The 118,442-nt window shown below is 36.9% G+C and overlaps 1 protein-coding gene, 2 long non-coding RNA genes and 2 pseudogenes across 19 annotated transcripts; 2 read left to right on the forward strand and 3 right to left on the reverse strand.

Annotated features, from left to right (window-relative positions):
- Positions 1 to 6,344: 6,344 nt before the first annotated feature.
- On the reverse strand, positions 6,345 to 28,827 carry LOC125417451 (uncharacterized). The gene is made up of 4 exons (XR_007237132.3): positions 28,732 to 28,827; positions 16,769 to 16,941; positions 11,606 to 11,730; positions 6,345 to 6,523 (listed from the first exon to the last, which is right to left on the reverse strand). It is a non-coding gene; the product is annotated as an uncharacterized LOC125417451 (long non-coding RNA).
- Positions 28,828 to 29,888: 1,061 nt separating this feature from the next.
- LOC125417518 (estradiol 17 beta-dehydrogenase 5-like) lies at positions 29,889 to 46,865 on the forward strand (annotated as a pseudogene). The gene is made up of 9 exons (XR_015734836.1): positions 29,889 to 29,979; positions 31,968 to 32,135; positions 35,228 to 35,344; positions 36,611 to 36,688; positions 37,069 to 37,191; positions 38,791 to 38,900; positions 39,176 to 39,342; positions 43,045 to 43,127; positions 46,648 to 46,865. The product of XR_015734836.1 is annotated as an estradiol 17 beta-dehydrogenase 5-like (transcript).
- Positions 46,866 to 47,585: 720 nt separating this feature from the next.
- On the reverse strand, positions 47,586 to 94,862 carry LOC125417337 (aldo-keto reductase family 1 member C1-like). Of its 16 annotated transcripts, none has more exons than XM_087896419.1 (14): positions 94,707 to 94,754; positions 91,477 to 91,588; positions 85,246 to 86,624; positions 83,363 to 83,582; positions 78,284 to 78,381; positions 75,604 to 75,721; positions 73,187 to 73,354; positions 72,050 to 72,166; positions 71,794 to 71,871; positions 65,436 to 65,558; positions 64,276 to 64,385; positions 61,977 to 62,142; positions 60,039 to 60,121; positions 58,275 to 58,538 (listed from the first exon to the last, which is right to left on the reverse strand). In XM_087896419.1, the coding sequence occupies exons 6-14, from the start codon at positions 75,604 to 75,606 to the stop codon at positions 58,496 to 58,498; spliced, it is 891 nt and encodes a 296-aa protein (XP_087752545.1). In that variant the 5' UTR covers positions 75,607 to 75,721; positions 78,284 to 78,381; positions 83,363 to 83,582; positions 85,246 to 86,624; positions 91,477 to 91,588; positions 94,707 to 94,754; the 3' UTR covers positions 58,275 to 58,495. The 16 variants fall into 16 exon arrangements, 15 of the variants coding, with proteins under 15 accessions (XP_087752542.1, XP_087752545.1, XP_087752546.1 ...); XM_087896420.1 differs by having other exon boundaries at positions 78,284 to 78,405; XM_087896422.1 differs by lacking the exon at positions 83,363 to 83,582.
- LOC146891955 (uncharacterized) lies at positions 73,606 to 75,597 on the reverse strand. Its single transcript, XR_015005065.2, has 2 exons — positions 74,669 to 75,597; positions 73,606 to 73,764 (listed from the first exon to the last, which is right to left on the reverse strand). It is a non-coding gene; the product is annotated as an uncharacterized LOC146891955 (long non-coding RNA).
- Positions 94,863 to 95,646: 784 nt separating the features above from the next.
- LOC125417574 (exosome complex component CSL4 pseudogene) lies at positions 95,647 to 105,956 on the forward strand (annotated as a pseudogene).
- The last annotated feature ends 12,486 nt before the right edge of the window (positions 105,957 to 118,442 follow it).

Consider the following 118,442-nt stretch of genomic DNA (forward strand, 5'->3'; position numbering starts at 1 on the left):
TGTTAACAAAATTAATTGATAAATCTACCAGTCTTTGATCCCTGACAATCAAGAATTATCCAGTGCTATTTAAGCACTATCACACTTATTTCTTTTATGAATAGTATTTCATATAAGCAAAAGGAGAATGGAGTTTCCCCTTCAACAAACAATACCTTTAGACAAGAATTACAGTCAGCTATTGACTTATGAGAAAATGAGAATTATTATCTTCTGAGGATGAGTCCCTTGATTGGTTATTTGATACAAAGGGGTCAGTCCTGAAATCATATACACATAAGCAACACTAAACAGATTTATCAGACTGTATTTATGTATGTGCACACATGTGTATCAGTACTTAAGAAAAAGAAGCCATCAAATTGAGAGGAAGTAAGAGAGGACATGGGAGTGGTTGGAGAGCAGGGACATGAGAGAAGCTGGAGGAAGGAAAGAGAATGGAGGGAATGGAAAAATGTATGTTTGAATTTCATATGTAAAATTTTATTTTTTAGTTAAAGTTATTTTAAAACAATGCTTATGGATGCTTTACTTGCTGCCATATGTAACATACAATCAGGATCATGCTCTAAATTGTAGAATGAAAGAAGAAAAACTTTTTAAAGATTCTAAACATTTTTTAGTGACTGCATTTCTGCATACTCTTTGTTTTTTAATTTCTCAGCACAACTTCTTTTAGCTTGCTCATGGAAACCTTTATATCTCTGAAACTCACCAAAGATCCATTGTGGCTTTCTGAACAAATTTGCATCAAAGTGAGGGAGGGACTTAAAATTAGCCAAAGTGTTTCAATGTGTTTATTAAATAACCTTATAGCATCTATTGAAGTTATTTACATATTCACAGGAAAATATCTGAAATTTCTGTGCAGGCCATCTAAGACTTCCATATCCTCTGAAGGCAATTGGAATTCAAGTACCTATCACACAAGGAAAAAAGGTTTCACAATTTTACTCTGCAAACTTGCCAATATTGAAACTCAAGTTAGTTAAATTAGTTCCTTGTCAAATCCTGATCCACACCTCTGGCAGAAGCCTTCTACCACATTAGAGGCCAGGCTAGCATTCTGAAAACCAGAAAAAGACCAGTTTCTTGAACCCAAGATATCAGGCTAATGCCCTAAAGTCCATGCAGAAGCCTTCTACCTCACCAGATGGCAGACCAGCATCCTAAACTCCAGATCTCAGGTCAGATTAGAGGCCACACATGTAACCAGCAAACACACTTCAGACCCAAACTTAGGTAACAATTGCCTGCTGGACCAGAGACCATTCAGGCCATCTGAATTTCCAATGTTGGCAGAGATCCTAAACCCAACCACAGGCCATAGCAATCAGAAGACCAGAGAAGAAAGAAAAACAAAGGAAGAAAACACCCATCCCCATTGTACAAAGTCAAATTCAGGAATTGTCACCTAGACTTAAAATTACTCCAAATCTAGGGTAATATTTCACCATCCCACTATGGCAAGTCTTGAATATTCCAACACAGCCAAAGCATATAAAAATAATCTTTGAACAAACTTTATGATAATGATAGAGATTCTTAAAGAGGAAATGAATGAATCCTTAAAGAAATCAAGGAAAAGATAATAAAAAATTGGAGGACATCAATAATTCTCCTAAAGAATATTAAGAAAACGGGATGAGAAAAGGTGACAAAAATGAATAAAACTGTTCAAGACCTGTAAATGGAAAAAGAAGGAATGAAGAAAACACTGAGGAAGTTCTAAATATGAGAACTCTAGGTAAGCAAACACGAACTACGGATAAAGCATCACCAGCACAAGACAAGAGTTGGAAGAGAGAAACTCAGACATTGAAGATAAGATAAAGAAAATAGATTCATTGGTCAAAAAATGTAAAATCCTTTAAGTTCTTAACACAAAATATCCAGGAAATCTGAGACACCATGGAAAGTCCAAACCTAGGAATAATAGGGATTGAAGAAAGGAAAGAATTCCAGGTCAAAGGTGCAGAAAATATGTTCAACAAAATTATAGAAGAAAACCTTTTCAAACTAAAGAAGGACATGCCTATGAAAGTACAAAAAGCTTATACAACACCAAATACTGACCCAAAAATTAATCGTCTTACCACATAATAATCAAAACATGAAACACATAGAACAAAGAAAGAATATTAAAAGCTGAAAGAGGAAAAGGCCAAAAATAATATATAAAGACAGAACTATTAGAATTACAAATCACAAGAGCACCCACGAATCAAATAACTGGGGATCGTATGAGGCCACAGAGAATGGCCAACCAGGGAACCTACATGTGACTGACCTACTCCCTATGCATATATGTGACAGTTAAGTAGCTTAATCTTCTTGTGGGATTCCTAACAGTGAGATCAGAGTCTGTTTCTGACATTTTTGCTTGCCTTTGGGACCCATTCTTTATATTGGCTTGCTTTGTTCAGCCTTAATATAAGGGTGTTACTGCAACTTGATATGCTATATTTTGTTGATATCCACGGGATATCTACCCTTTTCTGAATAGAAATAGAAAAGGAGTGGATTGGGGGAAAGGCCGAGAGGAGGTGTGGGGAGGGACTTGGCAGAGAGAAGAGAAGAGAGAAAAGAGAAGAGAAGAAACTAGGGTCAGAATGTAAAATTAAAAATAAAAGAAAATGTGTTACGGAACTGAAAAGGGAGTTAACAAATGAGGAAATATAAATGATTAAAACATATTTTAAAATGTTCAACATCCACCATCTTTCAGGAAAATGAAAATTAAAACAATTTTGAGACGTATTTCAGTCTAAATGCCAAAATTATGAAAAGAAAGAAAAACATGCTAGACTAGATACGGGGGAAATAGAACATATATTCATTGTTAGTATAAGTGAAAATTGGTTCAGAGACTAATGAAATTAATTTTGAAGTTTCTATGAATCTTCTCCTACCCCCACAGTTCAATGACCATCAGGTCACAGGGTAAAGCAGGCAGAAGCAGCAAATAGGGCCTTGTTCAGCTAGTGAGTATGACAGAGATGGTTGTCTGGTAGATAACTTCAATGAATTAGTCCAAAGTATGGGGAATATAGAGGATTGAGGACAGTAGCTGGGGTATCACCTAATTTGCATTAAGCACTATGCTCTTATCTTACAGCTCCTAATACAAGTCTTTGTTATCATCTGTGGAAACATGGTCCTATTGTGCTATTGTAATGCTTCTAGAACAATATCTAGTTACCATATGGGCAGCAGGGAAAAAGATTCTGCAGAGAACTGCATTCAGGGTCATGTTAGAGATACGTCTGGCATTTTGGCCTAGAGACAGTCTACAAATAAGTTCAAGTAGACAACAGAGCTTCTTCTGCCAAGAGGAGGAAGTCATCCATGTTGCTGAGTTTGGAGAGAGCTTCCAGGCCATGATAGACTGTGACCTGTGACGAATAGGGGCTCTCAGAAGATCCTCATAAAGCTAAACTATATCTAACACTTAATGTATCTATACCACTAGGAATATATACTCCTATCAAGACACTTGCTTTTCCATATTTGTTACTGTTCTATTTACAATATCCAGGAAGTGAAAATACCTGGACTCCATCAGGGAATAAAAGTATAATGCAAATGTGGTCTGTATACACAACACAATCTTATTAAGTTGTAAACACAAATGACATTTTAAAATTACCAATTAGCATTGAAATTCTTTTGCAGTGGTAAATGAATACAGCTGAAAATAATTTTTCTGAGTGAGGCAATCAAAACAAGAAAGACAAATATCACATGTCCTCTTTTCTATGTGATCCCTGCTTTGAATATTAGATATGTGTTTAAATTAGAGTATCTGTAAAAGTCAGGAAATGAGAAAATGGCCAAGGTGAGGTAGATTTCAAGGGAGAGTAGTAGAACATAGGTGGGATGAAAGTAAGATTGGGAGTAATGGAGAAAGAAGTGTTAAGTGGTATAGCGACAGGAGGGCAGAGTATAAGAGACAGCATGGGAGGAATAACTAACTTTAAAGTTTTATGAAAAAGCCGAATGAAAACCTACTACTTTAAAAGCTTCCATATATATATATATGCATATACATATATACATATATTACATATACATATACATATATATATAGTATGTATATATGAGGGGAGCTTAATGAAGTTATCTTCTAAGAAGAGAGTATGTCCTTCCTAGACTAGATATCATAGACTATCAAATAAAAAGCCAGGTGTTGTGATGGTTAGTCACTTCTAATCAAATTGTTGGTTTTTGGAGATCCCCAAAGCAAGCAAGCTATTGTCTTTGCTTTTGGTAACTTAACTTGATGGTAAGATACAGATACCATATACTTGACTCACACGGCATGAAGAAATAAATCTGCTAGTGACGTGTAAGCTTTGTAAATACTGGTTAGCTTTTATAGTGTTTGAATGTGTTTGTATATTAATAAGGGCTGAAAACAGTCAGCAGTCTTACAATAATGAGCATCCTGATTAGATATGTCCAGTGGTCCACTATTATAACATCTGCTTTTGGAGTTATCAACTACTGTCTGATTCGATTTACAGGTGACTCCACAAGATACATTTAGTATCTGGTACTATTAACTGATCCAAGAATCTGCAACTGCTTGGATCACAGATCCTAAGGGAAAGCCTACTATTATTCTGCTAAATGGATAATGTTAAACTTCCCTCTAAATATTTATCTTTATTTCTATAGACGAATGTAGATCCCAAATCTTATCAAAAAGCTTCTTTTTGCAGTAGATGGCAATTTATATAGGCCTATAACTGATCAAAGTGTAGAGCATAAGAGCCCTAAATAAGGAATCTGAAGGAATCTGTATTAAAGATTAAAGATCCCTACCTATGACTTAGGGATCATGACAGTAAAGAAGTAGAAAGATTTAAAAAAAGAAAAACAGGTAGTGGAGGACTCCTGTGAAACAGGTTTTTTTCATATATGTCAGGGTTTTGTACACATGAACATACAACCCACACAAGTTTAAAAGAACCGAAATCCCAGCATGGATCAGATGGGGCTCATAGACTCCTGCCCCTAACTGACATTGGATAGTAGAAAAGACTTCTGAATTAAATCAGCTGGAATATTTCAGGATGTGTTTACCTACAATAGAAACCGGGAGATGTGCTACATTGGGGAAGGGGTTTCACTGTTTTTTTCCACAGGAGAAGAAAAACTATGGTTACCATCAAAATTAATAAAAATTCAGTTTGAAAAAGAGAAACCTTTTAAGAAAGAGAAATGACAGCTCATCCACAGAAGTGACAACCATACAGGTGTTAAGAAAACCTCATAAAGGTTGGGACAGGATTCTGCTCTTATCTTTGCAGGAAAATATTCATCTTCAAAAACTTGAGAGACCTTGGATATCTAGGTGCCTAAAGATGAAAAGAGAGCTATCCAGAAGGAGTCAATAAGCAAAGAGAAATCTGACTTATGAAGCTGTACCTTCTACATGGTAAAATTTGATTTTCTGGACATGTATACATCTCTACTTAAAAATAAAAACTGACTTTAGAGTTGGACAATGGTTTTCCTTCTCCAAATACAAAAAATGTTAAGCCAGATGAGTGACAAGTAGTGAAGTTTGCATGTTATTATATGGAACAAAATGCTAGCCATTACATTCTTTTCTGGCTTCAGCACCTAAGAACCTGGAGAGGTAAAGACAGAGGTGATGGGGATAAGGATATAAAAAAGTAAATTGAAGATGAGTGTAGTCGATATATTGTCAATCATCTACCTATGTGATTCTGGAGGCCTTGCTTGATGCTTAGATTTTGCTGGCTTGAGCTATTCCATATTAAGAGAAGATGGTACATCCTTTGATTGGCATCAGTATCTGATTATACCATCACTTGTTGAATATTCTTGGCAGTGCACTTTTTCTATTTGCAACTGCTAACTAAGATGGTAGAAGTAATGAAAGTGTGCGACACAGTCAAGAACATTGTCAATCTTGTGGGAATAATAGTTGTACTAGGAAGGTCTTCTCTGCCTTTATTTATTTTTAATTCTTAAAATAAAACAAATAATCTTTTTCATTTTACATCCAAATCCCAGTTCCCACTCCCTCCCTTCCTTTCCTTCCCACCATCTAAGCTCTCACACTGCCCCCTATTCACTTTTCAGAGGGGGTAAGACACATTGCTTTGGGGAAGGTACAAGGCCCTCCCTTCTATATCTAGGCTGAGCAAGGTATCCATCCAAAGAGAATAGGTTATAAAAAAGCCAGTACAAGCAATAGGGATAAATCCTGGTGCCACTGCCAGTAGCCCTGCAGTCTACCCCAGCCAAACAACTGCCACCCACATTCAGAGGGACTAGCTTGGACTTACGCTGTTTACTTTCTTGTCTGACTGGAGTTGGTGAGCTCCCATTAGCTCAGGTAATCTGTTTGAGCGGGTATCCCCATCATGGTCTTGACCTCCTTGCTCATATTCTCACTCCTCCCACTCTTCAACTGGACTTTGGGAGGTCACTCCACTGCTCTAATGCAGGCACCATCTCTGTTTCCATTAGTTTCTGGATGATAGTTCTATGGTGATATTTAAGACATTCATCAGTCTGACTACAGTGCAAGGCCAGTTGAGAAATCCTCTCCTCTATTGCGTAGGGTCTTAGCTGGGGTTACCCTTCTGAATTCCTGGGAATTTCTCTAGTTCCAGTTTCCTTGCTAGCCCCATAATGGCTCCCTCAAACAAAATATCTCTTTCTTTGCTCTCATCGCTGTCCTATCCCCATCTCCCGAATCTCATTCCCTCAAGTTCACCTCCCCCTCCCCTTTTCCCCTCATCTTCTCCTTCTGTCCTCCCTCCCTGCAATCTCATAGTCCCAATTTGGTCAGGCAATCCTGTCTGCTTTTCCTTTCTAGGTGTGTATGTTTTTCTTAGGGTTCATCTTGTTACTTAGCTTCTCCTGGATCTTGAACTATAGGCTTAATATCCTTTACTTTACAACTAATAACTACTTATGTGTGAGTACATAGGTCTGTGTTACTTTACTCAGATTTTTTTTCAAGTTCCACCCATTTGCATGCAAATTTCAAGGTGTCATTTTTTTTACCACTCAGTAGTACTTTAATGTATAAATGTTTCATTTTTTTTTACCACTGAGTAGTACTTTAATGTATAAATGTTTCATTTTTTTGTCCATTCTTTGGTTGAGGGGCATCTAGGTTGTTTCCAGGTTCTGGTCATTACAAATAATGCTGCTATAAACATAGTTGAACAAATGCCTTTGTAGTATGATTGGGCATCTTTTGTTTATATGCCCAAGAGTGATATTGCTGGATCTTGAGGTAGGTTGACTCTCAATTTTCTGAGAAATCACCACATTGATTTCCAAAGTGGTTGTACAAGTATGCATTCCTACCAGCAATGGATGAGTGCTCCCTTTGTTCCACATCCTCTCCAGCATAAGCTATCATTAGTGTTTTTGATCTTAGTCATTCTGACTGGTGTAAGATAGTATCTCAGACTTGTTTTGATTTGCATTTCTCTGATTGCTAAGGATGTTGAACATATCCTTAAATATCTTTTAGTCATTTGAGGTTTTCCTGTTGAGAATTCTCTGTTTAGTTCTGTACCACATTTTTAATTGGGTTATTTGGAATTTTGATGTATAATTTCTTGAGTTCTTTATATTTTGGAGATCAGTCCTCTGTCTGATGTTGGGTTGGTAAAGGTTTCTTCCCATCCAGTAGGCTGTCTTTTTGTCTTATTGACAGTGTCTTTTGCTTTACAGAAGTTTCTCAGTTTATGGAGATCCCATTTATTTATTGTTGCTCTCAGTGTCTGTGCTACTGGTGTTATATTTAGGAAGTAGTCTTCTGTGCCCATGCATTGAAGACTACTTCCCACTTTTTCTTCTATTGTTTTCAGTGTGGTCAAATTTGTATTGAGGTCTTCAATCAGTTTGAACTTGAGTTTTATGCTTGATGATAGATATGGACCTATTTTCATTCTTCTTCATGTTGATATCCAGCTATGCCATCACCCTTTGTTGAAGATGCTTTCTTTTTTTCCATTCTATATTTTAGCTTTTTTTAATCAAAAATCAGGTGTTTATAGGTGTGTGGATTAATATCCAGGTCTTCAATTTGATCCAATTGGTCAACTTCTCTGTTTGTATGCCAGTACCAATCTGTTTTCATTACTGTAGCTCTATAATAGATAGCTTGATGCCTCTCAAAGTTCCTTTATTGTACAGGACTGTTTTTATCTTTCCTGGGTTTTTTTGTTTGTCCATATGAAGTTGATCATTATTCTTTCAAGGTCTAGGAAGAATTGTGTTGGGTTTTTGATGGGGATTGCATTGAATCTATAGATTGCCTTTGGTAGGATTGACATTTTTACTATGTCAGTCTTATCTATTCAAGAGCATGGAAGATCTTTTTATTTTATGGTATCTTCTTTAATTTTTTTCTTCACAGACTTAAATTTTTTGTTGAGCAGGTCTTTTACTTCTTCAGTTAGTGTTACCCCAAGATATTTTATGCTATTTGTGGCTATTCTAAAAGATGATGTTTCTCGGATTTCTTTCTCAGCGTCTTTTTTCATTTGTATATAGAAGGACTACTACTTTTTTAGTTGATCTTATATTCTGCCACATAACTGAAGTTATTTATCAGCTGTAGAAGTTCCCTAGTAGAGTTTTTAGAGTCACTTATAAATGCTATCATATAATCTACAAATAATGAAAGTTTGACGTCTTTTCACATTTGAATCCCCTTGATATCCTTATGTTGTCTTATTGCTCCAACCAGAACTTCAAGTACTATGTTGAGTAAATATTGTGAGAGTGTACAGCCTTGTCTTGTTTCTGATTTTAGTGGCATCATTTCTACTTTCTCTCCATTTAATTTGATATTGGCTGTTGAGCTTGCTGTATATTGCTTTTGTCATGTTTAGATATATTTCTTGTATCCATGATTTAAGACATTTATCATAAAGGGGTGTTGGGTTTTGTCTAATGCTGTTTCAAAATATAATGAGATGATCATATGGTTTCTTTCTTTCAGTTTTTTTATATGGTGGATTAAAATGATAGATTTTTGTATGTTGAACCATCTCCATACCTCTAAGATGAAATGACTTGATCATGGTGGTTAATTTTTTTTGATGTGTTCTTGGATTCGGTTTTCCAGTATTTTATGTTCATGAGTGAGATTGGCCAGTAATTGTCTTTCTTGGTTCTGTCATTATCAGGTTTTGGTATCAGGGTGACTATAGCCTCATAAAAAGAGTTTGACAATGTTTTTTCTGTTTCTTTTATGTGGAACACTTTGAGGAGTATAGATATTAACTCTTTGAAGTTCTGATAAAATTCTGCACTGAAACCATCAGTCCCTGGGCTCACTCTTTTTCTTTCTCTCTTTCTCTCTTTCTCTCTCTCTCTCTCTCTCTCTCTCTCTCTCTCTCTCTCTTTCTTTCTTTCCTTCTTTCTTGTTTGGAGGCTTTTGATAACAGTTCATATTTTCTTGCAGGTTATAGTTCAATTTCAATTGTTAACCTGGTCTTGATTTAATTTTGGTAAGTGGTACCTATTCAGGAAATTGTCCACTTCTTTTAAATTTTAAAATTTTGTGGAGTATAGGTTTTTGACATATGACCTAGTAATTCTCTAGATTTCCTCAGTGTCTGTTGTTATGTCCCCTCATTTAATTTCTTATTTTGTTAATTTGTATATGGTTAATTTTAGAGTAGGTTCCATATTTTGTTGAGAAGAAGGTATATTACTTTTTGTTTGGGTGGAATATTCTGTAGATGTTTGCTAAGTCCATTTGAGTAATGACATCTGTTAGTTCTCTTATTTCTCTGTTAAGTTTCTGTCTGGTTGACCTGACCATTGGGGAGAGTGGGTTGTTGAAGTCTCCTACTATTAGTTTGTCATGTTTGATATACAATATGAGCTTTAGCAACGTCTCTTTTACACTTCACCTGCTTGTTTCTTAGGTCCATTTGATTGGAAAATCTTTTCCCAACCTTTTTCTCTGAAGTACTGTCTGTCTCTGAGGTTGAGGTGTGTTTTTTGCATACAGCAGAAGGCTGGATTCTATTTTCTTATCCATTCTTTTAGCTTGTGTATTTTTTTAGGTGAATTGAGTCCATTGATATTAAGAGATATTTATGACTAGTGATTGTTAATTCCTATTATTTTTTGATGGCAGCATGTGTGGTTCCCTTATTAGGGTTTTGTTGGTATGAGGTTATCTGTTGCCTGCATTCTTGTGGGTGTATTTAGCTTCCTTGGGTTGGGGTTTCTAGTAGTTTCTATAGGACTGTATTTGTGGATATGTATTGTTTAAATCTGGTTTTGTAATGGAGTATCTTGTTTTCTCCATCGATGGTGATTGAAAACTTTGCTTAGTATAGTAGTCTGGGTTTGCATTCATGGTCTATTAAGTGTCTGTAGCAATCTGTCCCAGACGTCGAAAGAAAGACAATGCTTCATACTAGAATATTAAACAATCTTTACACAACTGTGCAGTAAAAAAGTACAATGACCTCAAAAAGTAAACAATGTATAAGTATCTTGATCAGAGGTAGAAATATATAATACAATATGATAAATATATCCTAAAACTGTATCAATATACAAAATGTCTTAAACAGAGGTAGAAACATGCATGAATAAATATGACAAAATAATTTTGCATAGGTGTACAAATATTTTATACAGAAATAAGAGTATATCCAATATAACAAATATAATTTGAATTTATATCAATGTGCAAGAATCTATACCAATGTAAATGATCTAATAAATAATAGCTCACAAGTATTCACTATATTACTCACTATTATCATTACTAGTGTGAATAAGCTCACACAATATACCTATTATCTCATTCAATTCCCCTTTTTTCCAGAGAGATCTCTCAGCCTACATAATTTCCACCACAACCCCATCCCTATACTAGTAATCATCAGCCCTTAAATGTTGTCTACTAACTTTTTTGGGAGAAGAGTCACTGCTGCTAAAATTACTCCCAGCTATCATGGTGGTGATATTCTTTTTATGGGATCCTGTAAATCTAAATAATGTTTAAGTTCCAAGATTACTGTCTGGTATAATTACAAATCTTCTCTAAGTAGTCAATAGGGTTTTTCCAATGCTCTTATTTGGGGTTCTGGTCAGAAGGTTGTAAGAAGGTCCGCCATTTCAGCTAAATAAGTTGCACCATCTTGAGCAACTGGTACTTAAATCTGGTCTTATAGTAGCACTATCAGCATCATGATGCCATACCAACCATGTGGGGTCATTGTTATGGGGCCCCATCTTCTTCCTGGAAACTTCAAAGAGTACTGCAGGAAAATCTATTGTTCATTGTGAAAAACTTAAACATTATTCATATAGACTAATATTCAATAAAAGAGATGATATACACAAAATTAATATAGAGAAATGTAAAATATTTCCTAAAATTTTTCTTTTCTCTGTCCCATACTAGATGGCTTGTGACATGAGACAGAAACTCTGAATTTTTCTTTTAATAACATGCTTGAATTTAGAGAAGGATAGCCATTTTCTAACTCCAAAGTTAGCTTTCATTTTTAAGTGAGTTTATTACTCACTTAAGTGAGTTTATTAATCATTATATAAAATGAATTTTTACCCTCAGATGTTCTGTCCTCATAAGTCATATTCTTTTTGCTTGGTGATCCTTTCTGGATAGTTACTTTTCCTTTTTAGGAATCCATAAGTCCAGGGTCTCTTGACTTTTTGAAGATGAGTATTTTCCTGCAAAGACAAGAACAGAACCCTGCATCAACCTTTATGAGGTTTTCTAACCAAACAGTCACCCTTGTACATGGGCTGTCATTTCTCTTTCTCAAGAGGTTTATCATTTTCAAAAGGAATCTTTATTAATTATGATGGTATCCATAGCTTTTGTTCTCCTTCCACGGAAGCAAGAGCAAAACCCCTTCCCCAATGGAGCATTGTTTTTATTCTGAGGTCAACACATTCTTGAAATACTCCAACTAATTTAATTCAGAAGTTTTTTTTCCTATTATTCAGTGTCTTCCTGCTGCTGTTGTTCCTTTTTCATTAGCATTAAGAAAATTCAGTGTTAATAAAGTCTCGGGCAATCTCTTCCTTAGGGTATTTCTACCCCTTTCTCTTTGTTTAACATATCCTTGATAGTTTGGTTTGATCTTTCTATTGCTGTCTGTCCTGGTAGATTTGTTTTGTATACCTGTAATATATTATAATATTATATAATTATAATATTATATAATTATAATAAGCAAAAAACTGTTTCATTTTCTTAGAGACATATGCTGGACCATTATCTTTCTTCATTTGTGCAGGTATACCCATGATGGCCATAACTTCTAATAAATGTGTGATTAATGTATAAGTCTTTTACGAGCTCAAGGCAGTTGTCCATTGAAAACTTGAAAAATTGTCAATGGTGTGGTGTACATATTTTATTTCAACAAATTCTGTACAGTGGAACACATTCATCTGTCAGATTTCATTCCTTTGAGTACCCTTTGTGTTACTCCTTGAAGGTAGGAGTGTTTGGTTATAGAATAAGCAAGTAGGGCATCTTTTTATAATTGCCTTAGCTCACTACCATGTAATAGAAAACTCTTTCTTTAAACCTTTCCTATTGGCATGATTTTTTTTATGAAATTCTGAGGCCTTCAGCACACTTCCAATCAATAACCATTCTATTTCTCCATTACCTTGTGCTAGAGGATCTGGCAGACCTATGTGAGATTAGATGTGTTTTATGTATATGGGACAAAGCCTATTTCTGATTATATCTTGAATCTGAACAAATGATGAAGTCAATTCTGTATCATCTGGTATAAATTCAGTAGTTTCAATATGCAAGGCAACACTTGCTACATATTGCATATAAGTAACTTTTTTGAGAGATTCTTTAAAATCCATTATTACCATGAAAATAGCATATAACTCCGCCTTTTGAACAGAATTATGAGGGATTTTTTTCTACCTTACTTACATCTTCTGAATTGTAACCTGCCTTTTCTATTTGCATCACTACAAAATGTATGGGCTCCAGTTATTGGTGCATCAAATAGAATTCAGGGAAGAATCCAAGCAGTTCTATTTATAAGGCTAATTCTATAGCTCTTGGAATAATTGCTATTAATCTCTCTGAAAAATAGCACAAACACTTTGCCAGGGTTCACTGTCTTCTCATTTTTTTTTAATTTCACCAGTTGTGAAATTAAAGGCACTATAATCTCTTGTGGGTTTATCTCTGTTAGTTCTCAAAGTCTTAATTTTCCTTTTATAATTAATTCAGAGACTTTTTTCACATAAGCTTTAAATTTTTTACTTGGTTTACATGGTAAAAAGACCCATTCTAAAATATTACCTTCTCTCTGCATTTAAGGTCCTGTAGGGGAAATGCTGGAAGGCAATATGACTAGAATGCAATTAAGATTTGGATCTACCCTATAAATATGAACCTCCTGTATTTTCTCTTTAAAGACAGTCAATTATTTCTCAGCTTCAGCTGTTAATTCCCTGAGACTATTTAAGTCTTTTTCACCATCTACAGTTTTGTTTAAACGAAATATTAGATTAGGTGTTATCCCAATATCTGGTCATAGACTGGAAATATCTCCTAACATTTTTTGAAAGTCATTAAGAGTCTGTGTTTAGTCTTTCCTAATTTGTGCATTTTGTGTTCTAACTTTCTGTATATCTATTTATAACAAGCAATTGACAGAATTTCCTCTCTGTATCTTTTCAGGAGAAAATTGTAATTTCCATTTAGACAAAACTTTCTTCTTCAAACATTTATTCTAAAATAATTGCATTTGAATGAGACAGCAAAATGTCATCCATATAATAATAACTTATATATTATGAAATTGCTTATGTATTATTTCAATGCCTGACTTACAAAGTATTGGCCCAAGGTGGGGTTATTGATCACTGCTTATGGGAGAATGGTCCAGTGATATCTCTTAGTAGGCTGATAATTATTATAAATAGGCACTCTGAAGGCAAATGTTTCTCGGTTCTTTTAAGAAACAATCTTCTAAATCTATAACTTTAAGAGGCCATAACTTAGGTAATAGAGAAGGTAAAAAATTTCTAGATTGGGGAGGTCCCATAAGTTCAATTACCGTGTTGAAAGCTCTTAGATCTGCCACCATTCTCTATTTTACATCTTTCTTTTCAACAACAAATACAGGAGAATTCCAAGGGCTGCATGATTCTTCTATATAGTGAACATCTAGTTGCTCATGTGCCAGCTGTTCTAAAGCCTATAGTTTTTCTTCTGTTAAAGGCCATTGTTTAATCCACCTTGATTTCTCAGTTAACTATTTTAAAGGTAGGGCTGTTAGTAACTCTGAAAATATGCTAATTGCTTTGTCTTTTTGTATAGCCTAAATGGCTAGTGACCTTTGTTTATAGCACTTTATAATATCCTTCCCAGAAACATGAGTTTTTGGAACTGCAGGAATGTAAAAATGGGCAGTCCATTATTACAGTATGTCATGATCCCATAAATTCACTGCTATGTTAGCTACATATGTCCTCAGTCTTTCTTTTTGGCCTTTGGCCCTATTCATTCAACCCATCTTGTGCTTTGTTTTATTTGAGATAGGTTTTTATTTCATAGGAATTGAACATCTGCCTCTTAAAGAGGCCAATTTGGATGTCAAGATTCTGGAGTAATGATAGTCACATCCACACCTATGTCCAGTAATCCCTCAGTTACAATGTTATTTATATGCACTGTTAGCATTGATCCTTGATCATTTAGATCAAGACTTATAGAAGTCTGCCGAAATAAACGTTTTCTATTTCCTATTGGAGTTTTTGTTTTATCATCAATGTCTATTCCATCATCCAGAACAGTATGTTTTTTTAATAATAGGCCCTTGATTTTTTAATTTTCCTCATGAGTCATGTTCTCCACAGTGACTGGGAATGAATTGACCATGTTTTACATGGGAGCCTGACAGAGGTCCCTCAAGGAGTTACTCAATGGTATCAGGTTACCTTGTCTGTCTTTTGTTAATCTACATTCATTGGTCCAATGTCGGCCTTTGCCACATCTCTTACATATTCCAGAAATTTTTGCCATTTCCAGAGGAGATATTATTTATAGAAATTCTTTGCCTACATCCTTCTTATGTGTCTTTTTCTATCACAGTTAAAACATTTGACACTTTGATGTCTCCTCATATCATTGAAAATTGTTTCTCCTACCAAGACGTAGTACTATAGTCAAATTTCTTAATGTTCACTGTATGCAGGATACATTAATCTATTGGTGTTGATCTGATCTTTAAAGGCCCAAGCATCTTTTTTCATTCTGAGTTGGCATTTTCAAAAGCCAGAGATACAATAAGTACACATCTAGCTTCTGGGTCTGTTTCTTCTGGTTGTACAACCTTAGTTAATTTTTTTGTAAAAAAGTAACTAAAGTCTTCTCTCTGACCCTGATTAACCCTGGTATAAGATTCAATTCTCTTTGCTGATTCTTGAATCCTGTCTCAAGCATTTAAAGCTGCTGTGTTGCATAGGGACAAGCTGTGTTCATTGTAGAAAGCCTGAGCCTGAGGAACCCTCTCCAAATATTTGATCTTGGGAAGTCTCAAATCCTTTTGTTTTTCCCTGTTGTTCTAAAAGTTTTACATTTTTCATAAATAACATTTCCATAGCAGCTCTGGTCTGTCTTCTAGGACTGCTAAGACTAATTGAAGCTAATCATGTGGGGTTGTTTTCTTTTTTGAAGCACACATTTTCACCATTTTCCTATCAAATGGTAGTGCAAGCCATAAGACATTATTGCTTGTTTAATTTTCTTTAGATTGCTCATACTTATAGGTCACCATATATTTCATTATTATTTTCTTTGACTATCTTAGGGCACTTTGTACCAGATGACTTCTCAGAGAAGGTTACTGGATAAGTAGCTACAACTCTGGCTAAGTCATCCTTGACTTTGACCTGTACTATCAAGGCTAAATCCTGTTCTTGTACCTTTGCTCCCTGCTCATCAGTTCCAATAATTTCTTAAATTGTTTCAAATCTTTTCTCCACTGTCTTTTGTAAAGTCTGAATCTCCAGTCCTGTGTGCCGCTCTAGTGCTCTCATTTGTTCATTTAGCTTCTGATCCTTATTCTGGACATATGATTCCAATTTATGAAATTTTTTTCAGTAAATCCAATGTCTCATCCTTGGACATTGGATGGCATGCATGTTGCCTTCCTGGAAAGATACCTTATCTGTTAACCTATCATTACTTTTCAACAATTTCTGATTGTTAAATTCAACAGTATGAATTCTTTCAGATAGTTTTTCAGTACCCTTTGACAGGGACTGGATGTTTTTTACACTGCTTCTGTACAGTATAGCAAACTGATTCTGCATGCATTGTCACCTATGTAGATACTGATAAAATATGATTTGGTTAAAAAAATAAGAGCAGTTATTTAAGACAATTAAAGTGATTCCATACACACAGAGAGTCTTTGTTGGCTTTCTGTCAGTCATATACTATCTCTGTGTGCTGCCAACAGAGTAATGCCATGTAGATTGCAATGTTAAAAAAACAGAATGTGGGCTGCTGTGGGAAAAAAAATTGGGGTCCTAGGTAGTGGCACGTAGGCCACAGGTGGGCAATAAATGTGCCTAGGCTGATGTGAACTCAGTCCCATGTTGGCCAGCCAGATGAAGTGAAACATGTCAGATGGGAAGAATGGAGATCAAATAATCCCACACTTGCTCTGAGTAGGGTATAATAAGGTTTTTCTTTATTAAAAGGGAAACTCACAGATAAGAAGGAGGAAACAGGAACAGGGTCTAACTTCTAGGTGTGGCACATGGGAAGAAGAATCCGAGTGAACACTCCTGTGGGCTTGTTTGTACTCAAAGGCCACACCCCATCTGGTCCAGTCCCCCAAAGGCCATTGGCTGAAGGAGGTACCCCATAAAAAGGACTTTCACCTAGGAAGGTCAGGAGAGGAAGGCAGGATTCAGGATTATAGTCATAATTTTATGCTAAAAGACTCACACATTCCTAAAATAATTGAAAAGTATAAGTTCATCAGCATTTTTGTTTCTTAGCAAATCAACTGACATTCAAAACATAATCCAAATTTAGTAAATCTTAGAACTTTAAGTTTTAGTGTAATTTGTTCATAATTGCAATAGTCATTACTTAAATAGAGACTTTTTTCTGTATGTTGAAGTATTTGAGTCCATTTAGAAAAAAAATCACAAAACTGTCTGTCTCTGGACTCCTCCCACATAATATCTACAAAAGACCAGGTAGACAACATTCTGACCTCCAATCCCTCTTTTTACTAAGGACCTATTTTTAGTTGAGGGTTGCTTAGGGGAGGGTAAAACACTTTGTAAAATATGGATGTGGCCACTTACTTGTTGATTCCTAGGTTCAAGTGGATGGCTTATATAGACAATACTGACTGGACTTAGTGTGTTATATATAAAATAAATGACATAAGTTAGAAGAGTGACTTGTTGAGGAGATATAGAGGGGAGTTGTAGGGGGAAATGGTAGATAGATTTGCTCATATTTCAATGTACATATGAATAAGATTTTCAAGAACAACAAAATATAAATAAATTACCATAGTAGTATTATTATATTTGTATTAAAAGGAGACATTAATTTTATGTAATGACCCATGAAAAATCTATGTAAAATGGGTTATGTTTTACTTATAAATTAATTATACTGTATAAACATCTTTACTGCCAATATTTAGTCCTTTCATGCAGAGTTAATGACTGTTTGGAAGAAAGTTAATTAATCTTACTGTCATCTGTCTGCTCAATGCTCTGTTACTAATCTAACTGCTTTAAAGTCTAGAAACTTTGACCTTTGTCCATTTCTTCCAGATAAGGTCAGTGGCTGCCCCAGAACTGATTGCATAAACAGTGTAATTTGTATGCTTGCTGCTTGCTTTCTATTGCAAAAGCAGAATTTAAGTGTGTCCTTTCAAGCTCAAATAAAAATCTTAAAAATTATTTCAATAGCTTTTCTTGTTAAAAACAATTCCCATATGTTTTAAAAATCAAATTCAGGGAGATGTTAGTGTGTCCTGTGTGTCTTCCCTGGAGGGTATTTACACAATGATTTTCTTTCACTTTTTCTTTTCTTTTCTATTTTTTAAAAAATGTTTGAGATTACAAATACATTACTCAGTTTGTTTTACTCCCTTTATATCAGTGTGTCTCAACCTAATGTAGTGACTGCAAACTATAAAATTATTTTTTCTGCTTCATAACTGCAATTTTGCTACTATTATGAATTGCAATGTAACTACATGCATTTTCTGATGGTCTTAGGTGACCCCTGTGAAACGGTTATTCAAACCCCAAAGGTGTCATGACCAACAAGTGAAGAATCACTGTTCTAAACTTTCTGATATATATCTCCCAATTCTTTTGTAAATCCATGGCCCCTTTTTATTAATTTCTATTTTCACTGAGTAAGCAATTAGTGTATCTTTCCATGGGGAACACCAAGGTTCACTTTCCTAACTTTTGTAAGATACCCATAGATCTTTGTGTTGGTTAAGGCCTCATGAGTTTTTCCTCTGTTCAGTTTAGAATGACTTTTGGTGCTATCCTTGTTCAGTCATATTTAGGCAGTCATGTTGGTAAAACCTTATTAGTGTAGCTTCTGACATTACTAGGAGATAAAATCTCACAGTAAACTTCATAATCCTCTGACTTTTGAAGTCTTTCTCCCTCATCTTCTTCAATATTCCCTGAGCCTTGGGTGCAAGTGTACTTTGCAGATGTATCCATTGGACTGGCTTAGTTTTGGGTGTAGTTTCCTGTAGTGATATCTCTGTTGCAAAGAAAAGGGGATTTCTGTTTCTTTGAGAAGGGAATCAAAGACAGCAATGCAAAGAGATAATAATTTTTTTATTAATGGAATATCCCTTTTGCTGAAGACATAAATTATTCTTGTCATTACACATGGACAAATCAACCTACTGATACTGGAAAGTACTTTGTATGTTACCAGAAGGGAAAAGTAATTATCACTCTGAACCAGCGACAAACCAGTTATCTGCCTGCAATATATATTGTTGCAACCATGGCTCAAATGTTATGGAAATAACCAGTTACTTTTTCAAAATTGGATTTAAGGTCCACACTATGACATAGGGCTCACACTTGACATTGTGAAAGTTGACAAGAACCTGCAAGCACATAGGTCATAGGCTGTCATAGAGGAAAAAAATTTGCTATTATTCTGGTAAATGAACACGGCAATAAAATGACTCCTAAAGTTATATTGCTGTACTCATAGAACAGCTTATCACTGAACCTTCATCAGAGAAGCTTATTCTTTTAGTAGATGATAATTAACACAGAGACCCAGAACTGAACAATGTGCAGAGTAGAAGACATTGGAACACTCAGCACTAAATGGGATGTCTTTATAAACCCCTCCCATCAAGGATTAGGTATCCATATTAAAGATGAGGAAGAAAGATTATAACATCCACTGGTGACAAATGACTCCAAGAAAACAGTGTTTTCCTAAAACAACAGAGATTAAGTACATGTAAACTGGCAGTGACCATGAGAGCATGTACAAGGTCTACACAGGCTCAAACCTGAAAAACTTCCAGCACTGAAAAGAGGAAGTAGAAAAATTTTCATCCCTAACCAAGAAGTTATCTGTAGTTGTTATCTGCTGGAAAAGAGAAAATTATTTTTCCCAATGGTGTGTCATTGTGTGCATAAATCACTCCAGGCCAACAGACTCCATGCCCAGATGTAGTAAACTAAACCAAAACAGATTCTAATTGTGTGTGTGTGTGTGCGTGTGTGTGTGTGTGTGTGTGTGTGTTCTTTTTGGGGGGGTTGCTTTGGTTTTTTTTTCTTTTAATTTAGTTTTGTTAGCTTACTTGTTTTAATTTTCATTTTTTTGACTTCTCTTTTCAGAAAGACACATACACACACACACACACAGACAGAGAGAGAGAGAGACAGAGACATAAGAGAGAATGAAGTTGAGTGGGTAGATAGGTGGGAAGGTTCTGGGAGGAGTTACGGAGAAGAAATAATATAATTAAAATAGATTGTAGGAAAAACTTTTAACTAAAATTCTCTTGTCGCTCCAGAAAGAAACTGGTAACTGCCCTTATGTCTTTGGGTAGCATGGAGCCTCCTTAAATCTCTCCTGACCTCTGCACTTGGATACATAAGGGCCCAATATTGGTCTGGTATTTTGCAATTGGTCATGATTGCTGTGTTCAGGGGCATTAATCTTGTCATTCCCAGAGAACAAGGTCTAAAGTGTTTATTCACTTCAACCAGCAATATAGTAGCATTCTCTCTTCCCCATATCCAAGTGAACAATTACTGTCATTTTTGTTATTCATGATGGCCTTTCTGACTGGGATAAGAAGGAACCTTAAAGCAGTTTTATCAGCATTTCCCTGGCACATAACAAAGTTGAGCATTTTTAAAATGTTTGTTAACCAATTGTAGTTCTTCATTTGAGAACTTGCCATTCAATTCCACAAATCATTGGGCAGTTTATTTTCTTGGATTTTTTTCAATACACCAATCCTTAGCCATATGTTTAAATATTACAGATTTTTCTCCAATTCTAGAGGTTGTTGCTTCATTTGACAGTTTTTTTTTTTTTTGCTGTATGGAAGCCCTTTAGTTTTATGAGACTCCTTTTGTCAAATTTTGGTATTTTCCCTCAAACTAATTGGAGACCTCTTTGGAAAATTGTTACCTCCATCTCTAAGTTAAAATTTATTCCTTAATTTTTTTTCTAGTAGTTTCAAGTTATCATGTCTTACATTGAGTCTCTGTTCTATTTGAAATTGAGTTTTGCACAAGGTGAGAAGTAAGGACGTAGTTCATTTTTATGAAGCTGAAATTCTGCTTTCGAAGTAGCACTTATTGAAGATGCTGTCTTTACTCCAATATATATTTTAGCATGTTTTTCAAAGATAAGGTAATTGCATTTGCATAGAATTATATCTGGGGCCTCTATTTTATGTGTGTATTTATCTGTCAATATCATGGAATTTTTGTTAGTATGACTCTATAGCACAATTTTAGACCATATCAGATATGTTAATATGCCTAAAAATATTCATTCTGTTTAAAATCGCTTTGTATATTATTGGTCTCTTGTACTACTACAAAGATTTGAAAATTACTTTTCTCTATGTCAATGAAGAAACATTCTGATATCTTAATTGGGATTGCATTGCATCCATTGACTACTTTTGGTAAATAGCTATTTCATAATATTAATTTCTTCAATTCACAGACATGGATAGTCTTCTCATATTTCAGTGCCTTCATCAATTTTTTTAGTGTCTTAATGTTTGTATTGTAGAAACATTTTACTTGATTAGTTTTACTCTTAGTTGTCTGCATGAGCATACATGCGTGTGTGTGTGAGTGAGTGTGTGTGTGTGTGTGTGTGTGTGTGTGTGTTGTGAATGGGATTGCTTCCCTGAATTGTTTTCCAATATGTTTGCCATTAGACAATTATTGACTTTGAAAGTTATTTTATATTCTATCACTTTGCTGAAAGTATATCAATTCTAACGGTTTTCTTGGCACAATAAAATGAAATAATAAAAATTTCAGGTAAATGGATAGAACTGGAGAAAATTATATTAAATGGAAGTTACCCAGGGCACAAAAGAAACTGTTTCATGCTCAGTCTCTTAGGTGTGTCTAGCTTTGTGTGTTAAAACATAGAATTCATGTGAAAACTAAAAAGTTAGAAATGTTACTGTCTGCAATATGTATTTAGGGAGGGAGAAGGATAGAGTATAGGTGAAATTAGAAAGATTAAATACTTGGGACAGAAAGGTATGAGAATTTAGTACATTAATGAGTAAGGGGAAATGAGAGACCAAGAGAAGAGTTGGCTAAAATGAACTACTACTTGGGACTTACAAATCTTAAACACAAATAAGTATATAGTAATATGATAGTGGAACAGATGTCACATGAAAGAATGTAAGGACGATACTGGAAGTTAAATGTTTAATTGAGAAAGTGAGGTGGCAGCTGAATTACCTCACTCAGGATGTTATTTTCTTGTTCCATTAATTTGCATGCAAATTTCAAGATGTCATTGCTTTTTACGAGTAGTATCCTAGTGTACAAATGCACAACATTTTCTTTATTCTTTTTTCAGTTGAAGGGAATCTAAATTGTTTCCATGTTCTGGCAATTATGCATAATGATGCCCAGGAATCCACAAGGATAACTCCAGCTAAGACTTTAAGCAAAAGTAGAGAGGACACCAAAACTGACCTTCTCTTATAATCAAATTGATGACTACCTTAATTGTCATCATAGAACATTCATCCACCAACTGAAGGAAGCAAACAGAGATCTACAGTGAAGCACTGGTCTGAGGTACCAGAGAGCAGTCCAAGGGAGGAAAGAGCAATAATATGAGCACAGAGGTAAAGACTATGATGAAGATATCCATAAAAACAGCTGACCTGAGCTAGGGAGAACTCATTGACTGTGGTCTGATAGTGGGGGGGGGGTACCAGCATAAGACCAAACCTGGGCCCCTAAATGTGTAGTACAGTTGTGGGACTTGGGCAGTCTATGGGTTACTTCTAGTGGTACTATGATTTATCCCTAGTGCTTGAACTGATGTCTTGGAGCACATTCTCTTTGGAGGGATACAAGTCTTAGCCTGGATATGGGGGAGGGCTTTGGTCTTTCCTCAAAGTGAAGTGTCAAACTTTGTTTACTCCCATGCAAAGCTTTGCCCTTTCTGAGGGGTAGATGGGAAAGTAGGGTGGGTGATGCACGATTAATAAAAACTCAGAAACAGAAATTGGTGCCCAACCTGAAGGGCAGAAAAACAAAGCAATCAGCCACTGACTCTTACCTCTACCTCAGTCCAAAATGGTAATCCTGCCTCCAGGAATCTCAGAATGAGACTGAGAGTTGTCTTTTGTCATTTTACAATCTTCTCTGGTTCTTAGGTGTTAAGGATGTGCACTGCTACCAGCTGGTTTCTGTGGCAAGCTAATGTGGATACAGGTTTAAAGGTGTGTGTCATTGCTGCCTGGTCTCTAAGGCTGGACAGTATGTCTGTTTTACCTTTTTAATCCTTAGGCAAGCTTTTTTATTAAAACAAATGAAATGCCAGTACAGCGTGTGGGGGGGAGGGTGGGTTAAGAAGAGAGGAGGAAGTGGGAATGGGGATAGCTATGTAAAATAAGAAAAGATCATATTAAAAAATCTTAATAAAAATCAAAAACATAACAAATCTTTAAAAAATAAAAATTGGGAACTGGAGAACAAAGCAGATTTCTGGAAATGCTGTCCTCTGGATAAGAAATGGTTGTTGCATACATGAACCAAGAGTAGGTATGGTTATCTGTACAAGATCAACCCAGTCAAACATTCTTGAATGAAGTGAGGAAGGCCTCTGAGGGCCCACAGTAGCTAAAGAGCAATTGGGAGCTGATGTCTGTATTGATAAGGAGGAAAATTTTACTTTGCGAATGTAGCTAGTAGCAGAATGTAACCTGTATAGTGGTGGATAGACACTTATACATACTTAAAAATAGTCTAGTTATGTGTATGAGAGTGTAGTAGGAGGCTGACTGTTGGTTCCCGGCTGCTCAGCCCCAAAATAATCACACAGAAGCTTTATTATATAAATCACTGTTTGGCCCATTAGCTCTAGCTTCTTATTGGATAACTCTTATATCTTAATTTAAACCATTTCCATTAATCTGTGTATCACCATGTGGTTGTGGCCTGCTAGCAAAGTTTCAGTGTTCTGTCTCCAGCTTCAACTTCATGACTTCTCCCTGATTCCACCTCTTTTCTTCCAGCATTCAGTTTAGTTTTCCCCACCCAGCTAATTTCTGCATTGCTATAGGTCCAAGCAGTTTCTTTATTGATCAATTGGCAATTTGATAAAGATTGCTATTTTAGTTGTCCTCTTCTGAAGAGGTAAAATTGGATGTTGAGATTTTGGAGCCATTTGATTTTCATCTACCCCTGTGTCTACCAGTCTGTCAATTTAATGCTATTTTTCTGTGTTGTTAACTTTAGTCTTTCATTGTTTATAAAAGTTTGCCAATGGCACTGAGTTTTGATTCTACTGTATGGACTGGCCTTGTGGGAGACTAGTCTGTTTGGATGCTCACCTTCCTAGACCTGGATAGAGGTGGGAGGACCTTGGACTTCCCACAGGGCAGGAAACCCTGACTGTTCTTAAGACTGGAGAGGGAGGGGGAGAGGGAATGGGGGGATGGAGAGAAATGCGAGGTGAAAATTTTTAATAAATAATAAATAAAAATAAATAAGTTTGCCAAAATATTTGCTTATAGTTTCTCCTGACAATTTTGTTTGTCTTCTAAAGTCATCATCTAGAGCAGTATGGATTTTTATAATAGGCATTAGATCCTTTAATTGCTCTGTGATGGGATTTCTGCATTTTTACAGGTAATGACTGAACCAAATTTTTCTTGGTGGCTTGAAAGGGTCTACACAATTTTTTTTTGATGGCAAAGGGTTATCTTGCCTGTCCCCTGCTGATTTGCATTCATTGGTCCAATGTCAGTCTTTGCCACACCTTCTGCATATTTGAGAAGGCTGGAGCCTTCTGTTTGGATTATCTCTATAAAAACACTGTTTCTAAAAATGCCCTGCCCAAAATTACTTTTTAGGTGACATTATTTACCACAATTAAAATATTTGACATTTTTACTTTTCTTTAGACTATTGGAAATAAATATTCCTATCCAAGTATCAACATATTATTAGATTCAATATTTACTGTATGTCAGATCCATTCCATTATGGGTGCTGAGGTTACCATTAAAGACCATATTACTTTTTGCATTATGAATTAGCATTTTCTGAAATCAAATATTCAATTAATATTTGTCTAACTTTTGAATCTGATATTATTCTAATTACTATTGAAATCAATCTTTGCAAAAGTTCAGTGAAGACTTCTTTAGGCTCTATATAATTTTGTTAAATGGCTCAATTCTCTTTTCTAATTCTTGAATCTTGCCCCAAGTATTCAAAGCTGAAGAACAGCAGCAGAATGGCCCACACCAAGGATTTGATCTTGGGAAATCTCATAACCTGTAACCCTACCTTGTTGTTTGATGGTATAGCCTCATCTCTTCACAACATATTCCATTGTAACTGAGGAGCAGATCCCAATACTGCTGTAACTAAATCTGTCCAGTCTTTTGGAATAATTCTGCTCTGAGTGGCCCATGAATTTAACATCTTTCTCACAAAAGGTGAATGCAAAACATATGAGACTATTGCTTCCTTAAATGTCTTCAAATCTAACATTTCTGTAGGTTCCCTGCATAGCCTTGTAGATATCTATCATCTATTGATGGTTCTTGAATGGTAACTGGATAAATTAAGGTTGATTTTTTAAAAAAAATAATCTTGGGCTGCTCCTCTGGAATTTCATAGTGTAAATATTAGGTTGGTTCTCCTCTAAATTCTTCCATCTGTGTTTGAATATATTTATTATCTGATTTAATAAATTTATCTAAGGCTTGTAATTTATCAGTCAAAATGGTATAATTTTTTCTGTATTCATTTGCAGGGCTTTCATATTGTCAATAGTGGCCTTTTCTAAGACTTGTATCTTTTGAGTCATAAGTTTTCCTAAGGTTTGCATATTATCAATCTCCTTTTGCTCTCTTTATCAGTAAATATTCCTAGAGCTTTTATCTTAGTGGTAAAGATTGTATTGTTCTGTTTAGTAATTATTTGAAAGGCCTCCATATTATCAGTCAATTTCTCATATAGTTATCAAACCAATTTTAATGATATGAATTACCAGACTGATTTTCATTATGATTAACATTATATCAGTCCCAGCCAAGTTGTTTATCTCCTTATTTATTTTATTCACATCCAATCCATAGTAGCAGTAAAGTGAGTCATAATTCCCTGCTTACCAGTTCCCAAGTATCTTACCAGTTCTCATCCTTGGAAGATGGGGCTATGTAGATGCAGTGAAGGCATTTGACCACCAGGAGGAGATGATGCCTGGAGGATTGGGTTATCTAAAGGTATTCAGATGTGAAGAACTTTGACCACCGTGTGAAGCCAGCATGGCCCCAAGGTAGCTAAGATTCAGCATGTTGGGCTAATGATCAAGGTGACTGGACAAGATTATGCCCCGGTGCCTGTGTAGAGTAGAACCCAAATTCTATTCCACATGGCAGTTGGGAGCAGCGGCACCCTGAACAAATGTGAAAGGTAGCAGGAACAGGTCCTGCTCCTGTGCATGTGCACACCAAGCAGAACCTGTATGGTGGCACAACTGAGGGCCAGGAGTCTACACCTGGGAAGGCAGAAACACGGAAGTCAGGGTGGGTTACATGCATTTGATCCAGAGAGTGGCCGTGTGGGAAAGCAATGTGTGAGAGAATGTTCATCCTCCACCAGACTGCAGAGCAGCCATGCTGGAAGGACGCACTCTAACTATTACCACGTTTGACATCAGACATTAAACAATTTATTTTCCTGCTTATTAAAGTGTAAAATCTGTGCAAAAATACTAAAGAGTAAATGGGGAGCCTGAACAGAGTCTCAAGCAACTGTTTACACCTGCCGCCGCTTGTTTCTCCTCCAAAATGACCACCTTTTACTAGGTCATGTACATCCCCAATGAAAATTCTGTCTCTTGGACCAAAATGCTCTTCTCAAATGGATAATGGGTGGGTGACAGAATTCCCATAACATAAGATAAAATGATAGAAACAAGGAAAATATTTAATTAGGATCCAAGAATATAATACAGAGGAAAATAGAAGATAAAAACAGGAATAAAAAATAATACTATAAGAAGTAAAATAGAAACAACTATCTGAAGTATTATTTCAATTATAGCCAAAATAACGTCAAATATAAAATATATAAGCATAGCACTTAAGATGGAATACAGGATAGATTATAAAAGACATTACTATCAATTGTCCTAAAGAGAAATTTAAATATATATAGGTAAATATAAATAATGAAGGAGGAATAAAGAGACAATGTGTAGATTTAAAATAAGATAAAGTAATGAATAAAAATGTGATAGTTAATCTTTTAAATCCAATAAAATATTTTAAATTATTTCTTTGTTAATTTCACACATGGATGCAATGTACTTTGATCATATTCATTCCTCATTTCCTCCCCAGACCCCTCCCAGATCAACCCCACTCCTCTACTCCTCTCTAAACTCCAAGTCCTTTCTTTATTTTTTTCTAAGTTAACAATTACCTTTTTTAGATACTTACATTTTTATTTTTGAACGTTCTTTGATGTTCTTACTATTTTTCCCTTTCATTGGAAATAGATTCTCTTCTCATACAATATATCTGATTAGAGTTTTCTCTTCCTCTATTCCTGCCAGTTCCTCCTCTCCTCCCTTCCCATCTGTATCCACTCCCTTTCTGTTTCTCACTAGAAATGAGCAGGCTTTTAAAAGATTAAAAAAAAAACAAGATAAAATAGAAAACCAAACAAAACCCATCACATTGAAGTTGAACAAGGCAAACCAATAGAAGGAAAGGAGCCCAAGAGGAGGCACAAGAACCAGAGACCTACTTGTTCACATACTCAGGAGTCCCCCAAAAAACAACCTGAAAGCTAGGATATATATGTAGAGGACCTGATGAAGTTGTCTACTCCTTCAGTTTCTATGAGATGATATGAGCTTTGCTCAGTAGATTTAGAGGGACTCTTTCTTCTCCATCCCTTCTGGCTCTTAAATTCTGTCTCCTCTTCCACATGAATCCCTGAGTTCAGAGAGGATGGATTTGATGGAGATATCCCATTTAGGGCTCTGTGTTCCAAGGTCTCTTTCTCTCTGAGTAATGTCTAGGTACAGATCTCTGTATTTGTTCCCATCTGCTGTAGAAGAAAGTTTCTTTGATATTGGCTGAATTATACAATGATTTATGATTACAGCAGAATATCACTAGGAGTAATTTTATCACTACTTTTTTACTTTTAAACCCAGAGGTATTTGGTTTTATACTAAGTATCTGGGTTATCTGGTCTTTGGTTCGTGGTCACCCAAGCAGTGTTGGGTAGGAGTTCCATCTCATGGAAGTGGCCTTAAATCAAATTAGATATTGGTTTGTTTCCCCTACTGTGCTAAGTCAAAGATGGGTCAATTATTTTTTTATAAATTTAGTTTTGAGTCTATAATGAAATGTAATCAGTTCTCCCATCCATTTCCTTTGTCAAAATTTGTGTATTTTTTTTTCATTTTTCTCTCATACGGTATATCCCAACCAAAACTTCTCTTCTCTCCCTTCCTCCCAGAGCCTGACTTCACCTATTTCCAATTCATTGCTCCTCTGTTTCCTTTCTGAAAAGAGCAGGCTTCCCAGTGATATCAACTGAACATGGCATAGCATGGTGCAATAAGACTAGTCATAAATCCTCATTTCAAAGCTAGATAGGACAACTCAGTAAGAGGAATACCCCCACTCCTACCATTAGGTGTCCAACAAAAACCCTAAGCTAAACTGTAACATGATGGGGGGGGCTGTTTGTTTGTTGGAGTTGTTCTGTCCTCCCACCAGGTCCCCACAATTTTTTAGTACCAGAGAAAATCACCCATACAGAGGACTCCGTAAGTTATAAAGGTGATTGGCCAATTAGGTCAGGCTTCTTACTGTCTAACTCTCACATCTTGATTAACCCATTTTTCCGATCTATGTTAGCTATGTGGCTCAGTACCTTTTTCAGTGGGACAGCTCACATCCTGCTGCTTCGGTAATCTGGACAGGCGTGGGAGGAATCAGCTTCCTCCTCCCCAGAATTCTTCTGCTCTCCTTGCATCATCTCCACTTCCTGTCTGGTTTTCCCGCCTACACCACCTACCTGGCCAATCAGCATTTATTTAAAACATGATTGACAGAATACAGACAATTCTCCCACACCACTAAACAACCATAGCCATTATGAAGAGAACCTAGTTCAGACTTATGCAGACATTGTGATTACTGTTTCAGTCTCTGTGAGCCCCTGTGAGCCCTGCTTTGTTGATTCTGTGGGCTGTATTTTCCTGTTATTCTCTGTTATTCTCTGGTTCCTACAATCCTTTCCTCCCTGTTTTCTTCTGAGTTCTCTACCTCTGCTTAATGTTTGCTTGTGGGTCTCTGTATCTGCTCCCATAAGTTGCTGACGAAGCCTCTCTGATGACATTTGGACTAGGCATAGCTCTATGAGTATAGTAAAATTTTAGAAATGGATTGATTGATCTTTTTGTTGTTTTTAACTGTGTTTGGTTCAGTCCTATGTCTCTGAGCCATCCAGCTTCTGGACTCTGGCCATTTAGGCAATGTTGGGCTTGGCATCCCTCTTGTTATCTCAGCCTAAAGGTTGAACAATCATTGATTGGCCATTCTCAAGAGCTCTGAGCCTCCATTGTTCCAACATATCTTGCAGGCAAAATAACTTGTGAGTCATATGTTTTGTGGCTGGGTTGATGACCCAGTTCCTCTACTGGAAAACTTGTCTGGTTACACAAGATGGCCAGTTCAGATTTAATATATTGCATTGCTTGGAGTCATAGCTAGGTTCGTTCATCCTTGAAGATTCCATTTCCATCCTTGAAGATTCCATTTCCATCCTTGAAGTTTCCATTCCACTATGCTTCTACCTCACCCCTGAAATGACCCACTTTTCCAGTCCCCTCTTTCAGTCCTCTCTCTCCCTCCCTCCCAATGACTTGACCACTTCTGTTCCCATCCCCACTCATCCCCAGTACAACAGAAAAAAATATTTTATTTTCTCTTCACATTACTTATTCATTACAAGACAGATGGAGCTGGGCCAAGCATTTATTTGCAATCCTACGAAGACAGAAGTAGTATCTTCTTTGTTCGAGGACAGAGGAGCATGACTTCTAAACAGCAGACAGTGAGACTAAATGATGGTCACTTCATCCCTGTACTGGGCTTTGGTACCTATGCACCTCAAGAGGTAATGGTAGCAGAAGGGGCTGAGGGTTCAACAACAACAACAAAAAAGAGTGCTTGGCTTGGCTAAGTGGGATTGATATGGTATGTGCAGTCATTGTGTTCTGATGTGATTCTGTGGGGCTAGCCATCTTCTTTGTTTTGCCATGGTAGAACTAGTCCTTGTGCGAGGACAAGGCAGAATACACTCAGCATCAGGACTGATACATGAGTTTTGCTGCAGAATTTGAGGACTCTAGTTTTTCCTTCCATTTTCCTCTATCCTAATTAGGGAGATAGAATTAAATCAAGCCTTCAACTGCACTGCATGAGGATCAATGGTACTGAGTTCTGAGCATGTTTTTTATTTTAAATTTCTTTATTTCACACCCTGACTTTCGTGTCCCCTCCCTTCCCTCCTTGCATTCCCTTACAAAAACAACCCCCTGACCCACCCAGTTCACTCCTCCTCCATCTCTGTTCAGAAAGTGACAGACTTCCCATGTATATCAACAAATCAAGGCATATCAAGTTGCAGTAAGAATAAGCACCTCTCCATGTCTTAAGACTGGTTCCTTTGTTGAGATGTGTGTTTATATATTTACCCATTTTAAAGCTGTGCTGTTCTTGTTTATGTGCTGGATAGATTCATGTCAACTTGACACTAGCTAAATTCCTTTGAGAGATGAGAATGTCAATTAAGAAAATGCCTCCATAAGATGTGACTTTAGAGAATTTTCTAAAGTAGTGATTGAGTGAGAGGGCCTAGCCTATTGTGGGTGGTGCCATCCTGGATTAGTGGTCCTAGGTTGATAAGAAAGCAGGCTGAGCAAGTAAAAAGAAGCAAGCCAGCAAGCAACAATCCTCCATGGCCTCTGCATTAGCTCCTGCCTCCAGACACGATCCTAGAGTTTCTTCCCTGACTTCCATGAGTGATGCGGTGTGATCTGAGAGTTATAAGATGAAATAAACCTTTTTATCTACAAGTTGCTTTTGTCATGGTGTTTTATCACAGGAATAGAAATTCTAACTAAGACAATAAATTGGGGAAAATATTTACTTTTTCCTGTATTTCCCTCAATTTTACATAGCAATATACACTTTCTCATATGTTTATTACATCACCATTTCATTTTCTTCCTTCAATGCAGTTATAGATTTTAATAAAATTTAGCTGATAAAACAAAAACTTGTTTTTTATTGAACCACAATTCCCACAAGCAAAGAAATTGTAACTTAAATGAGGACATGTACCTGACTATTTTAATGTATTATGTCCTTTATTTCCTAGGCATGGATTTGTGCTTTTGAAAATAGTCTTTAGTATTGTTATGCAAAGAAAATGCCTGTGTAAAAATAATTAATATCATACTTCTAACTCCTCAAATTTTTGTTGACAAATTGAACCTTAGATGATCCCTGGGAATGCTGAAATCTTTCCATTTCACAACAAGGATGAAAACTTTTCATGAACCCTCTCTGCAAACAGTAGGACTCATGTGTGCATTCTTTCATCTGGGATGAACTAGGGGTTGTTTACCAAGCTACAAATTAACTACTTAGTAGTGAAGACTAAATAGTTTATATCTGAATGACTTTATTTTGTAAATTCAGTGTTAGAAAATTTGATGTATTCTTTTTCACTTCCCTAGAAGAAAGCTCATAGAAGAATCTACAGTGTTTTTTATTTATGTGGTCACTTGCTCTTTTTCTTGTATAAATTTCATGCTGTCATATACATAGGCATCCTTCTAGCACATATCAGTTCTATGTCAGTGGAAACCCTAATGTCAATTATATGTAATTGACTGGACAAATTGACTGGTTCCTGGGCTACCCTACTCTTGTGACTCAGTGTAAGAGGTCCAGACAGACTTGGTTGGATTCTTTACTGCAAATGGACACCTCATTGAAGACTTGTGGAAGCTTGATGCTGAAGATGTTTCGTTCTTGTGCCTTAAATAATACTAGGTCATATCTATCTCTAAATACTGCTTTCTGTTGATCTTATAGGTACCCAAAACTAAAGCTACAGAAGCCATCAAAATAGCGATAGATGTTGGTTTCTGGCATATTGATTCTGCTTCTAGGTATCAAAATGAAGAGGAGGTGGGACTGGCTATCCGAAGCAAGATTGCAGAAGGCATTGTGAAGAGGGAAGATATATTTTACACAACAAAGGTATTGATAAATGAATGAACTTTGATGTGCTGATGTAATCTTCACATGATTAAATGATAGTTGAATTTTAGTGAAATACCAAATTGGCCACTATTACATACAATGCTAAACATAAAGTTGTTAGCTTTAGATATGTCATCAATGTCTTCAAATTTGTCAGTGGGTGTTAACTCTCTTTTGTTCTGAATCTCAGTTCACTAGAGCATGATTTAGAATAGATGGGAAAGCTAGCTCTATTTTTTGGATTGCATGAGTGACTGTAAAATGTCTCCATGCTCTGAAAACTATATTTTAACAATAAAACTGTATTTTATTAATAAAATACAATATTATAAGAATACACTTTTGGTGTTAAAGAAGGTGTGACTAATTACACAATATATGATATCATATTCTATAATCACATAGTAATCAAATATAGTATACATTATAAATTTTTATTATGTAAGTATAATATTATATATATATAATTCTATAATAAGTTGCTTATCCTATAACTGGAAAATAATTGGATGTTTGAGATATTTCTTATTCAGATATATAAACAAAATAGACATTAATTCTTTCATATTGAGCTAATTGGGTAATCATATTACACTCTTACTTTCTTCAGTAAAGATTTTGTTGTTATAAATAGAACAGAAATCCTAAAAGCAGCAAAAGTGTATGAAAGAACATCTATAAGTCATTAGTAGTTTTCATTATTTATTATTATAGGCTGTATAGAGTTGTATCAATTATACATTTCTGAAATTAGTAATATCACCACAGAATTTTGAGTAATATGTTGTGCTATGTAGTTATGATGGCTAGGACATCATTAGGCAATGGAAGTAGTTCAGCTCAATAATAGTCTTATGGAGCACCATGACAAGTGTGGATCAGTCCTCACAAATATTGGATTATGTAGCACATGACTATGTGCTCTATATTTGTATTTTGGTGTTTCTTTCATACATAGTTTCTTATAAAAACAAAAGTGCATGTGTTCTACATTTTTAATAGCCTCATATTTGCAAATGAACCTGTTATTAAGATTTTTGTTGTTACAAAGGTCATGATTTTAATGTGAGTGTTCAGGCCATATAAATATCTTGATTTTTTTCTTACTCTGACTTAATAAAAATGCTTAGGGATGGTATTGTTCATGATGTCAATCTTCACTAGGAGGAAATTGAAGTAAAGATACTGGAAATTAACCTAAAATAATAGTTTACAATCCTCCAAAATACTTGTTCTCCATCTAGTAAAATTGTCTAAGTTTACTCAGTTTAGGCTATGTGTTCTTCACCTATGTGTGACTTAAAAAATATTTACTTATTGTATGTGTATTAGTGTCTATATTGCATGTATGTTGTATATACCTTGAGTGAGCTTTGCACCTACAGAGGCCAGATGTGGGCATCAGATCCCCTAGAACTAGAGGTAAAGAATGTTGTGATCTGCCACATGTGTACTGGGAACAAAATCAGGGCTATCTACAAGCACTGTCTCGCTAATACGTTTCTCTAACCCTCCATGCTTTATTTTGAGGTTGTATACTTTTATTATATCAGTTTCTCGTTACATAGACACAGCAGCATTGCTTCCTCTTCCTGCGATGGATAGCGAAGATTGAAAACGCACGTGGCAAAAATTATGCCTTCAACAGTCATTTAAAACCTGAGACCCCAACTGACAATTCAGAGTGAACAAATCCAGACCGCCAAATTTTCCTGCAGATAACACAAGTCATTCTGGAAGAATTTTATTTAATTAATTATTTTTTATTTTTGTAAAATAAAACAAAGTATCTTTTTTCATTATACATACCAATCCAAGCCCCTCCTCCCTCCCCTCCTCCCATTCCCTCCACATATCCTCTGATCCCACCCCTATCCAGTCTTCAGAGAGGGTAAGACACTTTGCTTTGGGGAACGTCCAAGGCCCTCCCTACTATATCTAGGCTGAGCAAGGTATCCATCCAAAGAGAATAGGTTTATAAATATCCAGTACAAGCATTAAGGATAAAACCTGGTGCCACTTCCAGTGGCCCTAAGTCTGCCCCAGCCATGTCAACCAAATTCAGAGATACTAGTTTGGTCCTATGCTTGTGCCTTCCCAGTCTAGCTGGTGTTGGTGAGCTCACTGGAGACCACTTCCTAAATAAACTGCAGTAGCATAGCACAGACACTGAGAGCAAAAATAAGTAAATGAGATTCCCTGAAATTGAGAAGCTTCTGTAAAGCAAAGGACACAGTCAATAAGACAAAAAGGAAGCCTACTAAATAAAGAAAATCTTCACCAACCCCACATCAGACAAAGGACTGATATTCAAAATATATAAAGAACTCAGGAAATTAGACATTAAAATTCTAAATAGCCCAATTAAAAATGAGGTACAGAACTAAACAGAATTCTCAACAGAAGAGTCCCAAATGGCTGAAAGACACTTAAGTAAATGTTCAACATGCTTAACCATCATGAATGAAAATCAAAACACCTCTGTGATACCATCTTACACCTGTCAGAATGGCAAAAACTGGAAGAATTTTAAATGGCTATTTAGACATAGAGAAGCAGGAACCCTGATGTTCTAGAGAACAATTTCTACATTGCTATTGATTTTTATAAAGTGACTGTTCCCTGGTGTTTTTGGGAATCCTGGAACATTCCCAAGATATTACATGAGGTGAATGAGAAATGAGGTTATTTACATTACAACCAATAGTTATGGGTGAGGTTAGAGTTACTTCATATATATTATCCTAACACAACTGAGCATAATGAATTGTATGCAAGAACAACTTTATTGTATTAGAATCTTAGTGTTTTATTAATTCAGTGAAATAAAAGTTTTATGATAAAAACTATAATTGCTTGAAGAAAGTTTAGGGACTTGAGTAATATCCAAGATTAACTTGCAATAAATGAACATTTAAGAGAGGTCTATGGATAGATAAAATGAATAAAATTCAAGGGGAAGAGGAATAGTTTCTCCTATAGTCATCAATGTCACACCACTTGAAAAAATGCCTCTCTTAGATAAAATAACACATTAAAATCTTAAAGTTTCATAATACAGTGTCAGTTCCATTCTTCAACTTTCATAGCTTTGGTGTACTTCTCATCGTCCAGAACTGGTGAGATCTTCCTTGGAACATTCACTGAAGAAACTCCAGTTGGACTATGTGGACCTGTACCTCATTCATTTCCCAGTGTCCCTGGAGGTATGCTAATTGGATAACCAAAAATTTAATCTCTAATGTTAATGTTTTCCTGATTGGTTGAATTAAACTTCTATAAATTTTAGAACATAGTTTAATTAATTTTAGAAAATTATTCAAATGTTTTATGCAAAGAATTTAGTAGGATTATGTGAATGAGTAGCCTAAATCTTGAATTTGGAAGTTTAAGTAGTCTTAAAAATGTCTCTGCTTTAAAATGCCTTACCTTTGTATCATTGTAGGTCTGCTTAATTTTTTTTTTAGTTTTTCAAATTTCATTTTATATGTGTGATTATTTTTCCTGAATGTATGTTTTTCACCAAATTTGTGTGTGGTACCCAATGAGTCCAGAAGATGGCATTGAGTCCCTTGGTATAGGAGTTATAAACAGTTTTGAGTTGCCAAGTGGGTGATGGAAGTTGAACCTGTGTCCTCTGGAAGAGCATCAAGGGATTTTAACTGTTGAATAATCTCTTCAGCTCCAATTTGCTTAGTTTTTATTTGAACAATTTCTTTGGTGACAAATTTAGCCATGAGGTAGTTTGAAGTTCTAGTTCATTGACAGGTTTTGGCTTTTCTGTATTTTACATCACAAAACCAATCTTTACAATACATCAGTCTGGGACTGGAGATTTAGTGGTTAAGAGCACTTTCTGGTTTTGCAGAGGCCCTGAGTCCAGTTTCCAATTCAGGTAGCTTATAATTGTCTGTAACTTTGTCTCCAGGAAACCTGACACCCTCTTCAAGCATTTATCTGCACCTTCAGTTGTGGTACACACACACACACACACACACACACACACACACGAAATAAACACAAAAAAAACAGCACAAAAAAACGCAGCAACCTTGTCTCATTTTCTGTATACTTGGTAGGCACGAAGAACCCACAAGCGAGGAACGTGGGGAAGATTTCTTGTATGGCATGTGTCAAAAATGAACTTTATTGTTGGTGGATATCACTGTAATATTCTTATCAGTTCCTAAGTGGAAGTGGCATTGTATAGAAACACAAGTCAAACTTGGTAGTCTAAGTAACCAGAAACTAGTTCTTTATTAAAATAAAATCATTTGTTTTTTAAAATAACCATGACACTCAAGGACGTTTTTTACAAGTCTACATTCAAAACATGAGACCAGTATTAAAAGAAATATGATTCACCCATCTGATGGAAGTTTGATTCATAGAACCCTCTTTATCAGTGAGTTTTGTTATTGTGAGCAAATGCATTTGTTGAGAGATTACTTTAACATTTGTCTCTCTTCCAGCCAGGAGGCAATCATTTTCCAACAGATGAGAATGGACAATACCTATTTGACACAGTGGATCTCTGTGCCACCTAGAAGGTGAGTGTGTGGATGAGAGAGCACAGTGGAAGTAGAGAGTGAGAGTAATGTCAGAACTCTACTTGTAAGGGTGAGGTGTGCATTCTGTGTTGTAAAAGCTAATGAGCTTCATAAGGGGTTATTTACTTAAGAGGTGGGGGCCATGCATGACAGTGATATAATAGAAATGAAGGGAGCGTTTGACTGAAATGATAAAAGTCTAATTGACTAAGGATAGTTCAGGGTCCTCTTAATGATTGATACTGTCATTTTCCTTACTGTTTTAATTTTTCCAAGAATTAATGCAATAAAATTTCATTTTCATTTTCTTATAGTGTTGTTTCTGATGTTATAGTTTTCTACTTATGTTAGTTTATATGTTGGTATTTTTTTCTCTTTAGGCCTTGGAGAAGTGTAAGGATGCAGGACTGGCCAAGTCCATCGGCGTGTCCAACTTTAACCGCAGGCAGCTGGAGATGATTCTTAACATGTTAGGGCTCAAGCACAAGCCTGTGTGCAACCAGGTGGGGATTCTCAGCCCCCAATCTTTCCTTTCCATTTCTTTCTTCCTCTACTACTGTGAGGTGCCAGTTAGAAAGAAGAAATAACTTTGGAAACTTAGAATGAAGCTTTGAGATGACCTTATTTTCTTGTGTCTTTCAATTTCTCTGGTTTCTGCCATTAAATAAAGCATTAAAGTACATTCCATGTGCTGGCTTTTTCCCTGGAGTTATTCTCAGCAGAATTCAGGTAAACAGTAAAGTTTCTTTGTAATAAATTATGACCTAAATCACACACATATTTGGTGTATGTTTCTTGACCAATATTCATGTCAGGTTTGAGAATTCATCAATAATTTTTTATCACAGTCAGTCAATATTTGTGGTCTAGAAATGGTATTTGATCATTAATTTCTGGGTTGATATTTCTTATCTGAGACATCCTTTCAAAAATTCAGTCTAGTAAAATTATTTCTATAAGATGGGGTAATCTTTCATAACTTTCATTGTAAGTGTTTTGAGAAAGAAAGCTGCTATAGTGATTGCTGCAGAGTGTTTATCTCCCTTATTTCTCCTTTTCTTTCTTCACTTAGTTTAGTTCTTTTTGCTCTTTAATAAGAAAACATTTATTTTGATTTTCTGTACATATTTGTATTAGATTTTTTATTTTTCCTTGTAATACCAAAACATACATAAATGACACTATTGATACATCCACAAACTGTTTATTGGCCTTTCCTTATGGCTTCCTGTGAAATTTTGTTTTAGTTTTGTATTTAATAATCAAAATTCAGTGAATCCACTTCATGCTCCACTAAGGGAGTCAGTTATGACTCATCATAGCAAAAATTAGTATTTCCATCTATGAAGCAGGATATAGAGCTCACTTCCCTTCACAAATGTTGCTCCTACAACTGTTTCCTACAACATAAGTTCTAAATTTAACCATGTGACTGTGGAGCAACTAATGGGAGTATAGATGAGGAGAGGAGGAAGTGGAATAATGGTAAATATGCTCAAAATATATAACATACTTTATGAAAATGTATCTGAAATTCCTCACTATGCACAATAACAATGAATCAAATAACTTATCTAATCATGGTCATAGCAAGATGACACAGTGAGTAAAGGATCTTATCTTCAAATCCTTTAAATCCTGGGACCCACATGGTAGAAGAAGAGAAATCACCATGCAAAAATCTCTGTCTACCTGATGCTTCTTGTGACATAGACACACAAACTTTTACCATCTTCCAAGATACATAAGTAACTGTAAAAAAAAACTTACTTTTTTACCTCTTCCTTTTAATCCAATTTTATTTATTTATTTATTTAGTTTTGCTCTTTTTATAAGACATAGTCTTTATCTGTACCCCAGACTGGTCTGAAACTTTGTGTAGACTAGAATGGCCTCATTGTTCAATCTTTCTGTCTCAGCTTCATGAAATGTTATGTAATGGACATGAGTTGACATACCAGGCCTGATACCATTATGTTCAATTCAAATTTTATTACATGAATGCAACTTTCTTATCTTTTAAATATTTTTAAACATTTTTTCTTTACATTAAATATGGCATTTCATATAAATTGGCATATTTCTATTTCATCTCTCTCTAGGTAGAATGTCATCCTTATCTCAACCAGGGAAAACGTCTGGATTTCTGCAAGTCAAAAGACATTGTTCTGGTTGCTTACAGTGCTCTGGGAAGTCACCGAGAAAAACAATGGTAATATTGACAATGATAATTAAAACAAAGGAAAACATTGTTGATTGAATAATTATTCACCTTATGACACTGTTTCTTGTAGTTTATTATGAAAGGATCTCAAGCAGGGATAATTTTCACTTAAGGGAGGACAAAGTCTGTAATGGCTTTATAGCTCCTCCAGGCATTAGATTTGGAAACACCATTGCCTATATGTCAACCTTCCTATGTATTACAAGTCTTCTAACAAATTCAACAGTTAGAAGAAGAGATTAACATTTCTGCCTTCCCTCCAGGGTGAACCAAAATATCCCAGTTCTTTTGGATGATCCAGTTCTTGGTTCCATCGCAAAAAAAATACAAGCGAACTCCAGCCCTGATCGCCCTTCGCTATCAGCTGCAGCGTGGGGTTGTGGTCCTGGCCAAGAGTTTCACTGAGAAGCGGGTAAGAGAGAATATGCAAGTGATGAGATGCTGCAGGTGTTAGGCGCCTACACAGACTTATCCTATGGACTTGGTGGTTAGTCCTGTAACACTAGTCAGTATCCCTTACATTCTGAGTGTATCTGTGCTTTAAGGGCATCTCCAGGGGTTTAAATACTATTTCTCAGAAGGAATGACTGTTTACAGAGTGACTGCTGTTACAGCTAGATGTTTATTTCAGAGTAACATTGGTAATTTAAATTTAATTAGGTGCATGCCATTTTCTTCATTTTCTGAAATGAAGCAAGTAAGCCTAGGCAACTTTCATCTTTCAATTTCTTTGTGGTTTATTTGTATTTTCCTATAAATACATGTATTTTAATGTTCAGGTCTTTAATCACTTTGAATTCATTTCATGTCATAAAACTATGTTTTTCATGTCTTGGCTCCCATAAGAGTACTTCTCTGCTCATTTCAAGTAGGAGATCATTTATACCACTAATACTAGCAGTGGTAAAATGAATCCACACCTACATCCAAGCCCTTTTTGAATAGTCAATTATGCAGCTGATAAGTTCATGGTTACAGATGTGTGTGGTCTGATCCAATCTCAGTCAGATTATTCTAATCTTGGTCAGTCTCTCTCCTGTTCTTCATTGAAGTTGTTCCTACCTTTGAGGAGCAGTGAGGTGTCTGCTCTAGGGTAAGGACCGCACTGTCCTAAGTGGAGCTGGATTCTTGTCTCTGTAGTGTTTATCCACCAGCCTGTGCTCCTCATATTATACAATCCCCAAGTAGTTTACGGATTCTATGTCTTTTCATGTCTATTCTTATATAAGGTACATCATTTCATTTAACGCAGAGTAGACTCTGGAAAATACAAAAAAGGTCTTCTAGTCTATCTATTTCATTTTATATTCAGTAAATTCATTGGACTTTCTGCTTTTGTTAAACAACTCATTTCCAGATCTAGATTATCAATATGTTTTAAATTAAATACTAATATTAAAAGGAATTTCTTTTGTCCATTTTTTAGGTTATTCATAGATTTCTTTTGTAGTTGGCTGGTGTTAAGGTTTCCTGTGTGAAAATAAATCAAACTCTTCTCTGTCATCTTCAAAAATATCATTCTCTGTCCTTGCCAGCTTACCCTTAAGTTTCAATAGAATTACCCTTTGGTCATTTCAATTGTTGGCTAAAACATATAATTTAAAAATGGGTAACAATACTGATGTATATTTTGCTTATCACCATAGATCCTTCATCTGGTGAAGGACGGCAATACAGTCGGAGACCCACATTGGAGCACCGGACTGAGCCCCCCGAGGTCCAAATGAGGAGCAGAAGGGGGAAGAACATGAAAAACGAAATCAGTACTGCGAGGGATGCTATCACCCACTGATACAAGGGAACGGATCTGATTAGAGTTTACCAAGGCCAGTTGGACTGGGACTGAACGAGGACGTGATCTAACCAGATTCTCGGAATTTGGCCGGATTCTCTGACTGTGGCTGGCCCGAAGTCTTTCTGAAAAGCCATTGACTATGACACTGGGACCTGTTTCCTCTACATATACTGGATTTTGGGGATCCAGTCTGTTTGGACACTCACCTTCCTGGACCTGGAGGGAGGGGGAAGGAACTGGAACTTCCCATAGGGCAGGAACCCTGACTGCCCTGGGGGACGAAGAGGGAGGAGGAGGGGGAGTGGGGGGAGTGGGAGGGTGTTGGGAGGGGAGGCGGAAATGGAAACTTTTATAATTTAATAAAATTTACTAAAAAAATAAAAAATAAAAAAAATAAAAAATAAAAATGGGTAACAAAATTTATTTTCAGTAATCCCATGTCTATACTCATTCCTATCATCAATGAATGTATTTACTTTTGTTAATGAGTCTATCTTCTCGACATTCTAAGGTTCATTTTTACATGATGGAACACATATTCTGGTTATTCTTTATTGGTTATTCTTTTATCCAATCAGTTTGACCACTTCCATGCAGGGTGTTTTTGACAAAGTTGATATTGCACTAAGTTTATTATTTTGGAGATTGTGACTATTTGCTATTTGACTTGGATGTGAAGTGCTCAAACCACAGTAACATCAGAAACTTGCAATGATTCAAATAGTTTACTATATTCATTTCCAACTTTTATTAATTTCAAACTAAGGAATTTTCTTCATTCTGCTCTAGCTTATTGACTCATAGAAATATAATTGTTTTATTAGCAGCTTTTGTTGCTGTTGCTGTTTTATTAGCTGTCAGATGTGTCAAAAAGAGAGGAAGTTTGCAAGAAGTGCCTGTTACTTAACATGATTAATTTTTCAGACACTGGTAGCTATTTTTTCTTGGTGTTATTTTTAGGAGAACTTTTGGTTTTCTCATCTTATTTCTTTCCATTTGTTAACAACAGGAGACCTTCTTGTTGAGAATTTGACCACATTTTATACAAGAAAATTTTCTTAATGTCACTTTTTAAATTGGAATTTAATTATTAAGATTATTAAAAATTTTTACTTTGAATTGCATTATAAATGATATTTCAAAAATTACTATTGCTAAAGTTTGAGGCATGGAAGATCACTGTGTTAATGACACTATTACATGGAGTCAGTCACTGTTTCTTGCTCTTACAGTCTTCCTGCCTTGTCTTCCACATAGATCTCTGAGCTTTGAGGGAAGAGTTCAATGGAAAGTCCAAAGGAAGAAAGCTCCAAAGTCTTTCGCTCTCTGTGCATTGTCTATTTCTGGGTCTCCATGTCAGTTTCCATTCAGTGCAAGAAGAAGATTTTCTGATGAGGGTTGCATGATGCTCTGATACACAGGTATAGAGATAAATCATTAGGAGTCTTTTTATTGCCATAGAACAGATTCAGTCGACTTGGTGCATATATGAACTCACAGGGATTGTGGCAGCATGCACAGGTTTCGGCTAGAAAAATCCTCAGAACTAAAGGGGAAAAGAGAATTTCAGGTCTGACCCCTGGACACTTAGGAGTTTTTCTCAGTTGATATCTTCTGGGAAAGATGGAATCAGCTTTCTCACAGCAGTGTCACTGAATACATGAACTACATTTCCTGGCAGGCGGCATACCCAGGAATAGTTGACTAACACAAAATTGATGCCATATTTTTTGGGGGGCTTTTGTTTCATTTTATTTTTATTACATATTTTTAGTTTACTTTGATTCTTTTATCTTTCTGTGTGTCTCTGTCTGTGTGTCTGTCTGTCTGACTGTCTCTCTCTATGAATGAGTGAGTGAGTGTTGAAATTGTGTAGGTAGGAAGATGGGAAGAATTTGGAAAGAGTTTAAGGAAGGGAAAAGAATGATTGATAGTTATATATGAAAATAGTTTAAATTAAAATAAAGAAAAAAACTGTATCAATGACTACTATGCAAATTTGTTAAGCATTTAAACTACTGCGTTTATTTTGTTTTGAACCATCTAACAACCTGATTATGATCATGTTTGTCATCATAATGTCTTTATTTCTTCCTCAGATTATTTAATGACTTTGTGTGTGAGGCTATACCTTTCAATTCAGGAATTAATTTCCAGAATTTCTCCATCTGGTATTCATCACTTCTTTAAATGTTTTTGATGAGCATGTGTTTATTTTCTTGATTTCTTGAATATATTAAGTATTTATCTGCATCATTTAGTCTGGTGCATTTCGAATAGGCAGATTGACAAATATACAGTGTAAATATAGTAATGTAGTTCCTATTTCTTTCATAGGTTTTTGATTTTCAGTTGTCTTTGGAGGACATGAAAGTCATTGATGGCCTTAATAAAAATGTGCGATACATAAGTTTCACAAAGTAAGTAGTTTCAGTAAACGTTTTTTTCTCAACTTTTTTTCTGAGGTGGATGTAGCATAATTGTTATCATTTGCTGCAGTTTAAGCAAGGAATACAGAGACCGTGTTAAACCAAAAGGGAAAAAAGAGCTTCATCCTCTGTTTCTAGCCTCCTGTGAATTCTGTCCATTGTGACAGAAGCAGGACTGTGGACCCAGGCTTATACTGACCTCACGCATTTTACTGCTCTTCTCCTGTTTCAGGGACAGTTTTCTGTCTCATCAGTGCTGGGTCTCAGTTCTTGATGTGGGCTTTCGAATTTATCTGTCCTGTGATTTGCACTTGAGGCATTTAAACAAGCCTCTTGAAGCATTTTTAATTCAATGTCATGTAATTTTACCTATACCTGCTTAGTTTCTAATTATTTTAAATGCATGACAGCCAATCCTGTGGTCTATGATATTTCCTCCAGGTGAATTGTTTATTGAATTCAGTAAGTTTAATTTTTTCAATGGTTTGAAAAGTTCCACATCTTTTATATAGCACCTTTCCTTCAGGTCTTTATGTATTGTGTTTGTGTTTATAATGACTGGCTTAATGAATTCTGTAGCTCACTTGGTCTTGGTTTTCTAGAATATAGAGACCTCAATGTTGAAGATTAAGAAGTACTAGAAAATAAAATTATGAACAGCATTATAAAATGTAGAAAACAATGCCACCTGTAGGAGAACTTTTAACCGACAAAAAATGTTATTCTTCCTTAATTCTATATGCCCATAGTTATCTCTATAAATAGGAAAGATATTCTTATTACATCCATGATGGAAGAATTGTATATGTATTTCTTCAACTACTGGGAAATTACTTCTAAAAATACATAAATATGAGAATTGTTGAGCTAGCATATTGAAAAATTGCTTGTTCAGAGTGCAGCAGGCAGGCCAGTCTGCTTCGAGCAGCCTCAGCAGTGTGATGGGTAGGCCAGGTCACCAGGAGCAGACTTTGCAGCACCTTTTCTGGGTCAGTCTGCCAAGAGATGTCTCAGCAGTGCAGCAGAAGGGACAGGCCACTGGGAGAAACCTCAGCAGTACTGCCGATCATGACAACACCAGTGAATTATGAGCCAGGAAATCTGGGACAGCATGAAAAGACTGAATCTAAGAATAATAAAAAATTGAAGGAGAAGAAGCCCAATTCAAAGACAAAGAAAACATATTCAGCAAAATCATAGAAGGAAACTTTCACCAACCTAAAGACAGACAATTTTCAAGTAGCCTATGAAAATACTAGAAGTTTACAAACCACAAAATAGACCAAAAGAATGTTCATTTGCAGCATAATAATCAAAACACTAAACATACAAAATAAAGAAAGATTATTGAGAACTACAATTGAAAAAGGCCAAGTAACATATAAAGGCACACCCTATCAGAATTATACTCCACTTTTTATTGGAAACAATGAAAGACAGAAAGTCCTGGCTAGGCATTATGAACAAAATAAGAAAATGTTGATGCCAACCCGACTAAAATATCCAGCAAAACTTTCAATCAGTATAGACAGAGACACAAGATATTCCATGACAAACCAGATTTAATCACTATCTACTCTCAAATACTGTCCTACTGAAAGTATTAGAAAGAAAACTCCAATACAAGGAAGTTACAATAACCACAAAAACATAGTCAATAGATAATCACACACCAGAAAATCACAAAGAATAGAAACACACACACACACACATACACACACACACACCACCACCACCACCACCACCAACAACAACAACAACAAAAACAAAAATAACAGGAACTAGCAATCACTGGTCATTAATACCCTGTATATCAATAGACTCAATTTGCCTATAAAACGATATAGACTAACAGATTGGTTATAAACAGAGAGCCCATCATTCTGTGACATACAAGAAACATGCCTCAACATTAAAGACAGATATTACCTCAGAGTAAAAGGTTCGGGAAAGACTTTCCAATCAAATGTACCTATGAAACAAGCTGGTGTAGCTATCCTAATATATAACAAAGTAGACTTCAAACTAAATTAATCAAAAGATATGAAGAAGATCATTTCATATTCATCACAGGAAAAAATCCATCAAGATGAAATCTCAGTTCTGAACATCTATGCCGCAAATATAAGGGTACAGTCCTTTGCAAATGAAACACTATACTGAGCTTAAATCACGCATCAGACCCAACACACTGATAATGGGAGACTTCACCACAGCACTTTTATCACTTGAGAAGTCTGCCAGACAGAAACTTACCAGAGAAATAAAGGAACTCACAGATGTTATGACTCAAAGGGGCTGAAGAGATATCAATAGAACATTTCACCCAAACCCAAAAGAATATAACTTCTCCTACACCTAACAAGTGACCTGTATGATACGAACTATTAATCCTTGAAAGAAATCAAAGAAGACAATAGAAAATGGAAGGATCTATCATGCAACCGTGATTGTGTTCCTTGCCTTCTACCTTGTTTGAGACAGAATATCTTGTTTCCACTGTGTATTTCACGTTGTCTGTAGGTTTGCAGGAAGTTTTCTGTTTCCACTTTCCATGTCACCGTGGCGAGTTATTACAGTTGCACGCTACCATGGCCAGTTTTATGTGGACACTGGGGATCAAAACTCACACCACACATTTGCACCAAAAACATTTCTCCACTTAGAAATATTTCTAATCCATTATTTCTACTTCGACATCAAGATTAGTATAGTGCTTGCAGGTTTTTAGCAAGTAAATTATCAAGTAAAATTTGAGGTGAAATTGATGCCTCCCATTTATATCTCCCTGAAGTATTTCTTGTTGCAGAGTGTGTAGTTTGCCTTGTTATTTTCAAAACAAGGTGACTAGTTTCTGCTTTCATTAAGAATTTAAAATTAAACCAGCTGGACTGGGAAAGAACATGCATAGGAACAAACTAGTCCCTCTGAATATGGTTGACAATTACAGGGCTGGGGAAAACTGAGGGCCCACTGGCAGTGGCAGCAGAATTTATCCTACTGCCTGTACTGGCTTTTTGGGAACCTATTCTCTTTGGAAACCTATTCTCTTTGGAAACCTATTCTCGTTGGAAACCTATTCCCTTGATCAGCCTAGATATAGTAGGCAGGCCCTGGAACATTCCCCAAAGTAATGGGCCTTACCCTCTCTGAGGAGTGAATAGAGGTAGTGGGGAGGTAGTTGGAGGGAATGGTAAGAGGGTAAGGAGTGGAAACTTGGATTCCATGTATACTGAAAAAAGACAGTTTGTTCTCTTTTTTTAAAAAAATAAAAAAAGAATTTATCTTCTTTGGATAGATTTATATTTGACAATTTAAATATTATTTTCTGTGTATGTGTTAGGGGAAGGAGCATAATATGCAATATTTATTTAGTTTTGTTCAAGCATTTATAAAATAATGTTTAAGGTAGACTATGAATTACCAGAAAATAAAATTTTGTATTTTGTATTTTTGCATAACAGCTTCATAGAAGTCACTCAAAACTCATATGATTTCTTTGTCTTTCTAGATTTAAGGGCCAACCTGAATTTCCATTTTCAGATGAATATTAACATGGAGACCTCCCTGTGCCAGGCCTTGTGCTAGAAGTCCCTGCATGTGGATATACAGAGGAAGACTGCCCCAGTGGTGGTTATTACATACACCACCCCAGTCCTTTCTGGGAAACCCTGGTTTGTTGAATCTACAGCTATATGCAATGAAACAAGCACAGTATATATTTGCCCCTTCCTGAATGGAAATAAAAGAAAATTTTCTTCAGCATTTATCTATGCCAGTTTGTAATATTTACTTATTTTAACTTCTCCTGACTCATTTAGATCTCTAAAGCATTTTCATAGAAATGTGTGCACAGGGCATGTAATGATAAAAGACATTTTATAAACATACCTAACATGTTAGTGAACAAAATTATCATCATCTGCAAAGTAGCAGTTATCAAGTATCTATTGATATGTTTTTCTCTAGCATTTGAAGGAATAAGAAGTGTATTATGTGTAGTATAGCAAGTAAACCATACATAGGCAGGGCAGCCTTTAGTCATATGTTTCTCCAGTAATCTAGATACTGAACTATCCTTGTGGGAGGGTTTACGAGGCGATGAGGGTAAACCAGTTTTCATGGATCATGAAGACTCTAATGAAGGGAGATCTAGAAGGGACAATTTGAGTGCGTCTTTGCTTGGAAAACATGAATCAATATCCTTTGAGAAATATATCTAACCAATAATAATATGCTTTGTATGTTATGTGCCCCCAATTTGGTGATGTGCATTAAATGTGGAGCCCAGTATGTCCCCAGGAAAAGAAATAGACTTACTCATGTGTTGGGGGTTCTACCCAAATCTGCACTTCCCTCCTCCCGATACAGGACATGCACTTTCCCGTATCTCGCCACGAGCTTGGGGTAAGGTTCTAGGGGTTAAACAGAGATGCACACACACAGAGAAAGAGTTCTGGGTCATTTGCCCAAAGGTAAATGCCAACTTTATTCAGTTTTCACCAGGTTAAATACTTCTTTCTCAGAAGAGCAAACCCCCTCCCAGCCAGGTGTGAGAAAATAGCGCTATCAGCTTGGCGCCCCTGAGAAATTCCTCCGCAGGCAGGGGGGTGATAGCAAGAGTCTAGCGACAGACAGTTAGGAGAATAGTCAGGCGCTGTGAGAATCCTTCTCTGTAGGTGGAAAATTACCATATCAAAGATAAAACAGATCTCAAGCCTAACCCACCCGGCTGGGAGAGCACAGCACAGGATCTAGCAGGAAGCTTGGCTGGCGGGCGAGAAAAGTCCTTGCATCTTGTGTTTGTGCCTCATGGAGTAGGGAAGACAGTGCCCTATATGTCCCCCATTTATATAAATTTAAGCAACTATGCCTGTGTTAGGCGGCATGGAAGTCAGGCAGAAACTCGTTACCCTTCATGGGAACGTGTCCAGGTTCAACACATTGAACCCATCTTAGGTTGGGATGGCCCCCCATAGAACCTAACCTGTCTCTGGCCATTAGTTACTCATCACCAAGTTTAGCCAGATTTACGTTGAAAGACATTCTGAGGCGAATGCCAAAAGGACTTGCCATGTGGCAATATTGACCTGAGTTTGCCTTTGGCCCTGGCATCATGAAATCATGAGGATGATGTGCCAGTGTATGCAAGCAATCCTAAAGGAGATTGTGCCTGCACAATCCCTAAGAAGTCTGCTCAGAATGGAGCTCTTTAAGTAAGGGCTTCAGCACCGGTGAATGGAGCCCCTGGTACAGCTAGTTAGATCATAATTAATTGTAAATCTTGTATTCCAGGGTCTATGAAAAACAGCAGAAAGCCTTTCCTGTGACCAACAGAGGCAAAAACCCACAACCAATCCGTAAAGATTAATTGCAGTATTTAATCGTGAATTTAGCTCAATTTGAATGACCATGGTATTTTACCACCTGCCTTGGAAATTCTCACGGCGCTCAGCAGAAGCAGCTGACAGGATAAGGAAAAAAAGGGGAAAACTGGCAGCAAGTCGCTTTTGGCGCTGAAGCAATGACTGACAGAGCATGGGGGAGGGCAGAAGGGCAAAGGGAGAGTCCTTGGCACTCGGACCGCCTCTCAGGAATCCATCAGCTACACGGTTGACAGGTCAGTGTTGGCTGAACCTCCTGGCTTTGTTCCGTCCTCAAGCCTCTCGACAGAAAAATCCACAGTACGAACAAGCTGCTCCAGTACCCAAATGGGATGGTCTGCGTCCTGCAGAAACACATATATACCCCTTCTCTCCCCCAAACCAACACGTGGTCTGTTTGCCTCCTTTGGCAAATCCTACCAGCATGTACCATCACAACCGGCTCCCCTTGCCGGTCTTTGGTGGTGGAGTGACGTCCTCTATTTGTTTAGGAACTTAATTGTAACCAGGCTGGCCTTGGACTTATAGACATCTGTAGGTCTCTGTCTCCAAAGAGCTGGGATGGGAGGCATGCACCACCATCGTCCCCTGCAGGGCCGCTGTCAATCACAGCGGTTGCCCGGGTCCCTCCCCACACCACCTGGTTCTGGGCCACCCGCGGGCTCCACTCCACACGGCCCTGCCGCCTGGCGTGGCCTGCCACAATGAAAACAATTTCTAGATCTAATTCTGCCTGTAACTTCCCCAGGGGCAGAAGCAGTTGTCTGTTTCTCAGTACTTGCTGATCGATAGTTTCCTCAGCAGGATAAACTGGCCTCTCTCTACTTAGATTATTGGGTCTGTCTGACATCTCTCGTGTTTCCGCCTCTAGATCCATAGGGGCAAAAGCAGTGGCACAATGGTTAGGGGTAGCAAAGAATGTCTTTTGTGGTGGAGATCTCATAGGGAGATCTCTGTTTGCTATCCCGCCTTTTTCTTTTTTTAGCTGTTTGTTTAGAAGTGCGATTTCACCTTTCAAAACCTCTTTTTCCTCTTTTAAATCCTCGATGCTCCTGGCCTCTTGCTCCTCAAAACTCCTGATAGAGTTCATAGATTCTACTTTCTGAATTTATTCAAGGGTTTTGTTTCAAACCTCTAACTGCTCTTTTACTATCACATCGTTACTGAGGAGAGCATCTCTGATTAAACACCATAGCAAAAAAACTGCTAGAGGGAAAGCTCTAGGTCCCCGTTCTTTCTGTGCAGTATGAAGGTCAGCCTTCACCTGTTCCCAATCCGTGATATTAAAGCCTCCAGCAATTAAAAACCAAGGACTAAACTCTGGAATCGTCTTAACGACCTCCTGTGTCATCTCAATCCTAACATTGGTGCCCAGCTTTTCCAGAAGGCTCAGCACTTGGTCTGTTAACCGATCTTTTAATGCCGTGACAGACATTTCTGCACCCATTGTCAATCCAAACCAATCCACCCTTTTCATTCACTTAGCTGGCTAGTCTAAGAGGGCGACCCCACGGATTCCTACCTTCCCAGAAACTCGTAAATGGGTGTTGCAGACGATTAGAATGTGGGTGCTTCTTCTCCGATCCCAAGCAAGTTTTCTTTTTCAGAACAAACACAAAATATCACATAACACCCATCATTTTACTCTAAGTAGTGTCTTAGGGTTTCTATTGCTGTGAAGAGACTCCATGGTCACAGTATCTCCTATAAAGGAAAACATTTAATTAAGGTGATGGCTTACATTTCTGAGGTTCAGTCCATTATCATCATAGTGAGGAGCATGGTGGCAAGCAGGCAGACATGGTGTTGTCTCCATCTTGATCAGTAAGCAAGAGGAAGTGGACTGTAACACTGGGTGGTATATTGAGCATAGAAGAACTGAAAGCACATGCCCACAATGAATCATTAGCTTTAATGAGGCACTACCTACTCCAAAAAGGTCATATTCCTTAGTGGTGACACTTCCTTTAGGAGCCATTTTCTTTCAAGCCACTATATTCCATTCCCTGGTCCCCAAAATTCTAGCCATATCATAATGCAAAAAATGCTATCAGTCCAACTTCAAAACTCTCCATAGTCTATAGCAGTCTCAAACTTGTTTCAAAATCCAAATTCTCTTCTGAGACTCATCTCAATCTCTTACCTATAATCACATGTAAAATTATCTTGGATTTTTATGCTACTTTGCTTTGTCCTGAAACTTATACAATTAGGAATTCAACTACTGTGCTTTGCTTTTGTGGGATTTTTTTTTCTTAGTATTTCTAAAAGTCTTTTTTTGGCAACAGGACGCTATTGCTAACAATAACATTCATACAGCTCATTCAAAGTAGAGAGATCGAGTTTGAACCCTCATCATGGAGCCTTCACTTCTAAATTCTAATCTCTATACCATGAAACAATACTCTGCATACTATGAATAAAAACATGGACACCAGCTTTGCTATAAAACTCTCAACCTACAATCTCTCCTGTCTGTAAGTGGTTTTAGGGTAATCACTGTTGGCACAGAACTTGTAGGAGTAGCCAACCAATATCTGTTTTCACAAGAGGCCCACATTCAAGAGGGAGGCCATGCCCTACACTGCCTGGATCGGCAGGAACAAGAGACTGGATTTCCTAGAGACCTAGGGGAAAACCAAACACTACTGTACTCTAACCTCTCACTGGCCTGTTCAATTTGATTCACTTCATAACTAAGCTGTGGTTTCAGGTCTCTGGCTTATGGCAGAAGTCCAAGTATGTAGTGAGAGAAAACAATGGTTTCTGTGAGATACAGAGGATGGACTGTGATTGGGATTGCAGGTCTCTGACCTCAAACAGAACTGGTTTGACTTCATACAGGCTTAGATTTCAGTGAATTGCTGTGCGTGCTGCAAGATTCTGTTTATTTCCCTTGCTGATTCTTTCACTGCTTTGGACACAGCTTCTTAAAAGAGCCTGAATAATGCTAATTAGCAAATATCAAATGGATTCTTGATGTGTCTGAGTTTGAATTTAGAACCTCATAGGCTAAGATTTTATTAATCTCATTCTGTAACTTTATTTATTTATTAACAATTTCAACCTCCTCCCCTTCTACCAATATCCTCCCACTTTCCCCACTCCCTCTCTCTCTCCCTCTCTAGTCCTAAGAACAGTCAGGGTTCCCTGCCCCATGGGAAGTCCAAGGTCCTCCACCCTTGATACAGGTCTAGGAAGGTGATCATCCAAACAGACTAGGCTCCCACAAGGCCAGTCCCTACAGTAGAATCAAAACTCAGTGCCATTGTCCTTGGCTTCTCAGTCAGCCCTCAATGTCAGCCACATTCAGAGAGTCCAGTTTGATCACATGTTCCATCAGTCCCAGTCCAGCTAATCCCATTAGATCAGTCCATTGTCTCAGTGGGTGAACACACCCCTTGCAGTCCTGACTTCCTTGATCATGTTCTCCCTCCTCATTTGGACCTTGGGAGCTCAGTCCAGTGCTCCAATGCGGATCTCTGTTTCTATCTTCATCCATCGCTGGATGAAGGTTCTATGGTGATATGCAAGATATTTATCAGTGTGACTATAGGATAAGGCCAGTTCAGGCACCCTCTTCTCTGTTGCCCATGGAACTAGTTGGAGAAATCCCCTTGGACACCTGGGAACCCCTTTAGAGCCAAGACTCTAGACAAACCTAAAATGGCTCCCTTGGTTAGAATAACTTCTTCCCTGCTCCCATATCCACCCTTCCTTCATCTCAATTATCCCATTCCCCTGAGCTCTCCCAATCCTCCCCTTCACCCTTCTCTCTCTCCATCTCCCCTTCCCTCCAATCCATGCTTACTCCCTGCTCCCAACTTTTGCCCAAAGATCTTGTCAACTTCCAATATCCTGGAGGATAAATATATGTTTTCTTTGGGTTCACCTTCTTATTTAGCTTTTCTAGGATCACAAACTATAGGCTCAATGTCCTTTGTTTATGGCTAGAATCCGCTTATGAGTGAGTACATACCATATTCCTCTTTTTGAGTCTGGGTTATCTCACTCAGTAAAGTGTTTTCTATTTCCATCCATTTGCATGCAAAGTTCAAGATATCACTGTTTTTTTTTTACCTGAGTAGAACTCTAAAGTATATATGTGCACACCTTCTTTATCCATTTTTCCATTGAGGGGCACCTAGGTTGTTTCTAGGTTCTGGCTATTACAAATAGTGCTGCTATGAACATAGTTGAACAATGCTTTTGTAGTATGATTGGGCATCTCTTGGATATATTCCCAAGAGTGGAATTGTTGGGTCCTGAGGGAGGTTGTCTCCCAGTTTGCTGAGAAGCAGCCACACTGATTTCCAAAGTGGTTGCACAAGCTTGCATTCCCACCAACAATGGATGAGTGTTTCCCTTACTCCACATCCTCTCCAGCATAGGCTATCATTGGTGTTTTTGATTTTAGCCTTTCTGACAGGTGTAAGATGGTATCTCAGAGTTATTTTGATTTGCATTTCCCTGATCGTTAAGGAGGTTGAGCATGACCTTAAGTGTCTTTTGGCCATTTGACCTTCTATTAAGAATTCTCTGTTCAGTTCTGTACCCCATTGTTTAATTGGGTTAATTAGAGTTTTAATGTGCAGTTTCTTGAGTTCTTTATATATTTTAGAGATCAGACCTTTGTCTGATGCAGGGTTGGTGAAGATCTTCTCCCATTCAGTAGGTTGCCTTTTTATCTTAATGACAGTATCCTTTGCATTACAGAAGCTTCTCAGTTTCAGGAGATCCCATTTATTTATTGTTGCTCCTATTGCCTGTGCTACTTGGGTTCTACGTAGGAAGTGGTCTCTTGTACCCGTGTATTGCAGACTACTTCCCACTTTTTCTTCTATCAGGTTCAGCATGGTCAGATTAATATTGAGGTCTTTAATCCATTTGGACTTGAGCTTTGTGAACGGTGATAGATATAGATAGATTTTCATTCATCTACATGTTGAAATCCAGTTATGCCAACACCATTTATTAAAGAAGCTTTCTTTCTTCCATTGTATAATTTTAGCTCCTTTGTCGAAAATCAGGTGTTCATAGGTTTGTGGATTAATATCTGGGTCTTTGATTCGGTTCCATTGGTCAACATCTCTGTTTTTATGCCAATACCAAGATGTTTTCATTTCTGTAGCTCTGTAATAGAATTTGAACTTAGGGATGGTAATGCCTCTGGAAGTACTTTTATTGTATAGGATTGTTTTGGCTATCCTGGTTTTTTTGTTTTTCCATATAAACTTGATTAGTGTTCTCTCAAGGTTTGTGAAGAATTTTGTTGGGATTTTGATGGGGATTTCATTGAATCTATAGATTGCTTTTGGTAGAATTGCCATTTTTACTATGTTGATCCTCCCAATCCAAGAGCAAGGGAGATCCTTTCATTTTCTGATATCCTTTTCAATTTCTTTCTTCAAAGACTTAAAGTTCTTGTCAAATAAATCTTTCACTTCCTTGATTAGAGTTACCCCAAGATATTTTATGTTATTTGTGGCTTTCTGCTTCTTTATCTTTTGTGTATAGGAGGGCAACTGAAGCCGCAGGGTGATTGGTAATGAAAAATCCCCAGACTATCTTGATACAAAATACACAGCTTTAATAAACAGAAGTAAGACTTACAACAGCTTACACCAGAATCCAAACGATCCGTCCGGATGCAGGAGCCAGGCGAAAAAACAGGCTAGCGAGCGCACTTGCTAGGTTTATATGCAGGCTTTAGCCTGATGGCGGCATGCCCCCAACACAGAATGTGATTGACTGAACTCCCCTATCAGGCAACTGATTTTTTGGAGTTGATTTTGTATCCTGTCACATTACTGAAAGTGTTTATCAGCTGGAGGAGTTATTTGGTAGAGTTTTGGGGGTCGCTTATGTACACTATCATATCGTCTGCAAATAACGAAAGTTTAACTTCTTCCTTTCCAATTTTAATCCCCTTGATCTCCTTATGTTGTCTTATTGCTATTGCCAGAACTTCAAGCACTATATTGAAGAGGTATGGAGAGAGTAGACAGCCTTGTCTTGTTCCTGATTTTAGTGTAATAGCTTTGAGTTTCTCTCCATTTAATTTGATGTTAGCTGTCGGCTTCCTGTATATAGCTTTTATTATATTAAGTATGACCCTTTATCCCTAATCTCTACAAAACTTTATGAAAAATTTGTGTCAAATTCTTTTTCAGCATCTAATGAAATGATTGTATGGGTTTTTTCTTTCAGTTTAATTATGTGATAGATTACATTGATAGATTTGCATATGTTGAACCAGCCCTGCATCTCTGGGATGAAACCTACTTGATCATGATGGATATTTTTCTAATGTGTTTTTGGATTTGGTTTGCCAGTATTTTATTGAAATTTTTTGCGTCAATGTTCATGAGTGAGATTGGTCTGTAATTCTCTTTCTTGGTTTAGTCTTTGTGTGGTTTTGGTTTCAGGGTAACTGTAACTTCATAAAAGGAGTTTGACAATGACTCTTCTGTTTCTATTTTGTGAAGTACATTAAGGAGTCTAGGTATTAGCTCTTCTTGGATGTTCTGGTAGAATTCTGCATTGAAACCATCTGGTCCTGTGCTTTTTTGTAGGGAGGTTTTTGATAACAGCTTCTAATTGTTTGCGACTTACAGGTCTATTTAAATTGTTCACCTGGTCTTGATTTAACTTTGGCATGTGGCACTTATCTAAAATATGTCCATTTCTTTTACATTTTCCAATTTTGTGGTATACAGGCTTTTGTAGTAAGATCTATTGATTCTCTGAATTTCCTCTGTGTCTGTGGTTATGTCCCCCTTTATATTTCTGATCTTATTAATTTGTGTGTTCTCTTTCTTCCATTTGATTAATATGGCTGGGGGTCAATCTTGTTGATTTTCTCCAAAAACCAGCTTTTTGTTTCATTGATTCCTTGGATTGTTTTCTGTGTTTCAATTTTGTTGATGTCAGCCCTCAGTTTGATTATTTCCAGTCTTCTACTTCTCCTCGGTGAGTTTGCTTCTTTTTTTCTAGAACTTTCGGGTGTGTCTCTAATGTGTGCTTTCTCCATTTTCTTTATGTGGGCCCTTAGTGCTATGAACTTTCCTCTTAACACTACTTTCATAGTGTCCCATAGGTTTGAGTATGTTTTGACTTTATTTTCGTTAAATTCAAGGAAGACTTTAATTTCTTTATTTCTTTCTTATCCAAGGGGAGGTTCAGTGGCTGACTGTTTAGTTTCCATGAGTTTGTAGACTTTCTGGGGGTAGAATTGTTGCTGAATTCTAACTTTATTCCATGGTGATTTGATAGTACACAGGTGTTTACTACAATTTCTTTGTATCTACGGATGTTTGCTTTGTTACCAATTATGTGATCAATTTTTGAGAAAGTCCCATGAGATGCTGAGAAGGAATATTCTTTTCTGTTTTGGGGGAATGTTCTATAGATGTCTGCTAAGTCCATTTGGTTCATTACATCTGCTAGATCTCCTATTTCTCTGTTAAGTTTCTGTCTGATTGACCTGTCCATTTGTGAGACAGGAGTCTTGAAATCTCCTTCTTTTAGAGTGTGGGGTTTGATGTATGCTTTGAGTTGTAGTAATGTTTCGTTTACATAAGTGGGTGCTTTTACATTAGGGTCGTAGATATTCAGGATTAAGACTTCCTCCTGACAAATTGTTCCTCTTATGAGAATAAACTGTTTTTCTCCATCTCTTCTGATTGATTTTAGTTTGAAGTCAGTTTTGGTAGATATTAGTATAGCCACACCCGCTTGTTTCTTCAGACCATTTGATTGGAAAGCCTTTTCCAGCCCTTTACTCTGAGGTAGTGTCTCTCTTTGAGGTTGAGGTGTGTTTCTTGTAAAGAGCAGAATGTTGGGTCCCGTATTCATATTCATTCTTTTAACCTGTGCCTTTTTATAGGTTAATTGAGTCCATTGATATTAAGTGATATTTATGACCAGTGGTTGCTAACTCCGGTTATTTTTTCTGGTTGTAGTGTGTGTGTGTTTCCATTCTTTGAGTATTGCTGTTAGAGGGTTATTAGAATCTTGTGTTATTATGGGTGTTGTTGGTTTCCTTGGTTTGTGGTTTTCCTTCTAGTATTTTCTGTAAGGCTGGGTTTGTCGCTATGTATTGTTTAAATTTGTTTTTGTCCTGGGATATCTTGTTTTCTCCATCGATGGTGAATGCAGGCTTTGCTGGATATAGTAGTCTGGGCTTGCATCCATGGTCTCTTAGTGTCTGCAGTACATCTAGCCAAGACCATCTGGCTTTCATGGTTTCCATTGAGAAGTCAGGTGTAATTCTGATAGGTGTCCCTTTATAAGTTACTTGACCTTTTTCCCTTGCAGTTTTTAATATTCGTTCTTTATTTTGTATGTTTTGTGTTTTGATTATTATATGGTGAGGGAATTTTTTTTGATCCAGTTTATTTGGTGTTCTATATGCTTCTTGTACCTTCATAGGAATATCCTTCTTTAAGTTGGGAAAGTTTTCTTCTATAATTTTGTTGAATACATTATCTGGGCCTTTGAGCTGTAATTCTTCTCCTTCTTCTACCCCTGTTATTCTTTTCACAGTGTCCCAGATTTTGTCTTTTCACAGTGTCCCAGATTTCTTGGATGTTTTGTGTTATGATTTTGTAGGACTTGTTATTTTCTTTAATCAATGAGTTTATTTCCTCTGTAGTATCTTCGGTGTCTGAGATTCTTTCTTCTATCTCTTGTATTCTGTTGGTTATACTTGTCTCTGTAGTCCCTGTTTGTTTACCCAGATTTTCCATATCCAGCCTTCCCTTGGTTTGTGTTTTCCTCATTACCTCCACTTCATTTTTCATGTCTTGAACAGTTTCCATTACCTGTTTGATTGCTTTATCTTGGTTTTCTTGGGTATCTTTGTGAGATTTATTCATTTCTTCTACCTTTTTATTTGTCTTCTCCATTTCTTTACAACCCTTTTTCACACCCTGTTTAAGGTCCTCTATTATTTTCATAATGTTATGTTTAAAGTCGATTTCTTCTACTTCTTCAGGAATAGGGTGTTCAAGTCTTCTTGTTGCATGATCCCTAGAATCTGGTGTTGTCATGTTGCCTTTCAGGTTGTTGGACGAATTCTTTCATTGACGCCTGTCCATCTCTTCCTTCAAAGGCAGCCAGAAGAGTCTTGGTGTCTTGGTCCAATCTATGCTGTGTCTGACTCTGGGTGGTTCTCCTCAGTGCAGGAGCAGGAACTGTTCCCCTTTGGGTGGATAGCCTCAGTGCAGGGGTAGGCACTGTTCCTGGTCCAAGGACCTTGCAGCCAATAAGGCAGGCTTGGGGGTGAGTGGGCAAGGATATGTGGAACAATGAAGCCCCTGCAGCAGGAGTTGAAGGGGCCCAGTGCTCCTTTCTCATTCTGTAACTTTAATTTAAAATGGGCACATTAGATTCTACTCCATTATGATATCATAAGTGTTACAAGTATTTTCAAACAGAAATATTCCACTTTTCATTTTTAGGACTCAGTGAATTGATAGGATTCCTGGCCTTGTTGGTTACTCTTCTTAGGAATGCCATTTGTATCCAAAAAAGGGTTTATTGTGTGTAGTCTTCTTTCTTGTTAAACTATGGGCTAGAAACACTGACTTCTTTGCACCATTTAAAGTCACTGTCCTTGAGTTAGAAGACTCTACTCTCTCCCATTCATCAGTTTTCTAATAGGCTATTATTGTCTTTTCCGCTTGCTCACCGACTTCATCCAATCAATTTTTAAACAACATACAAGTAAGAAAGATGGTACCAGGCAAAATTCTTTAGGGAAAAGAACATTGCATTTATTACAACAAGTGATTAAAGCATTAGTGTCTTTTTTTCAGGTTGGTGAATATGGCTTCAATAGCCTGTGAGTTGCTCCGTGGTATAGATTATCCAGAAGTGGTGTGTCTCGTTAGCATCATTTCAGTAATCATCAGCAGCATGATTATCCACATTTAGTAGTTTGATGTAGAAATCATGACAAAGGCTATCATGCTAATATTCATCCAAAAATGGAAAATTAGGGTGTCCAGCAGCACTAAAATATGAAAGAAAAAACCACTGTGGTCTCAATGAATCTTGTTCAAACTAAATGTGTAATTACTGTTATTAAAATTTTTTATTATTTCTTGCTGGTTCTGGAACTAGAATGAATTTGAATTGATTTATTTTCTGTTTAGAGAATCTGCCTTTCATACTTTCATAAATGCAGTTTCATAAACATATTTTTAAAAAACATTAAAAAATTATTTAGATTACAGTCCCTGGTCTAGAATAGAAACACAGAAAAAAAGTTTTCACATAAATACTTCTTAGCTACATCTGTCAACAACACAGCACAGAAAACTCCAGAATCTTCTGCAGTTTAAGTTGCCTAATGAAAATAGGTACTGATTGTTCATGTTTGGTACAAAGACAAGTCTCAATATTTACCATTCCAAAAACTAAGAGTTCCTGACTTACAACTTCTAATTTCAATTCTGCTTAATATGCACTAGTTATTTTTATAATTCTGAATCACACAAAATTTATTGCATTTAAATAAGAGATATAATGTCTTTAAAATGTCTTCCATATCCATGGAACTTCCCATATATGTTTATTAATTTGTTTTTATAAATACAAACACAATTATAAAGTTATAATACTTAATAATCATTTAATTGTTTCTCTCTTTGTAGGAATTCCATACTTTATCAATCATTTGCTCTATACTACAAAATTAGTAATAAGTCTACTAGTTTTTGAACCCAGACAATTGTGGATTATCCAATGCCATTTCAAGCACTATCATACTTATTTTTTATGAATAATATTTCATATAACAAAAGGATAATAGATTTCCTTTTCAACAATACCATTAGATGAAGAAGTACAGGCAACTATTGACTGCAAAGAGAACTATTATCTTCTGAGGATGAGTTCCTTGATTGGCTATTAATTACAAAGGGGTAAGTCTTGGAATCATATAAACATAAGCAACACTAAAGAGACTTATCAGACTATATTTATATATGTGCACACACATGTGTAGCACTACTAAAGAAAAAGAGGCTATAAAATTGACAGAATGTAAGAGGGAGCATGGGGTGGTAAGAAAGCAGAGGCATGAGAGAGGCTAGAGAGAGTGAAAGAAAGGGAGCAAATAATATGTTTTAATTTTATACATAAAATTTTATATTTTAATTCAAGGTAATTTTAAAACAATGTTTCTGGTTTCCTTATTTGCTCACATTTGTAACATACAGTTAGGATCTTCTTCTAAAGCAGAGAATAAAAGAGGAGAATCTTTTTAAATGTTATAAACTCTCTTTATTGACTATACTTCTGCATAAATATTCTTTCTTTACTTCTGAATTCCTCAGCAAAGCTTCTCTTAGCTTGTTCATGGAAAGCATTTTATCTCTGAAACTCACCAAAGGGTTCATTGTGGATTTCTGAACAAATTTTCACCAAATGAAGTGAGAAGTTTAAATAAATTTAGACAAATTGATGAAACATGTTTGTTATATAACCTTATAACATTTTTGTTACTTACACAGTCGCAGGAAAATATCTGAAATTTCTGTGCAGGCCATCTATGACTTCCACATCCTCTGGAGGCAACTGGAATTCAAGTACCTATTACACAAGGAGAAAAGGTTTTCACAAATTTACTCTGTAAAATTGCCAATCTTAAAAACCCAAGTTAATTAGATTGGTTCAGATACAATATTTAGAATATCTGATAAATTTGCAATAATAATTAAAGAAATCAAAAGCTGCACAAGTTATCGGGACTGTAAGTTAAATGAAAAGAAAACTCCTTCCTTGTGAGCATTATTTTAATTAATACTTACAGAATATTACATAATTTTACATAATTTACATAATATTGCATATCCATTCCACAGATCCTCCCCTTATCATTTTCTCTACTCTTTCATTCCTTATCTTCCAGCTGTGAAATTGCTTTTTATTTTTTTTTCATCTTTCCCATTGAGTCCATTTTATGCTGCCCACTTACTCTTGGTTTTGTGATAACAATAGTCTGTGAATAGTTTTCAGTGGTGACATCATTAAAGAAAAGTGATTCCTCTCAATAGCTTTCAAATATACCAATAACTTCTCAGCTAAAGGTGTTATTACATGTACATCTTATCCCTTCTTGCTAGAATTTTGCATAGCTGAAGCTTGCAAATATCTTGGGCATACTGTCACAATCACTTTGAGTTCAAATGCACATATCTGGAAAATATTATTTCCTTCACGTCATCAATAACCCCCAGATACTATTAACTTTCTTCCTCCTCTTCTACAAAGTTAGCTTAGCTTTGGGGTGATTTATATTGAAACTGTATTACATGAGGAAAATCAAATGTGACTAGAGAAAAAACAAAGATGGCATCACTGAATGACTATATTGCCATGTACATTAAAGGTTCGAGAAAATTTAAAAAAATAGCTTTAAACATACAAATTAATCTACCAATTTTCATGGTGATCATTATATTTGAAAAATATACCTACAAATAAAACTTAAGTCAGGAGTTGTCCAAATATTAATGATATGTTAGGACAAAAGAACTGGCTTGAAAAATGCCTCATTCTCTAAATATGTGACAGTTTTAAACCTCAAAGTTACTTTCAAGAAAAGAACAAAAAAGTCTCATGTAAATGTACAAAGAAGAACCAGGCAGTGGTGGGACAAACCTTCAATCACAATACTCAAGGAACCAGAGGCAGGTGTATCTTTATGAATTCAAGAACAGACTGGCCTACAGAGTGAGTTCCAGGACAGCCAAAGATACACAAAGAAACCTTGTCTCTAAAAACCAAAGAAAGAAAAAAAGAAAATGAAAAATAAAAAAATAATATTTGAAGATCATCAATCAATTAAAATGACAAAGAATTAACTGGCATTATTTCAAAATAAATAAGCACATGTGAACTAAAGAATATGAAAATTTGGGGGACCATAAAGGATAACCATAATAATTTATAGAATAAAATTTGCTCAACGGGAATGCCATTTATACAAGTCTAACTTAGTGATGAAAACTAAGTCTCTGTATTTTTTATCAGATGATGCTTTTTCTATTATTTGGGAGGGTTGAGGAAGAAGAAGTATGCCAAAATGTATTCCATAAAAATTAATAAAACTAATTTTAAAAAATAAGGACTATTCTATTTAAAGTATAGAAAGTTTCAAATTTACTATAAAGTATAAAGATCAATGCAATTATTGCCTTTCACCTAGATTCATGCCTTCTGAAAGTATTTTAGTATTTATCAGTATTCCTAGAAATGACCCAGGATGTAAGCATTCACTTTTGCATTATGCTAGTAATTCTTAAAAATCATAATACTTGAAAGCTCATATGCACAGGAAATTCTACAGACAATGATTTGGCATGAGATTTACTTAGAGGTTTCCAAAGAAATTAACGGGTGAAGAATACCCAGAGTTCCAGATACCCAGAGCTCCCTACATCACCTGTATGTTCTCTTTCATCTCGTTCTCTTCATAACTATGTGCCAGGGCAATGACCCCACGCTGCATCTGGTAGCCAAGGGCAATCTGAGCTGGGCTTCTATTGTGTTTTTTGGCCATGGCACAAAGAACTGGATCATTCAAAAGAAATGGGGCATTCTGGTCTACCCTAAAAGGAAAAGTACAAATACTGAAATTCAGAAGGTATGTATTTGATTTCTTACGGTATTAACAAACACATTAAGGTTTGCTTTAGACTAGAAATCATTATAATTATTTCCTAGACAAGAATATCAGTACTCTGAGGAGCCTTTCTAAGATGAAAATTCTCTGTCTTACTGAATCAGTTCAGAGTGAAGTCCTGTAAGTGGAAGATTTTAGAAATAAAATTTTTTGTGCTTATATAACACCTAAAAACTGCGCCAATGACCAGGGTGACACAATAACCCTAATGGTGCTGCAGTGACACACATTCCTTGGTAGTAATGCAGAACTCTCTAATTGGACTTAAGATCCTCCATTCAAGGGTGAAAACATGCCTGGTACTTGAGACCTAGCCTATTATTCAGTGATAATGAAGTCATGGTGTTGAGGAAATGGTTGCTTATTCGTCCTGACTTCCCAGAAGCAAAATAACCATGCAGAAACTGTATTAATTAAAATAGTGCTTGGCCCATTAGTCCTAAGTTCTTATTGGCTAACTCTGAGATATTAATTTAACTCATTTCTATTAATCTGTTTATCACCACAAGGTCGTGGCCAACCAGCAATGTTTCAGCACGTCTATATCCGATGGCAGCTCCATGGCGTCTCTCTCTCTCTTTCTTCACCTTCCTTCTCCCAGCATTCAGTCCAGTTTTCCCCACCTACGTAAGTTCTGCCCTATCAACATGACAAGGCAGTTTTTTTATTTATTAACCGGTAAAAGCAACACATAGACAGAAGGACCTCCCATAACATCATGGAAGTTGGGGAATAACTTATAACTACTACTTAACTAAAACTGCATAGTCTTTAACAACACTCTAAATATTTGTTCTAATACCCACAGAATAGTGTGGTCTTCAGTTGGAGACCATTACAAAAGACCACAGCCATAATCAAGATTTGCAGAGGGCAGTCTCTATGGATACATCTGTAAAACACTTATTAATCTAAAGCATAGGGAACATTGCAAAAGAGAAGGCAGAATATTGTAAGAGCCAGATCAAGATGTTTGTTGTGAAACTGTCTCCTAATAATATCAGAATTTACATCCATGAAGTCTCATGAATATGACTGCCCCCAATATAAACTAAATAAAGATAATACCAATGAATATGTCAAAGCAGTTGAAGAAAAGTCCATGAGGCCTCAACCTTACATACAAAACTGCTAGAAAAGGTGTATGGTAAAGGGAACACTCCTTTGTTGATAGTGGGAGTGCAAATGGTACAGACACTTTGGAAATCAGTATGGTGTGTTCTCAGAAACCTACCTCAAGACCCAGTAATACCACTTTTGGGTATATACCCAAAGAATGCTCAATCATACCACGAGGACATGTGCTCAACTATGTTCATGGCAGCATTGTTTGTCATAGCCAGAACCTAGAAACAACCTAAATGCCTCTTGACCAAAGAAAGTATAATGAAAATGTGGTACATTTATACAATGAAGTACTACACAGCAGAAAAACAAATAATGACATCTTGTAATTTGTAGGCAAATGGATGGGTCTAGAAAACATCATATTGCATGAGGTAACCCACACCCAGAAAGACAAATATAATATGGACTCACTCATAAGTAGCTTTAGGACATAAATCAAAGAAACCAGCCTACAATTCACAGTCCCAGAGTTCCTAGACAACAAAAAGGACCCTAAGAGAGACATACTTGTATCTAATCTTCATGGCAAATAGAAAAAGACAATATCACCTGAGTAAATTGGGAGTGTGGGGATCATGGGAGAGGGTATAAGGGGAGGGGAGAGAAAGGGAAGGAAGTGGAGAAAAATATATAGCTCAATAAAAACAATTTTTAAAAAAATTGAGGAAAACTGGGAATTGGAGAGGTGACATTCCCCAGGAAAGAGCACAGTAATTAGTTTTCCAGGGTCAAACACTCAGTTCTGAAAACATAGAGTCGACATTATAGACTAGGCAGGTTATAGTTACATATATGTATAAAAATGCACACAATAGTGATTAGTGAAAAAATTGAAGAAAAGAAGGGTAGGGGATATATAGAAGGATTTGAAGAAAGAAAAGAAAAATATTGAAATGTACTTATAATTACAAGGATTAGTTGGGCTTATTACCAGATTTTTGGACGTTGAGAACCTAGGGCCGCATAAGCAACCAGAACAATATCTCTTGACTTGCAGAAATCCAACAGCTTGCTCTGGTTCAGATAAGGATGACATTCTACCTATAGATGGACAATATAAGAATACATTGTAGTATAAGAAATTCCACGTCATAAAATAACATTCAATGTGTCAGTATGTTTGTATATGTATATGTATTGTATACATGTATGTTTGTGTGTATTGGTATCCTTTCTGAGGAGAAGATATTAGATACATCAAGGCTTTAGAAGAACAACAAGCACTTACAACAATGAGGACCCTAAGAGAGACATACATGAAAGTAATCTACATGGGAAGTGGAAAAAGACAAGATCTCCTGAGTAAATTGGGAGCATGGGGACTGTGGGAGAGGGTTGAAAGAGAGAAGAGAGAAAGAGAGGAGAGCAGAGAAAAGTGTATAGCTCAATAAAATCAATAGAAGAGAAGAAAAACAATCACTCTTGTTCCATCTTTACAATCTCAAAAGTGTCAATATTGATATTAAAAATATGAAAATTAAACAAAACTTAAAAAGGAATGTATGTATATAAAAATAATGTACATACATATATTATACTGCAATTAAAGAAAGTAACATGACCTATTTCTTTTATAAAGTGTTTCATATCAGGGACCCTTTTTCCATGATTTAAAGATATTGAGAAATAATTAAAACAGAAGACAACAGTGTTTAAAATGTTGATTTGATTGCAGAAAACACAAAAGAGATGATGACCAAGATGTGCTCAGGATCAAGATCAGCTAGTGTTCTGTGAGTGAATTTTTTTTTCTGTGAGTGAATTTTATCTACCATTAAAACTACTATCATCAGGTAACGTGTCTGTCTAGCCTGGATCCCTTTATAACACTCCTCCAGTCAGGTACTATGCTTATGGCTCTGAGGTCACATTCATATCCACAGGTTTTTGTACTCATTGGGCATTAATATCACTTTGCCATCAGGAGGAGATACAATTGAAAATTTGTGATGTATTCTAAGACAAGACGTGTCTGTGAGATACTTGAATTCTATAAATTTAAGATGACTGTGAAGTACAAAGGAAAGGTTACACACTATATGACAGAAAGACAACAATGATGAACAGAAAAAGAGGCTTGAGAGCTGTCACCTGATTGCACACAGGCTTGTACTTGAGCCCTGGCTTATTAAGAATCATCTCCAGCTGCCTGCGGTTAAAGTTGGACACTCCAATGGACTTGACCAGTCCTGCATCCTTACATTTCTCCATGGCCTAGAGAAAGAGAAATTGTACAGAGTCATGTATACATTCATAAAATGTGTTGGCAAGTTTTGTATTACACTGACACAAACTAAAATAGTTTGGGAAGAAGGGCTCTCAATTGAGAAAATTATTTGACGTAGGTAAATGTGTAGGACATTTTCTTTCTTAGTGATTGATGTGGGAGTACTCAGCCAATGATAGGTGGCGTCATCCCTTGACAGGTAGTTCTGGAAGGTGTAAGAAGGCAAGCCAGCTAGTAAGCAGCACTCATCCATGACTCTGCTTCAGTTCCTGCCACTAGGTTCCTACCCTGTTTGAATTTTCCTGATTTCACTCAGTGATTGACTGCAATGTGGAAGTGTAAGCTGAAATAAACCTTTCCATCTTTAAGTTACCTTTGGCTACTGTGTTTTATCACAGCAATAAAAACTCTAACAAAGATATTCATGTTAATATGAATGAGAAATAGAACTGTTAAGAGAACTGTCTAGAAATTTCTAGAAATGCAAACAAAACAGCAGCAATAACAAACCAACAAAAAACTCTAAATATGAATTACTACAAAGTACTTGATAAAACTAAACTCAAAGATAACAAACAATACAATTTAAAAATGTGTTATGGGATAAACCTAAGTTCCCTTCTCACCTTGTCACCTAACCCTGGCCCACATCTTTGATGGAAGCCTTCCACTCTACCAGAAGCCTGGACAGTACTTTAACTTTGGGTAAGCCACCCCCACCCTGCCATGCCTGTCTAACATAACCCCAACCACCCCTCCTAGTCCTTGCCAAAACATTCTTATCTGTTAAATTATGTAGCTTGATCTTCTTGTGGGACTTTTAACAGTGGGATTAGGGGCTGTCTCTGACTCTTGCTGATGTTTGGAACTTTATTTCTTCTACTGGGTTTCTTTGCTCAACCTTAATATAATGGTAGGTGCTTAGTCTTACTGTAACTTGATATGCCATGCTTTGTTGATGTCTATGGGAGGCATGCCCTTTCCTGAATAAAAATAGAGGAGGAGTGGATTGGAGGAAGTTCAGAGGGGAGTTGGTGGGAGAAACTGGGTAGAGAAGAATGATGGGAAAATAGGGTCAGGATGTAAATAAATAAATATGGAGGAAGGGCGGATATAGGAGTAGGGAAGAAGATATCTACATTAAGGGAGCCATTTCAGGGCTGGCAAATGACTTGGTTCTAGAGGGGAATACCAGGTGTCCACGGGGATGTTCCCAGCTAGGTCCTTGGGCAGCAGAGCAGAGGGTGCCTGAACTGGCCTTGCCCCACTATTATACTGATGATTATCTCGAATATCACCATAGAATCTCCGTCTGGCAATGGTTGGAGATAGAGACAGAGACCCTCATCAGAGCAACGGGCTGAGCTCCTAAGGTCCAGTTGAAGAGCAGAAGGAGAGAGAAGATGAGCAAGGAAGTCTGAACCATGAGGGGTTGGTCCACCCACTAAGACAGTGTGTCTGTTCTAATGGGAGCTCAGCAAATTCAGCTGGACTGGTACTGAATGAGCATGTGACCAAACCGGACGCTCTGAATGCGGCTGACAATGGTGGCTGACTGGAGAAGCCATTGATAAAGGCACTGGGACTTGTTTCTACTGCATGTACTGGCTTTTGGGGACCCTAGTCTATTTGGATGCATACCTTCCTAGGCCTGGATGTAGAGGGGAGGGCCTTGGACTTCCCAAAGGGCAGGGTTTCCTGTCCTCTCTTAAGGAGGGAAGGGAAAAGAATAGGGTGAATGGGGGGGGAGGGAGGGGAATGGGAGGAGGGGAGGAAGTGTAAATTTTTGAATGGAAAATAAATAAAAGAGTAGATTATTTAATCTAATTTTTAAAAGCAACTGCTTTAAATGCTTTACATTGGATTGCTCTTTTGTATATTTTGTATATTGCTATAAATTTTGTATATTAATATGAGTTTGAGAATAATTTGTTAGAATATATTATATATTTCTATTATTGATCAAGGCATTATACCTATATAATTTATTTAGCAATATAATTCAAATTCCTAGCCCTTGAAAATTATTATTTCCGAGTCATTAGGATAAGGAAATACAGGATTAATAATAATTATATATTATAATTGAACTTGTGTCACATTAGGCATGTTTTAAAGGTCAACAAAGATATATTTTAGATAGACAGGTCATCTTCAAATACTTCAGAGGCCTACATAGTATGGCATTTATGATGTTTTAATAACATAGGTTCTTTTCTATGATGATGTCTGCTCCTAGTAGCACCAATCTATTTCAGATAAAATAATGGGCACTGAAGAAACTTCATATGAAGTTTACATTCTTTGTGGCAAAAGTAAGTCACTTGGCAAGAAAATGTCTTTGCCTTGACTGCTGAGAGTATTTTGTCCTAATTGAACAAGCAGGACACAAAAGAAAGTGACTGCCAAACATTTTCAAGACAAGGAGGAACACCCCTTCGGAATATAATATCCTGCTTCACAGAAGAGTTTATCAGATACTGTAGGCCTATAGGCCAAAGATAGATACCTCAATGTTGCAGAGGAATTTTGGGTGACTCTCCAGGCACCCAGATATTTCTGTCATTTCTCATAATTTTTAGAAGTCACTTGCTAATACTTCTTGCTTACTCAGTTAATAGTATTTCCTTTTTGGGTCTCTGAGGGAATTGAAGATTAGATAATTATAGCTTACCAGACAGAGAGAGCAAGTTGTGATAGAAAGTAAATTGTATGTAAGACTTTGGACTCACCAAAATAGAATAGATGTAGAGTATTTTCTCTAAATTTGCCAATGCAAATGGACTACATGTTGTTAATATACTTATTGCCTGTATATATTTTATATAGCCTTGTACTTATCACATATAATTTTTCTAATATTAGTTACAGCCTTCCCCCTTTTTATTTTAGACAAAAGGGGAGATGTAGTGTTATTTCATTTGTATTTGAATAAATAAAGCTTGCCTGAAGTTCAGAGAGAAAAACAGCTGTAATGAACAGCCTTACAGACCGGGTAATGGTACATGCCTTTAATCCCAGCAGTAGAGAGGAATATAAGATGGGTAGAGACAGCTCTCAGACACAGTCTCCTAAGTTTCCTGGATGCAGGATCATGATGTTGGACTGAATTAGTTGTAAGAGCTAGTGGTTGGCTGTTTTTGCTTTTCTGACCATCAGGTTGAACCCCAATTTCTGTCTCTGGGTTTTTGTGAGTCATGCTACAGTAGTACAGAGAAGTAGTTAGCTGACTGTACTGCTCGTTGTTCTGCCTTTTGTCTTTCATCTGTATAAAACAAGTTTTGAAATAGGCTCTTGGATGTTTGGCTGTTTTGACTTGACCAAACAGACCTCCCAAATCTATCTGTGCTTTCTGTCTCAGTTTCTTTCATCTGATATTTCCTTAGCCTTAACATCCCTCAATCCAGGTATCCTGGCTGACTTTGTTGGAGCAGACTCACACATGGAGTTTGCAAACAAAGAAATAAAAATGGTTAAGAAATATGTTTTAGAATGTTCAACATCTACATCTATCAGGAAAATGCAAATTAAACCAATTTTGAGACTTAATCTTAATTAAGCCAAATTGCAAAAACCATGAAAGGAAAGGAAAACATACGAGACTAGACGTGGGAAAATGGAACATTTATTTACTGTTAGTACAAGTCAAAATTGGCACAGAGATGAATGAAATTGATTCTTTCATTCTTTTTGTGAGTCCTCTTGCCCCACAATCCTTTGACTACTAGGCCACATGACAAAGGGAGCAGAAGTAACAACTGGATCTTGTCCAGCTTGGAAGTATGACAAAGATAAACCTCTAATAGATAACATCAGTGAATTAGCTCAGTTTTATTCATAGGGAATATATAAAATCAAGGACAGTAGATAGGGAGTTGCCTAATTTGCATGAAGCACTTTTGTCCTATCATTCAGCTCCTAGTACTATTCTTAGTTATCATGTGTGGATGAATGGTCCTAATGCGTTTTTTTAATGCTCCTAGCACAATGTCTAATTACCATAAGAGCAGCATGGGGAACGCTTCTGCATGGAACTGCAACCAGGGTCATACTAGAGATAAGCCAGGAATTTGGGCCTAGAAACATTACCCACACAAGTTCAAGAAGACAGCAGTGCTCATTCTTCCAGGGGGAGGGAGTCATTCATGTCGCTGAGCTCAGAGAGAGCTGCTAGGCTGTGACAGACAGCAACCTCTGACTAGTAGGTACTCCCAGAAATTCCTCATAAAGCTCATATTTAGCTACTATTTGATACTGCTATATGACTAGGAATATATTTCAAGACATTTGCTTATCTATATTCATCACTTATCTGTTCACAATAGAAAGTGGAAACACCTAGCCTCCATTAGGGAATGAAAGAACATGTAAACATGGTCTAGATACACAATGTAGTTTTATTAAGCTGCAAATACAAATAAAAATTTGAAGTTAACAATTAGAATTAAAATTCTATTGCGTTGGTAAATGGATTGAGATGGAAATAATCATTCTTAGTGAGGCAACCCAAAGCAAGAAAGATAAATATCACATGTTCTCTTTTATATGTTAATCTTAGTTTTGAATTCTTAGGTATGTATTTAAATTAGAGTGCCTATAGAAGTCAGTAAATGAGAAAATGGCCATGATGGGGTAGGTTTCAAGGGAGAGTAGTAGAATACAGGTGGTATGAAAGCAGAGTGGGGAGTCGTGGAGGAAGAAGTGTTAAGTGGTGTATGGACAGGAAAGCAAAGAAGAGGAGAAAGTAAGGGAGAAATAACTAACTCTGAAGTCTTATGAAAAAAAAACCAAATGGAAACCTACTACTATAAAAACTTCTGTATACATATATATGGAGATGAGAAAAGCTTAATGGAGTTACCCTCTAAGAAGGGAAAATATCTTTTCTAGATATCATAGACGATCAAATAAAAAGCTGATATTTTTATTGTTATCACTTCAAATCAAATTTTTGGTCCTTGGAGGATGATAGACCCTTAAAACAATACAAGCTATTGTCTTTGCTCTTTGGTACTGTCCATAAATTGATGGTAAGATATTATTGATACAGATACCAGATTCTTGACTCACAGGACATGAAGAAAGACATCTGCTAGTGACGTGGAAGCTTTATCACTACTGAGTAGGTTTTATAGTGCTTGCAGTTGCTGTGCACACTAATAAGGGATGAAAATAGTCTATGTTACTTAGCTATAAACTCTATGAGCTACAACAATGAGCAGCCTGGTAAGAAATGTCCATTGGTCCATGAATACTACAACTGCTTATGGAGTTATCATCTACTTTATTATCAGATGTACAGGTGACCCCACAAGATACAATTCCTATTTGGTACTATTAACTGAGCCGAGAATCTGCAACTGTCTGGGACATAGGTCCTCATGGAGAGCCTATTATTATTCTCATAAATGGATACTGCCAAACTGCCCTCTAAATATTTATCTTTATTTTACAGACTCCCGAACCTTACCAGAAACCTCCTTTTTTGCAGTATGTGACAATTTATGAAGGCTTAGAACTGATGAAAGTGTAGAGCATAAGAGACTGTGGATTGCTCAGCCCTAAATCAGGAATCCTTACCAAAGGTTTTTCCCTAAAGTGCAGGGATCATCGCAGTAAGGGGGTAGAAAGATAAAAAGACCCACAGGTAGTAGAGGATTACCCTGAGCCATTTTTCACATATGTCAGGGTTTTGTACCCATGAACACACAGCCACTACACCTGAGTGAACAGCCCACACAAGTTTAAAGACAACCAAAGTCCCAGCATGGATCAGATGGGGCTCATAGACTCCTGCCCCTAGCTGAGGAACTCTTGTCAACTGGCGGGTGCTAGAGGAAGGAAAAGTTAGTTTTCATCGTTTTCATCTTCTGATGGAGTACCTATCTTGCAGTACATTACCCCTGTGCTCATTGGGTTTAAAGAGGAATATATGAGTTGGGAGGAAAGTGGTGGTGAGGAGGACTTGGATGGTAGAGCATGGGGACAGACTTTATTAAAATACTCCCATATGTGATATTTCAGAGTCCTCTCACAATTGTACTCCAGTCTTCATTTCTGTTTCTCTCTATTTAGTCTATATATTCTTTTCAATACTTCAGGAAAATACCAGTGAGCCCATGATGCTTTCTAGACTTAAGGGTACATACTCCATTCTCATAACTGAAAGCAAGGACTGACTCTCTTTTGGATTTCTCTGATCTCTCACCTTCATGTACTCACCTCCCATGTAGCACAGAGATCTACTGTCTCAAATAATATTTTTCCATTTTCATCTTTTGTATACATCTCTTCTGATGGCTGTAATGAAAGCACTGGTTATAGAAATCTCAGCAAATACATGCATCTTACCCATTGCAATGGTCTTAGAAGTCAACTGGAAATAGGAAAGTAAACATCCATGAAATAAGTGGAACACAGCACCGTCTATCAATTATATAGACACATTTAATTAGGCTAAATAATGTAAACGACATACCTTAATTGAAATTGGGTAATGAATTAGATAGAGATCAACATAATCTAGCTGAAATTTTTTCAGTGACTTTTCTAAGCAAACTTGGACCAGTTCTGGTCGATGGAACGTAGACCATAGCTGTAGGGATAAAGAGTGGATGTTGTCTTAGGTTAAAAATAATCAGAATTGAGAAATTTTGTAATAATTAGGAAATTATGACCACAGGGAATACACTTTCTTTCAGTTGGGCTATTCAATCTGATCTGTCTGTGTAAATTTTAGAATATTATTGGTTACAGTTTGTTAATCCAATTAATATGGGAAAGGCACTAAAGTGGTAAAATTTACCAAGTTGTAACTGCTCGCATCTCTGAATAATGTATGTGAAGCTGCAGGGCGATTGGTAATGAAAAGTCCCCAGACTATCTTGATACAAAATATACAGCTTTAATAAACAGAAGTAAGACTTACAACGGCTTACACCAGAATCCAAACGATCAGTCCGGATGCAGAAGCCAGGCAAAAAGAGAGCTAGTGGAACACGCTTGCTAGGTTTATAGGCAGGCTTTAGCCTGAAGGCGGCATGCCTCCAAAACAGAATGTGATTGGTTGAACTCCCCTATCATATATGGATCTTAAAATCCTAACTTTCTATAAGTATTCCATCCTCTCAGATCCCTGGAATTATGTTAGCATTTTTTATTAATATAAATCATGGTAAATGTGCTATGGACATTTGGTAATCACTGAGCACAAATTTCAGGAATTGGGTAGATTGTGTTTACCATTCCATCAACTCTTATATTTTGTTATTTTCAGTAAGAAATAAAAAAAATATTATAAATGTCCAGAATTTTCTATGCCACCTAAGTTATGAGGAAAACCCAAAACTGATCAAGGTTATTTCTGAGTTCACAGATCAGACTGAATTATGCTGTGTTAAGCCCATGGGCAGGAAAGAAAAGAATTTGAAAGCCATACATTTGTGGGAAAAATTTGTCTATGGCTCTCTCTGATTAAAACTAAGTCTTACATAGAATATATATGTGAATAACTGTTATACTAACAAACATATTTCATCTGATGGTAAGGTATTATTTTAGATTCTTTATATCACATTTCAATAAATCATAAACTAACTTACTGTACACATAATACCTTTGTAGTGAGGAATATGTCTTCTCTCTTCACAACACCATCTGCAATCTTACTTCGAATAGCCTGTCCTATCTCCTCTTCATTTTCATACACATAAGCAGCATCAATATGGCGGAACCCAACATCTATTGCTATTTTAGTCGACTCCAATATCTTACTCTTAGAAACCTAGATTGGGAAACAACATTATGATTTGGATCTAAATGTCCTGAGAGATATGAAGTTGAACATCATCTTCCATCCTATTAATTAAATGACAAAGTATTAGTTCCTGAAATACTATTTCATGCTTCACTTTGCATAAGGCTTTACAGATCATCCAGTGAGCAGCAGTGAAATACATAAGCAGAAGCAATCACTGTCCATGAGTGGACTTTAAACAGTTATAGGGTATTCACCAGACAAACTACTCAGACATGTTTTTAAGCCAAGAAAAGACCTTTATTAGCTTGCCAGTGACTACACAGGGCATTCAAGATCCTAGTCTAGTGCTGAGCTTTCTTCAGGGTGAGCTTTCAAACACAAAAATCATATCCCGAGTTGACTTCCGTTAGCAAGAACAGTTATCCAGAGCAGAACTACAGAAACCAAAAAAATAAGGTTAGTATATTTACTTTCCTAATGTTTATTTGATGGATTAGGTCTTTGTTTTAAATTTGGCAGGTGGTGCTGTCTATGCATTGAATTACACTTCCATCATGGGTCACTTGTGCTAAGGTTTGGGGTCCTGTTACATTACTGATGACATTCATTCCTTTCGCATGTGGAGCAATAAACACATACAAATGTTTGTGTTGGTCTCTTTTTGTTAATAAGAATTTGTTGCCTTAAGAATCTCTTCACACATGGGCAATGTTGGTTCATAATTGACAATACTTAGAACAATAAGATCATTGATTTCCTAGACCTGCCAGGAAACTGCATGTGGTTATGATCACATCTGACTCTCTCTCTCTCTCTCTCTCTCTCTCTCTCTCTCTCTCTCTCTCTCTCTCTCTCTATCCATATATATATATATATATATATATATATATATATATACATATATATCTTCCCATCTGTGTGTGTATGTGACTGTAAGTATGTGGGGAGAGTGAACTAAGAGCACTTGTTGGAATCAGAGGACAACTTGCAGGTATTGTTTCATTTTACCACATAGATTCTAGGGAGAGTACTCTGGTCATCAGACTTCATTGCAAAACTTTTGTTCACTGAGCCATCTTGAACACTCTGAACACCCTTGCATTGTTGACACAGCAATTACAAAATAAAATAAGCAGAGTGGAAATGTTCCTGGGATGGAGCATGGGCTAATATGGTATAGGTTTCTAAGAGAATTCTTCCAAGGAGTTTCTATGAGAATTCATGGAAGAAAGACATAAAATTTTTATTCCACTAATCCTGAAATATGACAATGCATGAGCAATTTATCTACAAAAGTATTTTAAATCATGCCCTAAAATTTCTCCAAGCACTGATTACCTTCACATCTATTGTAGCACACAGAATGTTCTACTTGTTCAAAGGAAATCAGACACACATATTCACTGCTAGTAGGAGTCAGTCAAGACACAGTTAATATTCATAGTAGCTCTAACATAGAAAACAAAAACAATGTTACTAAGAGTGAGACTGATAAGAGGATTTGAACTTATATGGCTGTGATATTTTAAATTATGGAGCTCAAAATTTTACTCTGTGTCACCAAACAAATAATAGGTGGGAAATTTATAATCTATGAATTCATGTTTTAAAATGTGAAATTACCCTCACCATGTCAGGGTTGTTACTGCTTCTATAATCACTTAGAGCACAAATTCATTTTTACAGAGACCTTTCTAAGGTAGAATTTTAAATTTTTGCCTTTTGTTTATATTTGGGTAATATCTTGCAAGCTTACTTCTTAGGGGCAAAGCAAAAACTGCCCATACAGTTTAATGATTTCAGAAGTTTTTTTCTCATTAAAATTGCAATGCAGAGCTGGTAATTTACACATTCATCTCCGGAGAGAAAGCTGACTTTCTGAACTTGATGAAGGATTCATTGAGGTGCAAAATAGGAGAACACTTCATACTGTTCTGCCACTTGCACTATGACTTCTTCAAATAACTAAGTTCTACCATAATATTCATAATAATTCAAAGGATATGACAATGGACACAAAATTCAGTTAATTTGTCCAACATCTCACTGTTGAGCAGTCTAAGGAATATTTTAGACTATTGATTTGCTTCTGGGCTACTAAATTCTCTACTTTGTATACTTCAAGTCATAGTATCATTTTTATCACCCCAAGAGAAAATAGTTCATAGAAGCTTCCATAAGTTTAATGCTCCCCAGTTTTTACATTTTACACTTATGTAAATGTCCCAATGTTTTCAGTATTACATGGAAAATTCTACTTATGTCAATTTCACCATTTCCTGAGAGTTGTTGAGGGCTTCCCTGAAGATCTGAAGCACTCCTGTACCAATTATTCTCTGCCTCACATTTCCAGTAACTTTTGACACATCTGTTTTCTAGTGTTTTTCTTTACTGCAAGTAAGGAAGAACGATGTCATGAGTTGTAGAAGTAAACAGAAAAATGACTCCCAATTTTATTATTAACAAGTCAAGGAAGCTGTAAGGCAATATGTGGACTAATGACTTTCATATTTAGAACTAAGCTGGCAAATGAACTAAAATAGGGAAAACACAGAACAGTATATCATCAATAGCATAATCAGACTCTGTTAAGCTACATTCTAGCTATTATCAGTCTTAACATGAAATATCCTCATCTAGCAGAAACTGAAAACCAGGGATGAAGAATGAGAGTTTGGCTCCAACACATCATAGGTCGATTTTCTTTCGAGATCTTCCCTCCCTAACCCTATTTATTTTGTTACCTGTGAATTTTGAGCAGTGCCATAGCCCAGTAGAGGCATGATGTGGCCATCATTTAGTCCCACACACCACTGTTTGAAACTCATTTTTCTTCACTTTTCTGATAGTGCAGATGGTCTATTTTTTTTCGGTCATACGCTGTTTATAGGAAGGGGAGTGCCTAATTCGTAGCATTTGTCCAATGTTTAACCAATGACCAGTAGGAAGAATGAGGTTGACACAATGCAACTCATGGATAGCATTCAGAATCAGTTTATCTATTTATTTGATTGTGGTTTCACCACTGAGGGACCCAGTCCTCAGCAGGCTTTCCCAGGTCAGAAAAGCTGGAGAGGACATATGGATAGTTAAACAATTGGACATATGTGCAGTTACACACAGGAACCTTAATTGAGGGCCAAAGCTTCATTCTTCATTTTCTATTTCCTTTTGCTGGTTGTTATCCTTCTGTTTTCTCTCTGCTCTGTTCTTTTACCCTGTTGCTTTTGTTTGACTTTTTCTACACAGTTGTTCGCCTATGCCTTCTAATGTTTTCTTTCTATTTTCCCCTAATGATTTCTTTCTTTTTGTTTCCTGATACTTTTCCTTCTACATCTTTTGTTCTTATTTTATCTGCTATATTTGTTTACCCACATATGCCTCCTAATATAAAACTTTCTACATAAGAAAAGATTACCTCACAACCACAAGTTACTTATTTTCCAAAAACAAAATCTTTATGTAAGAATAAATCATATTAAGATCATAAATTACGTGTTCTTCTTAGAAGCCCACAAGTAGTTAAACAATTTTCTTCATATTAATTTTCCCACCATTACATCATCATCCCAAGGCAATGATTCTTTTTTAATTAACTAACAAAGTTTTAAGTAAGCCAAGTATATTCAACCAGTTCGTTTTGTACTGGCAGGCAGCTGTTTGTGGCTTCAGTGTAGCAGATACCTAAAAAACTTCATTTAATTGGTCTAACTAACCATTTATTTTTCTTTACACACAATAGGGTCATTTGATGTTTTTTCACTATTTTGCTTCTTCAAGGTATATGCTGGGATCTATGATTAATTCTCTAAACTACATGACAAAAGAACTCAGGCCTAAATATGGTGTAGGACATAATTGTTTTCTGCAATCATCTGCCTGTTGCTCCACAGGCAGAATTCATGGGTCTATAAAGCATGGAACCTCCTTATTTTTATCCTTCATTTTTTGTAAATTTCACATCTAACAAAGGAGAAGGTAACTTTTAGCCTGTTTTTGCATTTTTTGTGTCTTTTATTAGAGTAATTGGCAAAATAACCAAAATCATTATCCAAAATCATCTTCACTAACTGTCTTAACTAACTGAATCTTTTAGGCTAATCCAGAAAGTACAATTAATTCATAGATCATTATTTCTCTTATAAAATCGTCTTAACTATGATCTGTAAGTAAATTGGGCAGTAAGGCATGAATTTTTTTTCTAAGAACTAATAGCATTGTGCTAGGTATAGTTTGAACCTTTAACATAGTAATCACACCACACAGAATATGGTAGGAACACAGCAGTAACAAACAAAAGGAAGCACAGCAGAAGCAAGGGGTATTTGGAGATGATCAGGGTCTAGCTCTTGTTTGTTAAAATGAAGTGCATAAGCTTCATTGCTGACTACAACTCCTCTGTCATGGCTACCAACATAGATTCTTTCATAAACTAGAACCACTGACACTGAGACTATTAGTTTTAAGTTTATGGTCTCCATTTTGCTATAGTCTTCATAAAACTGAATAATTACCAGTCATTAGAAACCAGATAGCTCGTAGCATCTCTCTCTCTCTCTCTCTCTCTCTCTCTCCTCTCTCTCTCTCTCTCTCTCTCTCTCTCTCTCTCTCTCTCTCTCTCTCTCTCTCTCTCTCTCTCTCTCTCTCTCTCTCTGTGTGTGTGTGTGTGTGTGCCAGTGCATATGGCAGGGAGAAGGAGGCATCATATCCCTTGGAACTGTAATATTAGGTGTTTGTGAACTACCTTATATTGAAAACTGACCTGAACTCTAGTCCTCTGATAAAAAGAAAGCTCTCTTAACCAGAAACCATCCTGCCAGTACCAGAATTCTTTGTTTTTTGGCATATTTTTTTTGCATTTAGTGAAGCTGGTTATTATTTGTATATTCCATTAAAAAGTAAAATACTTTTTATAACATATGCAGAAACTAATAAAGAATAAGAATTACTTACATGGTGACTCTTTGGGGTCAAAAAATAAAACAGACAAATAATCTTTTAAACTGTGTCCCAGAGGAAACATTTTCAGTATTCTCTTCTTTTTTTTCTTGCTAACAAACAAACAAACAAAAACTCTGAAATGTTCAAATACATGACAGAAAAACAATCAGTACAGAATGTATTCAGTGAATGATAAATAATTAACTATGGTTGGAAATTATTACCAATGCAAGCAGATTCCAGTTTTTCTAGAACTGGATTCCAAGAAAGGAGTATCCATTTAATCTGTAACAGAACTGACTGAGAAACCAAGTACAATGGCACTGGGTTTTGATTCTACAGCATGGTCTGACTTTATGGGAGCCTGGTTTGTTTGGATGCTCACCTTTATAGACCTGGATGGAGGCAGGAGGAACTTGGACTTCCCATGGGGCAGGGAACCCTGACTGCTCTTAGGACTAGAGAGGCAGGGGGAGATGGGGAGGAGGAGGGAAAAAGGAGGCTGGGAAAAGGTGGAAATTTTTAATAAATAAATAAATAAATAAATAATTTAAATAACCCCCAAAAAGAAGTCAATAACATGCCATAATTTCATATGACACTAATAAAATAAGGCAAATGACAATTCAAAAAAAAAGAAAGTACCAGGAATAATGGTATGAAAAAGCAGATGTGTTATTAGTTAATATGCTTGATTTTGTTCAAAATTATTCAGAAAAGTATAAATGAAAGTATCATATGAATAATTGAAATTTGATGCATTGATAAAATGTAAAGCATCTCAAAAATTAACTTATGGGAGTCAATTTTTGGAAAACTGGGGACTTCTTTCCCTGTATGTTTGCGATAGTCTTGAATTACATTTTCCCCTTTTTCTGTTTCCCTCTAAGCTTTTCCATAATCCATTCCTTGCTCTGATTCAAATTCATGACCTTTTTAAAATTATTTGTTGTTATATGCATGTGCATATATAAATATATATTCCTAAATAGAATATGCTCAGTTTAGATACTGTTAATCATATTGTGTTTTCCGAAATGACCATTTGATATTGGTTAAACAACTAGCATGTTCTTCTGTTAATACTATTTCTGCTGCTCTCAGTATTCCTTAGTAACATGTAGTTCTTTGTGTGGGGTTATGGCCTCCTGGGCTCTCCTCATTCACTTTGTCAAGGCTAATGGTGAGGTCCTTTTTCATCTTATTGTTGGGCAGTCACATTGGTCTGACCTTATAGGCATAGCTTCTGATGTCACTAGGAAAACACAGTTTTGTGTCAACTTCTCTGTGACTCTGAATCTTATCATCTTGCTGCTCCCATTTCCACAATGTTTCCAGAGCCTTAGATGTGCAAGGTGTTTTGTGGCTGTATGCATAACTCTATTTTTGTTATTATTTTTTAGTATTTTTAAAACAATCTTATTTTGCATATCAATCCCAGTTTCTTCTCCCAACCCATCCTCTTGTCTTCTCCACCTTCTCCCCTCTCCATCCCCATCCACTCCTTAGGTAAGACCTCCCAAACAGAGTAAAAAAGTTTGTTCCATCACTTGAGGCAGGACCAAGGTCCTCTACCATGTATCTAGGATGAGCAAAATATCCACCAATAGGGAATGGGCTCCAAAAAGCACTAGGGATAAATATTGATTACACTGCTATGGGCCCCACAAACTGTCCATGCCACACAACTGTCACCCACATTCAGAGGGCCTAGTTCAGGTTGATGCAGGTTCCCCAGCTGTCAAAACAGTGTCAGTGAGCTCCCACTTGCTCCAGTCTGCTGTTTCTGTGGTGTCCCCATCACAGTTTTGGCCCCTTTGCTCATAATATCACTCCTCCCTCCCTATGATTGGAATCTAGGAATTCAGTCCAGTGCTTAGTTGTGGATCTCTGCATCTGTTTCCACCGGTTACTGGACGAAGGCTCCCAACTATATTTTGATTGGTTGTGGTTTTCTGCAATGATCTGTCTGTTGCAGTGAGAAGTTCCTTGATAAGGTGAAGTCTGGGCTTATCTTTGGATATAAAGGCACATGTTAGAACTGTTGGTAGAGATTATGCTGTTTCCCTAAATTAGTGGTTTTAAGTTCTCTTCCAAAGACCATGACTTCACTATCACTGAGTAGTGGCCATCTATGGTTTCCCATTTGTTGAGTATGCTATAAGTTCAACTAAAAAGCCATAGGTTACCAGCAGGGTATGCATGCCACTTCTGTACCATTAGGTTTATTGTAATATTCTGATCACTGTGTTTCACAGTCTTCAGAGCTGGGCAGGACTATGGGTTGGCTTCCCTCTTCTTTTGGAAATTTGTATGTTGCTTTCTGGTACCATGAAAGCTAGCCCTTGAGAAGAGGTATTCAGGTCAGTTTAGTTCAGGGACTCTGGGCCCTGTTTTTGAAGTACATCATGTCTTTAGCAACTTACTTACCTTGTAACTCTGCTGGGCCAACCAAGGACAACAACAATAGGCAGTATATTTTGAAGTCTCTTGGACTGCTCTGACCCAACATGGTTCCAACTCACACCATTGTAACACTATGATAAGTTTAATAGAGGCCTGAGTCTCAGTAGTTCACCCTGAGGTAATACCTGATTCCAATAAAGACCACACACTGAGACTGCCCAGGTACCACCCAGGAATAGACCATCCCAAGGAAATTCCTAACGTTCCAACCCTTGTAGAAAGGATCACCTGCCAGCACACATTCATCAGGAGACCCCTGAATAAACGTCAGCCAATCAGGAGTCCTGAAACTTAGAAATCCCTCATTCCCACATTTACTACTATAAAAACCCAACTCTAACTGAACTTGGGGCTTTCTGATCACTCCAATAAGTTGAACACATGGAGAGCCTGAATTTTCAATCTCGTGTAGAATAAAGGCTTTTTACTTTTACATATGGGACTCGGTCTCTTTATTGGTTTTACAAGGATTCTGCGGATCTGAGAATAACATTTGGGGGCTCATTCAGGATTCCCCAAGCCTACTAGGACTACCACCCTTATAGCCTTCAGGAACATTTCTGTGTTTTGTTTCATGTCTCATGTCTTTTTGTGTCTTGTATCTTTCTGTAAGTGGTCCCAGAAACTATAAGAGTGTGTAGACGGTGTATGCGAATGTATGAAAAGGTCACAGCGGAGTATCTGAGGAGATGTCAACAGGGCCTTGCTGTATGAATGGATCTCTCTGGTTTTCGTAGATAGATGTGTGAAATGCTCACAGCATCTCAGTTCAGTAGATAGATGTACAGGTTGTGCTTTAGGCGTTTCAGTTTTAATTCTGCCTCCAGGGAGCCAGAAGGACTATTTATCTGTTCATTGTCCTGTGTATCTGTGTGTTGCTGTGCTTTTGTCCTGACTTAGACTGATGCTGAAGGTTTTGGACAGACTGGGAGTACCCCTGCTACCATAACTTTGATTCTGGACCATTTTCAGGACTTTAGAAATAGAGCAAAGAAAGAAAACTTGGAAACTAAAAAGGGTAAACTTACCATCTTTTGTAAGACCTAATGGCCAGCTTTTGGAACCGCTTGACTGATAGAGGGAACATTTGACAAGAGACCTGATTTTTGGTGAACTTGGACACCCAGACCAAATTTCTTACCTAATCACTTGGGAGGACCTTGTAGCACAACCTCCCGCTTCGTTAATTTCCAGAGGGCTGAGAAACAAGACTATCTTTGCCTTATAGGAGGAAAAAGGTGAGAGGATCTTAAGCCCTCATCTGCCCCTGTGCTTCAAGAGGGGACAGAGGATGAACTCCTTTTCTCACCTCCCTCCTTACCGACCACCTCCCCGAACTGATAAGGTGACCAGGGAGAGGGCCCAGGGAGCCTCAGAAAATTTGTAAAACTCATCCTTCACCAGAGGATGGGCACAATAATTGTTCCAGGAGGCCACCTCTGCTGCTCTTCCCATGGGTGGGGGGGTCAGTCCACAGGACAAGGAAGGCAATGAACATATGAAGCATTGGCCTTTCACCTCTAGTGATCTCTATAACTGGAAAAACCAAAACCCCAGTTTCTCAGACAATCCAAGGGCCCTTATTAACCTTTAAGATTTTGTTATATTCACCCATCAACCAACCTTGGAAGATTACAATCAATTGTTTACCATGCTGTTTACCAAGGAAGAAAGAGAGAATTCTGACAGAGATCCGAAAGTTGGTCCCAGGACTTGTTGGAAACCCAACTGTCAACCTTGCCCTAACAGACAAAGCCTTCCCCCGACCTTTCCTAACTGGAATTTCACCTTCGCAGAAGGAAAGAAGAGGGACTAGAGAGATGGCTCAGAGGTTAAGAGCACTGACTGCTCTTCCAGAGGTCCTGAGTTCAATTCCCAGCAACCACATGGTGGCTCACAGTCATCTGTAATGAGATCTGGTGCCCTCTTCTGGCCAGCAAGCAAACAGACAGATAGAACACTGTATACATAATAAATAAATAAATAAATAAATAAATAAATAAATAAATAAATCTTTAAAAAAAAAAGAAGAAGAAGGTAAGAAGAAGCTCTGGGTCTACTGCCAGATTCTGAGAGGTCTTTGCGTGGACAGCAGATGGTCCGCCAATTTGGCCAAAGTCAGTAATATACTACAAGAAAAGACAAAATCTCCATCAGTCTTCTTAGAATGGATTATGAAGGCTTTTAGGGCATACTCTCCTCTAGATCCTAAGACTGAGGAGAATATGTCAGCCATGGTTACTGTCTTTATTAATCAGGCTGTGCCTGACATTAGGCGCAAGTTACAGAAGATAGAGGGGCATCTATAAGACAGATAAGAGCATCTGAGAGCTGTTAGCAGTAGTTCAGAATGTACAACAACCCAGAATCCAAAGAGGACAAACAGAGGAGGGTTATTGCTGAAGAGAATGAGAAGCAGACTCAAAACATGGAAAGAATCCTCCTAGCAGCCAATGCAGGAGATACACATGAATAGAAGTGTCAACTGAGATGCCTAGCCAAAGGTCAAGTATAGTGATGACCTTCTGATAGCAGCTGACACTGAAGCTTGCAAGGAATCCCGAGTCACGTTCATAGACTGAGAAAAGACCTACGAGACCAGCCCTTGCCAGATGCCGAGCTCACCTGGTACACAGATGGGAGCAGTTTTTCATGTGATGGCAACATATTTATAGATTCATTCTTTGAATGGTTTGAGAGTTTTCCAACCGAACATGAATCTGCACAGATGTTCACCAAAACATGACTTGAAGACACAATTTTGAGGTATGGTATTCCTATCCTCTTAAGTTCAGACAATAGACCAACTTTTATCTCTCAGGTAATGCAGCTCCTGTTAAGGGCACTGAGAGTGAATTGGAAATTACATTGTGTTCATAGGCCCCAGAATTCAGGTCAGGTCAAGTACATGAACAGGGTCCTAAAAGGGACCCTTACCAAATTAACATTGGAAACTTGTAGTGACTGGGTGACTCTTCTCCTTTTCTCCCTTATAGAGTTTAAAATTCACCCTATACCTTGGGATTAACCCAATATGAAATCATGTTTACGAACCCCCTCCTATTTTGTCCAACTTAAAATTGGAGCTTTTTGTTGAATTTTAAAGTGTTAGCGTGGCTTTTTCCCTCAAGGTTGTGGCTCCTGTGCATAAGGACATATGGCCTTGCCTGAGAACTGTTTATGAGATAGCACCACCACCCATGCAACATAAGATTCAGCCAGGTGATTGGGTCTTCATAAAGAGATGCCAGAGGGAGACCCTTCAGCCGCACTGAAAAGGACCATATACTGTGATCCTGACAACTCCAACAGCCCTGGAGGTAGATGAAATCACCACCTGGATTCATCATATCCATGCCAGGCCAGCAGATCATATAGTCGACATCCTTTATGGGACTTGGTTTCTAAAACCTTCTAGGTGATAAATGTGTTGAGACCTACTTTGACTAAAGAATGCTGACTTTGTCTGAATGCACAACCACCTTTTGACGTTGGCATTGCAATAGCTAGTGATTACACCTCAGTCTCTCCAAAATCCTACCCATGGGGAAAACAAGGAAAAATTTCACTACAGCAGGTGACAGGTATGAAGAGCTGTGTAGTGCCCCCTGTAAGACAAACTTCAGTGGGTCTATGTAGTCAGCCCATCAACATACAAAATAACACCCTTTATTTGGCATTTGCTGGATGGTGGGCTTGCAATTCAAGGCTAACTCTCTGCATCCATGGGGCAGTCCTTAACACAGGACAAGGATTTAGTGTGATGGTCCAATTGTTCCCCAACATAAAATACTATACAGAGGCCCAAATGGAACTGACCTTATCCCATGTTCCTACCAAGGCAAATGTGCAATAGGGACAATAGTTAGCTTGCTCTCTTCTCTGATTGAACTGGGTATAGCTGGAGCAAAGATGGTGGGCATGTTAGACTTAATCATACAAAAAATACCAGGCCCAACAGTCAGCCACCAATTCAGATCTCAAAAACAGAACAGTCTTTACTCAAGTTAGAGACCTCTTTAGATTCCCTGGCTGAGGTTACCTTACAGAATCAAAGAGGTTTGGACCTCCTCTTTATGCAACAAGGAGTCTTATATGCTTCCCTGGGTGAAGAATGTTGTCTCTATGTCAATAACTCTGGGGTAATAAGAAATTCAATGGCCTTGTTACAAAAACAGATTAATAATAGGAAACAGAATACTCATGGGAAGTTGGATGGTATGAAAACTTGTTCAACTGGTCTCTTAGGTTAACTACTTTACCTTTAGCCAATAGGCCCCCTAATGATCTTGCTCTTACCACTTACTCTTGATCCCTGCCTGTTTGTAGGAGGGCCTGCTTGTTTTCCCTGGCTACCCAGCTAGCTTAGCCCCAGAATAACCACACAAAAATTGTATTAATTAAATCACTGCTTGTCTCATTAGCTCTAGCCTCTTTTTTGCTAACTCTCACATCTTGATTTAACCCATTTTTATTAATCTGTATATTGCCACATGGCAGTGGCTTACCAGGTAAAATTCTAAGCGTCTGTCTCCAGTGGATCCATGGCCTCTCTCTCTCTCTGCTTTCTTCCTCCAAGAATTCAGTTCCATCTTCCCCACCTACCTAAGTTCTGCCCTTGCAACAGGCAAGGACAGTTTCTTTATTCATTAACCAATGAAAGCAACACATACCCAGAAGGACCTCCTACACCATTTCCTTTTTTTTCTGTATAAACAAAAAGAAGGATTTAACTTTAACATAACAAAACTACATATAACAAAAGAGGTATCAAGCAAGAACTACAGTTACAATATTTGTGTCTACTTTATCTTTTATCATAACTAAGAAAAACTATAACTATAACTATAAATTCTTCAACTCCATCAAAGACTCCTGAAGGAGTTTTACTTAAGTAAACAGGAAGTGCATTATAAACAACTTCCAAAACTTTAGAATTGACATAAACATCTCACTGCCTGGAAGTCACCCAAAGTTCCTCTGTACTGTTGGGACATCTGTCTTCAGCCTACTGGCGCATATTATCCAGCAGACTTTTCCATGAAGCAGGAAATTTCAAAGACAGTTCAATCTATATTGGAAGTTTTCAGTCACTTTCTTCTGTGTCCTGCAGAATATCTGGCAGACTTTTTCATGAAGCAGGATCCCCGAAGGATCATCTCACCTTTAGGCAAGTTCAGCAGTCATTGTTCTGTGGGTCCTAGGCAAGAGCAGCTTCTTGCCCAAATGGCTAACCAATTCCATATGGAGCCTCTTTGATGCCCATCTTCCTATTGAAGTAGATTGGTGCTGCCAGGAACAGATGTGTCTCATTGTCATGAAAAGTCCTAAGTTATTAAAACATTTTAAATTCCATATTCCCAAGGTCTCTAAAAATTTGAAGAATACCTATCTAACTGAAATATGTCTCTATACAATTAGAAAATCTAACTACCATGACTACAAGCTTGACTATTAAAGATGACTCTCTATTAACCTGTATTTCTTAATTATACGTTACATTTTTAAATGAGCTACACAATCACAATACCTTAATCAAGAGGAAACATATAAAGACATATACATATAACAGAATTGACCTTAAATTTGTATCAATAAACCGAGACATATACCAATGGAAATTATTCATATCTATATTATATCCCCCTTTAAATGTAAACGAACATTTATAAGCAATATTTGAGAATATGGGTATAGTTTATCCATACTGCTTCCTGCTGTTTGGAGGCACTGTTAATCAGATATTTTATGGCATATCATGTGTGCTAAGTTCATCTCGGTCATCAGTTAGGTGAAGTAATTTTTTGAGAGTGTTTACGAGGACCTTTCAAGAGGCTTTGGTCTTGAAATCATATTTGCCTAGAAGCAATCCACAGGTTCTCATCTTCTGTGAAAACAAAAGAAGAACTTTTATTCCCAAGCAACATGCCCCAAATTTTGAAGTCAAGATACCTTTATAATATGCATGCTGGTTTAGCTTATTAACCCATACAATGAAATGTTTTACATGTTTTTAGTTGACTGCCTGAGCGCCAATTGTTGGAAAAAGGGCCTGCTTGTTCATTCCACCTGCCTTGGCTAGCTTAGCCCTAAAATAACCATACAGAAATTGTATTATTTAAATCACTGTTTGGCCCATTAGCTCTAGCCTCTTATTATTTAACCCATTTCTATTAATCTGTATATTGCCACATGGCAGTGACTTACCAGGTAAAATTCTAAGTGTCTATCTCTGGCAGATCCATGACATCTCCTTCTCTCTTTGCTTTCTTCTTCCCAGAATTCAGTTCCATCTTCCCCGCCTACCTATGTTTTGCCCCAGCAACAGGCCAGGGCAGTTTTTTTTATTCATTAACCAATGAAAGCAACACATAGCCAGAAGGGCCTCCTATACCAACTGCCTCATAAACAAACTGATGGCTTTTGTTCAAGAATGGGTCAATACTATTTAACTGATGGTATTGAGGTCCCAGTTTCACCCCTTGAGTCCCTGATTGAATCCTGTCATCAGTACTTTTGAAGGGGGAAAATGTAAGGCCCAAGGCAGTTTGCCCAGGGCAACTTGGTATACACCTACCAAGATGGCTTCTTTAGATTAGCAGGAAGGGAGGTCCAAGTTTCAGTTTGTTCTAGGGCAATGTTAACCATTAAACTCCCTCCTGTTCTGTTCTCATTTCATTCTGGGAATTTTTCCTGCCTTCCCAGGAGACCGCATTAACAGCTGGATATAAACTTGTTCTGTTTTTACTCTCAGAATGACTAACTTATTTTCTTTATTAGTTTCAATTGAAAATCATTACAGAATGTAAAGTTCTAGTCTTATGAAAGCTGACAACTTATTATAGACTGTTAGGAAATATAAGTTTGTCAGTCATCCTTTAAGTATTGATATAATTGATATAATTGATATAATTAATTACAGGAATAAGCCTTAAGTTCCCTGTATATGTTTTCAAAGTTAAACTTAAAACAAGTAACTAGAATCAAAGTTTGTCTAATCAGATATACCTAGGCAGCCCTCATATTTCCAGGATCTTCAGAATATGGCATTTAAAATAAAGATTAAAAAGCTTATAGTAGACAGACACTCTGAGATCCTAGCAGTGATCAAAGGTCTCCAAAGAAGATTATGGGAAACCATAATGTCACTACCTAGATTATGATGATGTTTACCACTGGGAAAGATGTCCCAGTACAACACCTGCTGCCAGGACCTGGTCCAAACTGTGTACAAACAGCAGTAGATTTGAGAATCTATGGTACCCCTTTTGCCTAGATAAAGTAAGGTCTGTCTTTTCTGAGCAGCAAGCATGTGTTGGGGAGGAGGCTGCTCACTCAAGGACAGGAATAGTTTTGTTGTTAAATACCGACTGACCATTTATGCTGTGCTTTGTTCCGTCTTTGTATATAAGCAAATTATGAAATAAACTCTGGGCTGTTTGGCTGCCTTGGCATGACCAGGTAGACCTCCTGATTCTATTCTCTCTTCTGTTTCTTCTGACTTTTCTTTAGCCTCATGGATCCCCTATCTAGGAACCCTCACTGACCATGTAGAATTTGGCTTTTATAGGTATAGTTCTGATAGACTGATAGAGCAATGACTACTTACTGTTTGGATCACACTTGAGATTTTAGATTTATTCTGGTTGCCATAAAAATAAAACCTTAAAAGTGTTTCTCATCAGGCCAAAGGCATCTCTGTCCAATCCATACATGGCTCTCTGGACAGCAGAAAAATATATGTATATATGTATATGCTTCTAATGAAAATCTGTAGTTTTTGGTAGGACTCAAAGATATGAGTCTATGCATGCTGTATAAAGGTACCCATTATCTGTATTTTTTCTGCAATATGGATCAATATGGTCCTAAAAGTTTCAAATGTATTATTTTTCTTTAAGTACATAAATTTTAACTTCTGTTCTTAGTTTAAACTTATCTCAATAGGTTTTCACTTGGCTGGCAGACATATCCAAGCTTCGGTTGCTGACTACAGTCTGCTCTGAATGACTGTGAGCTCTGGACTTTCTGAAAGCTGATGTGGACCAGTCCAGCTGATGTGAATAATCCCTGGCTCTTCAACAGAGTCTGTGAACCTGATGATTCTGATGAGTGCCCCATTGCCTGAGTTCCATCCTTACCTTTGGTTATCCTTTCAATCTACTTGGGACCTGATGACAATACCCTGATATTAGCTTGAAGAAGTTGCAGAAAGGAACACAACAACCTATGCTCTCTGCCCAGAATAGGCTGAAAGGCTGAGATAAGGAGTAATTCCCTGTCACGGGGACAAAATGACTACCTATAGTGCCTGTTGATATACCAGAAAAAAATAGGCACAGAGTGGTCAATTAAAGGATTTGTTAACTAAAATGATCCTACAATAAAAAGACATTTGGTTCTTTATGCACAACCAAGAACCAAAGAAGACATTCAGGAATATAATTACAATTTTGTTGTACTCAAAAGAACAAAACTACAGGGCCTGTTAGGCTGGCCACTGTTCTGGAAAACTTTGTTAGCTAAAGGTTCTTAGGTTCCAATATTATCTCCTTAAACCCACGGGCAAGCAGGACTCATGACTGTGTCCTGTCATTGGTACTTCTGAAGGGAGAGGTGTAGGACCCAGCCATTATATGCTTAATAGAGGCCTGAGTCTCAGTAGTTTACCCTAAAGCAAGACCTGGTTCCAATAAGGACCACACACTGAGACTGTCTGGGCACCATCCAGGAATAGACCATTCAAAGGAAATTCTCAACATTCCAACCTTTGTAGATAGGATCACCTGCCAGCACACATTCATCAGGAGACCCCTAGATAAATGTCAGCCAATCAGGGGTCTTGAACCTTAGAAATTCCTTACCCCCCCACCTTTACTACTATAAAAACCCAGCTCCAACTGAGCTCAGAGCTCTCCTATCATTCCAAGTTTTCAAACGTGTGTGTAGTAAAGGCTCTTGTCTTTTACATATGTGACTAGATCTTGTTGGATTTTGGGGATTTCATGGACCTAGGAATAACAGCCATATTTTAACAGCTGCTTTTAGGTCATCCTGTTCTGATGTCATCTTTTGCAATAAGTGAAGTGCTTTAAGCAAATAAATTTAGTAATCAGAGCTAAGCGATAAATTTCTGAAGTCAGGCCCGTAACAGCAAAAATAGGCCATTGTTGTCTCAGCTCCATGTTTGTAAGAAAGTTATATAGACAAACTTTTTTTAACAAAGCAAGTGTATTTAGTATTTGAATGTTTGAGAAACCATAGCAACCATAGTTTACATCCCCTTTTGATCTTTTATAATTTCTTATATAGCTTTTTTTTTTACATTTACCTTAACCAGAATTAGCCCAAATTTTCAACAACACACCAAAGTCCCTCACTTTTTAGACAACATAAAACTCTTCCTGATGTCTTTTTTGTGTTTTTTCTCAGTGGTGTATGGCTATAATATTTGAAGCAAGAACAGAAACATGCATATATTATAACAAAAAAACTTTAATTTAACATCACAAAAAGTCTTGTACCAGTGTGAAACATTTGAGTCTTACAGTAGTTTTTTTTTATATTAACCAATAATAATTTGTAACCAGACCCTATAAATGATGACAGATATTAATAACACATTGATTCCGAATGATCGAAGGAGCTCTGATAGAGGAAAGTCAAATGGTGCAGGAGAATTTTCTATATTCTGTCAATTATGTTTTAAATATACGCTAACTGGCCAGTAGCCAGGCAGGAAGTATAGTCAGGACAATCAGACAGGAAGTAGAGGCAGGGCAATGAGAACAGGAGTATTCTGGAAAGAAGGAAGCTCTCATCCCAGTCCTGCTCAGACACCAAAGAAGCAGGATGTGATCTGCCCTGCTGAAAAAGGTACCCAGTCATGTGGCTAACATATACTAGAATAATGGGCAAATATAAGTTATAAGAGTTAATAAGAAGCCTGAGCTAATGGACCAATCAGTTTATAACTTATGGAGACTTCTCTGTGATTTTCTCTGGGGTTTACCAGCTGTGGGAACTGGGCAGGAGAGAAAACCCGACAAGCAGGCCCTCATGTTACAGTCAAACCTTGGTCAGGTTTGACCAGAAGTTGAGGCACACCACACACAGGATAGGTGGAGGGAACTCATCCACCAGTAAGGGAGGGACAGGGTGATATGCAGTTTGGGGGAAAAGATGATTGTCCTCTCCAAGCCATAGCAATTAACCCCAGATTCTCTGTTCAGTGTTTGAAATCCTATTGGCATACATCTGCCCTCTACGAGTGTGGCTGGCAGCCTTGCTACATTGCAACAACAAGGCTACATAGGCCAGCCACCCATCCATACAAGCATGCTACCCTGCAGCTAGCAGCCTTGTGCTTGGTGCCAATGTTGACACCTTGTTGTGAAATGTTTAAGGCGTCGAGGAAAATTTATCTCTATGCTTTTGGCCCTATCTCTAAAGTCCTGTAAGTGATCACAATATCAAAGTCAAAGGAGTATGATTTGAGTCTGTTCCATATCATCAGCTGCAGCCTATGTCAGGACACAAACATATCACACAGACATACAGGAAAATGAACAGGACAATGGCACCAAACCAAAGCAAAGACACAGCTTCAAGCTGTTTCATGGGTGTGACCTGCCCCTCTCTTGAAATGAGACTGCTACCCATGTGTCTCTTCACAGAACTGACAATGCTACTTATGTGTCTTAAAACATAGAACTGACAATGCTACCCGTGTGTCTCACCAGAGGGAACCATGCTCTGCCGAAGGGCCCTGGGATTGTCTTCTCCAGGAGCCCAGGCTGTGATCTTTTTGTGAGTCTGCAGATCATCTTCAGGCACTTCTGGTTCCTGGACCTGCTCACAGAAAGACATGAGACAAAGACACAGACATGAGACATAACACAAAACACAGAAAACTTACTGTCATGAAATAAAACAAAGAAAACTTACTGACATGAAAAAAAAAACAGAAAAGTTACTGGCCAGTTGATGGCTCTATGGGTGGTAGTCGTAGTGGCTTAGGGGTTCCAGGGTGAGCCCGCAAATGATATGCCTAAATATGCAAAGTCCCTGCAAAAGCCAACAGGGAGACTGAGTCCTGTATGTAAAAGCAAAGAGCCTTTATTTTAATCAAGCTTGCAAACTCGGTCTCTCCACATGTCCAGCATATTAGAATAAATGGAGAGCCCTGAGCTCAATTAGAATAGGATTTTATAGTAGTAAAGTTGGGGGTGGGGGGTTTCTGAGGTTTTAGGTCCCCTGATTAGCTGACATTTATCTAGAGGTGTCCTGGTGAATGTGTTCTGGCAAGTATTCCTATTTACAGCAGTTGGAATGTTACGTATTTCCTTTGAATGGTCTGTTCTTGGGTGGAGCTTGGGTAATCTCAGCATGTGTTTCTTCCTGCAATCCTGCCTCATCGTGAACTACTGAGATGCAGGCCTCTTATTAAATTTACTGATGGTTGAGTTCTACTCTGGCAGGTGATAATGGTTGAAAGTAAAGAACTTCCTTTGGGAGACCTGCCCGTACTTAGCTTATCATGGCTGACTCCCACAATCATGCTTTCTGTATTCTCTGTCAACATTTGCATACTGATCAGAGGAAGACTGAAATTTTGAGCCTACACTGCAAAAGTCTTTTCTACTTTTCATAGCTCTGAGACAGTGATCCTTGTCAATAATAGATATTTATATGTTAGGGAACATAAGGAGTCTCCAAAAAACTACCTGTGTCAATGCAATCAGCAAGAGCATTGATTATGCCACATACATGTGGGATCACACACCTGTACAAAAAGGCAACAACCCCAAGAGGAATGTGTAAGCTCCTTTTAAGCACAGCTATGGGAATTTTAAAAGCAGTATGACCATCCTGCTTAGGATTGGCTTATTCAGGTGGCAGTCATATATAGTGGTATATTGTTAGTTTTTTTGATAAGTAAATCTTGACCAAAGACCAGAGGCAAATCTTAAGCAACTAGAGGTCAGGCAATAGTGAAACACACTTTTAATCCCAGGATTTAAGAGATGGAGTCAGATGGATCTTTGTGATTTCAATGCCACTTTGGATGACACAAGATCAATACAGAAATAAATCTAGGTGGTGGTGGTCTACACTTTAATCCCAGTGCTTGGGAGTCATATGCTCTTAATCTCAGCACTAGAGAAAATACCAAATGAGTGGAAAGAGAGGCTTTCTGCTTAGTTTGCAGTTGCCCAACCTTGGTAGAAGCAATACTTCTCCAGTAAAGACTTTCTGGTCTTCAAATTTAACCCCAATTTCTGCATCTGGGCTTTTATTATTGATACTACAATTATATTAGTACATTTCTAATTAGTTAGGGCTATGAGTGGTGGGCTAATGTTATAGCGTTTTGATTCTTTGACAAGTCTTGGACAAGTCCCAGGCTTTGTTCTTATATAGTGATCACCTGTGTGGAGTGGGAGTTGGCCCAGGACTTATTCTTAATTAAGTTATTAGGGGCCTATCATAATTTTTGCTTGGCCCTCTCATATGCATGACGTTATTGACTCTTTACACACTCACTCAGAGCTTCTTCAGCTATACACATAGAAAATGTGTAAAACTGTTCCAGTGAAGGATAGCAAATGAAAGTAATTTCTAAATCATCCTTCAAAATCAGGATTAACTTGGTATTGCATCCAGACACAGACTTTGTAAGAAATAGAATTGTAGTGTTATGGGTCTGAGGTCACCTAGAGATTCAACATGACAGTGAAGAAATTTAACAAATAAGAGACTTTATTAAATACTGACAATAGATATCTAAGCACATTCATATGATTGCATTAATCATGAATTTATAAAGGCAAAACTCACAAGGCTATGTATTTCCTGCCATTTTGTAATCAGGGTCAAGCATATAGACTGTAATCAGGCACATATCCTACCTGTAATGGTCTGTTCTGTCCCTTTAAGAGACAAGCCACACACTCCTTCCCATTTGCCAAGGCAAGCAGATCTTACTTCCTGCTTGCAACCTGAGTCTACCCCTTTTCCATCTCCCTCTCAAAGAGACAGTTTCCATCTCTCCCTTCTCTTTCTGTCTCTATCTTCTCCCTCTCTCTCTACCCATCTCTCTGCTCTTATACTTCCCCCCTTTCCTTCCATAACCCACTTAATAAATATCCAACCTCACACTGCGTGGTGTTCCTATTCATCTGTCCTTTGCCTGATGCCACCATGTGGCTAGCCACCTGGGACCAGCTGCCTTTGGAGACCTGCAACGTGGTCTTTTGTGCTATCCCTGACTGGGACCAGCTGCTCTGGGGCCCGTTGCCTGCCCCTGCTCAGGGACCTGCAGCGTTTCTGCCACTGCAGTCACCAGGGATCCTGCAGCATTTTATTTTTATCTTTACAACACTTACAAACAATTAAGAACACATCCAGCTAATGTGCAGTCAGGGGCACACAAGCTTGTTTACTGAAGTGAAAACACAGGCAATTACAAAAACAATCCCCTACATTTCAGGAATTACAAATTAGGCATTTTTGTTTTTATAGTTCTCTTAAACAGTAATTTTAAGTTTTTAAACATAATGTTCACTATTGCAATAGAATGATGTTTCTCATGAATATTCTTTAGAAATCCTTAGTGGAAAACCAATACTACTAAATACTAAAATACTTTTGTATTCAATGAAGTAAAATTTTTTCTTCCAATTCAAATATCTTTCAATGTGTGATTTCTACCAATGAAAATATACCACATTGAAAAGAAAAAAAAAAGAGAAAAAGTAAGATCTCAACCATTAGATAAAGTTAATTATCTTCTGTAGTTTGCTGTTTCTATCCTGGCCGGTTCCTACAGTTGTTAAGTCCAAAAGAAATCACACAGAGTTCTACATTAGTTATAAACTGATTGACCCATTAGCTCAGACTTCTTATTAATGCTTGTAAAATATATTAGCCCATTTTTCTTGTCTATGTTAACCATGTGGCTTGGTACCTTATTTGGCAAGGCAGTCACATCTTGCTTCTTCTGTGGCTGGATCACGACTGCAGAGGAATGGGCTTTCATCTTCGCAGAATGTTCCTGTTCTCATTACACCACCTCTACTTCCTGCCTAGCTGTCCCACCTGTACTTCCTGCCTGGCTACAGGCCAATCAGTGTTTTATTAAAATACAATTTCCAGGGTAAAAACCATTGTCTCATAGCATTTTTTTTATAATAAAAGAAAATATTCAGAAAATAGGAGTAACAAGATCTTATCTCTCAGAAGCCAGCCTCAACAAAAATACATTTCTTCCAGAGTGGAGGTGTGGGAATTTTAGAAATATAGTAAAGAATACAAATACATGAACAAAAATAATAAAACACAGAAACCATAGGATAGTATTTCGAGGGAATTTCAGTGAATACTGAAAATTTGCCCATGTTTAATTTCCAACAGCTTAATATACCCCTGATTTCAAAAGGTAGCAATAGAACAAAAGGGCTGCATTATCATACAAATTGAAAGTCCTGGGGTACATTCAGTCACTCATGCCCCTGACTCATGCCCTAGACCAAACACTCTGTAGGCACACCACTCCCTGTGTGGAATCCCAAGTTAGTTCCATAAAGGGAACTAGAATTTAGTTGGATCTTTAGACTTTTGTTTTAGGTAGGAATCAACTACTTCCCTATTTTAGTAGCACAGAGATCTGGCAACTAGTCACAACTGTTTACAATACCCTTAAGAGAGTAAAAGTCTGATTTACAACAAGGTGGTACCTTTGTTTGAGTTAAAAACAATAATTTCAAGCTAAAAACAAGTCCCAAACTCTCTGACCTTTGGCCTCTTTGGGCCTCCACACTTGTCTCATTTGATCTGTACTAATGAAAAAACCCCAGGTGACATTATGCACAGTGACTTTTTTCCTGACATTTTTGCAATGAGTCAACATGATATGGTGAGTTCTATGCAGAGTTTTTTGATAATAAAAAAATAAATTAAAAGTGTTCACTAGAGAAGATCGCTCAGAAACACAATCGACCCACCTGGCTCTATATTCAGGTATTTTGGACATAAATATAGCAGAGGGCATTTAGGATTAAGGTTTTTTTTTTTTTTCTGGGCAAAATCCACTTCAGGGAATCTTACTTTCTTGATTGGCTGTTGAAGGGGAGGTTTTATAAAACAGGAAAGCAGTTAAACTAAAGCTAAGATAATCATTTAGCTGGACCATGAGGTTTGCATAAGCAAGCAATTTAACAGAAAATTAGCTGAGTCATCTTGACCTCAAGTTCTTAGAATAGGATTGCATAATTTTTCACGGGATTTTCCATCAAGGAGATCAAATTCTAGTTAAACTGAGATGGCCTTAGCAAGAATATGAAATGGAGGAATCCTTTGCACTTTCTTGTCTTGTTTTGTCTTGTCTTGTCCAAAAAGCAGTAAATAATGGAGAAAGAAAATTATGTTTCATCACGAACAGCATGACTGTATATGCAGAAAATCTTCCAAATTCCACAAACAAAATTGAACATCAAGAATTATCTTTGAAAATTTAAAGAACAAAACCAAACACTAAAATCTGTACAGAAAAAAAAAAAACACAACCAGTTATTTATTCCTTAGAGCCATAGAAACAAGAAAAGGGCAGTGCAGTACAATGCAGGTCATACAGATCTTGGTGCCACTCTGCTTGTCAGCATAGAAAGAGGCCAGCAGGGATCCAGTATAGAGTACCCAGACATAAACAGCAGTCCACACAGCTGTGGAATCAGGAAATGACCCAATAATGACCCAAATTGCATTTGATCCAAATCATAAACTTCATTTCCTATAGTAATGTTTTATTGGTTACTTTCCCAATCATTCTTAAACACTGAGATTAGGTGTATAAGATGACTTCTTTCTTTCTTTCTTTTTTTCTTTCCTTTTCTTTTAAGATTTCAATGTATAACTCTGGCCGTACTGAAACTCTACATAGACCAGGCTGGCCGGAAGGTCGCAGAGATTTCCCTGCCTCTTCCTCTTGAATATAGGCTGTAGTCAATGTATTGCCAGTCACATACCTGTGTGATTCTGGAGGACTTGCTTGGTTCTCCTATTCTGCAGGCTACAGCCATTCTATATTAAGAAAGAAGATGGTTATACCATTCCTTGCTGAATACTCTGGGCAGTGTACTTCCTTTATTTGAGACTGCTAAGAAGGCAAACAAACTGAAGTGGGCAGGATATTCAAGAACATTGTCAATTTTGTGTGAGTAATACTTGAACTTGGGATGTCGTTTCTGCTTTTAAAATTCAAGAATTATTTCTTTTTCTTTGTTTATTTTATTATATTTTATTTTCTGTTTCTTTGAGACAGGGTTTCTTTGTGTAGCCCTGGATGCCCCAGAACTCACTCTGTAGGCCATGTTGGCCTCAAACTCAAAGAGATCCACCTGCCTCAGCCTCCTAAATCCTGGGATTAACATTTGTCACAATTGCCTGACCCCTTTCTTACCTGTAAAGAGACAAAGTGCACAGACATCATTGTGGACAAAGTTACAGGAAATTAGTCTTCATCAATGACAAGTGGGTTGTTGCTATTCTGCTCTGTGGTAACCCTATATATCTCAAAGCAAATGCTCAATGTGAGTCGTTTAGAAGTTTTTAAGGGTATCACCACTTTCATCTGTTGGGAATTTTCATGAATATATACAATATACAATATCTTCATGATACAGAAATGGAACTTGAAATATTTATATATATATGACATATATTTAAAATTAACAAGAAATCTCTATCTATCTATCTATCTATCTATCTATCTATCTATCTATCTATATATATATATATATATTAAAGCTATTACTAGTTCTCCAAGAGAATTCACTAGATTGGAAGTAAATTTTTTTCCAGTATCATCTGCAGCCACCGAGCTAGTCAAGGGTCTAGTTTCTATTCATCAATTCCTTAAGACTTAAGGAAATATCCAAAGAATATTTCCTAAAGATACAGGTCAGTGTAACATGAGGGGCTGGTTTGCTTATGTTTCCTGGTATTAGAAGTGGGATCTGAGCTAGCCAAGCTCATCAGGGTTATCTGTCCTGCCGGGTTCCCACAGCTGTTTAACCCCAAAGAAAATCACACAGAGATCTCTATAAGTTATAAAGCTGATTGATCCATTAGGTCAGGCTACGTATTAGCTCTTGTAGCTTATATTAACCCATTATTCTGATCTATGATAGTCATGTGGCTCAGTACCTTTTTCAGTGGGGCAGATCACATCCTGCTGCTTCAGTGGTCTGGGAAGAAGCGGGGGTGGGAGAATCAGCTTCCTCCTTCCCAGAATTCCCCTGCTCTCATTGCATCATTTCCACTTCCTGTCTGATTTTCCCACCTATACTTCCTGCCTGGCCATTCAGCATTTATTTAAAACATGATTGACAGAATACAGACAATTTTCCTGCACCAGGACAGAATGTCAATATTGGGAAAATGGTGTCAAGTCATGTTCAGATTTAGTTCAGCAATACAGCCTCAACTGTCATGAACCACCTAAAGACTGTCACCAGAAAGGTGAAATTTAGGGTTATAGACATAATTTACTGTAAAAAAAGATTCTGACATTCTAAAATAATTGAAAAGCATGGGTTATATTTACATTTTTGTTCCTTATCAAATCAATAGACTTTCAAAATAGTATCCAAATTTAGTAGATCTCAGAACTTTAAATTTTACTGAAATTAGTCCATGGTTGTAATAGCCATAACTTAAAAGGAAACTGTATCTCTATGTATTTGAGTCCATTTAGAGAAAAAAAATCACAGAAATTGTCTGTCTTTGGAATCCTATCACATAATATCTACATAAGACAAAGCAGACAGCATTCTGGCATAGATGGGATACTTGCCCCCGATTTCCTCTTTACTGATGAGTTACTTCTAATTGAGGATTATTGGTGGAGAGAAAATTAGTTTTCAAAAAGTGGATGTGGCCACTTGTTGATTCCAAGCTCAAGCCGATGGCTTATTTGAACAGCACTATTGGGACTTAGTAGGTTTTTTATATAAGAAAAACAAAATGCATAAGCTTAGATGGATTACTTGCTAAGGGAGATATAGAGGAGAGTAGTAGGGGAAATGGTAGGTAAATTTGTCCATATTTTATTGTATGTATGTACAAAATTTTCAAGAATGAAGAAATATTAACAAATTACTGTAGTAGTAGTAGTATTATTTGTATTAAAAGAGGGACATTTGACTTTAATGTGATGACCAATAAAAAATCTCTTACATAAAAATGGTGATTTTTAACTTACATTTCAATAATACTGTGCATCTTTATCGCCAACATTTAGTCCGTTCATACAAAATTAATAATTGATTGGAAGAGAGTTAATTGACCTCAGTGTCATCTGTCTCCTAGAGGCCCTGTTATTCATCTAACTGATTTAAAATCCAGAAAGATTAATCTTTAACCACTTTTTTTAGATAAGGTCAGTGACTGCCCCTGAACTGTTTGCATAAACAGTGTAGTTTGTGTATATTTGTTTCTATTGCAAGAACAGAATTTAAGTGTATTATTACAAGCTCAAATGATAATCTTAGAAAAGTATTTTAATAGTGTTTCTTGTAGAAAACAATTTCCTTATGTTTAAAAAAATCAAATGCATGAATATGTTACCATGTCCTGTGTTCTCATAAGTTTTTCTCTGTCCAGTTCTGCATGTATATTGGTATCAACTGTGTTTTACTCTTGTTCAGGCGATCATGTTGGTGAGACTTTATAAGTGTAGTTTCTGACATTACTAAGAGATAGAGTCTCACAGTAAACTCCATAATCCTCTGGTTTTTGAAATCTTTCCACCTCATCTATTTAATGTTCCCAGTATCTTAGGTACAGGTGTACTTTGTAGATGTATCCATTAGGACTGGTATCCACAACTCTTAGATTTGATTGTAGTGTTCTGTAGTGGCATCTAATGTTGCAAAGAGAAGTTTTTTTTGTAAGGGGTATCAAAGACAGATAAACAAAAAGATAATATTTTTTTTATTTAAAGAAAATCCCCTTTGATGAAGACATAAACTATTTTTGTTGTTACACGTGGACAAATCAATCTGGTCCCAACCAAAAGTTTGACTTCTTGGCAGAGGCTGCTCATTCATTTCTCAGTCACCCAGACCCCAAATAATCTCACAGAAATTATATTAATTGCCGTGGTGGTTGGCCAATTGCTTAAGTATATTTCTAGCAAGCTCTTACATCAACAATTAATCAATTTCTATTATTTTATATTTTATGACAACAGTCATAGTTTTCCAGCAAGGTTCTGGCACATAGGTCTCCTTCAACAGAACATTGGAAGCTGGCTCCACCTTCTTTCTCCTAGCATTCAGCTTAGTTTTCCCACTAGTTCTATTATGCTCTGTCATAAGCCAAAGAAGCTTCTTTACTCATTAACCAAAGAAAGAAACGCATATACAGAAGGACTTCACACATAATTTCCCCCTTTACTATTTAAATAAAAAAGGTTTTAGCTTTAACATAGAAAATTACATATGCCGAACATTAATCAAGAATGAATTACAGTTATAATATTTATATCTACTTTATCTTTTATCATAACTAAGGAAAAGTATAATTATAACTATCTGTTGTTTGAAGTTTTCTGTCCTGCCTGGTTTCCACAGTCGTTAGATCCCAAAGAAATCACATAGAGGTCTACATTAACTGTAAACTGATTGGCTTCTTATCTCAGTCTTCTTATTAACTCTTATAACTTATATTAGCCCATTATTCTTATCTGTGTTAGCCACATGACTAAGTACCTTTTTCAACAAGGCAGTTACATCTTTCTTCTTCTGTGGCAGGCTCACAACTACAGAAAGAGCTTTCTTCTTCCCAGAATTCTCCTGTTCTCATTGACTCACCTCTATTTCCTGTCTTGTTGTCCTGACTATAGTTCCTGCCTGGCTTCTGGCCAATCAGGGTTTTATTTGACATATAATTGACAGACTATAGACAATTGTCCTACACCACTTCCACCTCTTTTTTAAAAAACAAGAACTCTGAATCTAATATCCTTTGTTTAGCTTTTCTTCTGACCATTAGTCAAAACAATCTGTAACCAAAATCTTAAACAAAAGAAAATATCCATAGTCCATTATTTGGGAATGTGTGCATTGTATTCCAGGCTACTTCCTGCTGTTTAAGGGTGCTGATAATCTTATGGGGACCTAAAGAAAATTTAGAATTATAATCAAGTCCTGACAGGAATATTCTTTGGGGCTTAATCATTCCAGGCAGCAGTCTTAAATCTGTTCTGGATGTAGAACTCAGATGTCTGGGCCATCTGTTCCTACTGGAGATTTCACAGGTGATCTTCCGTGATCAAACCTGATTTTTTTTAACTGACAATAAATCCATAACTTTTCATTTTCTGTGGAAACAAAAGCAAATCTTCTCCAAAGTATCATACCTTTTGATTTCCATTTTAAAGTTGAGGCATTTACAAAATATTTATGTTTTATTAATCCAGCAGTGTTTATATTTAACAGCTGTTATTATATTTATATTGTATTTATATTTAGTTGCTGTTTCTCCTTCCTCAGCATTCAAACAATTCAAAGAGAGCATAATAACATGCAGTATCCAGTCTCTCTGTGTATTTTTCATCTTTACATGGTTTTATTTTAACCTCTATTTCTTTTATTTTTATTTTTAATTTTTGGCTTTTTGAGACAGGTTTTCTCTGTAATTTTTGTCCTGGAATTCACTCTGTAGACCAGGCTTCCTTTGAACTCACAGAGATCTGCCTGCCTCTGCCTCCTAAGAGCTGAGGTTAAAGACATGTGCCACCACACCATGAACTCACAGAAGTCAGTTTACCTCTGTCTCCCAAGTGTTGGGATTAACGATGTGTACCACCACACCCAACTACTCTCTTTCTTTTTTATTTTAAGGACTTTAACCTTGTTCTTTACCTTCCCAAGCTTGCAAATATTTTTAACATACTGTAAAACATTTAGAAGTTTTCCTTGTCTTTGAATCTCTCTTTACTGTATAACTCTCCATTCTTCTGACCATTTAAGTCCTTAATTTGCTAAGCAATATAGAGAGGATTAAAGCTCTGGCTTTGACGGCTAGATCCAGCTCATTTTTTTAGCTTTCTGAGATTCCAGCCTCATGGCAGAGGTAGCGGCTATAGCCACGTTTATTGCCACAACTCTATGGCATTTCAGGTCCCTGCCAGCAAGCAAGCTGCAGCAGTGTGCTCACAAACCATATTTAAATGCTCTATACTTTGAATGCTTGCCTGAAAAAGTCAGAGTTGGCCCTAGCAGGATGACCCAGAAAGCTGACATTTTAAAACAGCATGGCCTTTTTCCTGCTACAGCTCAAAACCAAAAGGCATGTGGTCAAGTTTTCATTAACACCATTTAAGTGTTTTGTGACTGGACCTCTTAAAAGAGCTGCAAGGTTTTACAGCTAAAGCTGAGTTAGGAAGCCTCTCTTAAATGAGAGTATTTGCCTCTAGCAAACAGAGCCTACCCAAGAGAGGGCTGCTATCAACAAGCCATGTTTAACTCTATTATTTTATGTCTAGAATTAGTTCCCAAGCTCTTTCAAACTTTATGTAGAAGCAGTCATCCACACATTGGGCACCATTTGTTGATGGCTCAGTACTTTATTCAGCAGGGCAGTCACATCTTGCTTCTTCTGTGGAGGGCTCACAGCTTCAGAAAGAGCTTACTTCTTCCCAGAATTCTGTTCCCATTGACCTGCCTCTATTTCCTGTCTGGTTGTCCTGCCTACACTTCTTGCCTGGATACTGGCCAATTAGTAATTATTTAAAATATAATTGACAGAATATAGACAGTTGTCCCATACCATCTATTCTTCAATTCCATCAAAGACCCATAAATGATATAATATTACCTAAATTAACAGTAAATGCATTGTAAATAACTTCCAAAACTCTAGAATCAACAGAGACATCTAGCTTCCTGGAAAGTCACGTAAACTTTTCTTTAACATTGTGGCATCCATCTTCAGCCTACAGGCCCATAGTTTCTGGCAGACTTTTCCACAAAGCAGGAAATTTCAAAGACTCTTTTACCTATATTGGCAGTTTGTCAGTCACTTTCTTCTGTGTCCTGCAGAATGTCTGGCAGACTCTTTAGTGAAGCAGAAACCCTGAAGGACTGCCTCACTTCTAGCCAAGGTCAGCAGTCATTTTTCTGTGGTTCCTGCATGTCCAGTACATACAACATGCCATCAAGCAGTCTAGGCAAGAGAAGTTTCTTGCCCAAATGGCTAGAAAACACTATAAAGAGCCTCTTTGTTGCCCATAATATTCTTGAGGTAAATTGGTGCTTCCAGGAGCAGATATGTCTCATTGTCATGAAAAGTCCTAAGTTCTTAAAATATTTTGAACGTCATAGTCTGTTAGTTTTTGAAAAGTTTGAAGAATATCTATCTTACTGAAACATATCTCTATATATCTAAAAAAACCTAACTAACATGATTACAAGTTTGACTATTTTAAACAATTCTATTAACTCATATTTCTTAATTATTTATTACACTTTTAAATGAGCTGTACAAACACAATACCTTAACCTGGAGCTGAAATATATACAACAAAATTGACTTAAATTTGTGTCAATTAACCAAGATACATACCATATACAGAGTATTCATCTCTATATCATATACTCCTTTAAATGTAAACAAACAGTTACAAACAATATTTGGAAACTTGGTCATTGTTCTCTCCAAGCTGCTTCCTGCTTATTGTTGGACAAAATAATTTTAGAATTTTCATGGGGACTTTTTGGGTAGTCTTAGTCCATCAAACTACATTAGTCTGGAAAGAATGCATAGGTTCTCATCCTCTGTGGAAATGAAAGCAGATCTTCTTTTCCAAAGCAACATATCCTTAGATCCAAATTTTGAAGGCAAGATATCTTTGAAATATTTATGTTGGTTTAGGTTAACAGTGACTTCATTAAAATATCCTTCTGTTCTTAGCTCATTCACAGTCAAAGACAGAAAAGCATAATAATACACATAATCCAGACTCTCTGTGTTTCTTCATATTTACATGGTTTATTTTCTTACTCTATTACTTTTTCTACCAGTTTAATCTTTATTTTATTATCTTTACTCCTATAATATATGACTGTTTGCACTCTTTTATATTACTTTTACTGTTTCTTTACTTATTTTCTTCTCTCTCCCAAGCCTATGTAACTTTATTTAACACTGTGACCCACTCACAGGTCTTTCTTTTTACTTGAATCTGTCTTTATTGTGTACCTGTAACAACTTTCTGAATAGGAGTGCTTTTAAAATACTTAATATTTTAAAATAGTAAGCAGCTTGATTGTAGACTCGTGATTTGCCAGTAAAGTTCTGGTGCATCTGTCTCCTTCAGCCGCTATATCACATCTCTCTGACTCTATTTTCTTTTTCCAAGCATTCAGTTTAGTTTGCCTGCCTAGCTCTATTCTGCCCTTTCATAAGAAGCTTCCTTTTTTATTAACCAATAAAAAGTAACACATATGCTGAAGAACTTTGCACATCATCCATTCCTCTTGATTAGCCTTGATAGTACTGAAGCTACAAACCAGTGATCTGCCTGCAATATATAAATAGGTTTAACCATGTCACAAATATTATGCAAGTAACCAATTATATTTTTTCTTCCAAATTTATTTATTTATTTGTTTATAAAAATTTCCACTTCCTCCCCTCCTCCCCATACCCTCCCATTCCTCCCACTCCCTCTCCTCCTCCCTCTCCAGTCCTAAGAGCAGTCAGGGTTTCCTGCCCTGTGGGAAGTTCAAGTTCCTCCCCTCTCCCTCCAGGTCTAGGAAGGTGAGTATCCAATAAGACTAGGATTCCAAAAAGCCAGTACATGCAGACAAAACAAGACCCAGTGCCATTGTCAATGGCTTCTCAGTCAACCCCCATGTCAGCCACATTTTGAGACTCCGGTTTGATCACATGCTCATTCAGTACCAATTATATTTTTAAAATTGGATTTAAGGTTCATACCATGAGATAAGGCCCACACTTGGCATTGTGAAAGTGGACAAGGACCTGCAACTTGATAGGCCATAGATCAATTCTAGAGAAATAAATAAAAACTGCTATTATTCTGATAAATGCACATGGCAATAAGATGACTCCTAATGACATATTGTATATACTGTACTCATAGATCAGCGTATCATTGAAACTTCATTAGTGAAGCTTATTCTTTAGTAGGTGGTAATTAATATAGAGATTCAGAACAGGACAATACGCAAAGAGTTGAAGATATTGGTGCACTCAGCACTAAATGGAATGCCTTTATCAAACCAGTCTCATCAAGGATTAAGTATCTATATTAAAGAGGAGGAAGAAAGATTATAATATCCATTGATGAGGTGAGGTACTGCATCCCCGGCGAATGTCTGTGTAACTTGGAGGAAGGCAGCCCCAGGAGCGGCACCTACACCCGACATGGCTACATATTTTTGTCGCTGGTGGGCTGCCTGACAAAGACCAGCGAGAATGGGGCGCTTCCTGTGCTGTCTGTGGTGAGAGAAACAGAGTCCCAGCTACTTCCAGATGTAGGAGCTGTTGTCACCTGTAAGGTCTCTAGCATCAACTCACGTGTTGCCAAAGTACACATCTTGTATGTAGGGTCCACACCACTAAAAAATGCTTTTCGAGGAACTATCCGCAAGAAAGATATCCAAGCAACTGAAAAAGACAAGGTTGAAATTTACAAGAGTTTCCCCCCAGGTGACATAGTTTTGACCAAAGTTATCTCCCTAGGTGATGCACAGTCCAATTATCTGCTGACCACTGCTGAAAATGAGTTAGGGGTAGTGGTAGCCCACAGTGAATCAGGTGTCCAGATGGTTCCCATCAGCTGGTGTGAGATGCAGTGCCCTAAGACCCACACTAAAGAATTCTGGAAAGTGGCCAGGGTACAGTCTGAGTTCTTACAAACCTAAGCACACGTCCCCTCAAAGATGGAGCCTCCTGTTTCCAAGAGTACCAGTATGTAAAGAACATCAAGATGCCACGGTCTTTATTAAGGATTCTACAGTTACCTAACAACCACCTCTTGAAAAATCTGGAAATAAGTTTGTGTTGTAATGAGCACCCAAGGCCTATGCAGCTAAGACAGGAAGATTTTTAGTTTCCAAGTGTGAGTATAGCCTAGGCTACATAGTAAGACTCTTTCAACCAAAATATAAAACACTATTCTTGGGAAAAAAAATTCATTGATGATGGATGACTCCAAGAAAAGAGTGTTTTCCTAACACATAAAAGGAATATAAACTTATTAACATATAAACTGGTAGTGACCATGAGAAGATATACAAGATCTATATATGTTCAAACCAGAAAATCTTTCAACACTGAAAAGACATGAAAAGATTCTCATCCCTAACCAAGAAGCTATTTGCAGTTATTATTTATTGGAAAAGGGAAAATCAGTTTTCTCTAGTGACATGTCATTGAGTACATAAACCACTCCAGGCCAGTAGACTACATGCACAGATATAGTTAGCAAAATCAAAACAGATTGCATTTGTGTGTGTATGTGTGTTTTTTCTATTATTTGGTTTCACTGTGGTTCTTTTGTCTTTAGTTTTGTTTGATTGTTTTGATTTTTATTTTTGACTTCTCTTTTAATAAAAAGATATATATATATATATATATATATATATATATAGAGAGAGAGAGAGAGAGAGAGAGAGAGAGAATAAAGTTGTTGGGTAGATACATTCAGGGGATCTGGGAGAAGTTGAGAAGAGGAAATAATATGATTAAAATATATTGTAGGAAAAAAAATTAATGTTTCTTCTTCTTTCAAAGACTGGTAACTGCCCTTATATCCTTGGGGAACATGGAGCTTCCTAAATCTTTCTTCACCTCTGTGACTACGTGTTAAAAGAACCAATATTGTTCTGGTCTTTTGCAGTTGATCACAGTTTCTGTATTCATGGCATTGATCTTGTCATGTACAGAGAACAAGGTCCAAAATGCTTATTCACTCCAACTAACAATATATGAGTGTTCCATTTTCCCCACATCAAAGACAACATTCACTGTTATTTGTTATTCATTTTCTGACTGGGATAAGAGGTAACCTTAAAGTAGCTTTATTCTAAATTTCAATGATAGATAATAAAGTTATGAATTTTAAAACTGTTTACGAACCACTTGTATTTATTCATTTGAGAAATTTCTATTAAGGTTTATAACTCATTTTGGCAGTTCATGTAGACTGAAATTTCTGTCCTGCCTGGCCCTGCAGCTGGGCATTCCCAAAGAAACATACAAAGGTTTATGGTAAGTATAAACTCTTTGCCCTATTTGTTCAGGCTTCTTATTAACTAGGACTTACAACTTAAATTATTCCATAATTCTTATCTATTATTAGCGATGTGAACTTTTCTCTGTAAGGCATTCTCATTTTACTTCCTCTGCATCTGGCTGATGACTGACTCTCTGCTCTTTCTCTTTCCAGAATTCTCTTAGTCTAGTTGTCCTATCTGTATTTTTTATCTAGCTTCTAATCAATAAGTGTTTTAATAAACCAATATGAATGACAAAACTTTACAGTGTACAAAAACATCATCCCACAGAATTTCCCCCCTTGTTTTTATTTTCAAAACAAGACCCTGAATCTACTCTCCTTTGTTTAGCTCTTTTCCTGAACATTATCCATAACAACTTGAAACCAACATACTAAACAGAGACAAACATCCAAAATCCATTTCTGGGGATTTGTAGGTATAGTTTTCTAGGCTACTTTCTGCTGATTGGGAGTGCTAGTAATCTTATGGGAATCCAAAGAAAAATTAGGATTATGGTCAATTCCTGACTGGAGTATTTTGTGAGGCTGGATATCTTAACCAGCAGCATTGAAACTATTCTAGATGCAGAACTCAGAAGAAACTGCAACATAGGTACTCTAAAATATTAGCTCATCTGGGGCATCTGTTGTCCTTGGAGGTTTTTCAGGAGGTCTTCCTTCATCAAATCTAATTTTTCTTAACCTGGAATAAATCTACAGCCTCTCATTCCTTGTGGAAACAAAAGCAATACCTCTTCTACAAAGCAGTATATTTTTTGACTTAAATTTTAAAGTCAAGGCATTTTCAAAATGCATAAGTTGGATTAATCCATCAGCATTTATAAAATGTTTTAGCAGCTGTTGCTTCTTCCTCAGCATTTGAAAAATTTAAAGACAACACAATAACATGCAGTATTCAGACTCTCTATGTATTATCTATTTTTATGTGGCTTTTGTTTACTCTATTTCTTTAATTTTTATTTTTTTATTTTTGTTTTTTTTTTGAGACATAATTTCTCTGTATATCTTTGGCTGTTCCAGAACTTACTTTGCAAATAAGGCTGGCCTTGATATCACAGAGATCTACATGCCTCTGCCTTTCAAGTGCTGGGATTAAAGACATGTGTCACCATACCCAGCCACTGTTTGTGAGAGACTTTCTCTATCCTTTTTCTTTTCTCTCCAAAGCTTACGTATATTTTGAAATAAGAGGTTTGTTCCTCTTTGAATCTGTATTTCTCTTATTTCTCTGTTTTTTTTTTTGTGATCACATGAGTCTTCAATCTGCTAAGGGGCATGGCTAGGATTAAAGCTGTGGCTTTGGTGGCTGGATCTACCATTATCCTTAGCTTTTTGGGAGTCTAGCTACAAGGTGGAGGTAGTAGCAGGAGACATGTTTATTGCCACAACTCTGTGGAGTTCTAAGGTCCTTGTCACCACCAAGAAGCATGCTGTTAGTTGCTCATACACACTATTTAAGTGTTTGATGGTAGGGCCTCTTAAAAATGCAGCAATGTTTTTGCCAATAACAGTAAGTCAGAAAGCCTTTATTAAAGGAACCATACCTCTAAAAATAGAGCTTACTGGAGAAAATATAGTTAATAAGAAGCTGTGCTTGACTCTGTTCTTGTCTGTCTAGAATTGCTTTTTAAAACTTTTTCTCAGAATTTACGTTGAAATTCTTGACAAATGTTTGGGCACTATTTGTAAACAGAAGTTTATGCCCTGACCTGTCCCACAGCTGTTCAGAGAAAGACACAGAGACTTATATTAATTATAAACTATTTTGTCTATTAGCTCAGAATTATTAGTAACTAAGTCTTAAATTTAAATTAACCCATACATCTTATCTACATTTAGCCATGTGGCTTGGTACCTTTTCTCAGTGAGACATTCTAATCATGCTTCCTTTGCTTCTGGCTTGTAACTTTCTTCTTTCCAAAATTCTCCTAGTATTGTAGTCCTGCTGTCTGGGTCTTGACCAATCAGTGCTTTAATAAACCAATATGAGTGACAAATCTTTACAGTGTGCAAAATCATTATCCAACAGCAAGGTTGCTTCTTTTGTTTTGCTGTTTTTTTATTTCTATATTCTACACACCAACTCCCCACCATATGTCTAACTACTGTACATTTTCTCCAATTCAATTTTATGAGTTGTTGCTTCATTTGACAGTTTTATTTGCTATATAGAAGCCTTTTAGTTTTATGAGATTCCATTTGTCAGCTGTTGGTCTTTTCAACCTCAAGCTAATTGGAGCTCTACTTGGAAAATTGTTACCTGTGTCTATAAGTTAAAATTTATCCCTACTCCTTTTCTCTAGTCATTTCAGGTCTCAAGTTTTACGTTGGCGTATATGTTCAATTTGGAATTGAGTTTGGTCAAGAAGGAACAATTTTCTTTGGGGATGTAATAGTGGAAGGATGTAACCTATTTAACAGTAGATGGACCCATAGTCATACACATACATCAAAATAGTTTATTTCATGTGTATGGGTGTTTTCTCAGCATGTGTGTCTGTGTATCACATATGTACTGGTGCCAGTGGAAGAAGAAGGAAGAGAACACTGGATTGGAGTGTGAAACAAAATATGGGTGAAGGAAATCAAATGTAGGTCCTCTGGAAGAGCAGCCAGTGTTCTTAACCACTGAGTCACCTTTTTCAGCCCTACATGTAAATGTTAAAATTAAACAAAAAGGCATTATATTGGAAGAGAGATATGATAAGGGGTCTTATGGAAAACTAGGTGTTAAGGGTTAAATAGGATCAAGATATATTGTATATATGTATGAATATTTCAAATAATAAATATTATTTTAAAAGTAAATATCTATAACAATTTTCTTTAGAAAATGGAAAAATTTGAAACAACACAAGTTTTCTTTTCATAATTCATGGTGGCACTGTAAAGCATTAGTTCTATGAAGTAGAAATAATTATTGGTAATTAATTTACACAGAGTCTTCCTGTTCCAACCATCTACTCCCACAAAGCTGATGCACAGTACTTGGATGAGAGTTCAAGCTTGTTACTAGCTAACTTTAACACTTCAGTTAACCCATATATTTTTTTTCTATGCTCTGCCACAAGGCTTGTGTCTTAGTACCTCATTTTCTACATTATCTGCTTCCTTGGTGACTGGCTGTCATTTTCTCTCACTCTTCCCTTTTTCATTCTTTTATTCTTAGTGTCCCTTGTAACTTCATAGCTTCTTAATTTACCAATAAGAGTAATAAATATTTACAGTGTACAGTAATAATTTCCACAGCAAGGCATGACTTAAATTATCAGTGAAGGTAAATGTTTCAAAGTCACTAAATGATCTGAAAAAAATTAAATTTCAGAAGAAATAATAGGGGGCAATAAGAACCTTGCCACTAGTATAGTACAGCTACCTAACAAGATATGTGTAAGAAATCTACAGTAATCAAAATAGTGCTTAAGGTCAGAAACTCCAGGTTGTATAAATACAGGAAGAGTATCACAGAAGAAAGAAATATTTCTTCATTATTTTTCTAAAAAATATTTATTTAAAAGTAATAATATCAAAAAAGTATCCATTATAATGAAATCTATGTACATGAAATGATTGACTTTTACAAGGGTCAGAAGTGAAGAATTGAGAATGATCTGTTACAAAACACATGATGATGAAAGTATTTTGGTTTTGTTTGTTTAGAGTCTTAAATTGGTTTGAATTAAATATTTAAATCACCAGAAAAACTGATAATAGAAGTAAAATAGAAACATAAATGATGTGTTAAGATAGGAGTTTTAAATATTCTTTTATTGTTTATTAAAATATAAAATCCATGCACAAATATTAAAGAGTAAATGGAGAACCCGAACAGAGTCTCAAGCCACCATGTACACCTGCTACCTTTTACTTCTCCTGCAAATGTGCCACCCTTTCCTGGTCCATCCATCCCCAATGAAGACACCCCCTGTTAGAGCAAAATGCTCCTCTCATTTGGATAGCAGACCAGTAACAGAATTCCCATAACATTTCCCCTTTTGTCTAATTAAGAAGGAAATACTCTAACTCTAACATAGCAAAAACTATATACAGTAAGAAATTTTGCCAATTTTTGTCCAAATAAAAAGGAAAGGTAATAACCTTAACAAAATAAAACAGTATACAAGAAGAACAATAAAAAAGGAAGAAGTATATTCTCAATGCTCATAAGTTATTGGCGATTTGATAACAATTGTTCCATAAGCTATCCTCTCAGGACGAGACCAATTTGGATGCTAAGATTTTGGAAAAATTACTCTAACATTTGCCTCTCTGTCTATCAAACCATCAATTTTAATAGCATTTATCTTTTTTTTTTTTTTTTTTTTTTGGTTTTTCGAGACAGGGTTTCTCTGTAGCTTTGGTGCCTGTCCTGGAGCTAGCTCTTGTAGACCAGGCTGGCCTCGAACTCACAAAGATCCGCCCGCCTCTGCCTCCCGAGTGCTGGGATTAAAGGCGTGCGCCACCACCGCCCGGCTAATAGCATTTATCTTTATTGTTAACTTTGGCCTTTGATTGTTTATAATATTGTGCCAAAATATTTGTTTTTATGTTTCTCCTGGAAATTTTGTTTATTCTCTGAAGCTGTAACTCAGAGCAGTATGGTCTTTTACAATAGCCATTTGGTTCTTTAATTGTTTTATGGAGAAGTTTCCCCATAGTAACAGAGAATGATTGAACCAAATTTGACTCTGGGCCCTGAAAAGGACCCCAAAAAGTTTCCTGATGGAAAAGGGTTACCTTGCCTGTCCCATGTTGATCTGCATTTATTGGTCCTTGATACACCTTCTGTGCATTTATTGGTCCTTGCTACACCTTCTGTTTACTCAACAATGCTGGGCCATTCTGTTATGGTTTCTCTACAAAAACATTGTTTCTAGGATTGCCCTGCCTATAATCCCTTTTTAAGATCCATTTTGAGAAGCCAAATGTTCAATTAATACTTGTCTAACTTTTGGGTTTGATATCATTCTATTTACTGCTGAAATCAACTTTGCAAAAGTTCAGTGAAGGCTTTTGTTGGCCTAATATACTTTTGTTAAATGTCTCGGTCCTCTTTCCTGATTCTTGAATCTTGTTCCAAACATTCAAATCTGCTGTACAGCATAGTGCCAAGACAATATCATCAAATGTGATCTTTCTGTCCATATTAGCAGAATAGCCCTCACCAAAGATTTGATCTTGGGAAATCTCATAACCTGTAATCCTACCTAGTTTCATCTCTTCAACACATATTCCATTGTAACTGAGAAGCAGATCCCAACACTGCTGTAACTAAATCTTTCTAGTCTTTTGGAATAATTCTTTTCTGAGGAGCCTGTGATTTTAATATCTGCTTCACAAAAGGTGAAAGCATACCATATAGTACTATTGCTTCCTTAAATGTCTTCAAATCAAACATTTCTGTAGTTTCTCAATTAACTTTGATATAGCCTTGTCGTTCTCAATCATCTGGAGATGATTCTTGTATGGTAACTGCATAAATTAAGGTTGTTTTCTTAAATAATCTTGGTGTGCTCCTCTGTAATTTCATAATGTAATGATGAAGTTGGTTGTCTTCTAAATTCTTTTGTCTGTGTCTGAATGTTTTTATTATCTGTTTAATGCATTCTTCAAGGTTTATAATTTATCAGTTAAAATAATTTTCTGCTGTAATAATTTGTAGGGCTTGCATATTATCCATAGTGACCTTTTCTAAGACTCGTATCTTTTAAATCATTAGTTATCCTAAGGTTTGAATATTATCAGTCACATTTTTGTTCTCTTTATCAGTAAATACTTACAAGTCTTTTTTCTTATTGCTTAAGACTGTCTTATTCTCCTCAGTAATTATTTGCTAGGTTTCTATATTGTCAGTCATTTTCTCATATTTGACACACTTATCAATTATTATTATTAGTGATAAAATATAAATTGTCAGACTGATAGTCACTCTAACTGACATTATATCTGTCCTAGAAAAGTTGTTTATCTCCTTATTTATTATTTTATTCTCATCCCATCCATAATAGCAGTAAATAAGGTCTCAATTGCTTGCATTTTGTTATTTCCAATCCTTAACATGGGAAAGCTTTACAATGGTTACTCCCCCACACACCTTTTTTTACTTTAATAACCAAGTTTACTGCTTAAAAGTTCCTAAGTATCTTACTAGTTCCCATCCTTGTTGTATTGAGTTATGTAGATGGAGTGAAGATATTTGACCAGAGGGGGAAGCTGATCCTTGGAGGACTGGAGTGTCCAAAAGTACTCCAATGCAGTGATGAAGATTGACCAGCAGGTGAAGCTGCCATGTCATCAAGGTAGTTCAGATTCAGTATGCTGAGTTCATGATCAAGGTGACTGAAACAGATTCTATCCCAGTGCCTTTGTGGAGCAGAACACAAATTCTATTCCATGTGGGGGTGGGAGAGCAGCAGCACACTGAAAGAATAAGCAAGGCAGCAGAAACAGAACCTGCTTCTGTGCATGTGCACACCAAGCAGAACATGTATGGTGGCACAACTGGAGACCAGGAGTCTATGTCTGGAAAAGCAAAAAACACAGAGAGGCAGGATAGGCTGCACACATTTGATCTACAAAGTAGCTGGGTAGGAGTGCAGGGGTGTGGAGTAATGTTAACCCTCCACCAGACTGCAGAGTAGTCATACTGGAAGGACAAGCTCTAATTATTGGCCACATTGGACACCAGGTGATAAAGAATTCTTATTATTAAAGTGCAAACTCTGTGCACAAATTCCAAAGAATAAATGGGGAACCTGAGCAGAATCTCAAGCAACTGCTTATACCTACCACTGCTTGTTTCTCCTCCAAAACGGCCACCTTTGCTTGGTCTCATCCATCCCCAATGAAAACTGTCTCTTGGACCACAATGCTCCTCTAAGCTGAATAGTGGGTGGGTGACAGAATTCTTATTACATTGGATAAAATGAGAGAAGCAAAGAAAATATTTAATTAGGACGCAGGAATACAATACAGAGGAAAGTAGAAGATGAAAACAGGAGTAAAAATAATATCTAAGAAGTAAAATAGGAACAACCATCAAAATTATTGTTTTAATTATAGACGAAAGAACTTCAAATATAAAATATATAAGCATATAAATTAAGATGGATTGCAGGGTAAGTTAAAAAAGATATGGCTGTGAGTTGTCTGAAAGAGAAATTTAAATAAATATAAAGAAGGAGGAAGAAAGAAAGTGTAGATGTAAAATAAGGTAAAATAAGGAATACATATATGATGATTAATCTGTTTAATCCAAAAAGTATTTTAAATTATTTCTTTGTTAATTTCACACATAAATGCAATGCACTTTGATCATATTTATTCCTCATTTCTTCTCTAAACCTCTCTCAGATCAACCCCACTCCTCTACTCCTCTCTCAACTCCAAGTCCTCCTATTCATCTTATCTTCATTATTTTCTAGGTAACAATTTCATTTTTTAGATACTTCTATTTTTATTTTTGAATGTTCTTTGATGTTCTTACTATTTTGCTTTTTCATTGAAAAATAGATTCTTTTCTTGTACAATACATTTCTTAGAGTCTCCTCTCCCTTTATTCCTCTCAGTTCCCCCCTTGCCATCTGTATCCACTTCCATTCTTATTGACAGAGGTTTTTGTCCCACAGGTTCCACAGCTATTTACTCCCAAATAAATACACAGAAGTGTACATTAATCATAAACTGGTTGGCCTATTAGCTCAGGCTTCTTATTAACTCTTAAATGTTGTAGGAATTTCTATCACCAATAGGCTTTAAGTTATCCATCCACTTGGGCATTTCTTCTTATACTATTTATGCCAATGTAAAGTACACATCCAGTCTCTTTTCCAGCTGTGGAATTTGGTTGATGCTTCCCATTCCAGCAGAGGATTGTGATTTGTGATTCTATTCCTAAATATTTAACCCTCTATTATTCTCGATTTTGAACTAGTATGGGATTTCTTTTACGCATCCTTCTTCATCTAGTGCCCCATGTGAACATGGATTCCACACCTGCCAGGTAAATGGCCTAAATGCTTAACTGGTCAACAGCCCAGAAAGTCTCCCAACACTGCCTGCTTGGCTTGCTTTTACCAAAAAAAAAAAAAAAACAAAAAAACAAAAAAACAAAAAAACAAAAACAAAATAACAACAACAACAAAACCTGCCACAGTAGAGCTAACTACATGCAGCAACTTGGAAATTTCCCAAGCTCACAAACATCCTCTCCCCCACTGCTGTGTTCCTTGTCTGCGTGGCATCTTTTGTGCAGTTTTTGGCTTGTTTGCTCTGCCCGTGAGTTCTGGGCTTCTTGTTCCATGTATAAAATTTATCTAATTGCTTTTAATTTGTCAAGCAAAGCATATTTCTCAGTATATAAACAGTACCAAGGCAGGAAACTAAGATGGCTCAGGACTGTTCATATTGCCACAATAACATGGAAACTTTTAGTATTTTCTTTGCTAATACTGTGGATTGCATTCTGCAGGGCTTATATGGTTATGGTGATATATCTAATTATTGGATATTGGAACTTAGCTATTTTCTTCATATTATATCCTTAAGCAAATGGTTTTATAACAGAGTCAAGAATGAGGCACTTTTAGAAATGAGACAGTCTTTGAAGACTAATAATCAACAGCTTGTTGACAGGATCAATACCATCAAAAATCAAAAGTTACCTGAAAAAATAAATACTATTGAAAAGCTTAACATTAATTTGGCAGACAAAATTTAATCCATGTCTAAGGGTACAGAGAAATTATCTGAAAGAATTCATACTGTTGAATTTGACAATCAAAATTCGTTAAAAAATTATGATAGGTTAGCAGATAGAGTGTCTCTTTAGGATGGCAATATGCACACTATCCAAATAATATTCAAGGATGAGGTATTACCTTTACAGAAGAAACTTTAAGCCTTGGAATCACATGTGCAACATGAGGACCAGAGGCTAGGTGCCTCAATGAAATCACTTGAAATATATACAGGTCAGGAGATTTAGGCTTCACAAAAGACAATAGTAAAAAGATTTGAAATGATTGAGGAAATATTGGAGCTGATGAACAGGAAAAGAAGGCAGAAGGACAGGATTCAACATCTCCAGTAGCTGTCAGAGATGACTTACCCAGGGTTTTAGCTTCCTACTCTGTAATCTACTCTGACAAAGCATCAAGTTCTGAAGGCCCAAAAGGATCCAAAGAAGCTAGATGGATACCTATAGGAATGAATGTTCTAAAAGAAATTAAGCAAGCTGTCATAGCTTATGGCTTGTACTCTGCATTTGCTAGGGAGATAATAAAGACACGGGCTTCTATCATTAAGGCGACACCACAAGAATGGCTTCAGTTAGTTTCAGAAGTCCTGGATGATGGGCTACAATTGATGCTTAAATGTTATTTCAGGGAAGAGGCTAAAATTTTAGAACAACAGGGAAAACCAAAAGATATGAGACTTCACAGGGTCAAATTCTTGCTGAGGGCACTTATGCTGACCTACAGGTTCAAGATCTGTATGATAAACAAATATTGTCCCTATGCCAAAAAGCAAATTTAAATGCTTGGGACAGAATTCAACAACTTGGAAAATGAATTGAATCATACACCGGGGTTAAACGGGGCCAGGGAGAACCCTTTATTAACTTTTTACAAAGATTAACTAAGGCTGTACAAATAGGAGTAACAGACCCAGATGCTAGATGAGTATATTTATTGAATCTCTGGCTTTTGAAAATGCCAACTTAGAATGCAAAAAGATGCATGAGCCTTTAAAGGTTAGATCAACACCTAAGGATGAATGGAACCTGCATACAATAAATATTGAGACATTTGACTATAATACTGAAACTTGGGTAGGAGAAGCACTTTCCAAAGGAATGAGGAAACATCAAAATGCCAAATGTTTTAATTGTGGTAGAATAGGACGTCTGCGACGTGATTGTAGAGAAGGAATTCCTAAGAATAATATCTTTTCTGGAAATGGCAGTAATAGAAGACTCAGCCTTCAGGTATATTTAGAAGGTGTGGCAGAGGCTGACATTGGACCAAAGAATGCATGTCACAAGAGTCCCAGAACCTTCATCTGGCGATGGATGGAGATAGAGACAGAGACCCACATTGGAACACTGGACTTAACTCCCTAGGTCCAAACGAGAAGCAGAAGGAAAGAGAACGTGAGCAAAGAAGGCAAGACCAGAGGGAACCTTCATCCGACGATGGATGGCGATACAGATGGAGACCCACATTAGAGCATCGGACTGAGCGCCCCATGGTCCAAATGAGGAGCAGAAGGAGGAAGAACATGAAAATGGAAATCAGGACCGCGAGGGGTGCGATCACCCACTGATACAAGGGGACTGATCTAATGAGAGCTCACCAAGGCCAGTTGGACTGGGACTGAACGAGCACATGATCCAACCAGATTCTCTGAATGTGGCCAGATTCTCTGAATGTGGCTGGCCTGGAGTCTTTCTGAAAAGCCATTGACAATGACACTGGGCCTTGTTTCCTCTGTATATACTGGATTTTTGGGATCCAGTCTGTTTGAATACTCACCTTCCTGGACCTGGTAGGAGTGGGGAGGAACTTGAACTTCCCACAGGGAGGAAACCCTGACTGCTCTTAGGGATGGAGAGGGAGGAGAAGAGTGAGTGGGGGTAGTGGGAGGGTGTTGGGAGGAGGGGCGGAAATGGAAACTTTTATAATTTAATAAACTTTGAAAAAAAAAGAATGCATGTCAACAAAATACAGAGAAAGCAACTTGATACCATCAGGAAACTCTTTGAGGGGCCACTCGCAGGCTCCTAAACCAAAAGTGGGCTAGTCATTCCCATGTCTCGCCAGGAAAATTATAAAATCCAGAGCCCTCTGTAAAAGACCATACTCTTCTGGATGGTAAAATAAACATGTAGGATAGATCAAAAATTCCAATAGAATATAGGAAATGTATATTTTGGCAGACTTCTATAAATGATCAAGGACCAAAACTAAGAGTGCTTATAAATGGTTTTGGAATTTTTGGTTTGATAGACACATGTATGAATGTGATGATCATTACTCCAGAATCTTGGTATCTGAATTGGCCTCTTCAAGAGGCAGATATTCAATTACTAGGAACTGGAACAGTATCTCAAGTTAAACAATACACAAAATGGGTTGACTGCCTAGGGCCAGATGTTTAGAGAAGGAAGCTGAAGTCATATGTACCTAATATTGCAGTAAATTTATGGGGTTGTGACCTTCTGCAGCAATGGAATACCCAGATTAACATTCCTGCACTCCCAAGAACTCATAATTCTTGGAAGGATATTATAAGCTATTATGCACAAAGGTCAGAAGCCATTCAGACTGTGCAAGCAACTAGAAAACCCTTAGAGATACCAGCAGCCCTACC

Source organism: Myodes glareolus, chromosome 14 (assembly GCF_982192425.1).
Source record: "Myodes glareolus chromosome 14, mMyoGla1.1, whole genome shotgun sequence".
NCBI classification, from domain to species: domain Eukaryota; kingdom Metazoa; phylum Chordata; class Mammalia; order Rodentia; family Cricetidae; genus Myodes; species Myodes glareolus.

Bases quoted from the DNA above. Each gene is read 5' to 3' on its own strand.
- LOC125417337 (XM_087896410.1), bottom strand. From the start codon at position 91,563: ATGATCTGCAGACTCACAAAAAGATCACAGCCTGGGCTCCTGGAGAAG. The intron at 73,355-91,476 runs GTGAGACACACG...TTCCCAATCTAG, and splicing joins GCAGAGCATGGTTCCCTCTG to GTTTCTAAGAGTAAGATATT. The intron at 62,143-64,275 runs GTAATAAGCCCA...TTTTCCTTTTAG, and splicing joins TCTCAACGTCCAAAAATCTG to GGTAGACCAGAATGCCCCAT.